This window comes from Rhodamnia argentea, chromosome 1 (assembly GCF_020921035.1).
Source record: "Rhodamnia argentea isolate NSW1041297 chromosome 1, ASM2092103v1, whole genome shotgun sequence".
NCBI classification, from domain to species: domain Eukaryota; kingdom Viridiplantae; phylum Streptophyta; class Magnoliopsida; order Myrtales; family Myrtaceae; genus Rhodamnia; species Rhodamnia argentea.
Window position 1 is genome coordinate 28663831 of NC_063150.1, and position 103294 is coordinate 28767124.

A 103294-nucleotide genomic window follows, 5' to 3' on the forward strand; every position below is an offset into this window, starting at 1 on the left:
GCTTAAACTTTATACTGCAGAAGGGACAAGTCGTGTACATGAAAGTTTAATTATATAATATGTCCAGCGCTAGCTAATATTTTCATATTCGAATCGGGAAAAAAAATCATTTTAAAAGGGTATTTCTAGGTAAAGGGGCAACATAAAGTTGAAGTGATTTATTTGCCCTTTTCATAGCAATGAGAAAACAAAATAACATGCGTGCATATCAATCATCCATTGATGGCAGCTTACAAGTCAAAAAGAGGATTCCATGAAGAACCAAATACTCAAATCCATCTTTTTGGACATATACTTGTGATTATATTCCTGCCTGCCCTCTAATAATTAGCTGGCTTTTCCCCCTATACACGAAAAATGAAAAGTTTTAGTGACATGTAGTGGGCTAAATGTACAGAAAGGAGACACATGTACGTGACTATTCTCCCCACGACAGTGAAGTTTCCATGATCTTTCGGATCTGCAAGAATCTTTTCTAACATAATTTTGATGCCCTCCCTTGCAAAAATTCTGAACTGGAAATATCCACCATAGGGGCATCATGTCTAGGGCATGTGACCACCCTATCGGTAGAATGGGCAACGATAATAAACCCTAGACTTCGAGAAACCACGTGTGATCTACGCAAACGGACACAAGAACCCTAGCCACTGAAAATTTAACCAGCTTCGACCCATCTTTTTATCCATCTGCTCGTTGGAAGTATGTTGGCAGTGGAATGGAAAAAGGTCAAGAGCGCGACAAAGAACATGGGTTGATATGCGGTGGCCATCTTCGTCATTACAGGAGTAAGTTTGTAGTTTTAGCCTTATTGGAACAGAATTTAGGGTTACTTCTCTCCTCAACACGGCAAGATTAAACACTTCCCCAATAGAGTGAAAACGACAGTTCCATTTTCCACCATATCTTTGTATTGTATTGGGAAAGTACGGCGCAAATAGGACAACATCATGCGTACATCATTCAGTCAAACTTCGACCAAAAAAAAAAAAAACATTCAGTCAAACCCAGAGACAAGAACGTCGTGATAGAACGGTAGGCATAATAGTGGTAAGAAAGAGGGTTTTGGATTCAGGCTCCTTGATTTGTGCTCTTAAACTTGGGTTTCAGTCGTAGAAAGATGGCATCACAACGTCTACTTTGCATATCTTTCAATAGGGTTCTCTTTGTCAAGCTTTTCGGATGAAGCTGAAGGACTTTTCACGTTGGAAGAGGAAAAGATATCATTCGTGAGTCCTTTTTCAGAATCCTGTATGATCTTAGAATGGAATTGTTGTCTAGCACGATATCGGAGCGCATATAATATGTTTAAATCTCGACACTTCCTTTTTTTCTCTTTAAGCTGTCTCTTTTTCTTGCTGTCTTAGTTCCTTCCTAGTCCGTTTGACTTCGTTATGTCTGCTTCTTGATTTTCCCGAAAGACAGCCTTAGTTTACACATAACAGAGATAGCTATGCTTCGAATCCTATCCTGAAAATTCTATGTTATTGAAGAAAATAGGTTGTTTATGTTAGCCACTCTGTTTTTCACTAAATGGAAGATATCACATCAGGAAAACAAAAAGGGTGCATACAAAAATGCTTGATAAAATAACATTGCTTTTTTTCTTCTTCTTTTTTCCCGTTTTGAAGTTTCGCATATGCTTATAGGGTTACTCTTAAACAATTTAGAGAGTGCTAAATTTGTCTAAAATCGAGAAAAGGGAAGCAACCGGCGATGGCGGCGGCGGCGGCGGCAGGGGGTTGCTGGTTGGTTGGGGTGGGATGATAACGAACCGATGGTGCTGATAAAGATCCGAAGCATGATTGCTTGGCCAAGGGAGATGTGAAGGTGGTGGTGGCTCATAAATGATCCCAACTTTTTCAATTCATGAGGACCCTCCAAAGAATAAAGTCACCTAAGATATCATACGATCTTCAAGGCCCACATAGCCGCCAAGCCAGACATATATATAGGCCCAACATCAATTTGGGCAGAGAACAGCTCAAAATCTTGCGGCCCATTAGTTGACCTCTTGATTTGTCTCATCTTTTGGGTGCTGACCTAATATTTGATGCTCATATTGATGATGCATAAATGTGTGCAACTGTCAGTGATCAGTCACATTTTTTGGTTAAGCCATACTTGACCTCGAACTGATAGGGACAATGCAACCCATGCGGCCTCAGTTTGCAATTATAGTGGCAGTGCCATTTAGGGGAACATGTGAAAGAATTGATTCAGAAACAAATTCGACAAGAAAAAGAGATAAGTGTACTACAAGTCCGAAAACTTGTCATAAAAGTGTAATTAAGTCATAAAACTCTTCCAAAAAGTGCAATGAAATCCTAAAAATTTTCCAAATAGTGTAATCAAATCCTAAAACTTTCCGAAGGTGTACTCAAGTCCTGGTACTTGTCACGAAAGTGCAAATATAATTCTAAAAAGTAAAAACTTTCGAAAAGTGTGATCAACAGAAAGAGTCGATTACATCGATTTGACAAATTTTAGGATTTGATTGCACTTTTCAAAAATATTAGGACTCAATTGAGCTTTTGTGACAGGTTTTAGAACTCCAACGAGCTCGTCCCTAGAAAAAAAAAAAACCTTTTGAAAACTACCACATGAGGAGCAGGTAATCGAAACTCAGAGGAACTTTCCTCGTCAACAAATCTGTCTGCAACCCAAGTTGAGACTTCAGTTACCCTTCAATGGCATGAACTCTCTCTCTCTCTCTCAAGAAGTTGGAGAAGAGACATGGCAAAGAGAGGTGGTGCAAGATGTAAGCAAGCACATGGCATTAGGTAACGTTGCTTAATACATCAGCAAAAACACTGGAGTCGCCGGCCGTTTCTTGGCATTTGACCGTGTCCATCAACCACTCTTCAGCGCCAAAACGGGCCTCATTTCGATTTCTTGGCCTCTATAAATGTGATGCTTTTGCTATCCAAATGATCCCACGCCCTCGCTCCTGTTGCATCCGCTCGTCCTGAAGGAAGGGACAAAGAACAAAAGGAAGGAAAAACTAAGCGGCTAGGCCATGAGAATGGTCTTGTGTTTGGCTCTTTTCTTGGCCATGCTCGAGCTAAGTGCGGTTGCCCTTTCGAAAGCACCCGCCATCGCCAGCTCGCAGGAAGAATGTGCAGATGATTACAATGCAAGCCCTTTGAGCACCGCTTTCTACGAGAACACGTGCCCCGAAGCGGAGGCGATCATCTTTTCGTGGGTTGACAGGGCCGTCTCCGAGGACCCGAGGATGGCCGCTTCGTTGCTGCGCCTTCATTTCCACGACTGCTTCGTCAATGTGTGTTTTTAAAATCGATATTGTTGCAGCTTTTCCTCTTTTTTGTTCTGTGACTTAAGTAACGAAAGGTTTTCTTGGATAATTTGTTGGCGCAGGGATGCGATGCTTCGGTGCTTTTGGACGACATTGAAGGTTTCGTCGGAGAGAAGACAGCAGGACCGAACTTGAATTCCTTGAGGGGGTTCGAAGTGATCGACGCTATAAAATCTGATCTCGAAACTGTTTGTCCTAGAACAGTTTCATGTGCCGATATCCTTGCAAGTGCTGCTAGAGACTCCGTTTTGCTGGTACGTTTTCAATCCGAGTGGCACATTTCGGCACTCCGTAGTTCATAGAATTTTCTGACTTTGCGAAGGATTTTTAGGATATGACCGTCTAGGCTAATTCTTAGAATGAATCGCAGTCGGGCGGGCCTGGATGGGACGTCCTGATGGGGCGGAGAGACAGCTTAGGCGCAAGCAAAGCCGTGGCAAACAACAACATTCCGGCACCGAATTCTACTGTGGAAATATTGGTTGCTAAGTTTCAGAATGTTGGTCTCACCCTCCGGGACATGGTTGCCCTATCTGGTATCTTCTTCTGTTTATCATCCGATCCCCGAGGTTTTGCACATCATGCTCTTCAAGCGCTGAAAAAATCCTCACCTATTGCACTGATCGTTTTCTGGGTTATCATTAGTCGTAAGTCGCAGAAGCAACGCCGTATCTCTCGTTTAGGAGCTCGAGCGATGACTCTTTTTCAGGTCTTCGTACATGCTAACAATACTGGAATTAGAGCTGATCGTTCGCAACTTTCACGCAGGTGCGCATACCATGGGAAAGGCTAGATGCCCGACATTTAGATCACGGCTCGTGGGCAGTGCCCACTTGACCGGTCCGAAGGTCAACCTGAACTTCCTCCAGTCACTGCAACAGCTTTGCTCGGGTCCCAATAGCAACTCGACTCTAGCAGATCTCGACCTGGCAACGCCTGCAACATTCGACAACCAATACTATGTGAACCTCATCTCAGGAGAGGGGCTGCTTCAGTCAGACCAGGTTCTTTTCGCCGGAGATGGCCCAACTAGGCAAATAGTGGAGTCTTATGCGGAGGACCCCATGACTTTCTTCGAGGATTTCAAGCGCTCGATGGTGAGAATGGGGAGCTTGGGGCTGCTCACGGGGAAACAGGGTGAAATCAGAAGAAATTGTAGGAGCGTCAACTGATGCTTAGTTTGAATAAAGGACGATCGGTCCACAAATCCTCGGCTAGGAAAGGAAAGAGCCGTTAGTAGAACGTTGGTTATTCTAAGACTATATGTCAATGCGGTCATGGCCTTGGACCAGAGGTTTGGTGCTGGAAAGAAACTGACACTCAGCTTACTATGAATTGAGTAGCTAACCAAGTTTCTCGGTTGAATTTGAATCTGACAGTGGTCTACATAACCTCGGGCGTATATTACTTAAAAGGTACGGTAAGGTACGGTAAAGCGCAAAGTTCATATCCTATGCAACAAAGAGGCCAATATTTGATTGAACTACGGAGTTAAATATGCAATTTACTACTACGGCACACAGGCTTCTCACCATAAGCCAGCGAAGCGAGAACCATAAAACGATATAGAAGGAAAAGATGCTACATCGGTAATTACAAATTGCTGGCTGATCTATCCTACCTTAAGAGGACACAAACATTTTGGCATTATACAGACTGCAACAATTTGCTGGGACCGCCTCACATTCTGCTGCTCCACTTAGGTACCTGCGGAAGCATGATATCCACATTGGTCAGCAACAGGCAACAAATCTCACGTCAAGCCTAATAAACACCGCCAGATTATACTAGCGCTGTTCCCTCATCTAAGGAGCTTTCTTTGGGTTCTCACGACCCACGTTACCCACCTCACTTGAGCCTTTGCATCATGTGTGGTTCTCACATGATATAACGGCTCACATGAAGAGTCGAATCATGTGAAGCAGGCTAACATCCAGCGGTACCCAATAATTTTCCCTCATCGACAGGGTGGCTGCAGTCCTCCCAAAATAACTAACACAAAATAATGAGATCTGGAAGTATCATCATTCCTACCAGATTACAGGTTCGTGCAATTGTTTATAAATGATTTTCCAGACTTTTCCAGGACTAGGAGGCTAGTAGTGCACTAATCTCCTTTCAGTCAATAGGACTAAAACAGAGGAAGGTACTCTGTAGGTTTACTAGAGCCAAAAATAATACTTTAATTGGAGCTTCACCGATTCTCAATTTACAACAAAAAATTTGCTCAGCCTTCATAAACTGCCCAGTTTCCAATTCCAAATAAAACTGAACAGGATAAAAGATGCCAAAGGCTTATCATGGCCGACAAAGCAGCTCATTGAGAACTGTACTTGCAGGTTAACATTTGACTCATAGAAACTGCAAAATCCTTCTTAATTTCCCTAGCTTCTAGAGTTTCTCTCAAAGAAAAGTGAGATTTTTTTTTATTTCACTAGTAGGCCTCGTTTATAAATTGCAAGAGTAAAATCAAAGGACACACGACCAAGAAAAGATATAATGACAACCTGTTGACTTATTCTTCAGCATCCATTGCTGAGCAGCCTGAAAACCCTGGCACAAATTGGCAAAAATAAGAGTTACTAATGGTAGTTAACTATAAGATGCGGATCTCATAAGAACCAGATACCTGCTGAAAGCGAGCTGGATCATTTACTGAATTAGCTGCCACTTGAAATTGTGAATAACCAAGTTCCTAAGCAGCCAAAATTTATAATAAGAACCACTGAGCAAGCCAACTGAATCGGCGCAGCACGCAACTCCAAGTGGAAAATTCTACAACAATTGCTAGGACAGAGACATCAACAATTGGATGTCCATTTCATTTGAGTTCTCATTTTAGCTCTAAAATTCCTCTTACCTCTCATTTCCTGCTTTATAAAGTGCATCAGTTGACTTCTATGAAAAGAGTAAAAAGTGCATATCTTATGTATCTTTCTTATGGCCACACAATACCGTATCATCTCAAGCATCTCTATGTGGTAAGTTTACTCAACATGTTCAAGCAGTCCTTTCTAGAGCTTTGATCAGCCTAAAATAATTATAGTTCAAAACCCAAAGAAGTGAAAAGAAAAACCTTTATCCGTTCAGCATATGCCAGTTTTCACAAATTTAGTTTCTTTTTTTTTTTGTCTCACAAGAACTACCAATTGCAAAACAAATTAGGTAAACAGAAACACAAGTAAACAGCTTAAATTGTTAAGGCACAAGACAAAAAAGATATGATAGAGTTGCCTAATTGTCAGAGAACAAGGATTGAATTAGTTGTTGATATGTATTTAATTACGTTTGCCATTTAAGAAAGAATGACGTTTTCCACTACCAGTTATACTTCAGTTTATTAGCAAAACCAAGAAAGCTATTCCCAAACATAAAACAGAAATCACTAAGCTGCGTATTGTAAACAACCATTACTGAAGTAATCATCAACCCTCAAATTGCGATCATCATTACACCAGCTTGCTCAGGCAGAACATCAAATATGGTATCATAGAAGTGTAACTGGAACACAACTTTCAAGAGAGGATTTATATCTACCTGAATACTCTGGTGACTTGGAAGCCCAGAAGCCTGATACTGCATATCCACACTAGAAAATCAGAAATAGAGAGCTAGATGATATGGGAATTTGCAAGTACGGAGAAGCCGAGATAACACTGACCGATGAAGACAATAGAGGCTGTTGTAACAGTTGCTGAGGTAGCTGTCCCTGAAGTTGAGATTGCTGCTGCGGCTGCTGTGTTTGCGCACCCTGCTGAGTAGGCAACAGTTGAGGGTGTTGGGCATGAGTTAGCTGAACTGATGATTTTGGTTGCTGTTGCTGCTGCTGCTGCCTAAATATTTTCAACTCCTCAGGCTCCAACCACTACAGCGAGTACGGTAACATCACTCATAAGTTGCAAACTAGCAGAAGATGATGACAGAACATGCATAAAAACACGAGAGCAAATACTCACCCTGCTTTCTCCAGTTACACTATTATAATAGTACTTAAATCCATCTGGGGATGTATGCTCTGTCCAAATACATTTTACAGGAGCAAGATTCGGAGTCGATACAGCTATCGCAGGTGCAACAGATGACGATGAAGGCACTTCTGCAGATGTTGTAGTTGTTGATATGCTTAACACTGGCTGCTGTACATTATTGTTCCACTGAGGCTGCAAAAAGACAAGGATATGCTCAGAGTTTGAAGGCACCCATAAGCATTTCCAAGCAACTGAAGATCAAGATAACTTTTTTTTTTTTTTAAAAATCAGAACAAAGCAGTTAGTAATGTTGAGATATAGTAAAACTCAAACTCTTGAACCTATACTGGGATTCAACAACAAAAAAGTTTTCCATTACAGCCGTTAGAAGTCCGGGTCAATGTGTAGCAACATCTTACGTCGAATCAATGCGACACTTAAATAAGTATCCTGTGTCAAACTGCAATCAAGAAACTTTTCTGGTTGGAGAAATCACTTCACAAGTAGCTTACCACATAAAAAAAGCAAAGCCTCTCCTGACATAGTTTCTTCATCAACATGGTTGATGTCCAAATACATTACCAGCTCCTAGCAAAAGCCAAAACTAAACTCTTCTAATCAGGTCATACCTGCTGATTTGTTGGCAGAGCTTGTTGTGGAACGGCATTTAGATTAAAAGGCTGCATCATCTGCAGTTGCTGTTGCAGCTGGGAAAAAGCGTGCTGAGATGATTGAAAACTAGCCTGCAAGGCCTGCGTCTGCTGTGACAACATCTGAGCCAATGTTGATGGGGAATGCTGAAATGACTGAAGCAAGTGCTGTTGACCAGGAGCAGGCACTTGCAGTTGATTGGTTGCAGTAGGCCGAGGTTGGGATAACAAATTCATATTTAAAGGGGCTTGTTGTGCTGTCACAGAGGAGGCAGTCTGCTGGGCACCAGAATGAGTAGCAGATAACTGCCCGCTTGAACCAACCAATGGCTGTGATGGCAGTGGTTGGCCGAAAGGTGTCGCGAGAGGAGGACTTTGCAGCTGGTTCAATTGCCCTAACATTGCATGGGAAGCTTGTGTCTGTGGATATGATGTCGAAGGTTGATTGTGTGATAGAGAAGGTAGTGACGGCTGAGGTGACTGAAGAGACTTTTGTAAAGGTGCTATTTGCTGACCCACAGATGGGAACTGTTGAAAAGGCTGAAAACTCTGCAAGAAAGAAGGAAAGAACCTTGAATCTAAATAAGAGTAAGGTGGCAAATCGGACACCAACCCATTTGTAAAAGGCATACACGACACAAAGCCGAGCACAAAATATAGGCAGCCTAAAATAACAAAACAAGACACACTTGTATCATGAAGTAAAACATTTTCATAGCAAGTCAATTTGTTTAACATATTACTTGATATTTATGATATTTTAATGCTAATACAAATTAGAAACACAATCATAAAACACTGACACCAATAGCCAGCTCCAATAAGGAGGGTAAAAACGAGGCAAATTGTTTTAGTCATTCTTCTTCCTATACCTGTTGTGCCATAGATGAGGACGGAGCCGCCGGTGAAGGAAGAAGACCATCTGTTGGCACGCTAGGACCCCCCCAGGGATTGTTCTAAGTACAAGGAAGCGGAGATTAAACCAAGTATAAAAAAAGTAAATACCCATGAACCACAAGTAAACAACTCATGCAAACTGTAAACAGATAATAGACAGGCCATCATTTGTAACTCCAGAACAAACCCTAATAGTTGCCTAAAAACAGTTCGCATCGGAGAGGTCTCAGCCGAAAAACTGCAAAAAATAAAGAATTTCTCGTAGTTCTTTGGGATCTACTACCCACTCCTTCGATAAGGTGCCATTTTGCATGCAAAGCAACCAAACACAAGCTACAATTTGCACCTGAAATTTTAGCTCGTCTTTGTCTTGAGTCTTGACAAGTAAATTTTTTAGCCTTTCTGGAAACTAAGAAATTTACTAACTGATTACCATTCGAGTTATCACCTCTTAGTGCTTTTCACATCCTATGATTTTCGTATTAGCTTAACTTGACATCAACCAAAAGTTTTCATGTAAACCAATCAAAGAACCATTTGAAGGAAGCAATAAAAATCTTCAATAACAAAGAGGATATACTGCAAACCTACGATATTTTTCTATCACCAGGAACATGTGTATCCTCCCAGCTGAACTCCACCAATTTCTGAAAATTCCTTTTATTCTTTTTTATGAGATCTCATCTGCTAGCTCTCTTTCGTCTTTAAGTTTAAAGGGCTAGAGGAAAGCCGTATTTTCATAAGAGAAGGAAGGAGATGAGCGACTTATAGAAAACTTGATCTATCTGACCTACCATTTGCCTTTCACCCATCTTGAATTCCACCTTCCTATTCAATAACTACAAATTCTGAAACCCGTCAACCTAGCTCCCGTCTACATTGCTGCTTACAACCTGCCATCCACCTAAATATGGCCAAAAGAAGGTAGTATACCACTTGCTGTTTCAAGATAGCTAAGCTAGATGCTAACTCGTTTGCCAATGCCTAGGTTCACACTTTAGATTAAGAGGAGCCATAAGGAGATGTTTCTCCCATTAAGAGATTCCATGAACACTCTTGACCTTGTCACGATCGAATAATCTCACCAATCTTTCAAATTAAGGTTAAAGAGATAATTAGCTAAATATCACCTCCATAGATAATGTCATCCGTTAAACTAAAGTAACTGATGATTCCCTAAAAGAGATTGAAAATGTAATGGGTGTGCTTTGAACTAGCATTCACAAGGACGGACAAAAGAGAAAAGTAGTTTTCACGAGATGAAAGACATTCTTACAGGATTTAGAGGCTTAGACACATCGCCAGACTTGGGAAATAACTGACCACCAAAATTGGGATGACCTGAAAATGACGATGGTCCTAGGTTCTGAGCATTAATTGGATTCCAGGCACTTGGCGCAATCTGATCACCCACAGTGTCATTAAAGTTGGGCGGCCCTCTGCTGAGAGCAAACACAGAGGTAGAGTTACACAAATTTGAAAATGAAGAAGAGGAGGAGGAGCAGGAGGAAGACACAAGTTATAATGCTGGACAATACAAGGGACAAAGAAGGGAGGAAACAACACCTTAGTTCTGGGGCCTGAAAATGAGGACCGAAACCTGGGCCTCCAAAAGCAGGACCACCTTTGGAACTAGTGTCAAAAGTGATCGAAACATCAGAAGAGAGTATAAACAGGGGGTTTACCTAACTATATCATCAACAAAAAATTGCAAGTAGAGCAATAAGGTAAACAATCATTCTAAGTAATGCCCAAAAAGAAAAGATCGATCAACAGGCAGATGTCAGAAGAAACTAAGGCTGTGTTTGATTCAGCTTTCCCGAGGGACTTTCGCCTCTAAAGTCCCTTGAGTGAAAAACTGGTCCATTTAGTAAGAATTTCTTGGAGAGTATTCAGTAAAAGCCAGCATTGGCAAAGCTGAAAGCTCAACGCTCAAGGCAAGTTGGGACCTGCCTTGGGATTTCAGCATTTTCAAAACGCAGCACTCAGGGTTAATGAACTTTTTTCTTCCAAGATTACCCTCACTGTTACTTTCTGTTCCACTCTTGCCCTCATAAAAAACTGTTCATCTTCTCCAACGTTGCAGAATTAGTTCACCAGTCAAGCTCTGCTGAGGATCATGCGAGGCTAGAAAATTGTTGCAAACGGTCGTCAAGCCTCGTCGACCTTCGCGGGTCTATTAGGCAAGATCCGGAGGGTCGCGGCTCAGGCGAGATATGGCGAGTCAAGGGTCGCCGAGGTTGACGGTCGCCATGTGGAGCATTGCCAAGGTCGAGGATTGCCCGGTCAAGAATCGCTCCACCCTTTTTGTCTGCATATCTATGTCGCTTGAGGGCCGCGATGGCCCTCTGCTTCCATGCAAGGTCAAGCGACCTCAGATCCCTCGACTGGGCTCGTGGCGGCACTCTGCTTCCACAATGGAGATGATGAACAGTAGGCCCTTTGATTTTCCCTTTTTATTCTTAATTTCAAAGCTACTCTGCAAAAAACTTGACCAAAAGTCACTAACCAAATGGTATTTCCTTTTACCAAATGCACATTAAGCCAAAGATCTTCGGGGAAATCAAAGTCATTTCCCCAGAGCTCTCCCAAACACAGCCTAAAGCCCCTTTCTGAAAAAGAGCAAAAGGAAAAAGAACAAAGAACAACACTGCTTGCCCAGAAGTACTAGAGCTTAATGGGAACCTTGTATCTCCAAGCCGAGGCCGCTTAGGATCAGCAAATCGAACAGTTAATGGCTGATCACAACCCTATGACCAGAGGAAAAAAAGATGAGAATATTAACAACTGGCAAGACTAGTCTAAACCATACTTGATATGATAAAGCATGCTTACTCTCATTGTATAGTTTCCATTCAAAGCATTTATAGCTGCCAATGCCATATCTCTGTGAGAGTACTTGACAAATCCACAACCTTCAGATTAAATGGTTATGTTGATAACTTCACAACAAAATAAAGCATCAAAAGAACAATTGAAACATGCTAGTTCCCACCCTTAGCGGGCACAAGTAACCATCTGGTTGTGATGCACAGTAATGAACCAGTTTTACAGCCTTCAGGCACTTTACAATCTTAAAAGATAATAAGTTTTGCTCATCAAATCTATATGCAAAACACTTGAAAAACCTACTATCTTACAATAAGAGAATGTTACTCTTGGATTCATTAAATAGATATCATACAGGATTCGTAAATGCCTAAGAAATAGCTGTAGTGCCATAAAGCAGATAGATTCTTTGGATCTACCATAATGATCTTTTTTCAATAAGTAGCATCATTAGCATCAAAGGGAGGATGTCCATGCAGCAGAAAGGCAGCCCAACTCAACTGAACATATCATGCCTGGCATATAGTCTTTCAAATCTAAAAGAAGATAATAGACGCACCACGACTCTGCTTCATTTCATCGCGCATGAGATAAACATCCTCAACTCGACCATATGGTGAGAAAATCTGGCAGGCATCACGCATAAGTAAGAAAAATCCAGTGGCTCCCATATTCAATATAAAGTGAAAGATATTAATGAAACAAAAGACAGTAGGCATATAGGAATAAAATCAAGCTTTCACGATATGCCTGTTCCTCCAAGCAACAGACTGCATTTCATTAGATTGCTATGGAAAAATTCTTTTTCTACAATTAAGCACCACCATAAAAAACAGGAGAAACAAAAAAGGTTGTCAATGTGATCTAAGCATTTAAAAGCTGAGTTGTATTCACGTACTTCCTCCACTTCTTTTACAGTGGCTTGTTTGTTTAGAGAACCCACGAACAGCTTGTACTCAAAAGCACCTATTACAGAAGAGAGCCTCATCAAGACCAGCAACAACAAATGCTTCCAGATAAATAGGACCTCACATATCACTAATATCATCATTATGGCAACACTATTAATAGAATGCCAACACGCCCATGTTCAATTCTAGAATGTGTCCCTCACTCTTCTTGATGATTCACAACAGCAGCCCACAAACTAATGAGCATTCTTTATCCGTGATTTAAATTGGTAGAACTATAGGTCACCTATCACATTTAGTGTAAATAGAAATGTGGGATCAGTAGTCCAACATGAGAATCAGATCATAATTTACCAAACAGGTCTTGTATGTACCTTATTTTGCGCAACTATAGAAGTGCCAACAGTGGTTTGCCTTGTCTAGGGAGTAAAAATCAAGGAACAAATGTTGCTCCGAGTTTCTGACAGGTAGCTGCCCAACTGCAAGACATTACTAAACCCGACCTAGTTATGGTCACTTTTAAAAAGATTTTGACTGCTTTAACCGCGAAACAAACCCTAAGTCAATTCTTACAAGTAGATCCCTCACGTGAATACGTTAACTTGACACCCTTCTGGACTACCAATCTCTTATACTATAAAGTTGTTCACTAATATCTGAAAGCAAGATTAGTCACGTATAAACTTGAAGATCAAAGAAAAAATACCAAGTCGTTCTCGTTCCCCATCAGCATATCTAACTTGAACCGGACCAACTCCCTGAAAAAACATATAGAGAGGTTCATTAGACCCCCATTCATTAGAGATTAGGCAACAGAAAAAATACTCACCCCGGGAAGAGTGTATTGATTGTGCAAAGCTCTAATGGCCCTGTCAGCTTCCTCAGAGGTTGCATACTTGATAAAACAACATCCTGCATGAGCAAAAAGATTATATCCTGACAATGAAATTACCCCTCCACCAATTGCAGGCGCATTTGGCACCAATATATTCGGCAATACATTCCAGTGAGAAAATCAATTTCCCATTATATCCTTCACTAAAATAAATAAAAAATAAGTAGTTGACAAGAAACAAAGCAAACCCTAAAGAGTAGAATTATTTGCATAATTAGGTTGCTTGAGCTAAATATAAGAGAACTGCAAACCACTCCAGCAATCATTAAAGCTGCTAGATAAGTACACATAAGCATATCCAGTGATGCGTCCCATAAATATGAAAGACGCAAAAGACAATATACAACCAGGAAGCCATAAACCTAAATATCTTTAAAGGAGATCAATGCTACTGCTTTTATCCACATCAAAAACAGTGCTGAATTAATTGACACCATTTCACGAGAATAAAGTTGTGAAAGCATGTATTTCAAAAAATCCAAATATCGATCTTAGTTGTTAGCTCTAAGAGCAGCTTGACTTCAATGCGCCAATGTCAGTAGAGATGTCGTTTTCCTTCTCGAACAAAAATACTAAGAAAATAAAGGAATAAAGAAGCAACACATAACCTAAATTCAGGTTTATACCCTTGATTCCACAACCTAGAATCACGCCATAACCGTAGCTCCATGAAGATACAACATGTTGCTTACGAATATGACGCTAAATCAATGAATGTAGTGATGTCCAATTGAGCCATATAATTGTAAAGGATCACATCTACTCCAAAAAAAAATAAAAAATAGCCTGTGACTTGAAATTGCATGTCCAATCATTCTACAGCGCATTGTTGTAATCACCTCTTGGAGATGATGAACAAGGCAAAGAGATCCATTCATGATCCAAACAAACAAGTGTGATATTCATTGCCAACTCTCTGGAAATAGAAAAGAGCAAGGAGTTCCAAGCCAAGCAAGGCCTTGAGAAAAATCAGGACGCAATCCTAAGGGCAAGCAAATGCCATTGGGAGAACATTTAGGGCTGTAAACCCAGGATTTGCAATGATACCAAACTATAACTAACGATCATACGAAACAAATAAGCAAATTTAGTTAATGCCTCCAGCAAAAGCGATACATGAACTTCCATGACTTTGGAAGTTGCAAATCAAGGCCTCCTCAATTTCGCCGTAACAACACAGAATATTCACTCGAATAGGAAAGAACCATCATGCAAACAGCACAAGGTGCTGTCGAAGTCACTGCTCGTGATACCGGCAATGACGCACCTCCTATTATCTTAACCACATCTGATGACTAAAGGTACTTGAAACAAATTGACTGCCAAAACCATGTACTAGGAGTCAGTTTCTACTTGCCAGTCATAAAACTAGCCTTCTATGTTTATAAGGATCCAAAACTCTCCCACTTTCAGGTTCCTGTGCCATTTATACGCAACACAAACCAGCGCATCTATCCAGAAGATTGATGAGCATATAACAGAAAGACTTAACCAACAACAACAATTACATTTGATTGCACAACTCACTATAGCGAGCTATATCACTTAGCGTATGATCAAAGTACTATCCATTCGACTTGGTTTCACAGAATCATGGAGCCAGGGACATGAAAGTGATTTAAGCTGGTTCTTTAACTGGAGCACAAAACTTTGGTCCAGTGAGAAGCGAAGAACAAACGAGATAACAAGAAAACTGATGGTCAACAAGACCGCTCACTTTATATATTCACTACAAAACACCATGATGATGTGTTTAGGCTATAATATAGCTCCATATCTCGCGTACAAACCTAAGAAACCAAACCAAGGACAATACAAGTGCATAAGCTGGAAACCGCAGTTCCACCATTACACCATCACGCCAAACCAATCACACCAGAAAACACTCTCAGAGAAGCTTTCTTAATATCCTTACAAGGAAAGCTATCACATCACCTTGTAGGAGTTGCACCTGGAATATATATTTTCAATCATCGATACTGACAAATGCATCTAGAACTGATTAACATATCGCAAATGCAAAAAGGAAATCAAGAAAAGGTCAAGCCTCGGTTCAAACAACCATCAACTACTCAGTACGACAGGAGTTGTTTGGATCCAGACATGTCGATTGAGAATGAAGAAGCGATAGATTACTTATTCATTTGACTGTCGATCAGCAATCCAAAAAATACAGTAGACAACTCAACTTTCCACACAAACAATAGCGCTCCAAATAATTTCACCCATGCCACACATTATGTCAGAAGCCTCAGGTCTGAAATGTACTATCACATAATCACATAATTCCCTCCCAACACCATGTGATCGAAACTGTTATCACAGGATATAATCCTGTAACACCATGGTAAAAGGACAGACATCTAACAAATCACCTGCTTACATACAGTTCATGAGACCACAACTAAAACACATTTCACCTCCCATGTAGTCATTCATAACATTCATAACACAGAAAGTCCACCATTACGTTATCTCATCCAATCACGTAACAAGGAATGACCATTCCAACTCATTTGAAATGGATAGTACCAAACTTCCCAATGAAAACTCAGGTTACTCATACACTTAAATTTATTAGCATCTGGTCATCAGTAATACTCAATTGTCACTGTTTGTACAATTTGACACAACCACTGAAAATCCTAAAGAGCTACAGCAAGGAAAAAGACCATCCTATTTAAAAAGAAAGAGAAACTCGGTGGTCAAGTCCCCATCGCTGCAGCCTCAGCTAATAGAGCAGAAGTTGTCTCCCACTTCCAACAGCTATACATATATTGATTCATACTCTTTACTCTTCGTGTTTGATAACAGACATATAAAGGCGTTCTCAACCAAAACCAAAAGCCCGTAACGTCTTGCAAAAACAAACTGAGAAGAAAGATGAGCTCACGGATGCTCCCATCAGCCTCTCAATGGATCTGGAAAGAGATGGGAATGCTCACGATCATTTTACTAAAATAGCACCTAGTACCTTGCTGTAGTCCTGTTCTCTTGTCCTTAATCATGGCAACTTCTATTACGTTTCCATGTTCTTCAAACAATGGGCGAATCTGGTATTAAATAAGCAACATTTAGTGCAAAAAGGAAATAAAAAGCACAAACACGGAAAAATGCAAGAGAGATCGCAGTTCTTTAATAAAGCTGGAATCATCACAAGCATGTTAATGCCATAAATACACAAATAGCAATTAAATTTTGGGGATGAAGATGATGATCCAAGATTTCATCTACTAAATTGACATATTTTCAAACAACTGGTCTCTCAAGGAGGGTTGACAGTAAAACAGTTGGTATCTTTTAATAAACTTCCGCTTGGAAGACAGTTGTGGAGGTTCGACGTGGAGAAAGATGATCGCAGACGTGGAGTTCGATCACGGATGAGGGTAGTTACTGTGAATTTAGGGTTGGAGACGCAAATTGGATAACTATGTCAAGAAATTAAGGTGCACATGCGGGTAGGGATTTGGAAGCACATACAACAGCAATGTGGTGCTTCAAAAGTAGAAATTCCATTTGAGTGGGAAATGGTCGGAAAGCTTTGTTGTGGGATGATTGATAATGCAGAGACATCGCCTAAGAAAATGTGTTTCTTGATTTGTTTGTATTAGCAAGGAATAGAGAGTTAAGGTGGCTAACTATTGGAAGGCTAACAATGGAGAAGTAGGCGAGGGAGATTGGTATTTTACATATGGCTCAAGAGTAACCTATAAGTATGATACAACTTTCCCACTATACCAAAAGTGAAGAGTATATAACCACTTATCTCTAAAGACGTCTCAAGAAAATTTTCCTCCTAGAAGAAATCTTGTTTTTCTCTTTCCAAATGAGCCAAAAAACAAGGATTCTTCTCATCGTCCTTCTGACTCTATTTTGTCAAGTTGTACTGCTCTATTACCATCTCTACTCAACTGTAGGTACAATAGAACACTCTCACCCCTCAGAATATTCTTCTGACAGCTACTTTTTTCTTTTGGAAAGCAGCTATGGGATAGATTCGCTTTGAATAGTCTTCAGAGAAAGGGAACACGCCACTGCTAAGATTTTTTGGTGCAAGAATACAAGAGAGTGTGTGGCTCACTTATTATTACATTGCACTTTGACCGTGCAAATTTGGACTACAGGCTACAGCATCTGCAGTTTTAGGAATAAGGTGGGTTACATCAGGCATACAACGCGAACTTTGGGCTTGAATAGGTGCCATTAGTTATATGTCTGGGAAAGAACAAGATATTAAGAGATGATTCACCTCCTAATCCTCTTGGGCTTCTTTTGGAAATAATCTATTATACAACCATCACTTTTGGTATAGCAGAATAGTTCAATTACATACAGCCAGTTTTGTTTTATCATTAACAAAAGAAAGAGCTTATTTGTAAAAGCACTACCAAACCAAGTGCATGTATGCTGTAATCCGCCAATTTTTCCAAAACTCAATTGAAGTGGCATCTTATAGAACAAGTCGTCAAGGTGTGGACTTACATCTTCCTCAGTGGCACTCCTTGGAACTGATCCAACAAAAAGTTTAGCAAAAGCAGCTCCATCGAAATGATCTAACCAAAAGAGGGGAAAAGGGTCAATCCACGAGAGCATTATGAAATGCCACATAAGGACATTCAAATAATATGTTTAGGTTTGTCTGAAAGGTTGCAAAAAAACATAACCTAAAAGAATGGAAAACGTAACACAAAGGTATAAGAAAGAATCAACAAATGATCCTGCAAGTCACATGCATCACCACAACAGTCAAATAAGAAAAATAATGCCTTTGATTGATTGATCTGCTCCGGTTCTCTTAGGGTTTCAACTGAACTCATACATCCCAACTTTTTATTTCCCTTTGGCGTGCTTAACAGATAGTGCTTGGCCCATGGCAATAATTCCAAAAATGAGAGGGATCAGAGATCGCTAAGCAGACCGGCAACAGGTGAAGCTGACCAGGTTACTTCAAATTAACTTTGTGATGCAGCTTGAAACGATTTCCTTGTTCAAGATTAAAAGAAAAAAAATAAAATAAAATAAAAAGGAAGCGCCCCTAATCAAGAGCGTCCCATTCCTGAAGCTAGAACTCGCAATCCACCACCAAAAAAATTCACACCGAAGCTCAGCTTTCAAAACACACCTGGATTGGGAGATCCTCCTCCCCTGCCAGAAAACCCCCGCTTCTGTCCAGCGAGAGTAGGAGGTGGTGGCGGCGCATCATAGCCCTGCCCGAACCCTCTCCCGCCGCCGCCGCCGCCTCCGGCGCCTCTGTACCCGTCATCGCCGCCGCCTCGGCCCCCGGCGGGCCGGAATCCGCCGGGACCATGGCGGGGCGGGCTGTCAAAGGGGCGGCGGCCACCTCCTCCTCCTCCTCCGCCGCCACGGAAGTTTCCGGGGCTACGGCGGCCGCGGTGGCTGTTCACGGGCGCATCGGAGAAGCGGGACGGGCCTCTGGATTGGCGGTAGCCGGGGGCGTCCTGGCTGTTGCCGTTGTTGCCATAGCGGTCTCCTCTGTGTCTATCCAGCTTGACTATTGCTCTACTCCGAGGTACAGAGGACGAAACCCTAAAACCTGGAGCTTGAATCTTCGATGGTGGAGGCGAAAGAGAGCAGTCAAGAGTGAAAGCTGCTCGATGAAGACAGAGAAAGAGAGAGACGGCGGTGGAGTTCCGGTCAACGCTAAGCAAAGTCGCGATTGTTTTTGGGGGTGTTGGAGAGAAGCCGGCCGGGCTTTTGCGGGCTTGTCAATTGACGGGCTGAACATGGGCCGACCGGGGCAGGCCCTCCCCTGACAAATTGATCCTTGGGCCGACCCAAATGGAAATGGCCCGGATTGGAATTGAACTGGTTCGGGCCGAAGCCCAAACTTACCCAATCCTTATGCCATCATCTCTTTTCACTCCAATGCCACTTTCCCTCCTATCTTGTCCTGAAAATTAGCAAGTGCTCGTCAGGAAAAGAAGAAATAGTAGACTTGAAAATTTATCGGTACATAGACAAAGTCTAGTCTTCGCCCAATATCTTCCTTGCTACACTCAAAGGTTCCTCTGGACACCATCACAAGATCTCTGGGAAAAAGATGCAAATGAAACAGATTATGTCAGAGAATCATTTCTAGAATCATGTAGCATGCACAATGATAGCACAGTTAGACTAACTTCAAATTTTTAACATAGTCTTTTGAGACATGGTGTTTAGGTTTGGCTAAGCGGTGATTTTCTCATGCATCTTCCAAGTGTTTGGAAAGCTGCAACCATCCAAAAGTATTCTGACTATAGGGTCATAAAGAGAAGAGTTAAAGCAGCGCTAAATCATGCTTCCATCAACCAACTTAAGCTTTGAGATGAATTGACATCGACCAAAAAATATCGGTGGTATCATATCGCTACGGCGATTGCTGACGCGACACGCATTTACCTAGTCAGATCAGGTTACCAATCAACTCGTAGTAGGTAATTTGGAATTAAATGGAAAGGAAGTAGTGTTTGTCAATCGATGGCCGGCTAAAAAAATTCCACAAATTAATGACATCAGCAGCTTTAATAGATGCTTGCAAAATTGAAATGGCCCACCAATCCATTTGTTCAACTTTCTCCACCCTTTGACGTTTCGTTGCAACTCTTTGTCCTTTCATTCTAACTTTTCCCTGTTTTTCGAAGGAGAAATCTCTATTAGAGAGGAGCCATGAAAAACTACTACCCCGATAGGCTTCACAAGGATCGCCATGAAAGCACCATCCTCATTATCTTCACCTCTCCTCGTTTGACAAGATTTATATCACATAGGCTCGAAGGTAGCAAAAAGAAAATATTTCAAATTCTATTTCCACTTCTAAGGTGGTCACTTCTAATAAGGCGAGAAGCATTTGTTATTGATAATTTTTCGGAAAAATTCTCTAAAGATGAATAATGCGTATATATTCGCATTCACAGCATTTGATGGTTATCGGCAAAAAGTCTCCCTTCATAGTAAACATAACTTAGGTGTTGACTCCCATAACATTTTAGCCCATTGTGAAGAAGAGAGGTGCACGACCACTCAAGTGCTCTTGCTCATTAGTGGATGCTTTTAAATTTTTTTTGGGGACATTTTTTTTTTCTTATAGTTGGTGATGACTGATGATGGTGGTGGTGCATCCTTCCTAACTTACATTTCCTCTCATGTGCCGGAGATTATGTCTAATCCCCCTGTAGCTAACTCGACATGTTCTTGGTATAACTAGGTATGACTTCATTTATAAAAAAATTAAATTAAATTAATGTTCGCTTTATCTTTCTACTTTAAATGATTGGATTTTATAAATAAATAAAATCAGAGGCTCCGAAAGATTTTAACATCGCGCATAACATTGGTAAATAATTTTAATTCATCAATGATGGCGTGTCGATATATTGTGATGATCTGACTTATATTAACTGGTTCGGGGGAAATTGTCCTAAAAGTCCTAAACCTATTGTGTTTTGTCAATTCAGTCACAAACTTTTTAATTATTCCAATTAAATCCTAAACTTTTTCACGTTTTGCAAATTGAGTCTATCTAGCCAATTTTGGTCGCTAACATAGACACCGACCCTCCTATGTGGCGCGATTGACGCCGATATGGACAATATCTAAAAATATTTTAATATTTTTTTAAACTTTTTATTTTGTTTTTACTTTTTTCTTTCTCTTTTTTTTTTTTTTTAACTTCCCTTCTTCCTTCAGTCGATCGATGGGCTTTGGCGATTGGTCAGAGGTGAGGGCCGGTGATGTCAATCTAGCCTTACCTTTGGAAAAGTCGATCGCACCAGTGGCCAGCAAGTGCATGCCTCACTAAAACCAGCAACCCTAACCATAGGGAGGCTGACCTCGCCTAGCAATGGTGAGGGCGAGCCTCGCCGGTGGCTATGTGAGGTCGAACCTCGCCATCGATGAGCCTCGACGATTGGTTAGAGGACGAAGGGAAGAAAAAGAAGAAGAAAGAAACAAAAAAAAAATGAAAAAGAAAGAAAAAATAGATAAATAATAAAAAAATTGAAAAAAATTATCAATGTTAACACCTACTGAGCCACGTAGGACAATCATCATTCGCGTCAACAATTTCCGGCCAAATTTAGCCGCATATACTCAATTGAAAGAACGTGAAATGTTTATAACTCAATTGGCACAAATAAAATGTTTAAGACTAAATTATAGGTTTAAGATTTTTTGGACAATTTTTCCGATGAGTTCTTGCATGTCTAAACTGTGGGGGAAATTATAAAAAAAAAAGTCATAAACCTATCGCATTTTTGCCAATTTAGTCTTAAATTTTTTAATTTTGTCAATTTAGTGCAAAACCTTTTTTTGTGCTAATTTAGTCTTAAATATTTTGCGTTTGTGCCAATCAAGTTCATCCGGTCAATTTTGGTCGCTCGGCGGTGACGTGGACATCGGTTGGTGCCGACATGGACGCCGATGCTGACGTGAATAATTTTTATTAATATTTTAATTTTTTTAATTTTCTTTTCTTTTCTTTTATTTTCATTTTTGTCCCCTTCTTCCTCTAGCAAGTAGTTTACCAGTGGAGGCCGACCAATGTTAGGCCGCCGGTGACCTTGCTGGCATCGGGAGAGGCTGGCCATGGCGAGTCGTAGCCTCGCCTAGGCTTAGGCGCGGTCGGCTAGCCATGGCGACCTCGCCCATAGCTCAAATCTAGGTTGGGTGAGGTTGGTCATATGTCGTCCTCGGACAAGGAGTCGCAGCCTCACCATGGATGGCGAGTCGTGACCTCGCCCAAATCTAGGGTGGGCGAGGTCGACCATGGCGGCCTCGCCATGGATTGCGAGCCGGATCCGGGCGGCAACCAATGAACGAACGCAGCAGAAGAAGAAAATTGCAAAAATCGAGGAAAAGATTTGGGGAGGTCACTTGCAGACGAGCCTCACCCAATCTCAAGGATGAAGCCATGATGACCCAATCCTTGCTCTTCGTCTTCTTGAAGTAGCCATGGTCGGCCGATCTTGCCGTCCATGGCCAAGCCGCCATGATCGGCCGACCTAGCCTTGGCCAAACCGGGAGAGGTCGTGTCTCGCAATGACCGGCCTTGCTAGGAGTCGGCGAGGTCGACCTCGCCCGGCGAGGCCACCGATAGCCTTTGGCGTGTCGCCACTAGGGATCTGCTTGCTAGGTAAAGAAGAAAGGAGGAAGAAGACAGTAGAAAAAAAAATAGAAGAAAAGAAAAAAAAGGGAAAAAATAAAAAATAATTTATAAAATATTAAAATATTAATAAAAAATTTCACGTCAGCGCCGGCATCCACGTCAGCATCTGTTGGCATCCATGTCATTGCCGGCCCGTCAAATTTAGCCGGATGGACTAAATTGGCACAAACATAAAAGGTTTAGGATTAAATTGATACAAAAAAAGTTTAGCACCGAATTGGTATAAATGCAAAAGGTTTATAATTGAATTGGCAAAATCAAAAGGTTTAGGATTGAATTAGCAAAAGTACAATAAGTTTAGAATTTTTTTGACGATTTTCTCCTAATATGTGTTTGATTAGTTTTCATGAGGTTTGGTAGCATGTTGAATGTGAAAAATGTGAAAATGAAAACTGGACTTCAAAGTGTTATTTGCATAATTATACCTCTCCGTTGATTGTAGCCGCTGGTCAATTCTACCCAATAACCGATTTTGACCTGGCTGTCTGACTAAGGCTTTTAGCACATTGATGATGGCATGATGAGAAGAGGAGGGGTCATACGTTGAAGTGCATGTAATTATTTGGTGATCATTAATTGCTCGAGGAATTGCAAATTATCGTGATGCACATGGCGATTGTCATGTTATCATGAAATGGAGGTGAATGATGCCATGCGAAAAAGACCTTTATCACAACTGATTCCCTTATATGAGCATGTACGAAAGGAAAAAGCGAATGTTCTGCCATTTATAGACGAATCTCTACAAGGTTGAAGAGACATAAAAGTCCTATAATTTATACATTATATGAGTTGGCTAGTGTGGCCTGAGTTGGCTGTATAGCTTGTGTTGACCATCATCATGTAGTCTTACGATGGCATATTTGTCCTCGCTGATCTAGAGGCCGCATGGTGTCACATGCATTGGAATTCCATGGGAATGTTCGAGATGCCTCTTGAGTCGATGGTCCAGGCCAAAGCATGAATGAATATTCCCCATGTAAGTTGATGAGGTATTATGTGAAATTTGTGCATCATCAAATAATACGTTATTTGCTACCGTTTGAATGAGGTTTCCAATATCATGCTAACAAAGTCGGTGCACTAATATATGCATTTGTCATACATGAGTATTTGGTATTGGTCTCGAGCTCATTTTATTTGCTGGTGCGAGCCTAAGAGGGTCACTTACCTTAAACTTGGAGATTTTCGGCTCGCTCCTTCAATTTTTAGACATGCAAGATGTATTCTCAGCTCTCCCTTTTTTTTTTTTTTTTTTTTTTTTTTTTTGGAGGTCCCGTTTATTTTTTATTGCGAAAACCAAGACGCGCTTAGGTGGAAATTTCACAATTACAGTCCGACCAAAAAAAAAAAAAAATAAAAAAAAGGGAAAGTTGACAACTACAGCGAAAGAATCTTTTTGCACTTTGTCCAATTCTCGTGCACAACAGCAAACGATAATGTAAAAATCTGTCAGATGACACGACACCGGAATCGCGCACAAAACGACGATTCCTTTTCCACGTAGTGGTCCTCAAGACATGACAAAAACGACACGTTTCATTGGATCCAAAAAAGTGCTTCGAACTTGGTGAAAGTCACGTGCCTTTAGTTTTATTCTCAACACGTGCGCCGCACGATTCGTCCTCCCCCCATCACTCCCTCTCCGTCCCCACACGTGTACTAGTACTTCTGCTAATTGCAATTCGCCCCCTGAACTATTGGATTCTCGCGATTTTGCCCGCCGTTGTTTCGAGTTCTGCAATTTCGCCTTCGGCATGCTGAGACCTCTTCCCGTATCTCTCTCCAGCCAATTAACACCTTTTGTTGTGGGGGTATATATCCATAACCGTAGATATTGAAGATATGTATAATTTCTTTTACCTTTGTCAAATGTCTTTTTACTTTTTTTTTCTATTATTATTAATTCTTTCGACTTTTTTTTTTTTTTGGTCAGAAATTCTTTCGACTTGAAAAGTATTCCATCTATATGAAAAGATTGAGCATTTTTTTTATGTGGGCGAAAGGGTAGGAGTTGATAACCTAAATCTTCAATTCAATTGGCATTGTTACGGTGAGTTTTACATTCATTATCGAAACGTTTAATCTATGTCATCTTATAATCATTACTTGTTTAAGCGAGCATGTTGTCATTGCACCACTCATAGCATAGCGAAAAATGATTGAGGGATTTCAACTTATAAACACGAGGGAGCTCCGAATCACATCGGCACAAAAAACCCTAAGTTTGACCAGAATACAATTGAATGCTTGGCCAACCCGGTTTCAAAAAATCAATTTCTAGTGATTCCTTTATATCGAAATCCAAATCTAAAAGTTTAAATATTTCAATTCGAAATATAGACCCGATGCACTCCTGTTAATATCTAATGGGATATGAAAATCAATTTAAGATAGTACATTGACAAAATCACGATTAAGATTTGCTCTTTCTTCTAAAAGATTTATTCCCGAATAATTAAATAAAATGAGAAAAACCTTCTTTATTGCCGCAAAATGTACTAACAAATACTTGGAAATAAATTACCTAATAAGGGCTAGCAAAACTTCTTTAACCCTAAACAAAAAGTTACATCTAAATTGTTGAACTTTCTGATAAAAAAGAAAAAGAATTGTTGCACTTAAGACTAAGACATTACACTAAATAATAAATGACAGCGATGTAATCATATAATCAACAATAAAATCCGTTGACATGACATCAAGGATTCTGTTCGGATAAACCGAGGAATTAATGAAAATTGTTTACTTTTTAATTTATCTAAAGGAGCAACTCGTTAAATATAGCTAAACCCTCGCAACACCTCTATATTATCCTTTTTGTCTCTCTAATTTATTTACTTTCTTCCATCTTCCTTCGCCACTCATCGGCCATCAATCATCCAAAATTGTTTACAGACGGACAATTGAACGAAATTGTTTACTCTTTAATTTATTCTCCTCATACCTCATTTTACCTTTTGTTTCCTCCTTGTCGCCTCTTTCATTTCTTTCATATTTTCGAACACTTTCTCTTCGCCAATAACCAGTTATTCGAAATTATTTTTTAAGAGGAATAATTTGCGAGATTATTTACTTTTTAATTTATCTAAAGATGGAACTCGTTAAATATAGATAGGCTTTCGCGACACCTCACTCTACCTTTATATTATCCTTTTTTGCCCTTCTCATTTCGGTCTCTAAGTGTTTTTATCATCAATCATCCAAAATTATTTTGCAAAGCAATAAAATAATTTTCGTTATTTATTTTTAAGTTATCCAAAAAAAGGAGCTCGTTTAAATATACATAAATCACGCCTGATTTAACCTTTACATTATCCTTTTTGTCTCTCTCGGCTTCTCTCCGATTTTTCATACCCGTTCTGCCATCTTCCTTCGCCGATCATCAATCATCCAAAACTCCAAAATGGCGAAGCACGAGGATCTTCCCATTCCGGTGTACTCCGAGCTCGAGCCCGTGTACGGCGATGGCTCTCAGTTGGAGGAAGCGCAGCTGCGGTTCGACAGGCTCAAGGCCAAGTTCGTCGAGGCCTTCGGTCATCCTCCCGAAGTATTTGCGCGATCTCCAGGTATTTTTGGCGTGCCCTGTCGTTGTGGAGTAGTGGGTGTTGGGAAAGATTGGGTTTTGATTGTTGGGTCTCGCTTGTCGTCGTCGTCGTCGTTGTCGTCAATGGAGTTGACTGTGTGCAGGTAGAGTGAATTTGATTGGGGAACACATTGATTACGAGGGTTATTCGGTGTTGCCGATGGCGATACGGCAAGACACGATCGTCGCGATTCGCAAGTACGATTCTGGAAAGGCAGAGCAGGTTCTTCGTATTGGGAATGTCGATGACAAGTACACAATGTGCAGTTATCCTGCTGATCCCGAGCAGGTACTTTTGGCCTTGATATGCAGTCAAATTCTTCGGTTACGTTTGAGTTTTTGTTTCATCATTTTGGCTTATGGATATGCTGGTGAGTTGGTAAGCTTAGCTGGATTAGTTCTGAGTTTTTTCTTTTCCCTTTTTTTATTACAAATCGCGTGTATGGGAGATGGAGAGAGATTCCTCGATACAACACTAGATTTAATTCTTGATTATTGTGAGCAAGACTTGTATTTCTCAAGGAAAATTTTAACTCATTATGAGATTGGATGCATTCTGTCGAATTTCTACTTTTGTGGTCCCTTCATGAAATTGCTTCAATTTGCAGGAACTTGATTTGAAGAATCACAGATGGGGCCATTACTTCATCTGTGGGTGAGAATCGAAGTCTTTCTCCCCTTCATTTCCCACCTGTGGCTGTGATTTTGCTGGCATAGTTAGTTATTGTTCTAACTTTTAGTTGGAGTCTATTTTTTTTTTATTCGAGTGACAAATCAGTTTGGATAATCATTTAATGCTGCTACTGTTTTGAGGGCGGTTGTTGAAACAACAATTTTTTTTGTTCACAGGTACAAAGGTTTTTATGAATTTGCAAAGTCAAAAGGACTAGATGTTGGTGCGCCAGTGTCACTTGATGTTGTCATTGATGGAACAGTTCCAGCTGGTGTGATTTTCATTGCTTTGGGCTTCTTCTTTCTTTTAGAACAGATGTTATCGTTTGGAAGTAATTTGTGCAGTTTTATTGAGGTCTAACCAATTCGTGTTGGTTGAAATTAACTTCTGCATTTTTGCATTGAGGTCTAACCGATTGGCATGGATATGTGATCTGTTTTCCAGGCTCTGGACTTTCAAGCTCTGCAGCATTTGTTTGTTCTTCTACAATTGCTATTATGGCAGTTCATGGGGCAAACTTTCCCAAGGTAGCGCTCGTTGTTCACCGAATCTCTTAATGGTCTCTATTTCCTAGAGTTCATGCGAGTAGTATGTTCTTAGTATATAAATTCTACTCATTATCAGAGCATGCTGACGTCGACCTGTTCTTGAATCATGTTGCAATAATGGTGTCATTTCTCAAGGATTCGTTTCTTGCATCTTTCAAGAAAAATATTGGGTTATCAACTACAGTTCGTGAATTTTGTTAAATGATGATCAGTCAGCTCAGATACTTCTCATGCCATACTCCCCCTATGATTAGGCATTTTGTTTGGGTGTTTGGGGCATTCACTACATCTCCTCTTGTGTATCAGAAAGAAGTTGCTCAATTGACATGCGAGTGTGAACGACATATTGGAACTCAGTCTGGTGGAATGGATCAGGTTAGTAATCATTCAGATAGTCCTCAATTTTCATTGCAAGTTCAACTTTTGCATCTTCGTCAATCTTTAATCTATCAAGATTATATGGTTTTCATCTAAATTGCAAGTTGCTGACCTTGGGAATCATGCTAGCTTTTAGATGTTGTCAATTCGTCATGCTTCTGAAGGTTTTGGGATAATGTTTTGTGTGACTTTGGAACAATTTTTAGCTATAAATTCTGGGCCAGTTAAGCTTGGACTGAGCTACAATTCAATTTATGGCTTTTTATTACTGAAAATTTTGTAATAATAATTATACAGAGGGTCATTGTTGTCCTGTGATGTTGCATTGGTTGCTCTTTATGGTCCAATTTGGTTTCCCTGTAACCCACTAAATCACTTCAACTTGGGGGACAGTATCTCTCATATAAACTGTAAGGTTCTCTGTAGGAACTTAGTCTGAGACTGGGAGTTGCTGCATAGGATTCTACTGGAAAATGCTATTGTTGTGAATTTATTTAGGAAAAAACTGACTTCTCTTAGTTCATGTAGTTCTCTTATTTTCGTGCCTCTAAATGGCAGCTATGCGTTTTTCGCATTAGATTCACAGTGAAGACTAATACATTATTTTGTTGTCAGGCCATATCCGTGATGGCTAAACCTGGATTTGCTGAGCTCATTGATTTCAACCCTATTCAAGCAACCGATGTTCAACTTCCTGCCGGTGGAACATTTGTAATAGCTCATTCCCTGGCGGAATCGCAGAAGGCTGTCACTGCTGCAACTAACTACAATAATAGAGTGGTGGAGTGTCGATTAGCAGCGGTAGGTTTTTTCTTTATTTGATTGTTTGTGTAAGGTCCTTAGCATATGATATTCTTTTCATGAGTGTTCGCATATCTAATACTTTTTATTAGCCATGTGTGGCTGTGGAAGATTGGGCGACCCTTCATAAGTTGAACTGTGATATTAGAATTGCAGTATATCTTTTGTCTGCCAAGTTCACTATGATCTCCTAACTTCTTCTGCAGATTGTTCTCGGGATAAAGCGTGGAATGAAACCACAGGAGGCCATATCAAAAGTTAAAACTCTTTCTGATGTAGAAGGGTTGTGTGTATCATTTGCCAGTGAACATGGTTCTTCTGATCCTGTTGTTGCGGTTAAGGTATTTGGTTGTATCTCTTCTTGGTTTCCCTTTTATGTGTATTATAAATTTCTTAGTTCCTGCTCGCCATTGTTCTATTTAAGGGATGAGCATTGGAGAGTCGATTAGTCACTGTAAACCTTCCAAATAACTCTCCTGTGTTGCTTTCTCTTTGAAAGGAACTTCTCCATGAGGAACCTTATACAGCAGAGGAACTTGAGATAATTACTGAGGAAAATCTACCATCCGTTTTAGGCAATTCTCCATCTTCTTTGGCTGTGTTAGAAGCCGCCAAGCACTTCAAATTGTATCAGGTACTTCTGTAATCTTTAGCTTAAGCAGAAGTATTCATTTTCTGAAGCATTTTTAGTGCTACCATTATGTCTTCCGGACAGCTGGATAAATATTATGATTGTTTGAGCTTTGACCCACTTCAAAACTATGAAAATGTGGTCTTTTTCAAAATGTTCTAATTTTAATCAATTGCTGAGAGTTCCACTTGCGAAACAATTTGAAATCTGTAACCTGTTATCTACACTGCAATTAGATGGTGTATTACACAACGACCCGTGTATATCGTAGAAGAAATTGCCGCTTGTTGCTTCAGTGGACTAATTTTCTCTGATTGAATCCCAATCCTTGTTGTAGAGAGCATCTCATGTGTATTCTGAAGCCAAGAGAGTGTATGCTTTCAAGGACACGGTATATTCTGATTTAAGGTCAGTTTTTACAGTCGCCAACAGCTCTTTTTCCTTCAAATGTTCACTGCCCGCATGATCAATGATATCCTGGGAGATGAAGCGCAAAAACATGTGTGCAGCGTGAAGAACCTTGTTCAATCTAGTACTATTTTCCCCTACTTCCTGAAATGTGTCATTGTTTTTTTTTTTCCACCAGTGATGATGATATGCTAAAGAAGCTTGGTGACCTCATGAATGAGAGCCACTACAGCTGCAGCGTTTTGTACGAGTGCAGGTACATCTTTATGTCCTACTTTTAGATCGGTTCAGCTCAAGCTCACATGCATCACATGCTTGTCCACATGCTCAGAAGTACGAAACCTTTGAATGTACTTGGCACAAGTCACCATCATAGGCTGCAAAAGCATCATTTACCTTTGTTGGGCGGCTCAATATGTACAGGCTACTATATGCTTCCGCTAGTGCCTTGCTTCGACAAGTAGGGACTCTGCTTGGTAGTGATCGGTTGCTTCAATTAAGCAACAAGGGCACGCCAATTAGATGGAGTAAAATCGGCGGATAATGGAGGCCCTAGTCAGATCTAAGAACAAAATGTGAGCCGATGGCGTCAATGTGCTCGACTGAAAAACGAACTAGGTGAACCATATCTGCGATGTAGAGCACTGTCAGTAACACGATGGACATCACGTGGCGAAGCTCGCCCTCCCCTTGCTTCGTAGTGGCACCCAAGATGAGCATAGTGTCTGTTTTATGTTCTGTGACTGTTTTCGTATCTTCCTTTGTCCTGTAATTAGCTGCCCTGAATTGGAGGAGCTCGTGAAGGCTTGTCGCGACAATGACGCTCTAGGCGCGAGGCTTACCGGAGCTGGATGGGGTGGATGCGCAGTCGCTCTCGTCAAAGAGAGCATCGTCCCACAGTTCATCCTCAATCTGAAGGTACGACCCAGTTTTATTTTCGCGTCGAAACTCGACTTGCTGTCGGAAAATAGGAACCGTCGAATTTGACATCGCATTCGAAAAAATCTCCTCAGGAGCGCTTCTACCAATCAAGAATCGATCGGGGAGTGATCAACAAGAACGATCTCGGCCTCTACCTATTCGCCTCCAAGCCGTCAAGCGGAGCTGCCATCTTCAATTTCTAGCGTTCCTCTTGCTGGTATTGAACTAAAAGTATTTAGGGACGCATTTCCAAGTTGGACTTTTGGGAGTTTCTCGACCGGACTCTTAGATTGAATAAAAGATGTCAACATCTATTTGGAGGTTTTGTTATGTTTGGATGGCTCTTTTAAGCAAAAACAATGACTTATCCGCCAAATCGAAAAAATGTAATTCATGCATACAGAGTGTTTTCCCGGCGACCCAAACGGGTGAAAATTCAGAAAATAATACATAATATAATTTTCAAATTAGATTACAGGTAAATTAAAGAAAATAATTTAAATCTCGACGAAAAGATGGGCATCAAATTTATTGATGGTTGAGGAGGGTGAGGGCCATCATGATCTTGATGAGCAATTTTGGCCCCGCCATGCCTTGATTTTCGTAGATCAAGACGCACGTGGTCTTGTTCCACCACCTTCCTAAATTATTGTGGGGGCTATTATACAGAGGAGATTTTTATACATTTGTCGTATTTTCTTTTACGCCTTTTTTCGACTTTTGTTAAAATAGAAAATGGAGAAAATTAGATTATAATTTCTTTTTTTTTTTTTTTTCAGTTTGGCTAGATTGTTAATAAGATTTTTGGGGCCTCCCATTTGCTTCCCATTCATGACGTGTCCCCCACCAAACAAGCCATTGCGAAGCCTTTGATTAAGTTGGTTTGAGCATCAATTTGAGATCCTTGGGGCATCATCCCATGCACATTGGCAAGAGTGGTTGGGTTGGGCCCATCCACCCCCCAGAAGAAATAAAAACTATCATATTTGTTTATTCATTTATTATGTTCTTTTTTTTTTTTGGTCAAAGTTTATTATATTCAAAATGAGAGAGAGCTTGGTTGAGTTCACTTAATCTGGACATCCCCGGCTTCCTCCTTTATTATTATTTTTATTTCTTCTTTATATATATAATATTAGGGTTGATACGGCGAAAAATCCTAAATTGGTACATGTAACAAATTTACCCAAAATTAATTTTTTTGACCCAAAAAAAATCATCAAACTTCTACACTTATAGCAAATTTATCATCCGTTAGTTTTCGTTAAATTTGGCTAATACCATGAAAACTCCAAACTTATATACCCGTGACAAACGGAGGGCAAATCCCCAAACCGATATACCCGTTAACTGTCACATGTAATCCATCCCAACAATTTGAGAGTAAAATTTAAAAAAAAACTGACTGATGTTAAATTTATCACAGGTATATCTGTTTTACATTTTTGGTGGTGAAAAAATCAATTGGTGTAAAATCTCTCATATGTGTATTGATTTGGGGTTTTTCGTGATATCCAATATAATGTCCTACCACTCCCTAAAAAATGTCATATACAATGGAGCATAAACAAAATTGCCTCCAAATCAATAAAGTCTTGGCATAATTAATCAGTGCTAACACTTCCAATTTGTGTTTTTGCCTTTTCGAGAAATTCGGATATAAAACATGTCAAAGTTTCGCTTTTTAAGCAAATAAGAGTCGATAAATTTAAGAGTCGGTTCCTTTTGTTCTCACCGAGGTCGTGAAAGAGTTAACTCTTTGCAAATCTAGCATTTCATGAAAAAAAAAAAAACTTATCATACGGTATGCGTCTTGAAACCAAATTCCTTTTGCATATGTGCTTGAAAAGTTGAGACGAAAGTTTTGAACATGCAAAGCATGAAATCTTCAAAATTCGGGTCATTTTAACGGTCAATTTTTTTTTTCTTTTCGGTTGAAATTTGAACAGTCAATTAAAGTAGTTAAATTCGTGAGATAATTTATTTTATTGAATCGTATCTATTTTATATTGCAATTTTCTCTGCTAGATAACGCACAACCGCAATTCCCCTTTGAAATTAACTTCCATGGCAGGTTCTTTGAGGAAATTTTCCATTTTCTTCCATTGGACTTGTTCAATGAATAATAATTTTTTTTCCCTTTTCTAACCAAATAACATATTTTTATAGATATACTTTAAAAAAAAAGAATAAAATTTGAAAAATGGGGGCGACGAATTATATATGAACAGAACATGCCATGTGTCGGTGAGGCTTCACCTCTTGCACGGCATCCGTCCGTCTCCTCTCTTTACTCGGAAGACGCCGTCTGCTTCGACGCCACCTCGAAAATGAAGTCTCCTTTCGTTATCCTGTCCGATTATTCAATTTGTTTGAATTTTCTTTTGAGGATTTCCCGTTAAATTTTCTTCCTCGTTCCCTGCCTCTCCTCGAACCTTCTCGTCTCCTTCTCTCGCGCTGGAGCTGCTGGAAGGTTTCGAAATAAATCGTCGCCATTCTTCCGTGTGGAAGATCTGGGCTCTTCATTCGCTTCCTCTGAAAGGTACCCCATTGCTTGGTTTCGTCCATTTTGTTGATCTGTGCGAGCAGTTTTCGAAACATTCGAGTTTTTGTTGATGATTTTGGAGTAAATTTTTCAGATTGTTTGGACGATCCTTTCGAACTCTTTTTCCTGGTGGAAGTTTTGCGATTGACTCGTTTTGGGTTTTCATTTTTCTTCCTTTAGAGGCTGTTTTTCGGGCCCGAAGTTTGAAACTTTCCCTTCGTCTGCTGATTTTCGGCTCAAAGTTCCTCTTTTTGGGAATAATTATTGATGTTTATTGCTAAAAACTTGCAGGTCGTGATTGAAGTCGGGATTGCAATTCCAAAATAGGCAAAGATCACATATATTTTGATTTGAGGTGAAAAAGGGGTTCAGTGTCTTGTTTGACTTCTAGAGAAAGTCACTCTCTATCTTGCAAAGCAAGTCTGGGGTTGTTTGAAGTCATGTCATAGCCTCTTTTGCAAGTTAAATTGCCACATTGTTGTTTACTTCGTGAAGTTTCAAATGTCTGCTAAAGTTGCTTGCTTTGACATGTTATGTATCTCTGGCGAAGCAATCTCGCTGAATCGGGTCTGAGTTTTAGAGCTTAGTTATTAGATTCCAGCTGTTATTAGGCCTTTGCCGTTGTTGTGAACTCCTTTAAATCTTTATAGGAGAAAAGGTGTCAGATTGGGGGTTGTAATGGAATACACAGAGAGGGATTTTGATATTGATCTTGAAGTCGGTAGTAATTGTAGTGAAGAAGGTTCGAGCGAAGATTCTACTTCTGCTACCAAAAGAGAAGTGAAGTTAGTTAGTGAGGTCTATGGGAGGCTTAATGATAGTCCGGTGAAAGATGAAGATGGTGTCGGTTTTTATGTCAACATACTGAACTCGGATGGCGTTGATGCGAGGAATATGGCTAAGTTAGTCGGAGAAAAGAGCCCAGGAAGTGCACAGAAGGAAAAGAGGAAAAAAACTAGCAACAAAAAGGCCCCCAAGCCTCCCCGGCCCCCAAGAGGTCCATCGCTAGATTCCGCAGATCAAAAGCTGATTAAAGAGATTGCTCAACTTGCGATGTTGAAGCGTGCTAGGATCGAGCGGATGAAGGCCTTGAAGAAGGCAAAAATGGCCAGGGCATCATCGTCTTCTCAGAAAAGTGTGATTGCCATGGTGTTCACTGTTCTTTTCTTGCTCGTGATACTGTTTCAGGGTAATGTTACTTTGATTTTGTGTTAATGGCTTAGAGTTTCCTGCGAAATTGGTTATTGCTCAAACCGAGATTAGATAATAAAGAGGCGACATATGCCGCTGGTAATTAATTTTGTGTAGTTGAAAGTGTTTCACCGATTTCCCTGCTTTTTTGCTTATTTAGATAGAGAATTACTTTAATGTCATCTGGAGAAATGGACATGGTTCCTCACTTAGACTTATTATTCCTCAGAGAAATTGGTAATTTGTGCGTATTAATAGGGGTGCGAAGTAGTTACAGAACATATTACACTCTGTGTGTGATTTTCTAATGGACTAGTTCTTTGCAAGTGTTTTATCCTGAATAGACACAATATGGCGATAGTTAGATTTCAACATTGTTTTCTGAAGCAGTTTGATTGTTTATGTTGTTCGTAAGTCGCAGTATTATCAAGATGCAGTCATTGCCCTTGCAGGAATTGCACCTAGTACAAAATCCTCAGTGGCAACCTTTGAAGGCTCTCCAGAGTCAGCAGGATCACCACTGGGAGGTCTAATATCGGTTCAGTACAACCAAAATCCGTATATCACTCACATGAATGGACCCGCACACGGTTCTCCCCTGTGGGTTCCTTTTCTTTCGGTTTCTTTCTCTTGACAATGTTAATTGCTATTAGTTTGGGAAAAAAAAAATGACGCTCCTCGATTATCTGCGCAGTTTGGTGGAGGAGGTTGCTGGGTCGAGTGCAGAGGGAAAGCTGGGTAGAGTTGCTGGATGATTTGGACTGTTCTATTGCGATCTTATATGACCTGTACAGGTGGCTACTACAAACTATCTTGCTGGGTAATTTATCCCCTTTTGTATACTCTTCGAAGTTGGGGGAGTGAGTTAATTATCTTGCACATTAGATGTTTATTTGTTGCGGGATGCTCTGTCTTTGCATTGGTTGCCACTCTAGCAGCTCGTTGGAGATAATTTTTCGAGCTGTTGTCTCGAAATGTTCGTGGAATAATTAGTTTTCTTCCATTGCATATATGAGATCTGTTTCATTGTTTGTCACATAAGATAGAACCGAGATACCTTGTAATTTGAAGAAAGAAATGCAGAGAAGAGCTCGCTAGCTTCGGATGTTGTAACTTCTTGTGGCTACTTGTACGTGGGTTCTCGGCTGTGTTTGACAGTGCTGTAACTGTTGCGGAAAGAAGGCAGTCAGCTTTGTCACTGCTCGCTTTCGTTTCAATACAATTTTGTAACCCTTTCGGGTTTGATGTAAGTAGGAGAGAGTGTTCTTCATGTGGGCATGATAGCGTGAGCAGTCAGAGCCTTTGATTGTGTTCATCATGTTGAAGAAACTTCCAGCACATGGCCTCACGTGTGTGCAAGTTACTTCTTTTGAAAGGGATCTCTGTTGCTAGATCCAAGCCCACTTGGTCATGTCTGAATTGGATTCCTTAAAATCAAGATCAGGGGGTTCAATCTGTTTCAACTCTCTTCTCTGAAGTTGCAAGATTGTTTTGTGATTTCTTGATACAGTCAACCCTGGATGTAAATATTGGAGATCCTGAGGGATTTAATGCATCACATGTTTGAGTTTGGTATGATGGTGAGATTGACAATGGATGGTCTTGACCAATGATGTTACTGATTTCATGTTTGCTGGTTCACTTAGGTGGCCAACATTCAAATAGGGCACTGACAAATCTATGATCTATCCTTCCTTCTGAGGTTTTGATGAGAGGTGCAGTGTGATTTAAGTTGTGAAAACTCTTATGACCCGATGTTGGTATTGTAGATCAGTTTCCAAGCACCGCACCGGATTCTCCTAAGTGGGTTTCTTCACTATATTCCCTTATTCTGGAATTAATGTTCGCATTCTCCTCCCGGCACGATACCAATCTCCTCATAACCTGACCTCGGTCCTGCCCCGGTCTCGGATGATTCGACCTTGACAATGTATCCAGTACCTGGAAACTGACACTCGAGCTCAATAGCCCTCGAAATCATTTTAAGCAACAGCATTTGGAGCGTGCTGATGATTGGAACAGTGTGATTTACTTAGTCCTACGGCCACAAACGAACTGGTTCCATTGGTCAACAGAACTTCTCTTCAAAGTAGCAGCTACTGGTCCTGACTCATGATTTGGCTATGGCACCAAGGAAAATCAAAGATCCCTACTTTCAGGAAGCTATTCTTGGTCTTCATTGCAGCATAAGTAACATGTTAATATTTTGTTTTTTGGGTTTGAAAAAGTGCGGTTTTTAAAGAACGGAAGTCTTATGATATATTGAGAATATGCTCTGATACTCATCCATGACAGCAAGCACAATTGGCATCAAGGGGTTAACTGAATGACCGATGCTTATTTTAGATCTACTAAGAATTGAACGTATGTAATATCGAATTTGAAGGGAAGTCTTTCACATGAGAACCTATGTAAGCCATGTTATGATCTCCATTTATCAATCCACGGGAAAATCATGGACAAAGCAAGATTTTATGTTCCCTTCCCACACATCTTTATCATCGTCATCATCGGAAGAATCAGACCAGTCACTCAAAATACCGCGTTTCACCTTAACTCTAGAGAATGCTGCAAGAGAGAGATCATCATCAATGGGGACAAATTTTTAACCTTACTGCAACATCTTGATAATAGCCACAGCCACGTCGCACAGCTCGCTCACGAGCTTATTCCTATCGCCCAACGGCGAGGCCATCGATTTGGAGAACTCCTTCTCGCATTTGTCGGCCTGGTCCCCTGCGTCCGACACTCCGTACCCCGCGAATCTGTACCGAGCCTTGTCGAAGGCCACGATGGCCTGAGGAAGTGTGTACTCCACGACTGGTATGTACAGCTCGGCGCAATAGTCCAACGGCCTCTCCAGCTGCGGGTCCTCCGTCTGATCGATCAGTGCCTCTATGTAACTCAACATGTTGGTCGTGTTCGCCAAGGTCAAGTTCAGTATCGTGCCGGCTAGGTCATGGACGGTCGCGTTGGAGCTGCCAGGACTCGATCTCAGGGACGAGACGCATAGATCGTGGTATGGCGTCTTCTTGCAAGTCTTCTCGATCAAGCCGACGCTCTTCTCGAGCGAAAGGGCCGGCGTTCTCGGAGATAGAATGATCAGGTTGAGGAGAAGGATGGGTGTAAGGAAGAAGAAGCTCTTCATTGCTTGACTTGATGAAGGAAAAACAGAAAGAGGAGGTTGAAGATTGATGGGAGGATGAAAGATGGATTAGGATCAAAGTTCCGATGTTTCTTACTTACACATCAAGAAGTGAAACCCATAATCTAGAACATAGATTTTGGCCCTGTCTTGCAGAATATGTAACAATGCATTGTCATGCATGGCATCCCATAATAGGTAAAAAAGCAAAACAGCATATGATCATGAGTTGCGGGTAATTTTTGGCTTGCCATGCATTGCACGCTTTCTTCATAGGGTTGCTTCCACAATTCACACTTGTCTTGGGGTTAATTTAAAAGCACTTGCTTTGTGCTTTTGCTAATCTGACTATTTTCATCTTGCCATGTATGTACGTATACATATAATGTATGTACGCACGCACGAACGCACGTGTGGATGCATTTTGTGCCACTATTTAAAATTCAATCACATTGCATCCTTCTGTTCCACTTTGTAGCAATTAGCTTATGTGAAGTTGTGTCGGTACGGGTTAGGGTTTGAATTTTTTGTTCAAAAATGCATCTTAATTTCCGAGAAATTCTTAGTAACAACCTCAGTTCAATCTGCATTCTAATATCTTCATGTATCTTTTGAAAAAATCGTAGTGTTGAAGTTGTCCTTCTCTCTAAAATTTGGTAGGAGACTCTTCAAACTTTAGATATTGACACATACAATATCTTCAACATTATGGAGTTAGTGTCCCTTTGTCGTTACTATTGCTATTACAATCATAGTTTTGGAGGGATTGAAGTTCTTCAAGTTCTTTTCACTTTAATGAAAGTATGTCTACAGTTTCAAGTGTAAACGGGGCTGGCACTGCGACACTTGGCCATGGTCTATTCAACAAACCATAAAATACAAAAATCGATCCTTTCTTTAATTCCTTTCAATCATTGAAGATGACAAAAATTGGCATGACTTGTTGCCGACTTTGCAACTTTTTGTGCGCATTGAGCGACGAATAGATCGACCAGAGATTCAAAGCGGGTTAACCGAGTTCAATGTTCGAATTTAGGATATCATAACCTATTAATCAGGTCACTCTTCAATCATTGAAGAAGGGTAGCTAGTCTTGATCAATATGAGTCAGAGCCCAAAAAAAAAAAAGATTTCTAAACTAAATAAATTGTACTCACGTGGCTAATCGTTTATGCTCAACTCTGCCCAGCTTCAGATCCATGGCATGAAATGTTTCGTACATTTGAAAAAGTTATTGAGCGCGATCCATCATAGGCGGATTCACGGGCTGATCCATAATTTCGAAGCAATCAAGCTCTAACACAGGTATGGGTTCCTGGTAATTTTGAGGATGGGCGCTTCTAAGTCTTCCCTTTGATCCCATCAATGATTCTTTTGTAGGATAATCAAAAGATTAGGTCTTTATTGATGTCTCTACTTAATCAAAAGAATAGTATTTTCTTAATGTCTTTGGTGGGGTATTTGGTAGAAGTGTCAGGGATATGATCACGGTGAGTTGGACAGTTCAGATTGCACTCAGCATGAACGAAAAGCATCGATCCAAATTAAAATAGACTCTGGCCTGATCAAAGGAAAATTATCTAAGAGTTTAATTACCAATGACAGGTTAAAATCCCAAAAATCTATAATTTTACGGAGGTGATTGCTCAATCACTTTATCTTTATCTATTGCGCGTTGGCGCCACTATGGAGGTGATATTGCTGCCACCATGAAGGTGACATTGTTCATTATTTTGATAAAACAAAATGAACTGATTAAATCTTGCTCGAAAATTGATATAACTTTTGAGTTGGTCCATTCGAAGCCTACCAAATTATTCTGTTCGCCCCTCACGGACGTGCTTACGCATTGAAACCAGAAATCACCTATTGTATCATGATTGAACATCGAGTGAACTGACCAATTAAGTTGTTTAATTAACATGTATTCAAACCAACTCTTATCTTTTTTTAACACTCTTACCTCCGATTTGCTTGTTTCTCCTCAGTGTCTAGATTACAAGATCCATCCCATGCACCAAGTACTCTTCCGAGAGGCCTAACTTTTTGTGATTTGTCCACTCATCTATCTATTAGGTAGAGTGGAGGCGCTTGATCATGGAAATATGCATTAATGCATTTATCTAATATCCGATAGATGAGAGGAAAAATCTAATCCTCAATTAAGGAAAAATTACTGACAAGAATCTAAATTTAATTTAATGAACTTCAAGTAGCTAGTGATGATCAAAAGGGTGAAAATGTTCACTTGAGGAGGAAATATATAATGTATGCTTTTTCTCTATCATATCGATCAGCTTTCAAATGAGTTTGTTCTGGTATTGGATGCTATTAACATAGTTTCATCGAATAAAACATGCACTTTCATCAAGAAACATTATGGATTGGTTTTGATCTTGCTTCCGAGGTATAGATTAATTATACAGCCCTCACTAATCTAGCGATTCATTTCTCTGATCTTCAATGCTCACAGCAACAAACCGGCAATGGCCGAAGCCACCGTGGCAGCTTTGTGCTCATAATTGTTCGAATCCGATATTGGTGACTGTTGTAATATAACGTGCGGAAACTAACCCAGATCTTGCAAATAAATCAATGCGAAAAGCCACGAGAAATAACGAGGAACGATAAATGACACCAGGAATTACGTGGTTCGGTCCGAATATCGGTACCTACATCCACGGGAGAGCCAGCAAGAATAATCCACTATAATCGGAGAATCGGAATTACAATCGCTCAATACGCTCGTGTTTCCCGCACCTAGATTATACCCAAACCCAAAGTGTTTACAAATAAACAACTTAATTGGATATAACAAAATATAAAGCTCACGAAGCACAAATCCGTCCGCGTGTTCAAGCCCAAGCAACAGCTCGCGCACGGCCAAGAAACCAGAACGTCTCTTGCTCTCGCGCGGCTTTTCTCTACTTGTTCTTCACTTCTTTGTGCGGCTCACTTTCACTATAGGTCCTCCCCCTTTTCTTTCTCTTTATATGGCTTCTGTAGGTTCAAGAAAAGGGAGGAAAGCAAAACCCTACCTTTTTCTTCTTTTATGAACGACAATGAGGAGGAGGAGTAAAGGAAAGAATAATGTGTGGGTCACTCTCTCCTTTTTCAAATCTTGATCTTCCATTACTCAAGAAGCCATGTGCTCTTCTTTCTTTCCTATCAGACCAAAATCTTGAGTAATGATCAAACGTGGTCCCCATATTTTGTCTTGTGGTGCCAATAACAATTTTAAACTCGAGACATATTTAACAATTCTCCACCTTGGCTCGATGTTTGAAGCCAAGTTAATAATGCTCATCATCCATGCTGCTCTCCCAACGCCCCCACGGGCGCTCACTCTCTACAGACGCTAATAGTGCTCAAGCAGAGCTTGAGCTTCGCCAAAGGAACAGGCTTAGTCATCATGTCCGCGGGGTTCTCTGCTGTAGCAATCTTTTTCACAACAATCTTACCCTTCGCTAAGACATCTCGGATGAAGTGGTACCTGATATTGATATGCTTCGTTCGCTCGTGATAAACCGGATTATATGCCGGATAAATCGCACCTTGGTTATCACAGTGTATATCAACACTTTTCTGTTCTAACCCAAAGTCCATGAGCAAACCTTGCAACCATATCGCCTCTTTCGCTACAAAGGTCGGTGCCATGTACTCCGCCTCGCCGACGACAAGGCTACGTGGTCCCGTAAGGACGCCTTCCAACTAACCGCACCACCCGCAAGCGTAAATACGTACCCGGCTAAAGACCCGCACTCATCCAAGTCACCTCGCATGATCGGAATCCACAAAACCAGTGGTCTCACTCGCCATTATCGTCCCTCCGGTATACTATACCAACGTCCGATGTCCCCTTCAAATATCTCGAGGATCCATTTCACAGCCTTCCCAATGAGTTTTACCCGGACGCTTCATATAACGACTAACCACACCGACAGCTTGTGAAATATCGGGCCTAGTGCATACCATAGCATACATAATACTACCCACGGCACTAGAATAAGGAACACGAGACATATGTTCCTCTTCCTCCTCGGTTGCGGCGATAACTTAACCGAAAGTTTAAAGTGCTTCGCTAATGGTGTACTCACGAGACTTCGCCGATCGCATATTAAAACGTGCAACAATTTTCTCAATATATTTCTTTTGAGACAGACGTAATAATCCCGCAATTCCTGTCACGCAAAATCTCCATACCCAATATTTTCTTCGCAAAGACCTAAAACTTTCATCTCAAACTCAGTACTCAACTGCCTCTTCAAGACATCAATATCGGACATATTTTTCGTTGCTATCAACATATCATCAACATATAATAGCAGATATATCAAAGACCCGTCCTCCAATCTCCTAAAATAAACACAGCTATCCATCTGACTCTTTGAATAGTCCCGACTAGCCATGAAAGCGTCAAACCGCTTATACCACTGTCTAGGAGATTGTTTCAGCCCATATAAAGATTTCTTTAATAAGCAAACATGATCTTCCTTACCCGGAATAGCAAATCCCCTCCGCTGCCTCATGTAAATTTGCTCCTCCAACTCACCGTGAAGAAACGCCGTTTTCACATCAAGTCGCTCCAACTCAAGATCCCGTGCAGCAACTAAGGCAAGTAAAACACGAATAGAAGTATGCCTTACCACGGGAGAAAACACCTCACCGTAGTCAATGCCTTCCCGCTGGGTATACCCCTTCGCAACAAGTCTCGCCTTATATCTCTCGCCGCCTCGACACTAGGAATGCCCTCTTTCCGTTTGTAGACCCATTTACTTCCGACAATCTTCTGGCTCTTTGGTACTTTAACTAACTCCCATGTCTGATTTCGATGGAGTGATTCCATCTCTTCACTCATAGCCCCTAGCCACCGCGACGACTCGGAACTAGCCATCGCCTCGGAATAAGACGAAGGCTCATCTGTCTCCACCTCGTCACCTACGGTCAAAGCATAAGCAAAGTCTGTATAAGCATAACGTACCGGTGGTTTAATTTGCCTTCTCTGTCTGTCCGCGGCTATACTATGCTGCGGTCGTATTGGTTGTTCACTATCACCGACTTCATGAATCGTGGCCTCATCTGCAGCCTCAACATCTGTTACCTCCGAGGTCTCCGGAGTCTCCACCTGAAGCTCCACCTCACTACTAACACCATGATCCGTCTCGCTCTCGCTGGTTGTGTCTCGTAACTCCTCGTCGAAGCATTTCGGGCCTCGTCGAAAATCACATCTCTCGCTGATTAGAAAACCGGGTGATCCGGGATCGGTGCACCACAGCCGGTAGCCTTTCACCCCATGTGCATAACCCAGAAATATGCACTTCTTCGACCTCGGCTCAAGCTTACCATCACTCGCATGAGCATACGCAGGACATCCGAATATTCGTAATCCGGAGTAATCAACGTGTTTCCCGACCATACTTCCTCCGGAGTCTTCCACTCGATAGCAGATGATGGAGATCGATTAATCGTGTAATGGCCATGTTCACTGCTTCGGCCCAAAATTCCTTGCCTATTCCAAAGATGCGAAAGCATGCTCCGAGCCCGCTCAAGTAAAGTTCTCGTTCTTCCGTTTCGCCACGCCATTCTCGCTGTGGTGTCCCTGTGCACTTGTGCGGTGTCTCACAATCCCTTCTTTCTCGCAGAACTCGGTAAAATCTTTACCACGTAACTCCATGCCATTATCGGTTCTCGTGCACTTGATCTGTTTATCCGATCGCTTCTCAATCAATGCCTTAAATTTCTTGAACCGATCAAACACATCGATTTGTGCTTCGAAAGTATACCCATACCTTCCCTGGAATAGTCGTCGATAAATGTCAGCATATAACGAGCACCTCCTTTCGAAGGAACAGGAGACGGGCCCCAGACGTCCGAATGAATATATTCTACTGGTTGCTTGGTCGAATGAATACCCGTAGCAAACTTAATCCCGCGCCGCTTCCCAAAGATGCAGTGCTCACATAAGTCTAACTTACTTGTCTTCCGACCCTTTAACAACCCTCTATCACTCAAAGATCGTCATACCCGCCTCACTCATGTGCCCTAGACGCATATGCCATAAACGAGTTAGATCAGAATCTGACTCACCTGATGAAACCGCAGCAGCTCCTGTCACGGTCTCTCCCAGTAGATGATAGAGAGAACTCACTTTCTTCCCTTTCATTACTGTCATAGCACCTCGAGAGATCTTCAGCACTCCACCTTCAGCGGTGTATTTACACCCGATATCATCAAGTGTCCCCGGAGAAATAAGGTTCTTCTTGAGCTCCGGTACATGCCTCACGTCCGTCAATGTGCGCACCACACCATCGTGCATCCGAATCCGAATCGTCCCTATCCCCACAACCTTGCAAGCTGCGTTATTCCCCAATAGAACTCTACCACCATCCGCAGTCTGGTAAGTAGTAAACCAGTTCTTATGAGGCGTCATATGATAAGAACACCCCGAATCTAGCACCCATTCATCTCCCGATGAACCCGCGGTCACACACAAAACAGCCTCCGCATCACTAGTGCTCTCTTCAAGAACATTCGCCACACTGGTTGTGGCTTTCTGCTTATCACCTCTATTTCTCAACTTAGGACAATCTCTCCCGATGTGCCCTTCCTCGTGACACTCAAAGCACTTCACGCGTCCCTTGGACTTCCTATGACGTGACTTAGATCTGCTTTTACCTCTGCTGCACTTGGACCCTCGCTGTTGCTCTCTACCCCGAATCACTAGTCCACGCGCTACATCCTGCGCTAGATCGTCATCTCGCAACTTTCTCCGCCACTCTTTAGAAAATAAGGCGGACTTTACCTCTTCCGAGGTAATCGTAGTACGCCCCCGCAATGCTGAATCGCAAAGTGCTCCCATGACTCGGTAGGGAAGCTAACAACATCATGCCCCGCTCTTCATCATCAAGTGTCTTACCGACATTCTTCAAATCCATCATGAGTTTATTAAATTCATCTAGATGGGTTCTGATAGACGTACCTTCAGTATATCCGAACCGGAACATCCTCTTCAACATGTATAAGCGATTGTTCAAACCCTTCGTTATATAGAGCGCCCGAAGTTTTGCCCACATTGCTGTGGTATCCTTCTCCTCACCAACCTCTATTAACACTTCATCCGATAAATTCAACGAGGATTAAACTTCTAGCTTTCCTCATTACCACATCCTTTTCAAGATTCTGTCATCGTTTCGGGCAACTCAGCCTTGCCCTCCAATGCTTCCGCTAAACCTTGAGTTGTCAATATCGCCTCCATCTTGAGACTCCATAACCCAAAGTTGTTCCTCCCGTTAAACTTCTCAATTTCAGCTTTCACTCCAGACATAATTGCAATCACAGGATATCCAGATAATAATCAGACAAGCAAAAGCCCCAAATCACAATCTAGAATATCCGAATCTGGTGCTCTGATACCAATTGTTGTAATATAACGTGCGGAAACTAACCCGGATCTTGCAAATAAATCAATGCGAAAAGCCACGAGAAATAACGAGGAACGATAAATGACACCAGGAATTACGTGGTTCGGTCCGAATATCGGTACCTACATCCACGGGAGAGCCAAAGAAGAATAATCCACTATAATCGGAGAATCGGAATTACAATCGCTCAATACGCTCGTGTTTCCCGCACCTAGATTATACCCAAACCCAAAGTGTTTACAAATAAACAACTTAATTGGATATAACAAAATATAAAGCTCACGAAGCACAAATCCGTCCGCGTGTTCAAGCCCAAGCAACAGCTCGCGCACGGCCAAGAAACCGGAACGTCTCTTGCTCTCGCGCGGCTTTTCTCTACTTGTTCTTCACTTCTTTGTGCGGCTCACTTTCACTATAGGTCCTCCCCCTTTTCTTTCTCTTTATATGGCTTCTGTAGGTTCAAGAAAAGGGAGGAAAGCAAAACCCTACCTTTTTCTTCTTTTATGAACGACAATGAGGAGGAGGAGTAAAGGAAAGAATAATGTGTGGGTCACTCTCTCCTTTTTCAAATCTTGATCTTCCATTACTCAAGAAGCCATGTGCTCTTCTTTCTTTCCTATCAGACCAAAATCTTGAGTAATGATCAAACGTGGTCCCCATATTTTGTCTTGTGGTGCCAATAACAATTTTAAACTCGAGACATATTTAACAGTGACTTCGAGCCTCCGAAGCCTGCTTCGCACTCCGGTGCGTCGTTTGCCGCGGCATTCATGTACTCCACAGCGAACTTGTAGTCGCCTTTCGTCAAACCTTCCTTGCTCGGTGGCACCATTGCGCTTAGGATGATTCTGTACGACTGCTCGCAAGAGGTCAATGCTTGCTTTGTCCTCGGGTGGGGGGCTTTACCACGCAAGTGCTTGATTGTGGTCAACGTCGACTTGGCGTGCGCTTCGACCTTGTCAACCATGATCAGGCCTAGAGTTTTGGTGTCGGCGGTGGAGCTCCGGGGGTCAAACCGGAGAGCCGTGGCACATAATATGGCGTATGGTGTCTTCTTGCACGTGCAGCTCACGAGGTCGGCGGATCCGAGCGGGGGGATGGCAATGAGAAGAATCTGAGCGAACGAGAGAAGAGTGAAAAACATCGGAGTCTTCATATTACTGGAGCTTGTTTTCGAAGGAGATGATGATGCTGATGGGGTTTCGGAAGAGGATCGTAAGGAATGGAATTCTTTGAATGTACAAATGCGGGCTAGTTGATCCTTTAAATAGAGGTGGTGATTGCTTCCTCTTAGGAGAGAGAGAGAGAGACGTATATGCTAGGGTTTGATACTTTCTAATATTGACACACAACACTTAATACAGCATGAAAAAAAAAAAAAAAACAAGATTGTAGAAAGAAAATATAATCAGATTCTAGAATTTGCAAAAGTGATACAGTCAAGTCTCTCCATTAATTATGTCCAAGATGGTGAAGTGACTTTTTATTATTTTCTGTATTCTACGTGCCATTAATTTTAACTAAGGTATGAAGTATGGGACTAAAATGATGCGCCTTTAGTCCCAATCCCCATTTTGTACCCTAAATCTTACTTGAATTAGATTAATAGAATAAAAAAGGCAATAGTATTTTCTTTTAAAAAGAGCAAATAACAATAAATGTATAAACATATACATATACACACATATATATATATGTGTGTATGTATGTGTAAGGAAAAGCCATATGCAAGCTCTCACTTAGAGGTGGCGAATGGTTTGGATGGAGCGGCCATGCCGCCCCATTGTCACAAAAAAGGGCCGACAAGATCCTCGGGGCCTCAATGATGGCTGGTGACTGTCGACGATCACATGCCAGGGCTTGTAGTCCTGGCTGTCTTGCGTCTGCCGGTCCAAAGGGGAGAGGAATCTCCAATCCCTCACGAGCGCGCTCCGAGAGTGTCCCCTAACGCAGAACGTCGAGTTCTTCAAGCGATTTGCCGGCGAGGAAGGAGAATCTCGCACCTACCAGTGCTTGAAGGACATGTGAAAGGTGTGCGGGGACGAGGAAGCGGATTACTCCGGTTCAATAGCCTCTTCATGGCGGGAGGTTTACGAGGCCGATTTCGGGTGGGGGGAAAGCCGGCGTGGGTCAGCTTGGGAGGAACCGACGGGCGGGTATGATCAGGACGTGGTGTTCTGGTTGATCCGCTCTTAGCCTCCCCGGCGAGGGTGGGGCGGTGGCCCTGCCCCATTCGTGGCCATCCCTGTTCTTCATGCCTCCTTTTCATTTTTATCTTTCTACTTTTCTTTTGTCTTTTTTTTTTTTGAAATTTTGAAAAATTTTTGTCTATTTTCTACTGAGGTGCCTAATGGTTGTTGCCACATGTCTCCGGATTACATTAAAAACGGAAAGTCGTCATCATCCATTCATCAATTTGGATGGAGCTAACAAATGAACTTGATTGCATCAGTTTGATAAGTTTCAGTACTCGATTACACTTTTGAAATGATGACTCAATTGTACTTTTGTAATCTGATTTTAAAATTTCTTGTGCACTTATAAAAAAAACCTAACCTAATGACTTTTGTTTAAACAAATGCCTAATTATTAAAAACCAACAACTTTAGGTTGAATCCCAATTTCAGTTTGATTTTTTTTTTCTAAAAAGTTTAACAGAGATTCACTCAAGTCCCTTATTTGCCCTCGTTAACCCTCCGCTAAAAATTGTTACTAGCCATAGCATGTGATATGAAGACATGCTCTTTAGCTTTATTCTTTATGGGTGAAAACTTAAGTTTCATTGATCAGATGAAGTATAGAAGCTTAGAGGGAGAAAATGGAGATAAGAAGCCTCTACATAGTAGGCACTACAGTATTTGCTTGGGAAGGTCTAAAGTTTTGATAAAGTGAAGCTTTGCCTCTTAGGATTTTACGCACCTTAGCCAAAATAATGTGTATATCGGTTGACTAGTTTTGAAAACATTTGCGATTGCCCTTTATTCAAATGCAAAAGATAGTCGCTAAGGAAGATACCTTGAGGAAGCTCGCCGCCAAGTCTTTTCATTTAGTAGTCCTAATCATCTATTGAAGTTCATCATCAACCTCCTAAAGAACGTCAAATCCCATGTTGTGCGAAGATATTACTTCATATACTTCCAGTCCATTTGCATTGGAAAAACAAACGAGTTCTGTCTTCTATAGGGGTCATGCGAAAATCACACTAGATATCAACCGAAAGCATCCATCATGATATGGCTGTCGGTGATACACTGCAAACAAGTCAGTCAAAAGTTGTGTTTGCTAATACCGTTGGTCCAAATTATGTCATACCATTGAACTGATCCCATATGTCTGAGTTTGTCATATATCTCTTTGCAAAATTACCTTGAGCAAGAGATGGTTGAAGTTAGAGCAAGTTCCAGCTTAACAAGATCTCGTCAACTCCAAGCCATATTGCCTTTGAGCAGTCCTGGTCCTCCCCTCGCTTTTAGGTTAACAAACTACTTGTCATGCAAAGAAGTTACTAATATTCATATCACTTAAATTAACGGTAAATTTAACAACCGGCCGCTTATGCGTTGTCAGAATATAACTGATACAATGATTATATATTTCAACCATATTTCTTTAGATGATTCAACGGTTCAATATCAAATCATTGGAATGATAATGTGAAGTTGCAAAATGGCGGCCGCACTTGAAAGGGGTTACAATATTTCATCAGTTTCGAAAATTTGAAAGCCATATTTTATAACGATTTTGACTGGCACCAATGGAAAGAATGTCAAAATTTTTTTAAATCTATTGCACTTTTGCTAATTCAGTCCTAAATCTTTTAATTTTGTCAATTCAGTCATAAACTTTTTGTATTTGTGCCAAATAAGTCATAAACATTTTTTTGTGCTAATTCAGTCCTAAACCTTTATTATTTATGCCAATTCAGTCCATTCAGCCAACTTTGACCCGTTGGAACCGACGTTGATAATTTTTAATAATATTTTAATATATTTTCAATTTTTTTCCTTTTTCTTTCTTCTTCCTCCATTTGCAGTAAACTTGTGTTTGCTGTAGCAAATGAAGAAGCTCAAGAACGGGAGGAGGAAGAAGATGACGTCGCCAACGTCGTTGTCGCTACACCCCTTCAATGGCCTCACCGAAGAGATCATCCAACTCATCCTCAACCACCTTGACAATGACAACCCTCTTGCCCACAAGTCCTTCTCCCTAGCTTGCAGGTCCTTCCTCTCCGCGGAGTCCTGCTACCGCAGGTCCCTCGTCGTTCCCTTCACTTCGCGGCTTGATCTCTCTCTTCCCTTGCGTCGACGACGGGATGCTGACCTCGCTCTCTCGCTCCTGGAACTCCACTCTTACATCTGTGGATCTCTCCCCGTCCAGGTTCTTCAGCTACATTGGGCTGTCAAGCTTGGTCATGAATTGCCCCATCCTCGTTGAGATCGACATGTTGAGTGCAACAGAGTTGACGGATGCAGTGATCGGCCAAATCTGGCCTGAGCAAGGTCGGACTTGCCATCACTAGGAGAGGCAAACCTCACCCAGTGTTGATGAGGCTCGCCCTGCCATTGGCTAACAGGGGCGAGCTTTGCCCGAGGCTCACCGGCCTTAGACTCTGGCTATCGCCGTCGGTAACCGGAGGAAGAAGAAAGGAAAAGAAAATAAAAAAAATTAAAATATTATCAAAAAATATTCACGTTAGCATCGGCGTCGACGTCAATGCCAACCGATATCCACGTCGGTGCCGGCTGGCCAAAGTTTGTCGGATGGACTGAATTGGCACAAATACAAAATGTTTAGGGCTGAATTGGTACACAAAAAGGATTAGAACTGAATTGACACGCATGCAAAAGATTTAGGACTTGATTGGAAAAATTAAAAGCCTTAGGACTCAATTAACAAAAATTCAATAGGTTTAGAACTTTTTTGACAATTTTTCCGGCATCAATTGATGACTATAATTTATTCCGTAACTATTTTGTAATAAATTTAATAGCCATCAATTGATGAAACTGGGTGAATAACGGATGATGCAAGAATTGAAGAAGGACAAACGGATGTTAATTTGTTTCTCACAAACGCTCTTTTTCATTTGCCTACAAGTAGAACCTCCAAACGACTATTCAAAAAAAGACTATATATTTTAACAAGAAAATTTCTTTTCTCCTTTTTTTTCCCCCCTTTTTTGCTACGTTTTATATATAGTGTTGTTTTTTTTTTCTCTATTATTTCGTGCAGAATAAAAATAAAGGTCTGTTATATCTTGGAAGGATAACCATTAGGGTCTGATGCATCGAGTTTTATATTCCGTGAGGCGAACCTCCTGGCATATCAACTAGCTTACCTTTCATATATATAATGTTGTAATTATAATAATTCTCTTGTTTGTTGATGGAGATGCGTGATTATTGGAATCCTTTTAATTTTCATCTTCTCCAAATTACTCCAATAATCTTAAGGATAACTCCTTAGTGTGCCTCGAGTTCCCACGCGATTCGGTAACATGGCAGCTGGGGAAGGGATGCGGTGAGCTTGGGCATCTGTCTGTGAGAGGTTGAGCCATGGTGCATGCGCAACAGACTTTGAGGGCTTACCGAATGGAGTTTGAGGCGGCTGCTATGATTCTCCAGGTACTAACGTGGTTACTGACATGCTCGGAAGATGTTCAATGAATTGTCTGAGAGAAGAATCAGTGACAGTTGTCTTGTGGATGGTACTAAGGCGGGGACTGTAGGGTGGTGGTCATCTCTTGTAGATAACTCCGCCTCCAACGGATATGCTAAGTTCGACATTTTGTTATTGTTAGGCCTAGTGATATCACCTAGAGAGAGGGGGGAGGGGGTGAATAGATGAATTCAAAAGATTTTATGAAATTAGTGCGAAACAAAAATAAATATGCTCCTTACCAAAAAATAAATAAATAAATAAATAAATATGCTCAGTGCTTCGTTTAGACGATGCTATCTACCTTTTGATCGGTGAAAATTTAGGTCGCGACAATCGCCAGCTTCCGCTCAATCCCCTTGTGTGTTTTCCACTTGTAAACAACCATTTCGTCTTCGTTTTTAATTTGCAAACGTATGTCTACATTTTGATCGATGAAGTGTATAGGATCTTTTGCGCATTGGTGCCACCATTGAGGTGATATTGTACTTTATATATATATATATATATATGTATATGTATGTAAAAAAATCAACTGATTAAAGCTTACACAAATGTTTGATGATTTCACTTGCATAACTCAACAACTTGAAACCAAGATGACAGATTCAAAACTTTTGAGTATGTCTATTCAAGCCTACCGAGTTAGACAGTTCTCTCTCGAGCACGTGCCTAGGTGCACACAGGAAGCAAAAAACATATGATGCATCATTGTTGACGCCGTGTAAACTAACCAATTACATTGTCTAAGTGAAATGTTGTCAAACCACCTCTGTGTTTGAATTTTGAAAATTCGAATTTCGTATTTAGTTGTTTCTCCACGTGCCATGATGACATGATGCATCACACACACAAACCTTTTTGAGAGACGTTGATTGGCGTAAATTTTCTACGTGTATATCTATTGGCTAGTAAAGAGCCGCTTGATGATGGCAACGTATACAGTAATACACTTGCTTGAAAATCTAATCTAACACAATGAACTTGAAATGGCTAGTCATACATATTATCAACAATGTAAGAATGTTTACTTGTGGAGGAAAAGTACAACGCGTGCCTTTTATCTATCATATCGATAAGCTTTAATATGATCATTCTCTAGTGAAAGGAAACAAATTCCACTAATAAGACGAAAAATGTGCGAAAAACATATGGGGACATGCCCAATGAATCATAGATTTGTATCACTGATCGGGATATTATCATGCAATGGAACGTACCCCGTTGTTCACAGAGTAAATGTCTTCAAAATGCGGCCTTGCAAGAAGTCGTCGTCAATTCGAGTGCGAGAAAGTTTTGAGAGTGTTTTTCTTTTGAAGTGTTTTTGAAAAAAATAAAATAATGTAAGTTTCTTCTTCTCTTTCATCCAAAGTGATAACCATTGAAGGTAATCGCTGGTAACCGTCATGCGGTCATTAATGAATAAAAATGTGTCGGACTGGGTTAGCCTATTATGGGCTGCCCAACCCATTAATTAATTCCAACATTTAGTATTGGATACCATTCACAGAATATTATCGAACAAAAACCGGACTTTCATTAAGAAACATTATGGTTCCGCTTTCAGTTTGCTTTCGAGCTAAACATTTCTTCTACAACCTTTATTAATCTAACATATCATTTCTCATTAGTGCTCACAGCAATGTACTGGCAATGGCGGAAGCCACCGAGGCCGCCTTGTGCTCATAATCATTTGAGTCTGATAATGGTGACTTCGAGCCTCCAAAGCCCGCTTCGCACTCTGTTGCGTCATTCGCCGCGCTGTTCATGTAGTACACGGCGTACTTGTAGTCACCTTTTGTCAAACTGTCCTTGCTCGAGGGCACCATTGCGCTTGTGATAATTTTGTACGACTCTTCGCAAGAGGTCAACGCTTGCTTCGTCCCCGGGCCGGGGGATTTGCCAAGCAAGTCCTCGATTTTGGCCAGAGTTGACATGGCGTTCACATCGACCTTGTCGACCATGATTAGGCCTAGGGTTTTGGTGTCTGCGGTGGAGCTTCGGGGGTCGGACCTGAGAGTTGAGGCGCAGAAGTCGGCGTACGGCGTCTTCTTGCATGTGTCGTCGACGAGGTCGGCGGATGCGAACGGGAGGATGGTGATGAGAAGGAGTTGAGAGAACGAGAGAAGTAGCAAAAGCATTGGAGTCTTCATACTATCGGAGCCTGTTTTTGAAGGAGACGATGATGCTGATTAGGTATTGGAAGAGGATTGTAAGGGAATTGATTCTCCGGGGTGTAGAAACGTGCGCTAGTCGATCCTTTAAATCGAGGTTGAGATTGCCTCCGCCAATGGAAGAATTGGATTCCCACGGAAGATTGATTAGGGTTTGATGCTTCCTACTTTTTCTTCTTCGGTCGAAGATACTTTCCATATCGAGAGCCACATCTTTTAGACACGTAACACTTACCAGTTACCGCAGCACCATTTAAAGACCATTGTTTCATTTTCCTTTCCTTTAAAAATGGAGGGATATAATCAAGATATTGACAAGTTCCATTATTTTCCCCGCGGTTTTGGAAATTACTTTGCCGCACAACGGGCAAATTTTTAAGGGTCATATTCTCGAAATGAAAGTGAAGGCAGAAAATCAATTAGGAGATTGCATCTTTCTTATTTTTTTGGTTCAGTTAATTAACAAGATGCTGTCTTATCTTTTGGGGAATAGAAGAGATTAAATGCTTTGTAGTAGATAAGCATTCATATTTGTCATAAATGGGGCTTTGTAGTGAGTAAATCTTATCCCCTATACTAGCCATTGTATGTGTATGTGATATTAAGACAAATAGTTCTTCAATAAAGGAGCTTTTGTTTGTAAGACTCCAATAAGGAAGTTACTGATTTTCATAATATTCAAACTAATGGATGGTTTGACCATCGAACACTAAGGCATTGCCAAAAACTGACTATTATTCTGTGCAAAATAAAAATGAAGGTCTGTTATAACTTGGGAGGATAAGCCTACAGCCTAATCCTATGGCGTCAAATTTAAAATTCCAAAGGGCGGACCACATGACATATCAACAAATTTACCTTTCTTTGTATATGCTGTTGTAGTTATAAGAATTCTCTTGTTTATTAATGGTGATACATAAATATAGGAATCCTTCTTATTTTCTTCTTTTCCAAATTATTCCAACAATCTTAAGGATAACTCCTTAGTGTGCCTTACGAATTGAGTCCCCACGCGATTCGGTGACGTAGCAGCTCAGGAAGCGATGCGGTGAGCCTGGGCATTCGTGTGTGTAAGGCTGAGCCACGGTGCGTGCACGACAGATTTTGAGGGCTTATTGAATGGAGTTTGAGGCGGCCACTTTGATTCTCCGTGCAGTAACAAGGTTAACAACATTGCTCGGAAGATATCCGATGAATTGTCTAAGAGAAGAACTGGCGATGTTGTCTTGTGGAATTAAATGTTACTAAAAAGCGGGGATTGTAGGAATTCGCTCATCTTGTGTAGATGATTCCGCCTCCAACGAATAAACTAAGTCTGATATTTTGTTATTTTGAGTTTCTGTACCCTTCCATGTATATATTTCTAGTTCATACCTCTCTTCCGTTTTTTGATTCGCAGAGGCGTTAATCCATCAAGACCTGTCTGAAGTATCATTCATCGTTCCCCGTAGTTGGTCCTTTCTTGTAGTCTTTTCACGAGTAGATTGAGTGGTGCTATAACAGTCAACATTTCATCCCAACCCACGATCAGTCCCTACGTCGAGTGCAACGGCTTTCTCCCATTGTTCAAAACTATTTGAGTTGGAAACAAAGTAATCAATCGAAAGTTACCTACTTCGGTTTTAGTAATTTAATTCTTTTGTTTCGCCTGCTTGATTGGACTACCACGCAGTTCATCCAAATACATCTCGGTATTACCAGATGTGCTAGGCTTCACGATTTACGTTTTGCCGACCATCCCCTAGTTCTGTTATTGGTTTTTTTTGTTGTTGTTATTTTTGAGTCTTGAAAGGGTAGAATCATTTCCACCTTAGTTCTTGAAATCTCCTATTGTATATTATATGAAGTTACATAGAGGGTTTGAGCTTGAATTGATGCTGGTTGCTGAGTTACTTCTTTTCTATTTTCTTTGATCTTGTGGTTGATATTAATGAGATCCACATTTGTTTCTTTGCTGATGAAACCTCTGTGGCTGAGGATGATATAAATTGAATTTGTTGATTCATGTTTCTCTTAAAGATTGCAAAGGGGAAGGGAAGTGAGCGTCCAAAGCTTTGTTGATTTTGAAGCCTAGGAAATGAGAGTCCCCTTCAATCGCAATATGTTCACTTTTTGGGTAGCTATGGAGTGAATTGTTGTTTTGTTGTTAACATCATGGAAATGTTTTTTTTTTGTTTAAGGTTGTAGAAAAAACTGGATTTTCTTTAATGAGTGAGAAGTACAGTAAATGTAATTTGGTACACGCATTGATGTTGTGAATGATGCAAAATGTTTGTCAAATTCTAATTTTTATATGAAGGACTTAGGAGAAGCTAATGTTATTGGGTGTAAAACCGTAAGAAGTGACAGTGGCCTAATGCTTACTCAAGAGCATTATGTGGAAAGGTTACTTAAAAATTGTGGACACTTTGATGTCTCACCTATGGGTTCTCTTGATGATACTAATACCCAATTAAGGAAAATTAGAGGAGATAGCGGGTCTCAGTCTGAGTATGCTTAGATTATTAGGAGCCCGATGCATTTAATGAATTGCACTTGACCTGATTTTGTAAATGTTATAATCAAATAACCCCATGAAGAACCAGCTTGTGCAATTTTATTGACCCAGCTTGTGCAATTATATTGACCCATTTTGTTTATCTTTGTGTAACCCGAAATCGAAAGGATTCATGTCTCTTATATTTCATCAGCAGCCAAACGGTGCATTTTGTACTTGAATACGTCTTATGGTTCGGCTATTTGCAGGAGACACAAGGACAGCTACTCTTTCACTTGTGTACCATGTTCCAAACCCCTAATTGCATGGAGGCGGTCGCTCCATTTGTCCCTTGTATGGTTCGGCATTGTCTTGATTTATAAATTGCAAAACTATACCTTTTGCGCGTTGGTGCCACAATGAAGGTGATATTGTGCTTTATCCGTATATAAAACACAAAGGTGATATCGTACTTTATCCGCATATAATGAAATCCACTGATTAAAGCTTGCTCTAAAGTTCGATGTTTTCACTTCCATAACTCGGATACCTTGAAACCAAAATGATTTATTCGAAACTTTTGAATATATTTATTCAAGCCTACTGAGTTAGATAGTTTACGCCATGCACGCTCTTAGGTACACACAAAAAGTAAAAAGCAGGAAGCATATGATGTGTCATCATCGACATGGTGTAAACTAATCAATTACCTTGTCTAAGTGACACGTATTCAAACCAACTCCATGTTTGAATTTTGAAAATTTGTACCTAGAATTTGCTTGTTTCCCCATGTGTCATGATGACACCTGATGAGTCCTGTCCATAACACCTTTTTGAGAGGCTTGAATTGTTGTGATTTGTCCGCGAGTATATGTATTAGCTAGTGGAGAGACTCTTGGTCATCAAAATGTTATTTATCATATCGACCAGCTTTAAAATGAGCATGCTCTGGCATTGGATATAATCCATAGAATACTATCAAACAAAAAAACTGCACTTTCATTAACAAACATTACAGTTCAGTTTTTATTTTGCTTCCAAGCTAAACATTTCTTCTTCAACCTTTATTAATCTAACAAACCATCTCCCTGGTCATCAGTGCTCACAATAGTGAACTTGCAATGGCTGAAGCCACCGAAGCTGCCTTGTTCTCATAATCGTTCGAGTCCGATAATGGCGACTTGCCTAAAAAGCCCACTTCGCAGTCGGATGTGAAGCTTGTCGCTTGCTTCATGTAGTCCACGGCAAACTTGTAGGCGCGTAGTCTCAAACTTTCGTTGCTCGAGGGAACCAACTCGCTTATGACAAATGTGTAAAATTGCTCGCAAGAGGTCAGTGCTTCCTTCGTCCCCAGGTTGAGGGATTTGCGGAGCAAGTGCTTGATTTTGGTCAGAGTTGACTTGGAGTTCGCGTTGACCTTGTCGACCATGATTATGCCTAGCGTTGGGGTGTCCGCGGTGGAGCTTCGGTGGTCAGACCTAAGAGCTGAGATGCAAAAGTCGGAGTACGGCGTCTTCTTGCAGGCTTCGTCGACAAGGTCAGTCGGCGCATGCGAATGGGAGGATGGTGATGAGAAGAATTTGAGTGAACAAGAGATGTGTGAAGAGCATGGGAGTTTTCATGTTATTGGAGCCTGTTTTTGAAGGAGAGGATGATTCTGATGAGGTTTTGAAAGAGTATGGTAAGGAGAAGGATTCTTTTGCTGCAGAAATGTGTTCTAGTTGACCCATTGGCAGAAATTCAAAGTTTCGACATTGATAGCCACATCTCTGTTGACACATCACACTTGACACAAAGCATCAATAAAAGACTATTCTTTGACAGAGTTGTTTTCATAAATTGGCATTCATACTTGTCATAAATGAGGTTTGTGATACATAATCCACCACAATCTTATTCTCTCTACTAGCCAAAGTTTCTGATATCAATACAGATTCTTTATTAAAGGAGATTTTGTCTGTATCTCCACTAAAGAAGTTATGATTAGCGCTCAATTTTAACCACCATCAGGGAACCAAACTGTGGCACCAAAGAGCCACAGAAAGACCAATGTCAATCTTGAATGACAATTACAACTTTGGCTTCAAGATTTATAGAATAATCATCATGGCATCACCAAACTTTAGTTCTTGTCACTAAGTTTTTAAATCCTTCAATGGTTGTTGTTATGACATCTACAGTGAAGTGAGGAAATCCACAAGGATCTTGCCACATGAAAAAAAAGGGGAGAACATAATCCAACTCAAAACTTAGAATCTCTGTCTGCGAAGAAGTTTAGCTAGAGGCATGATCAGAGAGCGAGGCTGAGTCAAAAAGTTCATGGAAAGTCCCAAGTATTATGTACGTATTGTACTCTCAGTTCTTAGCATTTTCCGGTTAGCACCGTCAAGTGCAAATTACCAAGTATTTCCGGTCATTACTATTGAGAATCACCCAATGTGGCTAATAGAACAATTAAAAGTTTAACCATGCCTCCATCTAATAGCATAAGCTTTTAGAACAATTGACAATATTCCCACAAAATCTCACATGATATAACAGGTAAATGTCTTGAGTTTGAATCTTTTCAAGCTCCATTTGACTCTTCGATTGAAGTTTTCGCGTTTAGTATTAGGTAAAAAGACCAGACTAAGCATGAGCAGAGTCCCACAAAATCTCATAGTGGCAATCGAAAGTGCCAACACGGAAAATCTTAGGTCGTCCTTATAAGTATTGTTTCTAATACTTGATGATGCCTTTTGGGAAGGATTCAAAATTTGATCATACCAATGTTGAAAAGTTCAAAACTCGGTTTCGCTTTGTAGAAAAGATTTAGGACTCGAGTTGCGCCAATTAAAAGTTTAGGAGCAAGGAGTAAATTGCATTCCATATGTACGATTCTAAAGAAGATTCTACTAGACATGCTTCGTGATGCTCTTTGATCCCATCAATGATTCTTCTGTAGAATAATCAAAAGAACAGTATTTTATTAGTGTCTCTAATCATTGTGGCCCAATTGTAGATTTTTACTTTGTGGGGTTTGGTACAGGTGTCAGGGATATGATCACTGTGAGTTGGGCAGTTCGGATTGCACTCAGCATGAACAAAAAGCATTGATCCAATTGAAAAAAGACTGTGGCCTGATCAAAGGAGATTATCTAACAGTTTAACTACCAATGACAGGATAAATTCCCAAAAATCTATATTCTCATGGAGGTGATTGCTCAATCACTTTATCTTTATTTATAGTTGCAAAATGTACCACCATCAAGGTGGTATTGTTCTTTATTTGCATAAAACAAAATGAACTGATAAAAGCTTGCTCGAAAGTTGATGTTCTCACTTCCACAACTAGGCACCTTGAAGCTAACATGATCCATTTGAAACTTTTGAGTTGATGTACTCGAAGTCTACCAAATTATTCGGTTCTCCCTTACAGACGTGGTTGCTTGCGCACCGAAAGCAGAAAACATTCGTTGTATCATGATTGACGTTGTGTACAATGATCAAATATATTGTCTAATTGACATGTATCCAAACCAACTCTGCCTCCGATTTGCTTGTTTCTCCTTGTGTCAAGATCATATGATGCATCCCATGCACAAAATACCTTTTGAGATGCCTAATCATTGTGATTTGTCCACTCATATATCTATTAGGTAGTGGGGAGGCGCTTGATCATAGAAATATATACATTGACGATTTATTTGATTAAGAAACATTGTGCTTCAGTTTTCGCTTGCTTCCGAATGTAAAGCCCTCACTAATCTAACATTTCATTTCTCTAATCATCGATGCTCACAGCAATAAACTGGCAATGGCGGAAGCCACCATGGCAGCTTTGCGCACATAATGTTCGAGTCCGATAGCGTTGACTTTGAACCTCCGAAGCCCACTTCGCACTCAAATACGTCGTTTGCCGCAGCATTCATGTACTCCACGGCGGACTTGTAGTCGCCTTTCATCAAACCTTCCTTGCTCGGGGGCACCATCGCGCTTATGATGATTCTATATGACTGCTCGCAAGAGGTCAACGCCTGCTTCATCATCGGGATGGGGGGCTTTGCCACGCAAGGACTTGGTTTTGGTCAAGTACTTAACACAGCATCATTGAGAAAAACAATTGACGAAAGAAATCTTGGTGCTGGAAGATGGAAATTACTTTGCCACACGTCGGGCAAATTTAAGGGGAAGCCCTTAAAAACTCTTTTTTTTTTTTTGATAATCCAGGATCCGCCAGTCGTAATCGGATCAACTCACATTTAAAAAAAAAAAAAAGGACATTAACTTTGACTAGATGTTGAAGTATGGAACTAAGACGGTACTGCTTTAGTACAATGCTAATGTTTTTTTACCCCAAATCTTAAGTTAAAACCAGAAAAACGAACAAAGACTGAAGAACGAAAACAAAGAAAAGCCATAAGCAAGCCCTCGACCAGAGGTGGCGAAGGGTTTGGATGGCCGGTGACTATCGCCAATCACATACTAGGGCTTGTAGGAGCTAACCTAGATATGAACTCAAATGGAAGAGGAGTCTCTGATCTCTCACGAGTGCTCCGAGAGAATCTCCTAAAGCTGAACGCCGAATTCTTCAAGTGATTTGCCGGTGAGGAAGGGGAGTCTCGCGTCTTGGGAGGAAACGACGGTCGGGTGTACCAGAACATGGTGTTCCTAATCAAGACGAGGGGAGGTTCCTAATCAAGACGAGGGGAGGAGACATGATTGAGGCGTGGGTTAGTTTGGGTGAGAAGGACATGGCCGCGGTCGAGCGTGACGGCGAGCTTCTCTCGAACACTTTTGTCAAGTTGAGCCCTCTCGAGTTCTACAATTGATTAGGGATGATTAGTTCTAGGATAGGTAGGTTCCAGAAGTTGAACCTAGAACCTACTTTGTTAGAACTAATTCCCAGTTTTTTGAATTTGGAACTTATCTTGTTTGTCCTGAAATCGGCTCTAGAACCTACCCTATTTTTTCGATCTTGTTCTAGGGTCTACCTGAAAACTTGTTTTTTCTTTTGTTCCCTTTTCTAGTTTCATTTTTTGATGGTAAATTACATGAGCAATTAAACGATTTAAAGTACAAGATGAATAACATAAATCCCTATCGACTAAAAGCAATAATCCATAAGATGAACATATAGTCATATATAATTATAACGATAGAGAGTTCAAACACGCAACATAAAACAAAAACAACAAAACTCCTCTTCGTTGTGCTAGTGAAGGGGAAATAAGAGTATTAGAAATAGAGAGAAAGAGACTGAGGTTAAAAACAAGGAAACTAGCGTCTTATCATGAAACCGTTTTGAAAAATGGTTCGGCAGATCCGGTTCTCGGGTGGGTCTTCACTTGAAACTGGAACTGAATGGTTCCAATAGGAATCGGGAACCACACCTATTTTCACGGTGGTCCAATCCAAATTCCAGGTAAAATTGGTCCTGCTGCACAACCCTACAACTAATATGAGATTGTTACTCTCCATCTTGCTCAGGGCCACCTCTAGCAAAGAGCATTGGAGTCTTCATATTACTAGAGTTTATTTTCGAAGGAGATGATGATGCTGATGAGGTTTTACGGAAGAGGGTAGCAAGGGAATGAACTCTGTTGGTGGAGACTGCTTCCTCATATGGAAGAAATTTACGATACTTTCATTGATGGCCCTATCTATGTAGACATTTGTTATCTTGTGGTCGTTAATCTTTGGAGTAAATAAGCTATAGTATCTGACATTAACACAGATTCTTTACTGAAGGAGCTTTTGTCTGAATCTCTACGATGATTCCGTATCTCCATGGCTAAAGAACTGCCAAAACTTGTGTACAACGCTCACTTTAGTACCAAAACTTTCAAAACGATTTCTTAAATGCCAAATTTTTTGAAAAACGCTCACTTGAGCGTGAGCTTCTATTTGAACCGACGTGGCTCGCCGGAAATCTGACGTGGCCTATTTCTTATTAATATTTGAGCTGACGTGGCTCGCCGGACTTGCTATTAAAGTGAGCGTTTTAAAAAAAAATTGGCTTTTAAGTGATCGTTTTGAAAGTTTTGACACTAAAGTGAGTGTTGTACACAAGTTTTGACACTTACAGTATACTTAAGCCGTATCTCTATCATTTTTTTCTTTTTCATGTAATAGAATAGTGCTTTGGCACACAAGTGTTGAAACCACATCAGTTTGCACCAAAGCCGCCTTTTACTCCTATATCCACAACTTTATCCGGGACACGTGCTCGCAACACAAGATTTACTTCCCTTTTATTTCTATGCAGAGAAACTTCTGTTATTATTATCAAACCACGCTTTCATCTAACAACTTAAGTTTTTAGAGCGGTTGATGATAGTCTCACAAAATTTTACCTAATATCGTAGCTGGAAGTCCTGAATTCGAATCATTCCAAGCCTCAAATATTTCCACGCTTAGTGCTAGGCGAAAAAAAAAAAAAACCAGACTAAGCATGAGAGGGAGTAATAGAAGAATCGAGTATTAAGTTACGCCTTTATCTAATAGCTTAAACTTTTAGAACAGTTGACGATAATTCCACAAAATCTCATAGTGGCAATCGAAATTACCAACGTGGAAAATATTGGGTCCGACTTATGATTACGTTTCCATTTCTTGATTATGCCTTTTGGGAAGGTTTTAAAAATTTATTGTACCAATTGAAAATTTCAAAACTCTGTTTCACTCTCTAGAAAAGATTTAGGAATCGAGTTGCGCCAACAAGAAAAAAAAAAAAAATTTAGAAGCAAGCAGAGTAAATTGCAATCCATATATACGATTCTAAAGATGACTCTACTAGACATGCTTCTTGATGCTCTTTGATCCATCAATGATTCTTTTGCAGGATAATTAAAAGAATAGTATTTTATCAATGTCTCTACTTGCGGTGGCCCAATTGTAGTTTTTCCTTTGTGGGGTTTTGGTACAGGTGTCGGGGATATGATCAGGGTGAGTTGGGTAGTTCAGATTGCACTCAGCATGAGCAAAAAGCATTGATCCAATTAGAAAAGGACTCTGGCCTGATCAAAGGAAATTATCTAAGAGTTTAACAATCAATGACAGGATAAAATCCCCAAAATCTATAATTTCATGGAGGTGATTGCTCAATTACTTTATCTTTATTTATAATTCGCAAAAGTATACCTGCTTTTTGGTTGAGAGGAGTATACGATCTTCTGAGTGTTGGTACCACCACCAAGGTGATATTGTTCTTTACGTGCGTATAACAAAAATGAACTCATAAAAGCTTGCTCGAAAATTGATGTTTTCACTTCCACAACTTGACACATTGAAGCTAATATGATTCATTCGAAACTTTTGAGTCGTATATTCGAAGTCTACCAAATTATTTGGTTCTCCCTCATAAACGTGGTTGCGTGCACATAGAAAGCAGAAAACATTTGTTGAATCACGACTGACGTGCTATAGACTTGATCAATTATGTTGTCTAATTGACATTTATTCAAACCGACTGTATCTTTTTTCAACACTCTTACCTCCGATTTGCTTGTTTCTCCTTGTGTCAAGATTACATGATGGATTCCATGCACAAAATACCTATTTGAGATGCTTAAATTATTGTGATTTGTCCACTCATATATCAATTAGGTAGTGGGGAGGCGCTGGATCATGGAAATATACATATTAACGATTTATTACATTAAGAAACATTGTGCTTCGGTTTTCATTTGCTTCCGAATGTACAACCCTCACTAATCTAGCATTTCCTTTTTCTAATCTTCGATGCTTACAGCAATAAACTGGCAATGGCGGAAGCCACCAGGGCAGCTTTGCGCACGTAATCATTCGAGTCCGATAGTGCTGACTTTGAACCTCCGAAGCCCGCTTCGCACTCCAATGCATCGTTTGCCGCAGCGTTCATGTACTCCACGGTGAACTTGTAGTCCCCTTTCATCAAACCTTCCTTGCTCGGGGGCACCATAGCGCTTATGATGATTCTGTACGAGTGCTCGCAAGAGGACAGCGCCAGCTTCGTCATCGGGTGGGGGACTTTGCCGCGCAAGTACTTGATTCTGGTCAAAATCGACTTGGCGTGCCCTCGGACCTGGTCAACCATGATTAGGCCTAGGGTTTTGGTGTCCGCGGTCGAGCTCCGGGGGTCGACCCTGAGAGCCGCGGCACAGAAGACGGGGTACGGTGTCCTGTTGCACGTGGAGCCGACGAGGTCAGCGGATGTGAATGGCAGGACGGCGATGAGAAGAATTTGAGCGAACGGTGGAAGTAGGAAGAGGATTGGAGTCTTCATATTGCTGGAGTTTCTCTTTGAAAGAGATGATGATGCTGGCGAGGTTTTGGAAGAGGATCGCAAGGAATGGAATTCTTTTGGAGGAGAAGTGCGGGCTAGTTGATCCTTTAAATAGAGGCGGTGATTGCTTCCTTTAAGTAGTGTTTGATACTTTCTATATTGAAAGCCACACGTCTGCTGAAACATGGAAATTACTTTGCCACACACGTCGGGAAAATTTAAGGTGATGCCCTCAAAATGTCCTTTTAACTTTCACTTGACACAAAAATAGATGAAATCATGCAAAAATGGATAAGTACTTAAATTCACTTATAAAACTTTGAAAAAAAAATGTAATCATGTTCTAGAGTTTGCCAAATCGATGTAATCAAGTTCCTCCGTTAATTATATATGTTAAGTTTGACAAATGAAAAAAGTTGACGTGGCTTTTTATCATTTTCTCTCTTCTACGTGAAATTAACTTTGACTACTAAAGCATGAAGTTTGGGACTAAAACAGCACTGTTTTAGTCCGAATCCTAATTTTTTTATCCGAAATCTTGCTTAAATTATGTTAACAAAGTAAAAAAATGGCAAAAAGTTCAAAAAAAAAAAAAATTGAACAAAGTCTGAAAGACGAAAAAAATAAAGAAAAGCCACGGGCAAGCCCTCACCTGGAGGTGGTGAAGGGTTAGGATCGAGTGGCATTGTCGCCCCCGACGATGGCCGGTGACGGTCGTCAATCACATGCCGGGGCTTGTAGGACCTAACCCAGATTTGGATCACGATGGCTAGATACGAGCTCAAATGGGAGAGGGATATCCGACCCACTCGTGCGTGCTGTGAGAGAATCCCTTGAAGCTGAACACCGAGTTCTTCAAGTGATATGCCGATGAGGGTGGGGAGTCTCGCGTCCGCCGGTGCCTCAAGGACATGAGAAAGGTGTTCAGGGACGAGGAAGTGGATTACTTCGGTTCGGTAGCCCATTCAACGTGGGGTTTACGAGGCAGATTTCAGGTGAGGCAATCGGCCGTCGGGGATACCAGAACATGGTGCTCCTAATCAAGACGAGGAGAGGGGACAGGATTGAGACGCAGGTTAGTTTGGCTTAGGAGGACGTAGCCGTGGTCGAGCGTGACAGGGAGCTTCTCTCGAACATTTTTGTCAAGTCGAGCCCTCTCGAGCTCTACAAATGATTAGGGACAATCTATTACAGGATAGATTTGGAATTTGGAACCTATCCTGTGAGAACCAGTTCCCAGATTTTGAACCCGAAACCTATTATGTTTGTCCCGAAATTGATTTTAGAACATACCTTAGTTTTCATGATCCGGTTTGAGGGTCTACCTGGAAACTTGTTTTCCTTTAGTTCCCTTTTCTAGTTTCATTTTTTTTTTTCAGCAAAACATATGAGCAATAAATCGATTCAAAATCAAAGATGAACAACATAAATCCTTATCTACCAAAATCCACAATCCATAAGATGAACATATAGCCACCTACAATTATAAACAATAAAAAAAAAATCAAACAAGTAACATTGAACATTAACTTTATCCATAATGAGAGAATAAGTTTTAATATTTATAAATAGAGCTCAAGTCCCTCATCTAAACTCTAATGTTCACATAACCTCATATCAAGAGTCGTCGGAAGCCATACGTGAGGAGGCCATCTCATTGAAGCTAGTGATAAAGGGGGTTCATAGGAGAGAAGCTCTTGAGCATTGGATCGTCGCAAATTCCACATCAAGAAAAATGGATCCGAAATAAGGTGTTTCAATTCTTCTACTTTATGAAACAATGATTCACATATCTATACGTGTTATTCTTGGGTTGCTGCATAAGGATCAAAATCGCAGCTTACAACATAATCGACTTTGGGTGGAAGGTATTAAATTCCAACGATACAGGTACTAATCACAGAATTTCATCAAACAAAAAGTACACTTTCATTAAAAAAAAAAAAACCATTATGGGTCAGTTTTTATTTTGCTTCCGAGCTAAACATTTCCTCTGCAACCGTTATTAACTTAACAAATCATTTATCGGATCTTCAGTGCTCACCGCAATGAACCAGCAATGGCGGAAGCCACCATGGCCGCCTTGTGCTCAAAATCGTTCAAGCCCGATATTGGCAACTTCGAGCCTCCAAAGTCCGCTTCGCACCTGGACACACTAGTCGCCGCGCCGCTCATGGAGACCTCGGCAAACTTGTAGCCACCTTCCGTCGAACTTTCCTTGGTGGGCGCCACCGAGGTTGTGATGATTTCGTGCGACTTCTCGCAAGAGGTCAATGCTTGCTTCGTCCTTGGGTCGGGGGATTGGCCTAGCAAGCTCCCAATTCCTGCCAGAGTCGCCTTGGCAATCTGGTCGACCTTTTCAACCATGATTATGCCTAGGGTTTTGGCGTCCGCGGCGGAGCTCCTCGGGTCGGGGCTGAGAGCGGTGAAGCAGAAGTCGGGGTCTGGCGTATTCTTGCACGTGTCATTGACAAGATCGGCGGATGCGAACGGGAGGAAGGTGATGAGAAGAAGTTGAGTGAACGAGAGATGTGTCAAGAGCATTCGAGTCTTCATGCTAGTGGAGTTTGTTTTTGGAGGAGACGATGATGCTGATGACGTTTTGAGAGAGGATTGCAAGGAAACGAACTCTGTCGGTGGAGAATCGATCCTTTAAATCGAGGTTGAGATTGCTTCCTCCGATGGAAGAAATGGATTAGGGTTTGATAATTTCTATCTTGATGGCCATGTCCTTTTAAGACTTACGACAGCACCATTTAAAGACAACGCTCCTATAGTGACGATAGCGAGGCTTTAACGAGGTGCTCCGGCCACATGGCGCCTCGTGATCTCTCTCCATCCGCTACTCCATTTGGCAATTTTATAACTTTAGGACAATCCCACCAGTATGGACAAGAAAGCTCAAGAGTTGTCCACCCTTGACTTAGACAATTTTTTGTTTACAAAATTTGTGTAAAAAGTTACCTACCTATGATATCACTGCTAATTTAATTATTAATATTTTAATTTAATCAATTTAGTTCTAAATCTTTTGACGATTTATCAATTTGATTTTTCCGATCAATTTTGATCGAAAATTGCAGACGTGGACAATTTTTTGCATTTTTTTCCCCTCTTGTCCTTTTATCTTCTCTCTTCTTTTATGTTTCTTCTTATTCCTATTTTCCTTTGCCAATGAACGGCCACAGGCGAGAGCCGCCGAGGCCTAGCGACCGACAGAGAGAAATAAGAAAAACAAAAAACGTAAAACGAAAGAACATATAAGGAAAAGAAAGAAAAATTTGGAAAATTTACAAAAATCGTCCTCATCAGCAGCGATTTTGCCATACGGATGGTTGACGCTTACTAGAATGCTACAACGGCGATTCCGATCAAAATTAGCCGAAAAGACCGCATTAAATAATCGTCAGAATGCTTAGAACTAAATTGATTGAATTACAAAAATTCATGACCTAAATTGACAATCATACTATAAATTTACGACATTTTTTTTTTTTGGACAATTCTCTCGGATAGCAAATGTTTGTTCGCCACATGCTTCAAAGAGAGAGGGGGCGCAGCTCGATCTTACGTGGCAGTGACAAGCAAAGCAACAAAGCCTCGCCCTCCTCTTAGACAACCTTACAGCCGTCGAAAGAGCAACACCGACCCCACTCGTGGAGGCCCAGCTGTTGAACGGAGCACGAGCTCACCGAGACCGTCGACGAGACCCTGCTCGACGGAAATCGAACGATTCCTTCGTTAGATTCTCAGGACAGTGAATGGAGGCATCGATGGGAAGCAGAGGCTGAGGATCTCCCTCCCTGATCATGCGCCAATTCTTGCAACCGGAATTTCACATCGATTGGCGACGGCGAAACCTTTCGATTTTCGATCCGTTGGATCCGAATTAAAACCCAATCGAACACCGCACAATCCCGGAAACCGTGAATCGCACAAACGGATTCCGCGACGAATCTTTCTCGTTCACAAATTTAATCGAACATCTAAGCGACACTGCGACGGGAACTATGAGTTCTAAGGCTCGCACAGTCTCAACCAAATCATACGGCCAATTCGATGGTACACGAGCAGAATTCTCCATGAAAATTTTTAGATTCACCAGTACAAAAAATTCATTTCACAGCCACACAGCATATACACGGGCGCGCGCGCGCAATGGCGAAACGAACAAATTCTCACGGAGGACGGGGGGAGGGAGCGCAGATTGTCAGAGAGTGCATCCGCAGAAGACGAAGAAGCAGCAGAGCATCGCGGCCAGGGCTAGGGACTCCAGCACCGTGATGACCGTCCACAGCACGTCGTCCACGACGAAGTCGAACAGCCGGAAGCCCCCCGCCGTGAGCTGCGAGAGGTCGAATTCCGGCCACCGGAAGCCCGCCGTCGACCACCGGAAGATAGTCGTCGGCAGCGAGAAGTCGAATTCCGGCCATCGGAAGGCCGCCATCGACCACCGCGCGCACATCGGGGGCTGGAGATCCCGTCGGTCGCTGCTGATTCCCCCGCTCTTCTTTATTTTCTCTCTCTCCGAGTGTTTGGTGAGGGAGGTAGATATGGAGCTATTAAAGGATTTGCGAATTTATCGGGGACTGAATAAGAAATGACTTCAGAAATATTGGGGAGGAAAATAAAAATAAATAAAACATCTTTTTTTGGGGTTAACGGGTGTGGTTCTATCCATCTGGAACACGTGTTCAAGACCATTGACCAAACAATTTAGGTGGGGGCTAATTGAAAATTAGTTCGAGGAACTAATTTTTTTTTTCCGGGTGGATAAGTAATATTCATATAAATACTTTAGAAAATTGACCATGGAATATTTGCAAAGATAAATTAGGACGCGCATGAAAACACTTGTGGAGTAAAATTTGGAATAGAAATTCATTTGCTAACGCAAATTCGAAGTAGAAATTCGTCCTGGTTACGTAAATTCATTTTTCAACTTTTGAAGTTTTTTTTTTTTCCGCTCAAGAAGTAATTTCGAAGCTACTTGAAAAAGTAAAATCTCCAAAAATAGAAAAAATCATCTTTTGCTCGAAAGTAGGAGTAGAAAAATCAACTTGAAACTGTTGCCATGTGCGCCCTTATTCGCATAACAAATGCGAGGGGAAAAGGTGGACGGAAAGTGCAAAAATGGGTGTCGAGATTTAGTTCAAATAAGTTGGAATTTCGATCAATTTGCAAATATTGGATCGCTCCTTCTGACCTCTTAGGCAAACTAACCAAAAAGCAAAAACAAATGAATAAACAAATGAAGTGGTTAACGTTATGTTAATCATATTTCAGTTCGCTAACACACGCTAATCGTTTGATAAGTGGATTAAGGCGTGGGTTAGGATAACGACTTCGTGTTGACGAAAGTGGGGTTCGAGCCTTTTGTCGTGTAGGGCTCTTCTTTCTTGACGTGAGAGAGTTTCTTCATCTTTTCCAATTCCACCTTTGCCCCCCTTCGTCGGGAAGTTTCTCCTCGAGATCCCCGCCCCCCCCCCCAGCCCTCGGAGCCAAATCCCACGTCGTTTTCGTCCTCGCTCTGTCTCTGGAGCCTTCGCGTCATGCGTGCTGGCACGAGGCTGCATGTACGTTGATGGAGACTCAATTGCCCACGCAACTCAACTTTTGAGTGCACAAAAACTCAAAGAAATGTTTGAATTGTTGATGATTGCATGTGACTTTGAGGGCACCACTTTCCTTGTAGGGAGAGACACGAGAAGGTCAAATCGATCCGATGCTGTGAATGTGAAGGAGGAGAGCTCATCCGAAGGGCCGCGAGAGCCCTCGAGTTGGGCCCGGCTTGGTGTCGGCCATGCCGATGAAAAATTACCACCAGAGAAGTCTCATACGGCCAAGCCGGGCTTTGGAACTAAGGGTGCGTTTGGTTAAGACTTTAGAAATTAGCTTTGAGCCTCCAAATCCCTGTGAAGAAATATGTGTCATTTTTTTTGGGGACCATTTCGGTGAAATGCTGGCCTCGGCCCCATGGAGAAAATATGTGGTAACTTTTTTTTGGGACCCTAAGGTGAAAGTCAAAGGAAGGCCCCGACCTGTCTTGGGCACTTTAGCATATGCGGAAGGCTATCCTAAGGGTTAAATTTTTTTTTTTTCCCTTCCAAAACTGCTCTCAAACACTTCTTTTAGTTTTTGATTTTGCCATCATTGTTACTGTTTATCTTCTTTGTGCAAGGGTGGCCAGCGAGATCACGTGTACCAAGCGATCATCACATGTGGTCGAGTGACCTCAGGTAGCTTTGTTAGGGTCGTGAGACCACAGGCAGCTCTCGTGGGTCACGCGACCCAGGTGAGGACCGCCTGAGGTCGCGTAACCTTAGGGAGGGCAATCTAGATCACACAGGCCTCGGCGGGGTTGCATGACCCCAGGGCCCTCGTTGGGTGTCGCCCGGGGCCACTTGAGATAGTGCCACCTCAAATGATGGTCATTGGCGCCAGATCTGCCTCATTGACGGCCTAAGCCCCTTGTTGCCGGCAAAGAGTTGAGATTTTCCTAATAGAACATCATCGAAAAACGCAACCAAAATCCTTTGCAAGAAGAATTTTGCCAAACAATATTGAATGCAAAGTTCTTTTGCAAATGACTTTTTACCAAACACAATTGCATTTTGAAAAACCAATTTAATCCAAAGATATTTGCATCTTCTCAAATACTTTCCCCCAAAGCTGAAATAAACACACCATAAATCTTCGGTTCCAGAGTAGATCTAACCGGTCAGGCTTACGAGCCGCCGGGACCCATGATTAGGAAAATCAGAAACCCCCGAGATTTATCAATGTCTACTAAAGTAATGGTAGGATTGAGCAAACCCAATTGATCGAAGGACGAACTTGCGATTGGTGCCTGTTTCCTCCAAGGGCTAGGCGCGCCGATGCCGTGAACCGCGGATGATCACAGTCGTCGAATGATGCGGATCGCCAAATGAATGGTTGAGATTCATGGGGTGCACTGCCTCAGGGCAACTAATTCGGCCCAAAACCCCAAAACCAAAGGAATGCTTGGGCTGGATCACCGTCCCATGGGCCTATGAACGGTCCAGATGAACCACGCCCTATCCAACGGCGTGAGTAAACCCTAGAGGCTAGACCAGACGTGCCCACCAAGACGAGAGAGGCCCCCGGATCGCCACGTGACAAGCACGTGACACAAAGAGGCAAATCGAGAGACGCGTCTACTAAAAAGTAAAGCGCGCCTCAGTGCCCGAAGGAAAAACAAATCCCCCAACCCACACCGTCCGATCCATCGCCACGTCACCGATCCGGACCAACGCGGATCCAACGGCTCAGATCGGCGTTGCAGAGCTACCCCGCTCGAGAACAATCGAAGAAGCTGCTCGCCCAGAATTTTTTTTTCCATTTTCTCGAAATTTTCTGTTCGTTTTTTGTTTGGAATCAAGCCGAGAAATCATCGCAATCTCGTTTTGGCGAGCACGAGGTTGTGATTGCGACGATGAATTCCGACGAGGAGGACGAGATCGAGTTCGAAGAGGATGAGAAAGTTAGGGTTGGGAAGGAAGACGGCGTCCCCGCCGTCGAGGCCGACGACGACGAGGATGAAGAAGAAGAAGACGGCGTGCAAAGTCAGGAGGAAGCGAACGGCGGAATAGACGGACGCAACGGCGTACGTGTCAAGGACGACGGCGAGGAAGAGGAGGACGATGAGGACGATGACGATGATGATGACGAGGACGATGACGAGGACGACGATGTGCAGGAGATCGTGGACATGAGGTCCGACGAGCCGGTGATTGAGACCCGAGAGGATAACGAAGTTATCGTGTTGAAGGAAGACGACGAGGATGAAGATGATGACGATGAGGAGGAGGAGGAAGATGGAGTGCAGAGCCAGGAGGAAGAGAATGGCGATGAAGACGAGAACGAGGAGGAGGAGGACGACGACGGCGATGACGAGGACGACGATGTGCAGGAGGTTCTGCAGTCGTCTCGTGGGCCTCCGCCGGTTTATTCCGTAGACGACGACGAGAACGACGATGTCGACGAGGAAGGCGAAGGCGACGGCAACGGCAGCGACGATGACGACGACGACGACCAGGACGAGGATGAGAGCGACGATGAAGAAGCCGAAGAGGAGGTAAGAAACCACAGGAATCAAAATCTCAGGCAAAATCCCTTCTCTTTTCAAGATTCGTGCTGATTTTTGAGAAACTGAAAGCTAAAATCTAGCGATACTTACTGCGCAAGATCCGGTGCTTCCTGAAACTACAAAACTGTGATTGAAGAGATTGAAACTGCCATGTCCGTTTCCGATCTAGAGAAGGGTTTTTCTGTTACCTCAAATAGTGAACAAGATACGGACTTGGGTTTTCCTTCTGATTTGACCAACTGGGTTCGGGTTTTTCTCCAGATCTAGACGACGATCGGGGATCGGCTCTTGAATTCTGATGCCCCTTGTGCGTGTTGCTTGATGTTTTCTTGATATGCTCCTTTCTGGGTGTTCGTAAAATTCGTCGGTCTGGTCTCTTGTTTGTGTCGTTGAGTGGTAGACGAGATACATGTCTTCAGTTTTTCACTCCCCTCTTTTCTTGGGGGTACCTTTTGTTTGATGAAAGAATCGGGATTCGTTATTCTCCTTTGTGCCAAATGTTATTGGTGATGAGTGCTAACTATTGACACGAGTGAATTGGGATGTGTTGTCACATGTGTGGTTTGTTGTCGTTGCTAAATGAGTTCTTACGCAGATGTTGTGGGTTTGATTGTTGAATTTAACATTGGTCATATCATATGGTGGTGTATCATCTTTTTGTCTTGTTTTCTGTTGCGGTACCGTTGAACTATGTTGTCTCCTTTGCTTCAAGATAGGTGTAACTTGTTATTACATGTTCATGACATCAAACATAAATGTTACATGTACACATGTTGCTCCGATAGAACCTATAGTTGCTTGGAGATGGAAAGCGCCTGAATTTACGTTTCTACCCAGAGTATGCACAGTCCCTTTTTTTTCTGTTAAAGTTTGTATTTTTATTGTTTATTATGAACCTAATGCAGGGTCGTTGCTTTAGGCATTAAGGGTAAAGGGACCCCCCATCCCCAAAAGAACCCCAACCCCAATGGCTTCAGTTCTCGATTCTATGTCATCTCATCCAATTAATTTTATCTTGTTTCATGATCTTCGTGAAAGCCTCTGTTTCTTTGGCCTGTGATCTTATTGAACTGCCATCTCTACGAGTCCTAAAAGATATCTTTAAGAATCTTGCGAATGGAACTGCAGGAGGATAGCGGAGCACAGTATGTGGTTCGTCCCCTCAGTCGCGTCGCCGAGGACGTGGACGAGGACGAAGACAACAGCGACTACCTGGAGCAACACGAGAATGGGTTGGAGCAGGAAGAAGACATTGAGGAAGATGATGAGGCGGAGGATGAGGAAGATGGGGTGGAGGAAGAGGAGGAGGTGGATGAAGACGGCGGTGGGAAGGTGGAGGATCCACCAACAAAGAGGAAGAGGGCAGATAGAGATGAGGAGGATGATGATGATGAGGATTCTGAGGACAGTGACGTAGATGAAGAGAGACCTCCCAAGAGATGAGGCCCCGGCCCAGTTCCTTGTGATGGGTCTTGAGTCCATTAGGATTTGATACATCTGTCTCCCTCCCTATCTCTCTGGGGTTAAAACTGTGACATTTTGCTGGTGCTACATATAATGTTTAGGGTAGATAAAAAAAGAACTATTTTTTTTTTCAATCTTTTCTGTTTGCATAGGTTATGTGGAGGTGATTGTGGGAAAGAAGATGGTTTAGATCCTTCCTTGTCAAATTTGATTGTAGATGACAAGGTGTTGAAGATTTTCCAATTTTTGCAGTTTGGTGCAATTGCAACCCGTCTCTTTCCGTGGCGCTCTGTTGGACGATGCAAGTTTTGCCCATTTGGTCTAAGGTCTAGAGTTGTATTTCTGAGCTGTCTTTTTTCTTTATGCCCCTCGATGATTCCTGTCGACCGCGCGGGAAAATTACAGATTTCCCCGCTTCTTTCTGTCTAGTTTTCATTTGAGTCCCTCCCTCAAGTCTGGCGATTTTTACCTCGTTGGCTCAATTTCTCTTTTAAGCCCTGCCTATTTTCTTATATTCACCACGGTAAACCTTTGAATTCCGATTGAGCGTGCGATTTAGGAATAACACGTGCGGAGCTTGACACCTCGTGCTTATTTGAGACCAGCCGAGGCGCCACCGCCCATCGGAGATTGCGATAATCAACCTCTGCCGTATCAACTGTTGTTTAGCATCCTCATGCTCAGATGAGTCTTTCTCTATTATGCGCGAGCATGAGTCCATATTCTGACGCGGAGGATGAAGTGTTAGGAATTTTAACGGGAGAACTATATTGAGTGAATTTTAAAAAGTTAAGAATTAGATTTTAAAAAAAAAGTTCAAAATTAAAAATAATTTAAGGGGCCACACACGGCATTGCCTCCCGAAAATAAAAACAAAACTCTACCTTAGCACCAAGATATATCGAAAAGAAACTAATTACTTTTTGTAAAACTTTTTTTTGGTCATTTTTTTTTCCTAAAACTTCACCGCACTCTTTCTCTTTTCTCTCACGCTCTTCCCTTTGAGACTGTTCTTTCGCCATGGACGTTTCATGGTTTCTTCCAAAACTTTCTGCGCTGGACTTTTATCTTCTTCTCGTGATCAACAAGCTCCATATGATCTTTGATAGGAGCATGCATAAATTGACTCACAAAGCTAATGGCATATGGAATGTCCAGTTGAGGGGTAGTAAGATAAATTAGCCAACCGACTAATCTTTGAAACTAGCCATAATCCTGGATAAGCTTTGAAAGTTTGGCTCCCTATTTTCATGTTTCCTTTAATAGATCCAATGCATAATTCCTTTGAAAGAGAAATAAGCTTTTATTGGAACTGACAATTTCAATTTCATGGAAGCATCGTAGCCGATCTAAATCCTAAATGTCGAACTTCCCATGCAAATATTTTTTTAAGGGTTTCGATTTCCTATGGATTATCACCTATGATGATAATGTCAAAATAGTACCACAATTCATTTAGAATTTTCTTAACAAATAGAGAATGGTCAGATTTATCCATTTCAAATCCAAATGGCACGAAGGTTGTACTCAACTTTCCATACCATGGTCGAGGCGATTGCTTGAGACCATAGATTGCCTTCTTGAGTTTGCAAACAAATCCTTGATTTTCCAAGGGGCAACTTGGACGGAGGTCCATGTAAACTTCTTCTTCAAGCTCTCCATGAAAGAATGCATATTTGGAATAGAGACCAACCACAATTGAAAACAATTGACATTAAACTCTACAGTACTCATCTTTACTACAAAAGCAAAGGTTTTTTTGTATACTCTATATGTTTGGGCATATCCCTTGACCATCAATCTAGCTTTATGCCTTTCAATTGAACCATCACTTTTGTCAAGAGCTTGGAGTTCCTCATCCATGACCTTTCTATCAACCAGCTGATTGTTACACGTCAAGAAAGTTTGTAGGCTCAACATTTGCATCTATAGTTGATAGAAAGGTACAATACTATGGAGGAGTGTGTTTATAACAAATGTAAGCCTTTAAGGGATAGGCCGTAGACGCTTGAAACATGACAAACTCTTGAAGTCGAGTTGAGGGCTGAGATGCTCGGGTTGATCAATGAACTGGAGCTATTTCCTAGACAGGATCAGGAACTAAAGCAGCTATGTCCTAATTAGGAATGTCTCTCCCATCTCTCTGATTCTCATCAATCACCAAATCATCATAAACAATCGGTAAGGGAGAAAATTTTATATCAAATCCATTGTAATCATAGTTGTTAGTATTGTCACCACTATTCTCGTACCTTGTCAAGCAACGCGGGGCAATACTTCAATGTTCCATCTCACATGCAATTCACGTGCAAGCAATGTCGGCCATTGTGGGGGTCAATACTTCAACACCCCTCTTACGTGCAATTCACATGTGAACCATGTCGAGCGATGTGAGACAACATTTCAACACCCCTCTCACACATGCAATTCGCATGCAAACACATGAAATTTAACTAAATTGTCTTACTGTCCCACAAGAAAAAGACAGAGCACAATAAGAGACTTTCAGGTCCCAAGCATCCACAAAGTCATGAAGAATAAATGCAAGTTGAGAAAATAAAAATGATCTCATTGTTGGGCCAGTCAAGTCAAGTCAAATTGTCGTGTATCACCATGCAAAGCATATTTTCCATATATTTGACGAACATGCTTCACGGATATAAAGAAAAGAGGTAGATTTGTATTACAGAATAGAGACCATGTGACCGTAAATGTTGCTTAATTCGATTTTCCTTATGAGAAAACCTCCTGCAGGGTGATTCCTTAAAGAAATTCCATCATAAGTGAAGAAGACAATCCGTAATTTTGTCCATCTTTGCATCACAAAGTTATTAAGTAGGCATCATTCAATCACTCCACATTCACCCAGACCACTGCATCACGGCGACAAAGTTTAACTTTAGCAAACAATAATTGCATAAGAACATTTTTAGTACAAACTAACCAAACTAGTTGACCAGTTGTCATGATGCACCATCGGCAAAAGTAGCTTCTCTCAAGGAAACAAAGGACAATGACGCAAATAAACCAAATGAGGCAATCGAAGGATTAAAAAAACATCACCAGCAAAAGTAAAGGGAAAGGCCGAATAGCCTCACGACAGCTCCGAATATCAAATCATCTTTCCCAATCTATGCATTTAAGTGAAAAATACTAGACTCAAAAATCAAAATCCATATATGGCAACTTTCTTTTGTTCGGGAAGCTGCGCCGATGGTCGTTGGATGCTATTCGGCAGTCGAAATCCCCTGTTCTCGGGTGTTGAGAACTGAAGAGGAAAAGAATCGAAAAAGACAAAGTGGGCAAGTGCCAAGAAGGCCACTTTCTTTGCATCTGTCGATGACCCTTCAATCGAGAGCAGAAGCTCTGTGAATAGCTCTAAATCTTTAGCTTACCTCCAACTTATGAATAGAAAGCTCAATGGACTAAAACTATGGACATAAGCATCAATCCACGCGCTTTGCAGATATTTCTTTGGAGGAAGTCTTCATGCCATCGATAACACTCCTAATCCATATGAGCAAGCAATTTCTATAATCGGCAGAACACCCTTTTGACCAATATGATGAACTACACCTTGTTTTAGGATTTGGTGATGCATCAACACATGATCAATCCGTCGTCAGATTTTGTCCTGATCAGCGCATCGATAAATGATGCCATTGACATTGTGGCTAGAACTAGAAGTAATCAAAAATATCATGTCCCTGTCATTATTGTAGATATACAAGTCCTGATTTATCTTCCTTGAAAATTCAGCACATAAGAACAAGCAACGATAGACTCCATTTTTTGATCATGTAGTTCTTTTTAAGACTAGAATATCTAAAAAAAAATGAATTTGTATGTGTGAGGAGCTAATTTACTCCCTGATAAAGTAAGTGTGAACGGACCGGCCAACGAGCAAAGTACTTAAAACTGAATGAATTAACTCAAATAGCTCATATACATTATTAACCATGTTTGAAAGTACAACCAAAAAGCTCCATTTGATGAGTGGAGAGAGACCACATGAATATAAAGAACATTTAAAAATCATTTTCGATCGATGTGGGATAATAATTCAATACCTCACCTTACGTGCAATTCATGTGCAAGCAATGTCGAGCGATGTGGGACAATACTTCAACACCTCTCTTATGTGCAATTCACGTGCAAGCCATGTCGAGCGATGGGGAACAATACTTCAACACTCCTCCCACGTGCAAGCCATGTTGAGCAATGCAAGAAAATACTTCAACACCCCTCTCACATGCAAGCCATGTGCAATTCACGTGCAAACACATGAAATTTGACTAATGGGATAGCACTAACTTTGATAACATTTAATGTGAAGATGAAAGAGATAAAGAAAAGAGAAGATGAACAAAAAATTTTCGTGGTTCGGTCAAACAAGAAAAAAGTTCCTTGGAAGCCTACATCCATCATTGAAATCCCCATATTTCTTTGGAATATTCATTCTACTTAGATAAAGAATTACTTAATCACTTGTGAACGAGATCATTTCATATTGACTTGTTCTTCTACTTTTATTGGCAGGTGATAGCTAGCCCTCAACCGCCTTTCTGACTTGTTCGGAAAGGCGGTTGATGTGGCAGCGAAACACCCGTGTCCGGGGCATTACCCCCCGAACCCCTGCATTTCTTGCGAGGGGTCACATGTCGTCGGATCATACTTTAGTTTCCCTAAGCTTACATGGGCGTGCCCGGTGCGAGAAACAAAGGTTCTCAAAGTATTCACCAACTCTAACATTAGAATGTCCATTGAGACTGTATATGTATGGAACTACATTGTGGAGATCTGATTCATGGATTTTCTTCCTGCGTTGAAAGTCATTTTTGTTTCTATAAAGAAAATTGCTTATTCATCTTCCGGGAAATAATTTTCGTAATGTTGTATGCCTGTTCTTGTGTAAAAGGAGTCGTTCTTGAGAATCCCATTTCCCGATTTATTTGCATGATGCTATCATCCATGTCAACTAAAGCAACCTACTTTTTGTTTGTATGTTCTCCTCTCCCGCTATGTGCTTCAAATGTCTACCTCCAATGTAATGATCCGGCAGATCCGAATGGCAAGTTATGTTTCTAGAGTCCATATTCATTTGCCTCTCCTATTGGTTTGGTCGTGAACAAAACTAGGAAACAGGCTAGAAGCAAAACCCCGTCGGTTATTTGGATCAAATCGAGAAAATATCAACTTGAACTTTGCTGACCATGAATCCTTGTTCATTTGCTTTGAATAAGGGATACACTTGAAGAATACTTCTTATTGTTTGTAGAGTTAGAAATGGCCATATGCCATTTGCCATAACTTTTGAGTCAAGCAATATGGTAGACAAGAACGAGAATGTCTTCTGACACAAAAATATTTATGAAAGTGCTTTCGATGCTCTCTTTTTTTTTTCAGCAAGTAAATGCACAAACTGTCTTGCATTCATATTTTTTTAAATATTTGAACAGCACATAATGTTGAGGAAGCAACTTAAGTTGAACTCACTATACCACTTGATCAAAGCTTCTATAACTTGGTTTGAAAGAGTTGAGAAAGTAAAATTAATATCGAGTTTGACAAACGTAGATCCGTAAGCATTGGGGTATTGTCATAAGGATGATTGCTGCTTCTCAAAGCATTGATAAGGCTAGACTTTCTGACTCCACTTAGACCTATAATCACATTCGTTTGATCTTTCAAGGTAAATGTGCTGGTTCACTTGTGCCATGACGTAAGACAACTAACGATAACATGCTCGCTTAACTAAGTAATGGTTATAACATGGACTAAACGTTTCGACAATGGGTGCAAAAATTCACATAACAATGCTAGCGAAATTATAAAAATTTCCTTCTCTCTTCGTCCCCTTTCCCGCCACAAAAAAAAAAAAAAAGAGAAAAAAAAATCTCAATGTATTCACATAAATAGAATAAATTTCGAATCGAAAAGAATTTTATTTATTTATCAGGAAAAATAACAAGCAAAAGGTAGAAGAAAAAGAAATGGTTCACTTCACCGCAGCTCACCAACCGGTGAAGTGTTTTGGGCAGGTCTTGGAGGGACCACCCATCGGGATCAGGTTATTAAAGAGAAGAGGAGGCCTCTCTTATGGACGTTCCTACGTGGGCGGATGCATAGTAGCTCTTACTTATTTTAGCAAACAATTTGCCCGAAATGGAAAGAAACCGAGGAAGAAGATAAAGACAATGAAGACTCAAGCGGGGCAAAAAAATGGAACAAGACAGAGACTCTGGACTATAAAAAAGCAAGAAGACGCGCTCTGCAGACGATCATTTACATCCACTCCACTGTGTGAGAACTTTTCAGAGAAAAACCACGTCCCACCCCCCCAAAAAAACCCAATCCTTGGTCATGGAGGCCACCCGCTTTCTCATGAGAGCGTGTGACAAAAGTCTAATACCTTCACCGAGGAGATTGCCAAGGGGGAACCCAAGTCCGAACCCGTTAACATATCCGGTTAGACCCACATTCACTCAAAAAGCTTAAGCAATGAGTTATGGGCCAACTATGATATATTAACTACTCAACACCACATCAATTATCCAATGTGGGACTTCTCTAACACAACTTACACATGCATTCTAACAATCTCCCCTCATGTGTGAGCTCTAGTGTTAGGTTTGCTCCCCCTTAATCCAAGCATCCTTCCGCACCAACTTATCTTAACGTAAATCTCCATCAATGCCCATCGGGCCCCGTATTGCTATACCACAATGCTTACCGACTTGGAAATCGAGTTGGCCACCGGATTCTTTTCTTGAGATATTTACCAAATATCGATACATATTGGAGGCCCACCAATCAACCATCGGCTCTGATACCATTTTATGAGAGCACGCAGCAGAAATCCGATACCTTTACCAGGGAGATCGCCAAGAGAGAGCCCAAGTCTGAGCCCGTTAACATATCTAGTTGGACCCACCTTCACTCAAAAAGTTTGAGCTAATGAATTATGGGCTAACTATGATATATTAATTGCTTAATACCATATTAATTATTCAATGTGAGACTTCTCTAGCACAACTCACACTTGCATCCTAACACTTTCTTCCGAAGCTCTCTGCCCTCCTCACCTTCTCCCTCCTCCTCGCCATGGCGGCTTTTGGTTCCGGCATCACAAAGGGCGCGGTCAAGGAGCGCTGCGGTGCTGTCCCAATGTAACCCACCCATAGGATAGGCTATCACTTCCTGCCTCCTCGGAATTGGATGAACGGTATGATTTCCCATGATTTTCGATTTGTAGAGATGTTACCCGCCTCTTCTTCGACCGAACCTAACTTATATTTCTGTTTGTTTGCTCTACTTCGAATCTTCACCTCGAATGCGATGATGTTGCGGATTCGAATAGTAAGTTATGTTTTTGGAATCCATGTTCATTTGCTTCTCCTATTGGTTAGGTTGTGCCTTTTTTAAAAATCCAAGGCAAATCATATATTAGCCCTAAGAATACTTCTTACTGTGTGTAGAGCTAGAAATGCCATCCGCCATTTACCAGAACTTCTGAGTCAAGCAAATAACCAATGTGGTAGACATGAACGATAATGTCTTTTGACATGTCAGCCGCACTATGAAATGATCCCACAAAGGAAGCAATTTTAAGTTGAATTCACTATACAACTTGATCAAAGCTTGTGTGGTTGATGATGTTAGATGGCTATCGGTATCGGTTGAGTTAAAAGAGTTGACAAGGTAAATTGATATTTACAGATCTGTGTTTGTCAAACATAGATCTATGAACCTTGAGGCATTATTACTAGTAGTTTGTTGATGTTAGTTGCTAAGATTGATTACATTTTGTTCACTATTCCACCATTTGGGGGGGGAGCTCGGATTCGTATTGAATTTGACAAACACAGATCCGTAAGCGTTGGGGTAATATACGTAGTTTGGTTATGTTAGTTGCTAAGATTGATTATGTTTTATTCACCGTGCAAGACCCATGCACTTCAATGGACTCTACCATCTATTCTACCAGTACAACCCCAAAGGGGCTAAGTGGGGTAACATAGTTTGGGCTCACTTGGTGTCCAAGGACCTCGTTAACCGGTAAGCCCTCCCTCTAGCCATCTACTCCACCAAGCTGTTCGACATTAACGGGTGTTGGTCCGAGTAGGCCACTGTCCTTCCGAGCAACAGCCTTGTCATCCTCTACGCCGGCCTCGACACCCATAAATGCCAGGTCCAGAACTACGCCGTCCCCGCTAATGCCTCGGATCCGAACATCCGGGAGTGGACCACGCTCAATGATAACCCTCTCATTGTCCCCGGGCCTAGCATCAATGCCGGCGAGTTTCGTGACCCGACCACCGTGTGGTTCAAGGGCGTGCACTGGAAGATCCTCGTTGAAAGCATTAGGAAGAATCGGGAGATGGCCTATTTATACGAGTACACTTCATCAAGTTGGTTGAAAGTTCTTTGATAACAATTTTTTCAAGCACGGGATCCGTCATGTACTGCTGATATTTACTCAAGATCTTGCTTGGGTCGATGATCGTTGATGAAATGAATTTTACTAAAAAGTGCATTCAGTTTGTCATTTCTTTTTCATATGAAGTGCTAAAAAGATAGTTTTCAAAATATTCAATGTTTGTGATGTGCCTTGAATATTGTTTTGTCTATCAACAAACTGTTATCTATTGCCATTGGAGGTGTCGAGGGGAGTAATTTGTATGCGATCGAAAGCTGTCAACTTATTTGATAGAGTGATCATTCATATATCATATTTCTAGATGTTACATGTTTTTATTTTTCATATGTTAGGTCAGAACTTGTATTTGAAATAGTTTAAGCAATTTATTTATTCAATTGTGCCATTATAGAGGGTGTGTTATGACTAGGTTAGTTTTTATCATTTGATAGCGACATGGTTATAACATGAAAATGTGAATTTCTTATGCGGGAGCAGGGATTTCATCCATTGGATCAAGGCAAAGCACCCGCTGCACTCGGTCCAACATTGGCATGTGGGAGTGCCCCGACTTCTTCCCAGTTTTGAAGAACAGCACTAACGGGCTAGACACGTCGGTATTTGGTAAGGGGGTGAAGCATGTGTTGAAGGTCAGCCTCAACCCGAGACGGCACGAGTATTGCACGATCGGTACATATCACACTGGTAAGGACAGATACGCACCCGATAACACCTCGGCCGATGGGTGGAGCGGGCTCGGGTATGACTACGTAAACTTCTATGTTTCCAAGACGTTCTTCGGCCCGGCTAAGAACCAAAGGATCTTGTGGGGTTGGGCCAATGAGTCCGATGTTGTCTCTAAGGAATGGGTTGGGATTTAGGTGATCAAGTAGATTTACTATTATCTTCTTTTTGAGGCTATTAATTATTTTTCTTGATTATCATTTCTCAAGAACTATTTAGTGTGAACAACACAAAAATGAATTTTAGTTATTCATTTTCTATTGCTTTGATGCGAGCCATTCTAAGGAAATATGGTTTGATAGCAATGGTAAATAACTATTGCAATGGCCCGTTGAAGAGCTACAAACTCTGCGTGTGACGATCTGATTTTCCTGTCATTTCGAGATTTTTGATTGTAAGATATCCGTTGAAGTATTTCAGTTATATCTCGCTCGGATCCGATCAATCGCCGGTTAACAAACCGAAGGAGAAAGGCTAACGCGTGACGAGATACGTGGACCTAGGAAATTCAATTCGAAAACCGCATTTTGACCATAAGGGTCGTTGAGGGAATATTTAGAGCCGAGGCTAATTTGAGAACGATTAAGGGATTCATTGCTAGTTTTATACAATTGGGACGCAGGTGATGCCGCATAACCAACATATGATTTGCGAATTTCCTTAAATCAATTTATGACGATCGCGGCCGTCGGGGCTAGTAATAGACCATTGCGATTTCATGACAACCAAGATAGCTGTGATTTGAATTTTCCTAAGTGTGATGAGAATCATAGAGTCAATACGCGTAATGTTCGCAAAAGCCGCCCGTTAGTTCGGGATAAATTGAAATTACGGACGACAAGAAATCGATCACGAAATGGGATCTTAGAAATGGATTTTGCCCCGGGAGCTTCAACCCTATTTTTATTAATCGGACAAGGGCATTATTGTCATTTGATTATTCCCTTTATATCAGCTGAAATTGGAGGGGCAAAATTGGAAGGAAAGTGTGATATTATGTGTACAATGCTAAATGTCATTAATTCATGGTGCTCAATTAATGAACTTGACACCTAAGAGAATTTGGGATGAGAATGAGTCATCTTCTCTTTCTTTCTTTTGGATACTTACGTTCAAGAATAGAACAACACCACCATCACCTCCATTTTCTCCTTCCTTCACTCCCTCACGCACAGAAACAATCCGCCCCAACCAGGTTCGATCGCCAACTTCCAGGCCGTCCAACTTTTCAACCGTCGACAACCAACCGGTGAGCCACCTACCACTGCGAAGATCATCCTGTTGTCGAACTTTTCCAGGTGAAAGTGCACCGTTTGAGCCACTGTGAAATTCAGGGCGGCCAATCTCCCGCGAGTCGCCGGAAACCGACTCAACCGGAGGTAGGCTGCTGTTGGTATGTTATTGGACCACCAAATGGACGAATTTTGAGCTCAAATTTTGGTGACGTTTAGTAGACATGTATATGATGTTGCTGTAAATTTTTAGGCAAAAATGAATGATATCTTGACCTTGAACCACTGTTGTGTTCAAAGGAGCATAAACTGTCCAATGGCGGATTAGAAGGAATTAACGCCAAACGAAGACTAATCGGTGTCGCCTTGAGCAAAATTTTCGGTGAGGCCCCTTAATACATAGACCTTGGTGTTAGCAAGGATATTGATGGATAAATTGAAGGATTAGGTTGAGTTGTTGACTGTTTGAGCTGGATTGAAACAGAACAGGGGGTACCCTATTTCGGTTCTGTTCTTACCGAGTTAGAGGGGGCTGTTTGTGATTGAATTGAGATTTAATTTGATCCTTGAGGCATGTTAGGGTGTGGAGTGATATGTTGAGGAAGTGTATGATCGATGATTTGGTATTTAGGCGGAGGAATATTGATGAATTGATTGATTTTCTCTAGGCTGCTTGCTGCCCTATTTTGAAATTGTGGGAGCCGAGATGTTTAAGGGCTAGGAAAGAAGTGTTTTGCTGATTAAGCTTAAGGTAAGAAAGTTCTTATGTCTTGGCTAGAACGATTGGGCTCAATTGGGTGAATACGATGAGGATTATGCAAATTTTGGTGAGTTACGGTGATGTTGTTTGATATATGATCTCGTGTTGTGCCAATTGCTTAAAGACTCATTGAATAGCCTTGATATGTATTGATTGCCTTTTGTTTGTTGAAAATTTATGTTCTCGCATGCCTTTTATTGTTAACTCTATGTGTGAGCTATATTTGAACTTGAAGTCATGATTATGGTGAATTGCTGGCATGCTTGAGAAATTGTGGTACCACGATGCGTAAAGACGCGGGGTGGAAATGACCAACGTCCCGATGCGTAAGTGACGCGGGACGGAAATTATGATGTATCGACATAAGCATGAGATGATTTTGAAAACCCGAGGCATTTTACATGGGTTTTATCGATGAGATGGTCGCGTGCGTAAGTACGCGGACCAAGCCCGAGGCGTTTCACACGCGGGCTTGAATCGAATGAAGGTGGAAAGAAAGAAAGGCGTGGCTTGGTTTCGTTATGTGCACCTGTCTTAAGTAAAGGGATGAGATATATTGCCATGATTGAGTAATTGATACTTATCGTTATACATGTACTTTGTATGGTTGTTGTATGCATCACGTTACTGTGCACATTGAGCTTATGTTGTTTTTATCTGAATGAACTGTCGGTCTAACCTAGGGATAAGACTTGCCTTAGCGAGATGTAAATCTCACCCCGTCGTGGGACCTTTCTTTTTCGGACCCTAGAAATTGAAGATGTTGCCTGTCCGATTGGGTGAACCCCAAAAAATGACTAGGTATATTGAGGAGTTTCCTGAAGGAGGAGATATAGTATATCTTAAAAGGACGACCGTGGTTTAGGTAGATGAGCTCGAAGCATCTTATAAGCCTCATAGGTTCAAGACATGGTTCCGTAGAGTAAATGATGTCGTATTTGAATAGTTAAGGCCCCAAGAAGTGCCAGAAGGGGTTATACCTTCTTGGTGCCACACTACCAGGGATGAGATAGAAGTTGAAGCGTCCACCGTAGGTTCAAGGAATATACCCGAAAAAGAACCAGTGGGAGAGGAGAATATAGAAGTAATAGGGATTTCGGATTTAGAGGATGACGAGATGGACGAGGATTCAATCGAAGTGCGGTTGGAGTCTTTCTCTGAGTATGATCCCGACGAGGACGCGAATCAAGTTGAGGACATTAGTACTTTCTAGAGTCTCCGTTGTTGGTTGACTTTGATGCTACTTTTTGTTGGAGACGGTGTTAGGTTAGGGCTTGGTGGCTTCATTTTTGGTTTGCCGTCTTGTCTCTTTGACCTCGGTTGTGTATATTGTTAGTTTTTTTTTTGTATCGTTTGTACGGACCTGTATTTATTTATTTATTTGTATTTTTTTATGGATAAAGTCTTTTAGTTTCCGCGCATCTCATTAAGTGGATGTATTGAGACGATGGACTGGAGTTGAGTTTATTTTCTTTCATTTTTCGCTTGCAAGTTTCATTTCATTCGCCGTACATGAAGAGCATCCTGGGATAGTACTTACGGCGTGTTATGGATGTACGTGCTCGTAAGGGAAGCGGGGCGTTACACTGCGGGGACGAAAAATTCACATGAGTAGTGTCAAGCTTAATAATGATGAACATGTCCAGATTAAGGGAATCATAGCTACTCAGGTTCGTATATTTTCTCTGCGATCTTTAGTCCGGTGCGCCAAATTTTGATTGAAGAAAGCTCCCACAATTTTATATTGTCATTTTGAATGTTCACAGGCTGATGTAGATGTTGTGTTCTCGTTCTCAAGCCTAGACGGGGCTAAGCAATTCAATTCAAGTTAGATGAATGCGCAAGACCTCTGCGGCTAGGAGGGGTCGGGAGTTCCGGGCATAGTCGGGCCTTTCGGGCTCTTGACTCTAGCCTCCGAGGACCTGCAAGAGTTCACCCGTCTTTTTTAGGATCTTCGGAGCAGAAGATCATAACAAGCACAAAGTCCTCTTGTGCTCTGATGCAAGGAGGTTTGTCATAATCAACTTCATCTTATTCGATTTTTCTGGTTCATAATAAGCTTCTTGATAGACTAATTTTGTGATTACATCTTTAATTCCTTTTTTTTGGGTTTAAATGTAGCTTGTCTCGAGAATCAGGTATCTATAAACCATCCTTTGCCAGCTTTGTGGACGTAGATTTGAGTGGTTGGAAGATTTCTCTCGGGAGCTTGGTAAGCGATGCGCGATCCATCATCAATCCTTAACCCAATTCTTGTTTCAGTTGGAGGGTCGATTACAAAATTGCCACAATAAGACGGAATTTAGCAAATGCACGTCCATTCAATTGTATACAAAATTGTAATGTTTGATGTGAATGTCCGGATCGATCATTCCGTGGTGGAGAGCTTCGAGGCTGGGGGCAAGATATGTATTACATCTAGGGTGTACCCAACTCTCGCATTGTTCGATGACGCCCGTCTCTTCGCCTTCAACAATGGGACTCGGACGATCATGGTCGAGACACTTGATGCCCGGAGCATGAACGGTGCCATGATGAACCCAATACTTGAGTAGAGCAAAAACTTGAGTCTGTCTCGGGCTCTAGCAACATTAGGGAAATGAGGGGTCTTTGTTTATGTCGATGTAAATAATGAGAGCTTAACACTACTCCTAGTACTCAATTCCAGTTCACCCGCGTTTCAAAATTGTGAGAGGAAATTTCTTTTGGCCACTTGTCAGCAGTACATGTACAACTTACAATTAGCTTCCATTAGCATTCAATAGTACTAAGGTTTAGATGATCCTATAGAAAAAATTTTGGTGCCCGACCATGGCTACATTCCAAAAGCACTTCAAGACCAAAGAGAAGGACATCTCAACTTTTCGCGGGATTCCCGAATCGATTGTTGCTCCGAATAGTTCAATTTCGATATACTCTTTTAGGGTACAGAAAGTGGGCGAGTTGTGAAGAGATTGACCGCATGATATGGTATTACTATTGCTTGTTCAACTTGTGACTATTGACTAAAAGTTTTTCAATTCTAATTTCTCTAGTTACATGGCTATTGCAAGGTAAATGACTAGGCTATATTATGACTTCTAATGGATGCGGCTTCCATTATTGTAGCCGATAACGTGTGAAAGGGACTCTCGGGAGCTAATGAAAGCTATTAAATTCCAAGTGATTAACATTTAATCAGAACAAGGTGCGGTGGCGTGGATTAGGAATGAGCTGAAGTTCGAGTACCTTGCATTGGTGATGAGCACTACCGCCTTCGGCCATCATTCATGGATATTATTGACCACCATCCATTACACACTCATACATCCGTTCAAAATAAAACAGGCAATAAAGGTCATACGAACCAATCAAGGAATTTGGTTTGGGAAGTTGATTTTCCCATGGATTTTGATTAACCCAACCGCCTTATAAGAAAATTAGCTATTTATTGATTAAAGTTAACAATTATTAACCCCAAGTTAACATTGTTAATCACTAATTAAGTTCTAATGACCATTCTAATCTACCCTTCGATGAACATGCATACATGTAATTAAAAGGCAGTCAAGCCACCCATGAGTTAAGGGCAAATTAGGATTTTGAAGATTTCTACATTATTAACACATGCTTCAAGAAAGAAAGCTTCTACAAGTCTATATTGTCATTGTGAATGTTCATAGGCTGATTTGGACGTGGTGTTCTCGTTCTCGAGCATGGACGGGGCTGAGTAATTCAATTTGAGCTGGGTGAACGCGCAAGACCTCTGCGGAAAGAACGGCTCAGAAGTTCTGCGCACCATTAGGCCTTTCGAGCTCTTGATGTTGGTCTATAAGCACTTGGACCTGTCTTCTTTAGGATCTTCAAAGCTGATGATTAAAACAAGCACAAAGGCCTTGTGCTCGATATAAGGAGGTCTCGTGATAATTGATTTCATTTTATTCAATTTTTCTTGTTTATAATAAGCTTCCTCATGGACCAACTTTCTGATTATGTCTTTATTTCCTTTTTTTGAAGGGGTTAAATTACAGCTCGTCTCGTAATTTAGAAATCCATAAAAAAATATTTTGCTGGGTTCGTGGACATGGATTTGAGTGGTGAAAAGATTTCTCTCGGGAATCTGGTAAGTAATATGATTCATCATATATACTTTACTTATTTCTTGTGGAGGGTGGGTCGATTTCAAAATTGCCAAAATTGAACGGAATTTAGTGAATGCGCATCCATTCAATTGTATAGGAAATTGTAATGATGATATGAATGTCCGGATCGATCATTTCGTGATGGAGAGCTTTGGGGCCGGAGGCAAGACATGCATCAAATCTAGGGTTTACTCGACTCTCGCGGTGTTCGACAACGCTCGTCTCTCTGTCTTCAACAATGGGACTCAAACGATCATGATCTAGACTCTTGATGCCCGGAACATGAACCGGGCCTCGATGAACCCATATCTTTTGTGACAACGCAGACCCAATAAGTACGGAGGGATGAGCTAGTGCAACGCCTTGGTAGTATGCGGGCAAGGCTAAGCGCATGTCTTCTGTCCCACATTGTCTGGGAGGAGTCCTAGGCTAGTTGGTAATGCTTGGGATTCTTTACTTTGTGTAACGCATTTTAAAGCCGTGAGGGTTCCGGCCTAAAGTGGACAATATTACACGGTTGTAGCCCCCTAATGTCCTTACATGTGGTATTAGAGCCGACTCTCGATCACGTGTGGGGCCACAGCGGGCGCTATGCTCGAAGGAGGAGAGAATGTGACCACTCAAACCCGGTAAGTACGGAGGGACAGGCTATTGCAACATCTTGGCGGTTCATGGAGTGATAAGGTGCGCTAGTGGATGAAGTGTTTGATAGAAACTTACTCGCATAAAACTACAAATGCAAGTGCTTTGTGTTTATCGGGGATTATTGGTAGCTCATGCTACCGATAAAATTTTGTCGACCACTAATTAAGTTTGATGATTATTATAGGTATTGTGCATATAGCTGGGTGATCAACAAGTGAAATTGAACAGTAAGTTTTGATGACAACGATTTGCCTTTAGGATTGAAACGTTGTGGTTTGATGCTTAGCCATGTATTAACTTATTGTGGATATGGAATTGTGACATGACGATTGATATTGTGGATCATAAGGCTGAATCGTGAAGTTGTGAATAGAGCTTAAATATTGATCTTGAGTGATACGAAATATAGTCACTATTCATATCGACCAAAGTGCTATAGATTGATGCTAGGCTACTGACTTTTAATTGGTCGCTTGATGGTTATAGTTAGGTTTAAGTTGTGAATCTATAACATACCTGGTTTAAATTGAGAACATCATGCATCGCACGGATTTATTTGTATTAAAACTATTGAGTTTTGAAAACGCCCATGCATGAACATATCATTGTTTTATATTAGATTTGATAAACCGTTAGCTTGATATGGGACAAGTTGTATGGGATACCTATAAACCGTAGTGAGACGTGGTATAGGACGTGTTGAACGGGACTCTCTTATTAGGTGCTTGGTTTGGTGACATCCCGTAGCAACCCGGTCTATTAAGATTGCAGGGAGTGGATAGCAGAGATAAGACCCGATCAAGGAGTGGCTCTGTCAGTCTTCTTGAAACAAATAGCGGTAGGAGTAGGAATGAACCAAGTCATATATTAAAAGGCTGGATCTAGGTATCATGCTAAATCTGATATTGTTCTCGATTCTGTATCGAAACGATTTCGAAAATCTAAAGTTGAATTGTGCTTTTCAAATATAAAATGTTTTTTTGGAACGTTTTCGATTTTGGATCGAAATGATTTCGAGTATGAATTGTTTTGTGCTTTTGAAACGAAATGGATTTCAAAAGGTAGGTTGCATCGTTTTTTATGTTTAAAATAATTTTGAAATTTTCAAAGTAAACCAATTGAAACAACATGCATTGCATCTCTAATATCGAAATAAAATATGAGGAATGGGTTGAGATGCAGTGGAAAGAAAATGTCTCGTGGGGAGTTGGTTAAAGTCTATTATGATACCTCCGATGGTAATGTTTTCGGAGAAGATCCCGTCTGTGTAAAGGATGTATTGTTTATATTTGCCTACGGTGATGTATCATGCAGAGGTTCAAAGTGAATCACGGAATGTCTCGAGGATAATTCCCGGAGATCCGGGGACTGTATCGAACATGGCCCAGTGAGATGGGAGTGAAATATTTTAAGGTTGTAACCAACGGAACCACAGACATGACACATGGATTTGACATCATAATTGGTAGACATTGTATAGGTATTGGATAGTAATGGATGATCTGCTTGAATATTCTTGATATACTGGACATTAATAAGTCCATTTTTAACGCCATTTGAATTAACAAATCATGAGAATGACATTGAAAAGTGAATTGAGAAGATGAGAATGAACGATGATTTTGCCGGATTGATAGATGTCGATGATGGCCCCGCATATAAGTTAAGATTGCGAGATGTGGCAATTGAGATCGAGTATGCAAGTGAAGCGTAGTGAGGCCACACCGTTAAATGAAATAATGACCATTGGGATCTCGCATTTAGATAAGGAAAGAGTAAGGGTTAAATTTCGGAGATGAAATTTCGTAAGGTAGGGAGGATTGTGGTGACCTGAAAACCCCATATGCTTAAGAGTGGATTAGTATTTAATGAGTTCGGATTATTTGATAACCTTTGAGAGATTATTATCCGAACTTGAAATATTATCATGGAATTATTATTGGCCCGATCATATTTTTAGGGACACTGTATATTTAATTAGGGTCATATTGGGCAAAGTACGTGCAAAATCGGGACGAAGGTAGGGAATAGCACGTGGCGGCATGTGGACATGTGGGGGGCCATGCGTCAATGCATGGCAGCTCGTAGGGCCACATGCCGCCGCTCGGGACATGTGACAAATGCAGTGCCATGTGTACTGCCATGGAGCTTCAGCTGTTAACTCGCCCAAGCCGACCGATCTTCACTCTGCTTCCCCTATATAAACCTCTAACGTGAGTTCATTTCGTCGTACGATTGTCACACGCCGTTATTCCGTCAAATTGTCACCGTGTTGTCTCTCTTTTTAGTAGTGCATCTTCGTCGTCTATGGCCGTGCCACCATCGAGCTGATGCTTTGACTGTCCGTCGGTGTCATTCTTGCCCTAGCCGTTCTAGCCACCCGTCTGTCTTTCCGCCCATATGTCATCCTGAATCGTTCTTCTCAAAATAATCGAGACAAGTGGAGTTCTAGTCTTTATTACTAGATTCTCTATGGTTTTTTCATTGCAAGCATTGTTCATCGATCAATCTTGATTTGTAGTGGTTGTGATCCGATTGATTCTATCCTTGGATTCTAGTTTGATTCTGATATTCTATTATTCTTGGTTTCTGGTTTGATTTTGAGATTCTATCCTTTGTATACCTTGGATTCTGTTGTAGTGCCTTTGATTGCAATCCTGCGATTCTATAACTAGTTTAGTCATTCGGCCTAGTAGTCGTACTTGCTGAGGAGCTTCGGCTTACTCCCGTTGATTAACCATTTTTCAAATGATCAAGTCGGCAAGAAAAAATAGTTGTGGAAAGTGAAGATCATGGAAGGGATGACATTGGTGGATCGGGAGTAGATTACTTTCCTTCGTAAATCCTCCCGGTTTAATCCATGTAAATAAAAAATTATTGTATTTGATAAGAATATGAATTATGTAAATCAATTTGCTGAATGATCTTACTTTTGTAAACATGTATGTTATCTGGTTAGTGAAACCATGTAAGGCCATACCCTTTACATGGGCATACCTACTAGTTGGTGTTTTGGTGGTTTATCAAGCACTTGTTCTGTATGGCCACCCTATTTAATTTTCCATTTAAGCTTCCACATGCGCCAATGTATAATGAAAGAAAGATTAAAGCAGAGAGCGAGTTTGGTAAACCTTAAGATGTGGCGCGCTGGGACGTCACATCGGACCACTTGAAAAACAGGTTCGGGAATTGGTTCCCATTCAAACCAGTTCGAGAACCGGTTCTAAATTTTTGAAACCAGTTGGAGGGTTGGTTCTCGGTTCCAAGTACCTAGGAATCGGACCGATTTTGGAACTGGTTTTTAGCAACTATTAAAAAAAAAATAGTCTCACTTGCCTCAACTTCTCTGTTTTTGGTGAATTGTAATTTCTATTGGCTTGCCTTGCAATTCATGTGTTTGCATTTAATTAATCATGTAAGAGTCAGGCAAGATAAATGTGTGACCGGCGCGAAAAATATGGGGTTCATTCTCGCGTGTTTATAGAGGCAACCTTTTTCAGCACAAATAATCCGACCCACGTAACTTCCAACGGGCGACCACTCTACAAGAATAGAGATCTTTTCTTTTATTGATAAACCTTGTAGATTATATAATCTCTATTAACTTTTTAGTTTGTTTTTCACTAGTAGGACATTTGATTGCCCGATGCTAAGCACCGCGAATACATTTTATTGGCACGTTTTAATATGTCCAGCACGACTAAGGTTTTCTAAGTTGATGTGTCTCTATGAAATTTAAAGTTTCAATTTCACGTAATAAAAAGGAAAGTGGCTGGTTCCCAGATAGTCCCTGAACCAATCCCCGAATATGTGACGAGGTAGGTTCCGAGTTTCAATTTTATTGGGTAGGTAGGTTTGAGATTTCAAAAGAAGAGAATCCTATTAAGATGAGTAGGGTGCAGATTCTCGGTGGAATTTAGACGGACGCTGAAGCGTCTCACCCCTAAATTATTTCCCTCCATTTTTAGGGAAAGAAAAATCAAAGGACAGTCTTTAAATGGTGTCCTGATAAGTGTTAAGTGTCTGAAAGTTAAGGCTCTTGATATAGACAGTATCTTCGAATAGCAAGTGTCAAACCCTAATCCATTTCTTCCATAGATATCAATTTCTTTCATAGGAGGAAGCAATCCCAAACTCGATTTAAAGGATCAACTAGCACCATTTCCTACACTAAAAGTATGTATTCTCCTACGTTCCTCTTCCAAACCTGATCAGCATCATCGTCTCCTTCAAAAAGAAGCTCCAACATTATGAAGACTCCAGCGCCCTTGACACTTCTTTCGTTCACTCAACTTCTTCTCAACACCATCCTCCCATCGCCGACTTTGTTGCCGACACGTGCCAGAAAACACCGTATGCCGACTTCTGCGTCTCAGCTCTCAGGTCTGACCCCCGGAGCTCCACCGCGGACACCCAAACGCTAGGCCTAATCATGGTCGACAAGGTCGACACAAACGCCAAGTCAACTCTGATCAAAATCAAGGACTTTCTCCACAAATCCACCGACCCAGGGATGAAGCAAGCGCTGACCTCTTGCGAGGAGTTGGAAAAATATGTCATAAGCGACTTGGTGCTCTCAAGCAAGGACAGTTTGACATTAGGCGACTACAAGTTCGCCGTGGACAACATGATGGAGACGGCCATTGATGCATCCAAGTGCGAAGCAGGCTTTGAAGGCAAGTCGCCATTATCGGACTTGAACGATTATGAGAACAAAGCGGCCTCGGTGGCTTCTGCCATTGCCCGTTCACTGCTGTGAGCACTGATGATCAATGAGATGGTTATGTTACATTAATAAACGTTGAAGAAGAAATGTTTAGCTTGGAAGCAAAATGAAAATTGAACCATAATGCTTCTTAATGAAAGTGTTGTTTTCGTTTGACAATGTTCTATGAATTGTATCAAACACCAAAGCATACTCATTTTAAAGCTGGTCGATATGATAGATAATATTTCCATGACCAAGCGCCTCTCCACTAGCTAATAGATATATGCCTAGACAAATTACAACAATTCAAACCTCTAAAAAAAGCGTTGTTATGGGACAAAACATGTGTTGCCATGAGACATGGAGAAACAAGAAAATCTGAGGTGCAGATTTTGAAAATTCAAACATAGAATTGGTTTGAGTACATGTAATCAATTACACACTGCGTCAGTCATGAGACATCATATGCTGTGCACCTAAGCGTGTGTGTGTGTGAGGGAGAACCGTCTAACTCGCTAGGCTTGAATAGGCATAATCAAATTTTCAAATGGACCATCTTGGTTTCAAGGTGTCTGAGCTATGAAAGTGAAAACATCAAAGTTTTGAGCAAGCTTTAATTGGTCGATTTCACTATATATATATAGATGAAGAAAAAATAATTATTTACATGTCGAAACCACACAAGGGATAAATGGAGTGGCCATCTCCACGCAGTTTGGGCATTGGAACATGGTACATAACGTGAAAGAGTAGTTGTTCTTTTATCTCCTGTAAATAGCCCAACTATAAGACGTGTTCAAGTACAAAATGTTCTGTTTGGCTGATGATGAGATATAAGAGATATGGATCCTCTCGATTTTGGGTTACACAGAGATAAACAAATAAGTGGTTTCACCCACCACGGGCATGGCGTGTTTGGTGAGAATCGAACCCTTTGGCGCCGGCGTAAGCCAAAGTCAGGGATTCGAAACTCTCCCAAAGCGTTTCTCGGACTTAAGTGGGGGGCCCTTGCTGGTGGGCTGCGAGGCCAGCCTCTCTCTAGGTATAGTCGCCGTCGGAAAGGGCGAAGCCCGATTACGACTGGCGGATCCTAGATCATAAAAAAAAAAAAAAAAACAAATAAGTGGTTTCGATATAAATAACAAGCTGGTTCTATTTGGGTTGCTCGATTGTAACCTTACTGTTGGATATTTCAACAGTTCTAAATTATTTTGATAGAAGTTATGACCACCATGGAAGTCATCACTTTTCTGGTGGTTGGACTCGGTGACTAGAACCTACCGATGGTCAGCTCGCGGCCAGCGGTTAAAACTCAACCAAAAGCCTGGAAAATTCAAAGCGCACCGCTTGTGAATTGCTGGGATAGCGAGCATGATGGGGCTGTCGGTGACGAATGCGGAGCATCGTGGGTCTGTGGTGGGGGCGTCTCTCAGCAACGTCGGACTCGGGCTTGAGGAGTGAGGAGCTTGACGTCAATGCCATAAGTCGAGCTTGATGGTACTGGGAATATTATCAAAAAAAGTCCAAAATGCAGGCAAAAGGACACCTCATGTGCCAATATTTGTGTACAATGCTCACTTTGGTGCCAATATTTTTTTTTTTTGGATCAATTAAGTGCCAATTTAAAAAAAACGATTATTTAAGTGCTAATTCCGGTGAGGTCGCTGGAATTTCTTGCTGATAGCACTAAAGTGATCATTTTTTTCTCCGATTTGACACTTAAATAATGCAAAAAAAAATAAAAATACTGGCACCAAAGTAAGCGCTGTATACAAATATTGGTACTTGAGGTGTCCTTTTGCCATGAGTCGATGGGGTTTGTCTAATTTGGGGAGGATAGAAATGGGGAGATGATATAAGGATTTGTTTTAGCGGGAAGGAATGAGTGCAACCACTTCGTTTCACACCAGTATGTTTGAAAAAATATTGCTGTTAAAATCCTCTTCAGTCTTGACTATGGTTGACCGAAACATTTTACGTAGGAACAATATATCATTTTTTTTCTGGAGGATAATATCCGTTATTTTAAAAAAATTGCTATTGAATTCTTTAAATATTAGTTATTGTCCATTTTGTAAAATGAATGTATGGTCATGAAATAATTTTCCTAATTTTTTTTCTTGTGATTATCAATATCGCGATAACTTATAAGGATTCGTAGGGTTTTCCTTTAAAGTGATGAATTGAGGAGTTTGCGAAAATGACCCATTGTCAAAATCCAAGGCATGGATGAAGTGCTTTAATTTTTTAGTCTATTGTGAGGATTTAGATAGGAAGGATTAAATTTTGTGCTTGCTGTGTATACTATCATTTCACTAACAATTTGATATATTTGTATATTTTGATAGAAAATTGGAAGACAAAGGGATTTCTCAACAGAATTGATACACAAGATAAATAGTACAACACATTGCATGATCTAATAATGTATTTTTGTCAGAAAAGAAGTGCGTAAAGAAATACATCCAAATGAAAAAAATACATCATAATATAGCCTCTAAAATAACATCTATATTTTAAAGGCTATATTATGACATATTTTGCCTCGGTGACAACTCTTCTTACTTGGAAAGGGGGAGGTGGGGGTTTGAATCCCCATCTTCGAGAGGAGTTAGGGTGGGGAAGCGAGAGGAGGGAGCAGAGTTTGGCAACCTGCGCACACACATAGAATAAAATAAAATAAAATAGAATACGATCAAATAAAAAAAGAATAGCATCAAGAAGCCTAGTTTTTAAGTTTTTTACAAGAGCATGTGAGAACAAGAGGAAGCCCCTAAGGAAGAAGAGTACGCATTTGCAACTCGAATTTCTTTGATGAATAATGACATGCAATATACAGGCAAAACCTGGTTGTACAAATATTTCAACTTCACTCCTTAAAAAAAAATTGCAAATTGATGATGGTCCTAGATTGCACAAATCTTTCGACAAGTTTTAGGACTTCAAGTCCTTCCATTAATTATACATTTTGAAAGCTTAAGGATTTGATTGCACTATTGTGAAAAGTTTTAAGACTTGATTGCACTTTTTGAAAATTTTAGGACTCAATTGCACTTTCATGATAAATTTTAGGATTTCCAGTGTACTGGTCCCTTCTATTTTTCCAGAGTTGGAGCCTTTCTTGATGTACTGTTAATGCATGGACAGAGGTACATCTCGTCAGTTTTTTACCTTCATTTTCTGTGCATAATAAGTCTAGGATCCAAACATTCTTGGAACATGAAATACACATAAACAAAACCTTTTTCATGTCGAAAAGTTATTTTACATCAATAAGGATGATCCGACAATGACCTCTCTGAGCCCCATCGCCATCCCTATGAGTGGCGATTATGACATTAGTCTTCAAGCCAAAGCTTGTGTCATTGCTATTCGAGATTGACGATGGTCCTGGCCTGCAGCTATCTTGCTCAAAGGCGTTCAGTATGAGTAGTGCTTGGAATGCTCCTTGACAATAGAGGAATAAAGGTGGGTTGGCGCCAACTGATCTGGTTCAATCCTGAGGTGGAGGCTAGGGATCATATGTGTTTTGTTGTCCTGTGGACAGCCATTTTGTAACTTCACATGATCATTGTATTCCCTAGAGATTGAACTGATGTTGGTTGAGTTACGGAAAGGTTGAGATTACATTTTTTGGCAATGTGTTACAGCTCAATGGTTAAATCGTCCATTAATTTGAATGGTATGAATATCAGTAACTTCTTTATTCCAGTTCTGCAAATGAAATCTCCTTTATTAAAGAATTGTCTTTTTTGATAGCACATACTATGGCTAGTAGATAGGATAAGATTAGGGTAGATTACTCACTACAATACTCCATTTATGACAAGAATGAATGCTTAGCTACTACAAAGCATGTATTCTCTTCTTTTTCCAGCCCCCAAAGAAAGAAAGACAGTCTCTTCTTAATTGACTTACCAAAAAACAAAAAGATACAATTAAGCGAGAGCATGGTATCAAGGTACAATCGTGAACGGGAACTAATCCGGTTCCAGGTTCTAGTGAGACTCTCGGTCAGGTTTCTGGTTCCACATTGTTAGGAACCTTCGATTCTCAGGAGACTAAGAATTGGGAACCAAAAAACAAGAACCGGGAACCGGAAACCTACAAAACCAATGAGGTGACTGTATCCATTAGTTTAACCAGGAACCGGGAACCTACAAAACCAATGAGGTGACTGTATCCATTGGTTTTCCCTTCGGCCCTGGCCTTTGCCTTTTTCAACACACACTAATTTAATGACGAGGAGGGTGTTTTAACTCGTGAATTACTGTAACTGAAAAACTTCTTTTTAACGGTTCATGGCTTGCTTTGAAATTCTTGTGATGGGTCCGGCAAGATAAATGTGTGATTGATGCAAAAAATATGGGGGATCAATCATGCGTTCTTTGTTTATAGAGGCAAACTTTTTCAGCACAAAATAGTCGACCTACATAACTTCCAAGGGGCGGACACTCTAGAAGTAGGGTGATCTTTAATTTTATTGATAAATCTTAAAGTTCGTATAATCTCTGCTATCTTTTTAAGTTTCTTTTTCACTAATTGACATTTGACTGTCCGGTACTAAGCACTGGGAATACATTTTATTGACACATTTTAGTATGTCCGGCAGGACCAAGGTTTTCTAAGTTGATGGGTCCACATGAAATTTAAAGTTTCTATATACTAAGTTCCAAATCTCATAGAAGACACCGTATCTTATGCAATAAAAATGAAATTGGCCAGTTCTGGGCAGACTCTAAGACCTGCGACATAGTAGGTTATGAGTTTCAAGATATATAGGAGAGGTTTCAAATTTCAGAAAAAGAAGAACCCGTTTTAACGGGTAGGTTTCAGATTTCAGGTAGAGCCGCTTACCTTATACTATATCGCTCCCTTTTTTTAAGGAAAGAAAAATTAAAGGATAATCTTTAAATGGTGCTATGGTAAGTGTTATGTGTTAAAAGATATGGCTCTCTACACAGAAAGCACCTTTGAATAGCAAGTGTAAAATTCTAAGCCATTTCTTCCATAAGAGGAAGCAATCTCAACCCTGATTTAAAGGGTCAACTGGCACGCATTTTCTACACCTGAAGTATTCATTCCCTTACGTTCCTATTCCAAAACCTGATCAGCATCATTGTCTCCTTAAAGCAAGCTCCAACAATATGAAGACTCCAATGCTCTTGACACTTCTCTCTTTCACTCAACTTCTTCTCATCACCATCCTCCCAATCGCATCCGCCGACCTGGTCGACGACACATGCAAGAAGACGCCATATGCTGACTTCTGCATCTCGGCTCTCAGGTCCGACCCCCGTAGCTCGACCGCAGACACCCCAAAGCTAGGTCTCATCATGGTTGACAAGGTCGACACAAGCGCCAAGTCAACTCTGACCAAAATCAATGACTTGCTCGGCAAATCCCCTGACCCGGGGATGAAAAAAGCCTTGACCTTTTGCAAGGAGTCGTACAAAATTGTCATAAGCGCGTTGGTGCCGTCGAGCAGGGAAAGTTTGAGCAAAGGGGACTACAAGTTTGCCGTAGACTACATGAAGGGTGCGGCGAGGGAAGCATCCGATTGCGAAGTGGGCTTTGGACGCAAGTCGCCATTATCAGACTTGAATGATTATGAGAACAAGGCGGCCTCGGTGGCTTCCGCCATTGCCAGTACACTGCTGTGAGCACTGATCGTTGGGATAGTTTGTTAGATTAATAAGAGTTGAAGAAGAAATGTTTAGGTCGGAAGCAGAATGAAAACTGAACTGGAATGTTTATTAATGAAAGTGCAGTTTTTGTTTGATAATATTCTGTGAATCGTATCCAATACCAAAAAGCTTGCTCATTTCAAATAGATAACATTTCCATGACCAAGCGCCTCTCCACTAGCTGATAGATATACGCGTAGATAAATTACAACAATTCAAGCCTCGCAAAAAAGTGCTGTGATCTTGTGTCATCATGATACATGGAAAAATAAGCAAATCCGAGTTACACTTTCAAAATTCAAAGATAGCGTTGGTTTGAATACATGTCACTTAGACAATGTAATTTATTAGCTTACACCACGTTAGTCATGATAATCATACGCTTGCTGCTTCTTGTGTGCACCTAAGCGCATTCATGACGGAGAACCGTCTAAATCTGCAGGCTTAAATTGACATACTCAAAAGGTTTGAACGGATTATTTTTGTTTCAAGGTGTCTGAGTTATGGAAGTTAGGAGTGAGTAAGTCGGATCGATCGGACCCGGAATCGCCCGGACTGGATAGGACCGATGGTCCGGTTCCAGGTTCCAAAGGGCGGCGGTTCAGTTCCCAATTTCAGTGGTACAGGATCCGACAGGACCGGTCGATTTTAATTTATTTTTTTTTGCATTTACGGGGTCTCATACAGTTGAGATTTGGACCACATGTTTATTTTGTAGCTTTTGTTGCCATGACTCCACCCAACAATGTTGAATGCTACGTGTTACTAGATTGTGCTCGAAAATTCTATCATCTTACCTTTTTTTTTTTTAAGAATATACTGTTTTAGAGTCATTTTTTTTGAAAATAATAGCCTTGATAATATTTGCTTGACTCCATTGGACCACTCGGGAACCGGACTGGACCGCGGTTTCGAAAATTGGGAACCAGCACCACCGGTCCGGTTCTCGGTTCTTGAGAGAAATCAGATCGGACCGGGAACCGCTCACTCCTAATAGAAGTGAAAACATAAAACTATCGAGCAAGCTTTAATCAGTTGATTTCATTATGTACTTTTGCAAATTATATCTCTCCATTTTTAAGGGAAAAAGATCAAAGGATAGTGTTTTAATGGTGCTATCGTAAGTGTTACGTGTTAAAAAGTATGGCTGTCGATATAGAAAGTATCTTCCAATAGCAAGTGTTACATCCTAACCCATTTCTTCCATAGGTATCCAATACTTCCATAGGAGGAAGCAATCTCAACCTCGATTTAAGGATCAACTGGCACGCATTTGCTACATCCAAATTATTCATTCCCTTATCCATCATCATCTCCTTAAAAAAGAAGCTCCAACAATATGAAGACTCCAATGCTCTTGACACTTCTCTCGTTTGCTCAACTTCTTCTCATCACCATCCTCCCATTCGCATCCGCTGACCTCGTCGACGACACATGTAAGAAGACACCGTATGCCAACTTCTGCATCTCGGCTCTCAGATCCGACCCCCCGAGCTCCACCGCGAACACCCCAAAGCTAGGCCTAATCATGGTCGACAAGGTTGATGCGATGCCAAGTCAACTCTGACTAAAATCAAGGACTTGCTCCGCAAATCCCCTGACCCAGGGACGAAGAAAGCGCTGACCTCTTGCGAGGACTCAGTACAAATATACCAGAAGCGGGTTGGTGCCCTCGAGCAAGGAAAGTTTGACAGAAGGGTACTATAAGTTCGCCGTGGACAACATGAAGAGAGCAGCGTATTTTGCATCCGAATGCGAAGCGGGATTCGAAGGCAAGTCGCCATTATCGAACTTGAATGATTATGAGAACAAGGCGGCCTCGGTGGCTTCTGCCATTGCCAGTACACTGCTGTGAGCACTGATGATCAGGGAGATGGTTTATTAGATTAATAAAGGTTGAAGAAGAAATGTTTATCTCGGAAACAAAATGAAAGGGAACGGTAATGTTTCTTAATGAGAGTGCACTTTTTGTTTGATAATATTCTATCAATAGTGTCCAATATCAAAGCATGATCATTTTAAAGTTGACCGACATGATAGATAACATTTCTATGACCAAGTGCCTCTCCACTAGCTCGTACATATACGCGTAGAGAAATTACAACAATTCACGCCTCTCAAAAAAGCATTGTGCCCGGGGCTCATCATGTGTCATGATGACACGTGGAGAAACAAGCAAATTCGGGTACAAATTTCCAAAATTGAAACACATAGTGGATTTGAATACATGCTACTTAGAAAATGTAATTGATTAGTTTACACCGCATCACTCATGATACATCATATGCTTTCTGCTTCCTGTATGCGCATAAGCGCGTGCGTGAGGGAGAACCGTCTAACTTGGTAGATTTGAATAGACATCATTTTGATTTCAAGGTGTCTGAGGTCTTATTTATTATTTATTTATTTTTGTCAAACAGGTATCTGAGTTGTGGAATTGAAAACATCAAACTTTAATCAATCGATTCCGTTATATACTTCCTTGTTCGAGTCCTACAAACGAAAGCTCCTTTATTAAAGAATTATGTAATTGAATATTAGTAACTTATTCGAGTCTTACAGACGAAAGCCCCTTTTGTTTTATTATCACATACCATGGCTAGTAGAGAGGACAAGATTTACTCACTGCAAAACCTCATTTATGGCAAGTTATGAATGCTTATACACTACAAAGCATGTGATCTCTTCTTTTTTCCCCCCAAAAGAAAAGATAGTCTCTTGTTAATTAACTTACCAAAAGTTAAAAAAAAAAAATGCAATCTACCTACTTAAATTTCTCCTTTCACTTTCATTTCGAACAGTTGAAATCTGACTTTTATTTAATATTAAAGACTTTGAGACTTAATCCTTTTTTATCAATATTTTTATTTTTCCATAATTTGATTTGGTTTTGTGTTGAGTGAAAGTTTACAAGATTTTTTGAGGAAATGACCCTTGCCCAAAGTGCAGCAACGTAATTTCCGAAACTGCCTCAAATAACAAAACTTGTAAATATTTGGATTACATTAGGAATGAGCATGATTTCAGAATAAACCCATGAATCGAAGAACCGGAGCAGTTCCAAGTTCTGCCGAGATATGGTCCTATTCCCAGTTCCAAAATTTTAGGACCTCCGATAACCGAGGACCCGGAATCGGGAATCAAGAATCGAGAACCTACAAAACCAAGGAGAACCTACAGAACCAATGAGGTGACGTCTCCATTTTTTCTGTTGGTGCCGACCTTTGCCTTCTCAAAACACACTAATCTGACGCCAATGAGGGTGTTTTAACGCGTGAATTTCTGTAACTGAAAATCTTCTTTTTTTTTTAACGATTCCTGGCTTTTGACGGGAAAAAAAAAAGGGTTCTTGGCTTGCTTTGCAATTCACCTGTTTTCATTTAATTAATTATGTATGGGTCCGGCAAGATAAAGTAACGTGGGCCCGACCGGAAAATTATGGGGGATCGTTCATGCGTTATTTGTTTATAGAGGCAACCTTGTCCAGCACAAAATAATCCGATCAACGTAACTTTCGAGGGGCGGAAGCTCTAGAAGCAGAGATATTGGCCCTGTTTAGTTTAGCATTAGGAATGAGCATTAGGGCTCTAAAATCCCTTGATCAAATACAAATGGTGTTTGGTTTATTTTTTGACTCACTTTGGAGATATGCAATTGCATCTCAAATGCTTTCCAAAGTCTTTTAGCCTAGAGGTACTTTGGGCTAAAAGACTTTTGCGAAATGCAACTAATTTTTTTTTTTAAATTTGTCATTTTAGCTTGCCGCCACCCGCCGCCGTTGCCGCCCACCGCCACCCGCCCACCGGCCGCCACCCATTGCCGCCGATCGCCGCAAACCGCCGTCCATCGCCAACGATAGCCGACCACCGCTCTCCAACCGCTGTTGCCACCCACTTGCTGTCACCCGTTGCCGCCCACCAACCACCGTAGCCGCCACCACCGACCGCCGCCACCCATCACCGATCACCGCTGCT

At 41.1% G+C, this 103294-nt stretch overlaps 11 protein-coding genes, 1 long non-coding RNA gene and 4 pseudogenes across 15 annotated transcripts; 8 read left to right on the plus strand and 8 right to left on the minus strand.

Annotated features, from left to right (window-relative positions):
- The first annotated feature begins 2719 nt into the window (after nucleotides 1-2719).
- On the plus strand, nucleotides 2720-4681 carry LOC115747720 (peroxidase 40). The gene is made up of 4 exons (XM_030683983.2): nucleotides 2720-3283; nucleotides 3379-3570; nucleotides 3687-3852; nucleotides 4085-4681. Exons 1-4 carry the CDS (start codon nucleotides 3020-3022, stop codon nucleotides 4486-4488), a joined length of 1026 nt encoding a protein of 341 aa, XP_030539843.1. The 5' UTR covers nucleotides 2720-3019; the 3' UTR covers nucleotides 4489-4681.
- An 84-nt stretch (nucleotides 4682-4765) lies between these two features.
- Nucleotides 4766-21254, minus strand: LOC115747718 (flowering time control protein FCA). The gene is made up of 21 exons (XM_048278000.1): nucleotides 21215-21254; nucleotides 19320-19377; nucleotides 18589-19127; nucleotides 17949-18019; nucleotides 16441-16519; nucleotides 13401-13483; nucleotides 13278-13329; nucleotides 12559-12626; nucleotides 12220-12286; nucleotides 11667-11746; nucleotides 11517-11581; nucleotides 10398-10463; nucleotides 10108-10273; nucleotides 8807-8890; nucleotides 7914-8483; nucleotides 7273-7476; nucleotides 6978-7181; nucleotides 6854-6892; nucleotides 5946-6011; nucleotides 5824-5869; nucleotides 4766-5023 (listed from the first exon to the last, which is right to left on the minus strand). The coding sequence occupies exons 1-21, from the start codon at nucleotides 21252-21254 to the stop codon at nucleotides 5016-5018; spliced, it is 2655 nt and encodes an 884-aa protein (XP_048133957.1). The 3' UTR covers nucleotides 4766-5015.
- Nucleotides 21255-25960: 4706 nt separating this feature from the next.
- On the plus strand, nucleotides 25961-30905 carry LOC115747759 (galactokinase). Its single transcript, XM_030684030.2, has 13 exons — nucleotides 25961-26198; nucleotides 26320-26504; nucleotides 26824-26870; nucleotides 27065-27159; nucleotides 27333-27415; nucleotides 27743-27811; nucleotides 28430-28615; nucleotides 28822-28956; nucleotides 29115-29249; nucleotides 29584-29654; nucleotides 29833-29910; nucleotides 30431-30572; nucleotides 30668-30905. Exons 1-13 carry the CDS (start codon nucleotides 26036-26038, stop codon nucleotides 30776-30778), a joined length of 1500 nt encoding a protein of 499 aa, XP_030539890.1. The 5' UTR covers nucleotides 25961-26035; the 3' UTR covers nucleotides 30779-30905.
- A 1935-nt stretch (nucleotides 30906-32840) lies between these two features.
- LOC115747760 lies at nucleotides 32841-35581 on the plus strand. 3 transcript variants are annotated; one of them, XM_030684033.2, is made up of 5 exons: nucleotides 32841-33117; nucleotides 33412-33516; nucleotides 33771-34309; nucleotides 34764-34911; nucleotides 35006-35581. In XM_030684033.2, the coding sequence occupies exons 3-5, from the start codon at nucleotides 33799-33801 to the stop codon at nucleotides 35064-35066; spliced, it is 720 nt and encodes a 239-aa protein (XP_030539893.1). In that variant the 5' UTR covers nucleotides 32841-33117; nucleotides 33412-33516; nucleotides 33771-33798; the 3' UTR covers nucleotides 35067-35581. The 3 variants fall into 3 exon arrangements, with proteins under 3 accessions (XP_030539893.1, XP_048129300.1, XP_030539892.1); XM_048273343.1 differs by having other exon boundaries at nucleotides 33412-33484; XM_030684032.2 differs by having other exon boundaries at nucleotides 33412-33475.
- A 1233-nt stretch (nucleotides 35582-36814) lies between these two features.
- LOC115747761 (cell wall / vacuolar inhibitor of fructosidase 1-like) lies at nucleotides 36815-37568 on the minus strand. Its single transcript, XM_030684035.1, has one exon. The coding sequence runs from the start codon at nucleotides 37457-37459 to the stop codon at nucleotides 36923-36925; it is 537 nt and encodes a 178-aa protein (XP_030539895.1). The 5' UTR covers nucleotides 37460-37568; the 3' UTR covers nucleotides 36815-36922.
- A 7997-nt stretch (nucleotides 37569-45565) lies between these two features.
- LOC115747762 (cell wall / vacuolar inhibitor of fructosidase 1-like) lies at nucleotides 45566-46033 on the minus strand. Its single transcript, XM_030684036.2, has one exon. The coding sequence runs from the start codon at nucleotides 46031-46033 to the stop codon at nucleotides 45566-45568; it is 468 nt and encodes a 155-aa protein (XP_030539896.2).
- Nucleotides 46034-52116: 6083 nt separating this feature from the next.
- LOC125313604 (cell wall / vacuolar inhibitor of fructosidase 1-like) lies at nucleotides 52117-52688 on the minus strand. Its single transcript, XM_048273350.1, has one exon. The coding sequence runs from the start codon at nucleotides 52686-52688 to the stop codon at nucleotides 52170-52172; it is 519 nt and encodes a 172-aa protein (XP_048129307.1). The 3' UTR covers nucleotides 52117-52169.
- Nucleotides 52689-56287: 3599 nt separating this feature from the next.
- On the minus strand, nucleotides 56288-56807 carry LOC125313603 (annotated as a pseudogene).
- A 6101-nt stretch (nucleotides 56808-62908) lies between these two features.
- Nucleotides 62909-63430, minus strand: LOC115747744 (cell wall / vacuolar inhibitor of fructosidase 1-like). Its single transcript, XM_030684007.2, has one exon. It carries the CDS (start codon nucleotides 63428-63430, stop codon nucleotides 62912-62914), a length of 519 nt encoding a protein of 172 aa, XP_030539867.1. The 3' UTR covers nucleotides 62909-62911.
- A 2040-nt stretch (nucleotides 63431-65470) lies between these two features.
- LOC115747743 (cell wall / vacuolar inhibitor of fructosidase 1-like) lies at nucleotides 65471-65986 on the minus strand. Its single transcript, XM_030684006.1, has one exon. The coding sequence runs from the start codon at nucleotides 65984-65986 to the stop codon at nucleotides 65471-65473; it is 516 nt and encodes a 171-aa protein (XP_030539866.1).
- A 4667-nt stretch (nucleotides 65987-70653) lies between these two features.
- Nucleotides 70654-73284, plus strand: LOC115747793 (acidic leucine-rich nuclear phosphoprotein 32-related protein 1-like). 2 transcript variants are annotated; one of them, XM_030684085.2, is made up of 3 exons: nucleotides 70654-71144; nucleotides 71319-71528; nucleotides 72669-73284. In XM_030684085.2, the coding sequence occupies exons 1-3, from the start codon at nucleotides 70887-70889 to the stop codon at nucleotides 72981-72983; spliced, it is 783 nt and encodes a 260-aa protein (XP_030539945.1). In that variant the 5' UTR covers nucleotides 70654-70886; the 3' UTR covers nucleotides 72984-73284. The 2 variants fall into 2 exon arrangements, with proteins under 2 accessions (XP_030539945.1, XP_030539944.1); XM_030684084.2 differs by having other exon boundaries at nucleotides 70656-71528.
- Nucleotides 71530-72030, minus strand: LOC115747795. Its single transcript, XR_004016155.2, has 2 exons — nucleotides 71729-72030; nucleotides 71530-71650 (listed from the first exon to the last, which is right to left on the minus strand). It is a non-coding gene; the product is annotated as an uncharacterized LOC115747795 (long non-coding RNA).
- A 5713-nt stretch (nucleotides 73285-78997) lies between the features above and the next one.
- LOC115747742 lies at nucleotides 78998-86815 on the plus strand (annotated as a pseudogene).
- Nucleotides 86816-93175: 6360 nt separating this feature from the next.
- On the plus strand, nucleotides 93176-93689 carry LOC125313606 (annotated as a pseudogene).
- A 5091-nt stretch (nucleotides 93690-98780) lies between these two features.
- Nucleotides 98781-99298, plus strand: LOC115747741 (cell wall / vacuolar inhibitor of fructosidase 1-like). Its single transcript, XM_030684005.2, has one exon. The coding sequence runs from the start codon at nucleotides 98781-98783 to the stop codon at nucleotides 99294-99296; it is 516 nt and encodes a 171-aa protein (XP_030539865.1). The 3' UTR covers nucleotides 99297-99298.
- Nucleotides 99299-100630: 1332 nt separating this feature from the next.
- Nucleotides 100631-101228, plus strand: LOC125313605 (annotated as a pseudogene).
- The last annotated feature ends 2066 nt before the right edge of the window (nucleotides 101229-103294 follow it).

Bases quoted from the DNA above. Each gene is read 5' to 3' on its own strand.
- LOC115747720 (XM_030683983.2), top strand. From the start codon at position 3,020: ATGAGAATGGTCTTGTGTTTGGCTCTTTTCTTGGCCATGCTCGAGCTA. The intron at 3,284-3,378 runs GTGTGTTTTTAA...TTGTTGGCGCAG, and splicing joins TCCACGACTGCTTCGTCAAT to GGATGCGATGCTTCGGTGCT. The intron at 3,853-4,084 runs GTATCTTCTTCT...ACTTTCACGCAG, and splicing joins GGACATGGTTGCCCTATCTG to GTGCGCATACCATGGGAAAG.
- LOC115747718 (XM_048278000.1), bottom strand. From the start codon at position 21,254: ATGCACTTGCTGGCCACTGGTGCGATCGACTTTTCCAAAG. The intron at 19,128-19,319 runs GTAAGTTTGGGC...GACTTTGCTTAG, and splicing joins GATGATGGCATAAGGATTGG to CGTTGACCGGAACTCCACCG. The intron at 7,477-7,913 runs GTATGACCTGAT...GTCTTTTTGCAG, and splicing joins CTCTGCCAACAAATCAGCAG to CCTCAGTGGAACAATAATGT.
- LOC115747759 (XM_030684030.2), top strand. From the start codon at position 26,036: ATGGCGAAGCACGAGGATCTTCCCATTCCGGTGTACTCCGAGCTCGAG. The intron at 27,812-28,429 runs GTTAGTAATCAT...TTTTGTTGTCAG, and splicing joins AGTCTGGTGGAATGGATCAG to GCCATATCCGTGATGGCTAA. The intron at 29,911-30,430 runs GTACATCTTTAT...TCCTGTAATTAG, and splicing joins AGCGTTTTGTACGAGTGCAG to CTGCCCTGAATTGGAGGAGC.
- LOC115747760 (XM_030684033.2), top strand. From the start codon at position 33,799: ATGGAATACACAGAGAGGGATTTTGATATTGATCTTGAAGTCGGTAGT. The intron at 34,310-34,763 runs GTAATGTTACTT...TTGCCCTTGCAG, and splicing joins GCTCGTGATACTGTTTCAGG to GAATTGCACCTAGTACAAAA. The intron at 34,912-35,005 runs GTGGGTTCCTTT...TTATCTGCGCAG, and splicing joins CCCGCACACGGTTCTCCCCT to TTTGGTGGAGGAGGTTGCTG.
- LOC115747761 (XM_030684035.1), bottom strand. From the start codon at position 37,459: ATGAAGAGCTTCTTCTTCCTTACACCCATCCTTCTCCTCAACCTGATC.
- LOC115747762 (XM_030684036.2), bottom strand. From the start codon at position 46,033: ATGAAGACTCCGATGTTTTTCACTCTTCTCTCGTTCGCTCAGATTCTT.
- LOC125313604 (XM_048273350.1), bottom strand. From the start codon at position 52,688: ATGAAGACTCCAATGCTTTTGCTACTTCTCTCGTTCTCTCAACTCCTT.
- LOC115747744 (XM_030684007.2), bottom strand. From the start codon at position 63,430: ATGAAGACTCCAATCCTCTTCCTACTTCCACCGTTCGCTCAAATTCTT.
- LOC115747743 (XM_030684006.1), bottom strand. From the start codon at position 65,986: ATGAAGACTCGAATGCTCTTGACACATCTCTCGTTCACTCAACTTCTT.
- LOC115747793 (XM_030684084.2), top strand. From the start codon at position 70,887: ATGAATTCCGACGAGGAGGACGAGATCGAGTTCGAAGAGGATGAGAAA. The intron at 71,529-72,668 runs GTAAGAAACCAC...ATGGAACTGCAG, and splicing joins ATGAAGAAGCCGAAGAGGAG to GAGGATAGCGGAGCACAGTA.
- LOC115747741 (XM_030684005.2), top strand. From the start codon at position 98,781: ATGAAGACTCCAATGCTCTTGACACTTCTCTCTTTCACTCAACTTCTT.